This window comes from Sorex fumeus, unplaced genomic scaffold, assembly GCF_029834395.1.
Source record: "Sorex fumeus unplaced genomic scaffold, SorFum_2.1 ptg000063l, whole genome shotgun sequence".
Lineage (NCBI taxonomy): Eukaryota > Metazoa > Chordata > Mammalia > Eulipotyphla > Soricidae > Sorex > Sorex fumeus.
In genome coordinates this window covers 43,848,532-43,992,710 of record NW_026606120.1, presented here as the reverse complement: position 1 = coordinate 43,992,710, position 144,179 = coordinate 43,848,532, and the positions used below count along the sequence as shown (strand labels likewise).

General features: G+C 42.4%; 5 protein-coding genes and 1 pseudogene across 6 annotated transcripts; 1 reads left to right on the top strand and 5 right to left on the bottom strand.

Annotated features, from left to right (window-relative positions):
- Positions 1-13,677: 13,677 nt before the first annotated feature.
- Positions 13,678-14,680, bottom strand: LOC130035010 (olfactory receptor-like protein DTMT; annotated as a pseudogene).
- A 10,165-nt stretch (positions 14,681-24,845) lies between these two features.
- Positions 24,846-25,787, bottom strand: LOC130035653 (olfactory receptor-like protein DTMT). The gene has a single exon (XM_056127478.1). The coding sequence runs from the start codon at positions 25,785-25,787 to the stop codon at positions 24,846-24,848; it is 942 nt and encodes a 313-aa protein (XP_055983453.1).
- Positions 25,788-37,432: 11,645 nt separating this feature from the next.
- On the bottom strand, positions 37,433-38,371 carry LOC130035663 (olfactory receptor-like protein DTMT). The gene has a single exon (XM_056127496.1). The coding sequence runs from the start codon at positions 38,369-38,371 to the stop codon at positions 37,433-37,435; it is 939 nt and encodes a 312-aa protein (XP_055983471.1).
- A 6,924-nt stretch (positions 38,372-45,295) lies between these two features.
- On the bottom strand, positions 45,296-68,229 carry SPATA22 (spermatogenesis associated 22). The gene is made up of 8 exons (XM_056127913.1): positions 68,187-68,229; positions 65,804-65,932; positions 63,867-63,927; positions 63,648-63,743; positions 58,877-59,216; positions 56,211-56,340; positions 49,857-49,954; positions 45,296-45,487 (listed from the first exon to the last, which is right to left on the bottom strand). The coding sequence occupies exons 1-8, from the start codon at positions 68,227-68,229 to the stop codon at positions 45,296-45,298; spliced, it is 1,089 nt and encodes a 362-aa protein (XP_055983888.1).
- A 6,406-nt stretch (positions 68,230-74,635) lies between these two features.
- ASPA (aspartoacylase) lies at positions 74,636-93,324 on the top strand. Its single transcript, XM_056127468.1, has 7 exons — positions 74,636-74,729; positions 76,629-76,889; positions 80,827-81,013; positions 83,024-83,117; positions 87,657-87,764; positions 91,173-91,282; positions 92,392-93,324. The coding sequence occupies exons 2-7, from the start codon at positions 76,654-76,656 to the stop codon at positions 92,587-92,589; spliced, it is 933 nt and encodes a 310-aa protein (XP_055983443.1). The 5' UTR covers positions 74,636-74,729; positions 76,629-76,653; the 3' UTR covers positions 92,590-93,324.
- Positions 93,325-102,376: 9,052 nt separating this feature from the next.
- TRPV3 (transient receptor potential cation channel subfamily V member 3) lies at positions 102,377-139,714 on the bottom strand. 2 transcript variants are annotated; one of them, XM_056127729.1, is made up of 17 exons: positions 139,596-139,714; positions 131,995-132,099; positions 131,758-131,844; positions 130,260-130,414; positions 129,342-129,518; positions 120,439-120,579; positions 118,908-119,188; positions 116,640-116,816; positions 115,479-115,637; positions 114,699-114,800; positions 113,363-113,436; positions 109,754-109,919; positions 107,043-107,109; positions 105,041-105,315; positions 104,045-104,157; positions 102,705-102,784; positions 102,377-102,474 (listed from the first exon to the last, which is right to left on the bottom strand). In XM_056127729.1, the coding sequence occupies exons 1-17, from the start codon at positions 139,712-139,714 to the stop codon at positions 102,377-102,379; spliced, it is 2,376 nt and encodes a 791-aa protein (XP_055983704.1). The 2 variants fall into 2 exon arrangements, with proteins under 2 accessions (XP_055983704.1, XP_055983705.1); XM_056127730.1 differs by having other exon boundaries at positions 102,377-102,471.
- Between the last annotated feature and the right edge of the window lie 4,465 nt (positions 139,715-144,179).

Here is a 144,179-nt window from a genome sequence, read left to right as displayed (position 1 = left end):
TCTGAACCCTTCAGGTGATCCCTGAGTGCAGAGCCAGGAGTAACCCTGAAAACTGCTAGGTCTGACCCTAAAACAAACAAAAAACCCAAGTTACATACTCAAAATAGAGAAAGAGTATTCTGAATAACTACTTTTACATCAAAGAAAAAACCAACACTACCCTGAAGTAAAATGCAACATATGGAGTTGTCATAGAAGGAAGGATAAAACTACTTTATATGAATAAATTTTAAAAATAAAACAATTAATTGATAAAGTATTAAACTGAAACAAAAAATGTGGTGAAGCTTTCAGAACTAGAATGAAGTGACTCAAATTAAAATTAACAAAATGGAAACATTAAAGCAATAAAATTAATAGCTTTGACAAAACTCATCAATATAGTTTTTAAAGATATAAATAAGTATAGAACATTAGGAAAGAAATTTAAAGGATATGATGCCAAAGGCATTTCTAAATCTTGCTAAAACTTTTCAAATACATTTGAAAATCTGCACAAAATATTTTCTAAGGAAAGACAAATTCAAAAATTGGGTCAATAATTTATAGCATATACTTATAAATATTAAATATTCAATAAGTTGGGAAAAACTGAAGGCCAATATAAACTAAGTAAACTGAAAAATATTTCTAATAAGTTAACAATAGCATATGAAAGTTTCAGGATTATTTTTCATGGCCTGAGCGATAGTACAGTGGGTAGGGAGACCTTGCATGCAGCTGACCCAGGTTTGATCCCCAGCACCCCATATGAACAAACCCCCCCAAGCACTGCCAGGAGTAATTCCTGAGTGCAGAGCCAGAAGCAACTCCTGGGCATCACCAGGTGTAAGCCAAAATGGAAAAAAAGAGATATTTTTCATCAGAGAAATACAGATTAAAATCTTGAAATATTCTATCACTTCCTCTAAAAATGGCTAAAGTATGCTATGCTCATGGCTGATCTTCACAGACTTGGGATGAGTCCCCCACACCTGAGAATGAATCTACTTAAAAACCCAGGTATGCGGGTTTTGTGACTGAAAGCTCCAGGCTTGCACAGAACTGGGATTGGGTGACCTCCAGTCTTCCTCCTGTGCTTCCAGGTCCCTGGCTGTCATGTGCATAACAGCCATGATTCAGAGACTCATAAATAAATCTCGGAAGAGAGCAACATCCTGAAGACATGCCTCTGGACCCCAAATCACCATCCAGTTAAAAATCTAACTTCAGTTCTAGCACCCTATTTAAAATTGTAGAATTCCTGGAGTGCGCAACATCTCATACTTTATGCCACTGATTTAGCAAGAGTAGCACACCTCATTTGATGGGGTGTAAGGTTAAGGCGACTGATATTATATATTAGCACACAGGACTAAACCTGTAACAAAATGCTAGCGAATTCTTATACAGGGCTTAATGACTCTAGGTGAGATACAATTTTCACACATTTTCCTCTAAAGAAAACTTTTTGGGTCATTGTTAGTCGATTATTCATAACAAGCAATACAAAATAAATTATTTAGCATCTGCCTTTGGAACAGGCTTCAGTGATGGTGAGAAAATTTGAAATAATAGTGGTGGGAAGGTGTAATGATGGTGGGATTGGTGTTGAAATAGTGAATATAATAAATTATTGTGAACAAAAATAAAATGAAATAAAATTAAGGATAAAATGACTAAAATAAAAACATTGACACATCAAATATAAGCCAGTAGCAGGAGAAGTATCACTTACACATGAGTAGATAATATGCAATATAGTAAAATGTAAAACCATTTTGCAAACTATCAGCAAGTTTTGTAATTTTAAAGTTCGCCTATCCTTGTGCTCTAAACTTTTGCCCCTGAAATAGCCAAATAAAAGAAAATAATTTCTGCAAAAGGTATATAATAGAAATTCCCACAGAAGCTCTAGTGGTAGCGTTTAAACTGAGAGAGCTAGATAACCATTGGCAGAGAAATAGTCAAACATATATTCATTTCAATGTGATATGTTCTTCAATGAATGATGGGCCAATAGCAGTGATATAAAGAATGATTCAAACAACCACATGGATAAATCTCAAAAATGTTATTTTGAGCCAGAGATTTAGGTTAATGGTGGAGCATATGCCTGGCATGCGCAGGGTCCTGAACTGGACCCTTGTCACCATATAGACCTTAATCACAACGGGGTATGGCTCTGTAGTTCCCAGGTACTTCCAGACCTTGAGCACAGCTGGGATGGACTGTCAAATCTTCAGTCCTCACTATAGGACCGAGCATCACCACCACCATGACCCCAGACTCCCTGAGCATAGTTTGAGGTGGTACCTATAAAAAATAATATTGATGTCAGAAAGCTAGTAGAGGGATTGAGACACATCCCTGGCATGCAGCTGATGCCATTTTGATCCTTGGCTCCACATGCTCCCTCAAGTATCACCAGGGTTAGCCCTGACGTTTCATGAGCAGCATTGGTGTGGCCCTGTGATCCCCAACTCTACAAAGTCCAAGCATCACTGCATCCGCAGCGTCTACCATTGAACCACTGACCCAGTTAGCAAAAAACTTCCAGCAGCAGCCCCTAGATTCCTAAGTTCCACTTTAGAGGACACCCCCCAAAATTAACAATAAATAAAAATAATGTATTTTGAATAAAAGAATTCAGACTCAAAAGTGTTCATTTATTAAGTTCATGAGATGACGATTTTTTTTGCACAGCAGTGCTCAGGGCTTACCCCTGGCTCAGTGCTCAGTAAACACTCCTGGCAGAGTTCAGTGAACTGTGTGGGGTCCTGGAGATCAGACCCATGTCAACTGAGCACAAAGCAAACGTCCTACCCACTCTCTTATCTCTCCAGTCCCGTGATGACAAATTTTAACTTTGGTAATAGAAAGATATCCAACAGAGCAGTGGGTATCTATATATGTTTATGAGAATTGACTGGAAAAGAGTACAAGGAAACTACGTGCTTTCATTACATGGGTGTGGAATCCAGTTAGCTGTTTATTTATGTCCTTTCATATGTGCCTTTCCATTTTTTTATTTGTAAAATTTAGTTTCAAGGAACAAATAATCTTTGGGTTCTCCATAAGTATCCCAGAGACTAAATCAAATAGAAGCTATATAATTTACTAGAGGGAAAGAAAGTCATGAAGAATAAAATTATAGACCAATTACACCTGTGTAAATGAATATAGGAACTATGTTTGAAAGACTGATAATCTCAGTTTTATATCTTAAATAATATTTCCAGTAAAATGAAGGCAAAAGTACTTACAGATAAAAATTCCAATTCTAAAGCTCAAAACAAAATTCTAAATAATTCTTTAATAATTTTCATTAGAAATGGCCAGAATTGGCAGTTTTGCTAAGGTCCCTCTCTAGATGGAAACATGCTTTTATTCTCTAGATTGCAGTAAAAATGGAAATCACAAATCATCTGAGACTTCAATCAGAAAATTTTGTTCTCTTTATCCCCCACTTACTATAACGCCAGGAACTATTTAAAATCCTCCCATCAAGAATTTTTTTAAACTATTAATATAGTTTTGAGTATTTCTGAATCACATGAAGCTAATGTGATGTGACTGAGGAAAAATTTATCTGAATAACTAGTTTTTGTGTAACATAAGCAATGAATAACTCTGTAACACAAGATATTCACCTAGAAAATAAATCATTTCATTCAGAAACAGCACTAGAAAAAGCCCAAATTAAAAACAAAATGGGTACTAGGATTACTGGAGGATGGAGAGGAGTACAAATAAACAAACCTGAGTACTGCAAAAATACCTCACGTGAAAATATGAAGCACTTGAGTGTAATCCAAACACCATAATTTGGCCCATTAAATAAACTGGAGACTTTGCTGAAGCCTGGTCCTTATGAAGGCCGTAGTGCCAGAGACACTGGGAGGCAAAACTCTCACAAATGTTCGGTCACCACATCATGAATTCCCTAACCTGGACTTCTCATAATGCTTCTTCCTCTGCTTTCCATCACTGGGGCCCACTACTGGAAGCTGGAAGATAAAAGAAATAATCCAATCAAAGGAGCATTGGACCAGCTTTGCCAGAAGTAAATACTGTGCAAAATGAGGTGGGATCCCTGCCACCACCAACCATCCACACCGCATCCTTCTTATTGATCTACTCCAGGGACTCTGACTCCAAAGACATCTGTTTGTCTCTCCTATCAGTTAATCACATTCTCTTGGCCATTAACCTAAGCAGATAAGAGCAAGATGGTGAGCCCTTATTTTCCCAGCCTGTGATCTGTGACTGCCTCAGCCTAGGGACAATTTAGACTCAAAGAGTTCGTATAAACGAATATGCAGAATGGTGTGGAAATCTGAGTTGCTAAAAATTAGAAAGCAAGCACCAGCGAGGATTACAGTGGGTAGTGTACTTGCGTTGTATGTGACCAATCTGGGTTCAATCTCCAGTAACCCATATGGTCTCCAAGCACTACCAGAGTGATCCCAGAGCACAGAGCCAGGAGTAAACCCTATGTATTGCTGGGTGTGGTCCAAAACACAAAGAAAGACTAGAAAGCAGTAGAAATACTCTCACCATAAGCAGGCATTAAAACACACTCACCCCCAAATTTTGGGTCCAATTCCTGAAACTATAGATGCTAAGAAGATAGATTTTTTTATTGGATTTGATTTTCTTGATTTGATATTTTTGAAAAAGTAAAATCCACTTTGATTTCTTCATTACCTGAATTTTACTTCCTCAACCTATGTGAAAAATCTTGTCTCTTTTTTCTGTATAAGAAAGCTTTCACTGACTTATTGGAAATTAGTCTGTAGCACTGTAGCACTGTCCTCCCGCTGTTCATCAATTTGCTTGAGCGGGTCCAGTAATGCCTCCATTGTGAGACTTGTTGTTACTGTGTTTGGCATATCGAATATGTCACGGGTAGCTTGCCAGTCTTTACCGAGCAGGTGAAATGCTCTCAGTAGCTTGCCCGGCTCTCCAGGCTCTCCGAGAGTGGCGGAGGAATCCAACCCGGCTCCGCCAGGCCGACAGCTTGCAAGGCAAACGCCCTACCACTGTGCTATCTCTCCAGCCCAGAAATCAATCAGAGAACTAAAAATTAAAAGGGAATAGAATTGAGAGGGAACTTTTGGGGATATCACAGGAGACTGATGAGTTTGGAAGGATCCCTGTGTGTGTCCAGTAGAACTTAAGTGCTAGGTCCCTGGAGCTGTAGGTCTGGGATCACTGCCCTACAGCCAGCCCCCTCCCCCTTTATGAGATCAGTCATAGGACTTAATCTATCTTGACCTTGATTATTTCATAAATTTGATAGGAGAACAAAAGTTAACTATACTTTGTGCCAAAGAAAGCGGGGATGGGAGAAGGGGGAATAATCCATGTTAAAAATAAAACAAAATTTTTGCATATAGTGAGATATGGCACTGGCAACTGTAATTATCATTAAGTTCTGTAATGAGGATACAGTATATTTCCAAGTATCTCTTCCCTAATCACTTTCGCCAAACCAGTGAACCCATACCTTGATGTTAAGAAAGATGGTGTTTGATAAACTCTGTGGAATGGAAGAAGCTACAGGTCTAAATGCAACAGATTGATACCCAAATGCCAGAGATTTCCTCTTATGTTGTTATGTATAGATTTGCCCCTAACTTAAGACATTCATATTAAAACAGTTCAAAGAACACCTTGTTTCATGGAAAACTGGAAAACAGCCTCTTACATCCTGTTTACCTTGTTGCCATACAAATTATTCAATCGTCCAGAGCTGTCTGACTCCTTATTTACTGATTTGTTGCTATGGAAATTGATGTAGTTCTCCAAATTTATACTTCACCGTCTTTGCATCTTACACACTTTGCAGAAGTGCAAGTTTGGAATAATTGATCCTTGAGATGCTGTAAGTACTTGACAAACATATAATTTGTTAGTTCCCATTAACTAGTGATCACCAACTAGATTTAGAGAAGAGAATGGCTGTTAAGATAAAAAAAAAAATAATAATGATGAGAATGAAGACTTCTAAACCATTCTGTAGAAGCTACAGTATAGATTTGTAGAGTCCTAATATTTGTAAAGGAATATTTTAAAGTATCTCTTCTGAACTCCCTTCTTGCTTACCCAACTTGCCTGAGTGTGGTTCCAGGGCTGGATGCCTGATTGCTGCTTCCAGGTGCTGCATTTCCAGCCAGAGTCCTTGACATTGTCTTCTAACTCCTCTATTCTACGAGCCTTGACTCCTGGGATCCCTTGGTCCCAAAGAAACTCATTATTAACAAAACTGGTACTTGCCTCTGCTTCTTTCTCTACTTTTCTGAAAAGTTCCTATCCAGAGACAGAAATTTCATCCAATAGAAGTCTGACCTTTTCACAGGAACATTACCTAATCTTCATGATTCATACTAACATCTCTCTTCAGAATAAGTATCGAAGCATTTGGTCAACACTATCTTGTCCAATAATTGCTTCCCTATAGAAAACTTCTCACTTCAGATGAATTTCCAGTTCCATGACAGCAAGTAATGTGTTGTAGCTCAGTTCACTCAGGGAATACTTAATCCATTAGTTCATTAATACATCCCTTAAGGAAATATTTCTTTAGCAACTACCACGTACAAGGCATTAGTTCATGCAGTAAAAAATAAAATAATAAGATCAGTATTCAAGATGGACATAGTCCTGCCTTATGGAAAACCCAGTGTGTCTCCCAGACTAATAATAAAGCACTGAATTAAGTATTACAAATGTTATCATAGGATAAATACAGCATGTGATAAATATGTATCAGAATACCTAACTATATAGCATGACAGAAAGTATATGTATGTATGTATGGGTCTCTTTGCTCAATCCCCAGCATTTCCAAAATCAAAAATTAATCCCAAAGTGATGTATGTCACTTCCAATTCTGATCCATAAAAATCTTTCACATGGCCTCTATCCCAGTGTTTCTCAACCTATTTCAACTCTGCTCTCCCTCTGACTGTTTCTTCCCTATGACCCCCTCATCCTACTTGTTGGCCTCTACAGTCATACCATACTCCCCTAGTCTCGTATGTGATTTTCCCTTGTGATCTCCATTCATTCTTATTCCAACACAGGAGGCAGTGAAAGACATAATTTAAAGATTTATAAACTCTGTGTAATCTCTGGGCAGCTAGGGAGCCCCCGCGGCTCTCTCTCGCTGCCCACATTCTGCGGCCCAATGCCATGGACAGATGAAGGAGGAAATGAGGGAACAGGCTGGTTGATGGTCAGTTGACGTTTGTTCCATTCTCCCCACATGCTTGTTCTAGTCTCCCTAAGTTCCCCGTTCTAGTCTCACACTGCCCCTCATTTCTGTCTTCTAACTCTCCGGCTCATCTCTCCACTTTCTCTCTCACTGCCGCATCTCTCCTCTCTCCATGCGCCTGTTCCTGCATTCTTCCCCTACATTCTTCTCCCTCTGTCCCCCTTGCTAGTCTCTCCGTGCTCCATCTTGCTGCCCTGGTCTCTCTCCCAGCTCTCTCCAACTCCACCCATTGAGGGTGACAGAATTAGCATATCAAAGCCCTTCCTGATTGCCTATCAGGCTCAAGGGAGGGAAATACCACCTAAGGGTGTTTCTCCTCTTCTTAGTCCAATAACTTAACTAACACCTTAATTAACAACTTAATTCTACTTCTTAATAGTTGTTATTTTGTATGGACACAGTAAGAGGTATATTAAACTTGTAGGGTGGCTCTCATGGGGACATTTGCTATAGAGCTCAGACGACAGTGCTCAGGCCAGATTAATCTTTCTTAACCATAGCAGGATCCTAATCTAGACGTTACTTTTTGGATCATGACAGAATTTGTCCATGACCATGCACTTAAAATATAGATAAGTAGCTCTCTGGAAAGAAAGATGGCGGCCGCACGGGAGCCTTGTGGAAAGCAGGTTTGAGCCGGGGCTGGCGGGAGCGGCAGGGACCTCATGGGAAGGGGGACTTTGTGGGCCGTCCCCCACGCCCCACCAAGGTCGCCAGCTGCCCCCCACGAGCGGCTCTCCGGCACGGCCACGGCCCCGGAGGCACAAGGACTTAGCACAGAGAACCAGCCGCTTGGAGCAGAAAAGCAAATGGACTTGTGTTGAACCGCGCCACCAAGCCTGCCCGGAGGGGAAAGGGCGTTGACCAGCCCGCCCGCTCCTCTCTGGAAAGAAAGATGGCGGCCGCACGGGAGCCTTGTGGAAAGCAGGTTTGAGCCGGGGCTGGCGGGAGCGGCAGGGACCTCATGGGAAGGGGGGCTTTGTGGGCCGTCCCCCATGCCCCACCGAGGTCGCCAGCTGCCCCCCACGAGCGGCTCTCCGGCACGGCCACGACTCCAGGGCACAGAAACCAATCTCTTAACTAGCTAACTTTTAATAGAAATACTTCCAGGGTTAATAAGTAAAATAGCAGAAATCCAAAACCGCGCGGCCGCTATTGCAGCCGCACAACATCATTTTATTCTTAAACCCAGCTGTAGAAAGCAAATCATTTCACAACGCTGTTTCAGCATGTCTGATTGTGGGGGGTGGGTCGTAAACTCTAAACAATAATTGTGCATCTTCTATCGAAATAATCTATCTAGTCAAAGTAGATAGAATATTAACTAGAACTCATCTGCCTCACAAGAATTGGGAGGGGTGGGAGGTGGGGGTCTATTGGGGTTCGGGGTTAAAAATGAGTATTGGTAAAGGGAAATGTGTTTGGTATCTACATGACTGAGACCTAAACCCAAAAGCTCTGTAACTTTTCCCACAGTGATTCAATAAATAAATAAATTATAAAAAAAAAGAAAGCAATTATTGTGAAATGCAAGCAAGCCATTCTTTTTTATTTTATTTTATAGGATTAGTGGGTACCAGAATGAGCATCTAATAAACTGACTTACACAACATAAAAAAATATATATATATAGATAAGTATTATGGCACTTTGGCCAGGCCCATTTCGATGCCAGGGTAGCTCACAGCTTGCCCTGGGTCCATCCAGTCCCTCATCGGGACCTGCTTTTGGGGTGCTATGAAGTAAGGGCAACTGAGGTCGAGAGAACAGATGTTCAGGAGGTAATATTATCTGGAGTCATTTAACTCCCAAGTTACAAAAGCATAGCATTCTCCATCAACCTGGTGGCATGAAACCTAGCACAACTCTCTATCTGAATGCATATGAGCAAGAAAAAAAATAGTTTTGTATCACATTACTTACATTTTAGAACTTATTTGTTTTAGAAATTACTTTGCCTGAAGCAACCTGGGCAGAATATTACAATAACTTTGAGAATTAGAAAACAGTATTAAATTGAGAAACCTCTGTAAACAGTAATCCACTTGATATATGCAGACATATATAATCACTCACCTCACATGAACAAATAGTTCCTTGTGTATTTAGATGAATTATAATGTAAATCCCCCCAAATGGAATATAACTTGATACAGTCCCACTTATCTAGGTTTGGTTTTGTTGCTTTTGATTTTTGTGTTAGATGCAAGAACTCTTTCCCTTTTTCACAGACTTTTCATTAGTTTACATTATAAGATTTAGAGTATAGCTTAAAAACTCTGTTATAGAATTCACCATATCCACCATCAACCCACCATCCTATGCACAACCAAAAAAGAGCCTTCTACTCATTTCTCTCACTTACCCCCTTTTCCACTGATAATCACCTTTTTTTAAATGAAATCTAGAAAGTAATTTTGGTATTTTTCTATTTCATTTGTTTTTGTAATTTATATTCTGCATATGAGTGAAACCATCCACAGTTGCCCTTTGCTTCCTTATCTCAGTAAAATCACCTCGTTTCATCTATTCTGTCGCAAAGGGCACAATATCCTTCTATAATGGCAGAGTGTATTTCACTGAGTATATATATATATATATGTATATATATATATACAATAGCCTCTTTTTATTATTTTAGGTGTGATTTATAGTACTATTAATAGTATAGTTACATGCACACATTGCTACAACATCATGTCCTCCACCAATTAGCCCTACTGAATCCACCACCAAACTTTGTTCTTTCCCCACCACCACCACCATGGTAAGCTCAGCTCTGTAGACAAGTTAGGTTCTGTTGCCTTTTGCTATTTGTTTACTATGTTTATTTAAATCCCACCTGTGAGAGAGATCATGCTGTCTGTCCCTCTCCTCTGACTTCACTCAGCATGATACTCTCCAGATCTCTCCCCATGTAGCAGCAAATTGCATCATTGCATCTTTTCTTAAAAGCAATTTTCTATTGTGTAGCACTATAGCACTGTCATTAAGTTATTCATCAGTTTGCTCGAGTGGGCACCAGTAACATCTCCATTGTGAGATTTGTTGTTACTGTTTTTGGCATATAGAATACCCCAAGGGGAGCTTGCCAGGCTCTGCCATGCAGGCGGGATATCTCGGTAGCTTCCCGGGCTCTCCAAGAGGAGCAGAGAAACCTATTGTGTATATGCCCCATATTTATCTGTTCTCAGACACTTGTGCCTTTTCCAGAGACTAGTTATTGTGAATCGTGCTGCAATAAACATAGGAACATAAACGTCTTATCTCAATAGAGTTTTGGGGCCCTTGATGCCGAGAAGTGGAATTGCTGAATCATATGAAAATTTAAATCTTAGATTTTTGAATAGTGTTCATGTTGCTTTCAAAAAAGGCTAAATAAGAAAAAAAAGGTTGAATCAGTTGATATTCCAACCAGCAGTGGTTAGGGTCCCTTTTCCACCACATCCACACCATCACTGGGGGCTTTTCCCCTGTGCGATATATGTCAGTCTCCCTGATATAAGAAATCTCATTGCTTTGCTATGAATTTCCCTGATGATTAGTGATGCTTAAAAATATATTCTTAAAAATACATGTTGCTGTCTGTATGTCTTTATATAATCATATGTTTATAGACATTTAGGTTGAGCCCATGCTTTGGCTACTGTGAATAATGCTGTGAAAATATAGGTGCTGTGAATATCACTGTCACTGTCACTGTCCTCCCGTTGTTCATTGATTTGCTCAAGCGGACCCAGTAACATCTTCATTGTGACACTTGTTACTGTGTTTGGCATATCGAATACATCACAGGTAGCTTGCCAGGCTTTGCCGTGCCGGCGAGATATTCTCGGCAGCTTGCCAGGCTCTCAGAGAGGGGCGAGGAATGGAACTTGGTCAGCCGGGTTGGCCGTGTGCAAGGCAAACAACCTACCTGCTGTGCTACTGCTCCAGCCCCTTGTTCCTATTAATCGCTGTCACTGTCCTCCCGTTGTTCATCGATTTGGCTCGAGCGGGCCCAATAACATTGTCAGAGTTGTTACCGTGTTTGGCATATCAAATACGTCACGGGCAGCTTTCCAGGCTTTGCTGTGCCGGCGAGATACTCTCAGTAGCTTGCCGGGCGCTCCGAGAGGGGCAGAGGAATCGAACTCAGGTCAGCCATGTTGGCTGTGTGCAAGGCAAATGTCCTACCCGCTGTGCTATTGCTCCAGCCCATTTCTATTAATACATATTATATTTATTCATGTGTAGAAATCATTGTTACTGCTGTAAAGTGTTATTTCATTGTAGTTGTGACTAGAAAATTCTTGTTAATAAGCAATGAAGGGCATTTTTTCATGTGTGTGGCCATCTCTGTGCCTTCCTTGGAAAAGTGGTTATTCGTATTTTTTGCCCATTATTTTAACTGGGTCTTTTTTATTGTAAAGTGAAGTGAGGTTTTCATAGATTTTGGAGACATCAACCCCTGGTCAGACAAATAATGTACTATGTTCTTCTCCCCTTTTGTTTTGATATAGCTTCTTATATTATGTAGCTCTTAGATTTTGTAGAGTCCATTTATTTATTCGTGTCAATGGAGTTGAGTCTCCAAATATATCTCTGATGCTGAGGTTCTGGTGTGTCACTTATGCTTTCTTCTTGTATTTTGAGTTAATTTTGTGTATGGTATTAAATAGTGATATAATTTCATTAGTGGGAAATGAAATTTTTTAAGCTATTGGTAAGAATGTTGAATGATACATCCACTAGTAAGAGGGTAAATCTCATGTTAACTCTTTTTACCGAAAGAAACAAGGAAATTATGGAGGCAATGCATATGTTTAGTACCTTGGTTATGGTAATGATAGCATGTGAGTATATGTCCAAATTCCAAAATGTACATATAAATGTGTGTAGCTCTTGCATAAAAAATACATTTCAAAAGTCTAACCATATAGACTATAAAAGATATAGAAAGAGTTCAAATTTTAAATATAAAGAGTTTGAGACTCACAAATAAATCTCACAAGAGAGCCACAAGCCACATGTGAGGTGCCATGCCAGGCTGAACTTCATCTGGGACAAACAAAAAGGGGCAAGCAAGTCCCTACACCTGCCTCAACAGAATCCCAGCAGCAGAAAACTTCCAGAACTTGATTGCTGCCGTCCTCACAGCCGATCTCCACAGGCTCAGGCTGAGCCCCTCATCCATGAGAATGAATCCACTGAAAACCTCAGGTATGTGAGGTTTTGTGGCCTGAACTTCCAGGCTCTTGCAGAGTTGGGAATGGGCAACCTCCAATAATATTCCTGTTTTCCCAGAGGCCAAGGGCCACGCCCACGAACTACTCCGGCACCATTTAAACTCATTAACGGTCATGATCCAGAGACTCACAAATAAATCTCTCAAAGGAGCCACAAGTTGTATCACCCTATCCAAAATCTCAGAATCCCTGGAGCACGCGGGAGACTTGGGTGGTGGTGGGGTAACTAAAGGTGGTGGGAAGATGTTATGGTGGTGGGATTGGTGTTGGAATACTGAATGTGGTAAATTACTGTGAATCACTTTATTAAAATAAAATAAAATCGGGGATAAAAGATAGTTTAAAATTTTTAAATATAAAGGAATTATGGACAGGAGTAATAGTAACAGAAGGTAAGGTACTTGATTGTACCCAGATCCAATCCCTGGCATCCTATATGGTCCCCTGAGCACACTCCAGGAGTGATTTCTGAGTGCAGAGCCAGGAGTAACCCCTAAGCATCATTGGGTGTGGGCCCAAAACCAAAAGAAATAATAAAATAAAATAAACTTACTGTTAGTGTAAAATCAAGTAAAATGCCTACTATAAAGCTTAAATAAATCTTGAATTTTAATATTGAGATGACACAACAACTATGGTGTTGGATGCAGTTTTATAGAAGAGAAAAGCGTCTATTCTCCTAAAAATTATATAGTATTATAAGCCAGTGATAATTTAAAAAACTGACTGTGTAAATGTCTATATTGCAATTAGAAATGTGGAAATAAGTGTAATATAAGAGAAATTAAATAATTGTTAAACATACCATCACTCAGAGGAAATACAAGACAAAAAAAATGGAAAATATGTGGAGAATTATACAATTCCATACATAGAGATAAGATTGAAAGTAAAATGCTTTATCTTCTTTATTTTTCAGGTGGGAGTTAATGAAACAAACTTTTTAAATTGTGTTCTTTCAGGCTGACCTGAGAATAACAAAATAGGAGACATTGCTAGGATCAATATCATAAAATTTGATATCAATATGGGCACTGGTGGAGGGATGGGTATTTGATCATTGTATAATTGAAATCCAAGCACAAAACTTTGTAAGTCTACAGCTGTACCTCATGGTGTCTCACTAATAAAAATTTTTTAAAAATTAAAAAAAAATATGAATCAACTGGATAAAATTCTGCAAAAATATCACGTGTTACAGTTATAGATGAAATCATGTAAACAATGTAAATCATAATCTTTACCACCCTCAATGAAAGAGGATTTTCCTTTTGCTAAAGACTCTCCCCAATGCTCCTTTCATGTCTTTGTTCCTCAGGCTGTAGATGAATGGATTCAACATGGGAGTCACCACGGTATACATCATAGCCATGACAGTCTCCTTGACAGTAGAGTTGTTAGATGATGGAATTAAGTAGAGACCAATAATTGTTCCATAGAACAGCGACACCACAGTGAGGTGGGAGCCACAGGTAGAGAACGCTTTGCGAATACCCCTGGCTGAAGGGACCTTGAGAATAGAGGAGACGATTCGGGCATAGGACGTGATGATCAGAAGAAATGGGATAACAATAACGAGTCCTCCCATGATAAAGATAACCAACTCGTTCACTTGAGTGTCAGAGCATGACAGCTTCAGCAGAGCAGACATGTCACAGAAAAAGTGGGGGATCACATTGTCCGCACAGAAACGCAGTCTGGCCATGAGCAGAGTGTGCAACATGGCATGGAATGTGGTCAGAACCCAGGACAGCACCACCAGGGACAGGCAGAGCTTGGGGCTCATGATGGTGTTGTAGTGTAAAGGGAAGCAGATGGCCACATAGCGGTCATAGGCCATGGCCACCAGGAGAAAGCTCTCTAGATCCCCGAAAAACAAAAAGAAATACATTTGGGTCAGGCATGCAGCATAGGGGATGGATGGGACTTGGCTCTGCATGTTCTGCAGTAATTTGGGCATTGTGACCGAGGAAAAACAGAGGTCAGAGAAAGACAAGTTGCTGAGAAACATATACATGGGTGTGTGGAGATGAGGGTCAAGGCGAATGAGAACAATGATGAGCAGGTTTCCCAGGACGGTCGTTAGATACATAGCCAGGAACAGGACATAGATCAGGTTTTGATGCTCAGGATGAATTGGCAAGCCCATGAGGAGGAAGGCAGAGACTACTGTCTGATTCTTTCCTATCATGTTCTCTGTCCAGAACCTTTAGAAAAGAAATAATATAATCCACTAAAAACTAAAACTAAAAAAGTAGAAATTGAGCTCACATATGACCTAACAATACCACTTCTGGGAATACATACTAGGGGCCCAAATACACATAGCAGAAACATCATCTGCACTTCTGTGTTCATTGTAGCATTATTCACAGTAGCGAAAATCTGGAAACAACCTAAGTGCCAAAGAACAGATGACTGGATAAAGAACCCACGGGGAATACTACACAGTCATTAGGAAAAATTAAGTCATGAGATTTGCCTATAAAAGGTTGGACATGGAGAGTATCATGCTGAGTGAAATGAGTCAGAAGAAGAGGGACAGATATAGAATAAGTGCATTCATTTGGGGGATATATAATACATATATGAATAGATGTATTTTCTATCATGTTCTCTGTCCAGAACCTTTAGAAAGAAATAACATAATCCACTAACATCTAAAATGAAAAAACTAGAAATTGAGCTCCCATTTGACCCAGCAATACCACTTGAGTGTCTGGGAAATGAAGGGTAGTTGGGATAAAGAAGGAATCAGTATGACAATAGTAGACAGAAATGACCATTTTGGACAGGAATTGATTGTTGAAAGTAGGTAGAGGGATGCACCTGATAACCTTTCAGTATCTGTATTGCAAGATATAAGGCCCAAAAGTAAAAGAGAGGTGGGGGATAAGTGCCTGCTATAGAGGAAAACGGGGTGGGGGAAAGAGGGAGAGAGGGAAACTTGGGGCACTGGTGGTAGGAAATGTACACTGGTGAAGGGATAGATGTTGGAACATTATATGACTGAAACCCAATATTTTTTTATTAAAAAAATTTAATAGTGAGACATCATGAGATACAGTTCCAGACTTACACATTTTTGTGCTTGGGTTTCAATCATACAATGATCGAGTACCCATCCCTCCACCGGTGCCCATTTCCCACTTACACGGATCCCAGTATCCCTCCCACCCCCCATCCCCCCCAACCCACCCTGCCTTTGTGGCAGGGCATTCCCTTTTTTTCTCTCTCTCTTATTGGGTGTTGTGGTCTGCAAAAGAGGCAATGGGTGACAATCATGTTTAGTCTATAGTCTACTTTCCGCATGCTTCTCCCATTCTGGGAGGATCCTCCCAACACCTTTATTTGGTGTTCCCTTCTCTATCTGAGCTCCCTTTTCCCCTAGCATGTGTGGTTGGCCTCCAAGACAAGGAGTAAAATTCCTGGTACTAATCTAGGCTATTCTTGGGTGTGAAACCCAATCCTGAACAACTTTGTTATTGTGTATCTCACTCACTGAGATTAAATTTAAAAATAGATTTTTTAAAACTGTATTTAAAGATGATCTTATTTCTGTGATACATGAAATGTTCATGAAAATGCAGTTACTCTCATCTTTATCACCGTAACTACTGAATTGCAGATCTTTACAGTCATAAGTAAGTTTCTTTATTCAGTTATCTTTAACCTATAACAATATTTCATCATTTCTAAAAGTTTCTTTAAAATAGCTTTTGAAAAATAAATTGGTAGTTTTTCCACATACCTGCCTGGATAGGCATCGATCCTCAGTAACTATAATTGGCTCCTGCTTTAATGGTACCTGACTGTTGGTTTTTTTCAAGACTTTCCCCCAAATATTCTCCTCTTATAATTCAACCTATTCCCCCAAGATAAACTCGCTATAATATTTTGTTTTATTAAATCTCATATGTAGGATACTCTCTTACCTATGTAATGTATATCTAGTTTCTTCATGATTATTTTATTGAATCTGTTGTAGGCATTTTTTTCTTGTTTTTTTAAAATTTTTATTAGTGAAACACCATGAGGTACAGTTGTAGACTTACAAATTTTTGTGCTTGGGTTTCAGTTATACAATGTTCAAGTACCCATCCCTCCACCAGTGCCCATCCTCGACCACCACAGGTCCCAGTATCCCTCCCACCCTCCTTCCCCACCCCCATTCCACCCTGCCTCTGTGGCAGGGTATTCCCTTTTGTTTTCTCTCTCTCCTTTTTGGGTGTTGTGGTCTGCAAAAGAGGCATTGAGTGGCAACCATGTTTGGTCTATAGTACACTTTCAGCATGCTTCTCCCATTCTGGAGGATCCTCCCAACACCCTTTATTTGGTGTTCCCTTATCTATCTGAGCTCCTCTTTCCCCTAGCATGTGTGGCTGGCCTCCAAGCCATGGAGCAAAATTCCTGGTACTAATCTCGGCCTCTCTTGGGTGTTAGTCTCCCATTTTGTTACTTTATGTTCCCCAGATGAATGCAATCTTTCTATGTCTATCCCTCTCTTTCTGACTCATTCAAGCTAAAAAAAAACCTAAAGAAAACTTAGAATCTCACTCTGGCTTCTCGTAATTTCCTTTCTAGTTGCTCATATTAAAAAGTATGCAGGTGCATTGATCATACAGTGGAAAGTTTTAGTTTTGTTACTTTTTCTCATCAACATTCAAAATTCCAGCAAGTCTGATAGATTCCTCAAGTCCTATAGATTCTCTTTCTCATTCATAAAGTGCATTTATCAGTTGTAATCACTATCCTGGAACAGCTCACATCATCTGGTTTGAACAGTTGGATCTATCCCTTACAGTCATCTCATTGCTTCCATTCTCAGCCTCCAATAATGTCTTCATATTATGGCATTATAAATTTCTGGTCAGAGTTCTTCCCCAAGTCTTAACAGGTTCTCATTTCTCTTAAGATAAAAGTATAATCTTTTATACAAGTACAAAAGTTGCTCCATCAACACAACCCTTACTTATTCCCACTGCTTCATCTGGTCCCACAATGACATTCATGTTCCCTCTCCCGAAAGCTGGAGGTAGTCCACAATTCTTTTTTCCAGGTTATTTCGCCTGTTGCTCCTCAACCTACCATCCTCCTCTCTCTGATTCCTCCTCACTTGGCTTCCTCTGCTTATCTTCAATTATATTACATGTCACTTTCTCAACTAAACTTGCCCTATCTCCCAGACTAGCTCTGAACCCATTACTATGTTTCACCACCTCCAATGCTTGTCCTGTTTCATCAGTGTCCTATAGGTTGTTTATAGTTGTCTTCCCTACCAGTTATGAACTCTATTCATTACAAACCATATCTGTATTCCTTGCTTCAGGAGGACCATTGCCGTGCATACTACCATGTGATACCTCATGTTTCATAAATGTGTATTAACTGTCCCTTAAACTAAAGTATTAATTAGCCAACTTGAAAAAATAGCAGAGAAGGAGAGATAGTGCAATACTGAGGCACTCACATGTAGCAGACATTGGTTCAATCCCCAGAATCCTATGGTCCCCTGAGCAATGCCAACAGTGATTCATGAGCACAAAGTCAGGAGTAATCCCTGAGTCTGGCAAGATATAGGCCTCCAAAACGACTAAAAAAAGAAAATTAATTTAAAATATCAAATTTCTTTTAAATTATAATCACTACTCCAACAAAATCCTCTCAGAACTCAGGTACTTACCAGATTTAACCATTTAACACAAATTTGACATCTTATTAGAGAATGCATGTATAAAAAGTACCTAGAAAAAATATTAGGATATTTCGTACATACCATGATTTTTTTACTAATACAAGTAATATATGTCATATAGATAGAAATATTAAGATGGATGGATATAGATAGATATTAGATAGACATGGAGAAGCCCTACTGATATCTATTCCCCAGAATCCCTTTGATGACATCAAAGCTGACAAAATATGGTAGACACAATAAGCTTTGAGGAAACTCCTTCATTAGAAAAACATAACTGAGTTCAATTGCTAGAATTTTCACCTTGCTTGCTTTGTAATCCAACAATATTTACATATTTTCCTTTGTGGATTTTATATATTGGCACTAAAGAGGGAAGAAACATCTAGGACATACCTTCTCCCAAATGCCTTCTCTGCTTTTTTGCCCTCTAGAGAAGCCCTTTTCTTGAGCATCTCTCTCTTTCACTCTTTCTCTCTCGCTCTCTTTTTCTCTCCTCACTCTTCTCTAAATTTATTTCAATAAAAACCATTTTTGCTTCACTTTTAAAAAATATAGGGTGATACTTCTAAAATATATTTACCCAGAAGTTCAGTAGTCCAACTTCTTTTTTTTTTCTTGTTTTAGACCACACCCAGGGGTACTTATTACTTACTCCTGGTTCTGTGCAAAGGCATCATTCCTTGCAGGAACTGGGGGACCTTAAGAGGTGTCGAGGATCAAACCCAATTGTTATGTGCAAAGCACTATCACTCTGGAAGCTTCTACATTTTTTTAATTAACACCAGACAAAGAATGACCCTGATGTGACCCCTGGAAAATACCTTCTGTAGCAAGAATGTATTATGCTTTTAAAATATAATTAAGGATAAGAAAGATATACCTTGCATGTGACTGACCCAGTTTGATTCCTGGCACCACATCTAGTGCCCTCAACAACACCAGGAGTGATCCATGAGCACAGAACCAGGAGTAAGCCCTGACCCCTGTTGGGTATGATCCCAAAACAAAAAATAAATAATAGCACCCCCCCTTAGGAAAATTTAATCGATCACAGTCTCTTGATAACTCCTTTCCTCATATTCCCAGATGATTCCAAAATAAAAAGAAGGGCTCAGGATAATTACAAAAAGTTTACCTCAAGAGTTATAATTATGTTGAAAATATAGAGTCTTGTTGTATACATTATCATACAGCACTATTTAAAATACTATTTCCAAATATTATTTTCAATAAAAAGTACAACTGTTGAGAAGTGATCAAAATATATCTACATTGTAGAGAAGTTTTAGAAGGCAGAGAGGTAGGGAAAAGGAGGATCATCAAACCTGCAAACTCAGTAGTGGTACTCTGCTCTGAGTGGTACTCAGTAGTGGTACTCTGACCATGAAGACAAGGTAGAATTCCTAGGGTGTTTATGGTTTTCACGTAAACCAACATAAAAAGGGAAGAACAAGCAGAACATCGTACAACTTGGGTATCAAGACCATCTGGCATGACTTTTGAAGCTCAAAAGTCAAGTATACAACATTTGCATTCAGAAAGATTGAGTTCAACCCATGAACCATAACTAGAAGTAGTCCTTGAGCACTGCCAGGTGTGCTCCCCTCAACATACACACACACACACACACACACACACACACACACAACACTCAGGTTGGAAGGACCCTAAGTATCTACTTATTCTCAATCTGCTCAACTTACTGTGTCTGTGGGTGACTCCAAGACCCTGACCTAAAATCTTGCTCCACTTTATCCACTGAGGAACATAAGGTAAGAGTCTTTGTAACTTCACCTGAATCTGCCAAGACCCTTCTCACATCTCCTATTTACACATCCCTGGACCTGAAGGACCCTGGATCTCACAGGAATCCAGGTCCTAGAGGAAGTCATTAAAGAAAAAGCAACTATGCAGATCTCTGGGGCGGGGTGTGGGGGGGGGACTGTCTCAGAGTACTGGAACAGAGTGTTTACAGCCACTCATCACAACTATTACTCTGGGGAAAGGTGAAGATGGAGTACTTGTGTTATATGGATAATTAATCACTGTCTGTAAAGAATGAGTGGTAGTCGCATGGGGTAGGCATACACTGTTCCAACACCAATACTATCACCAGCAATAATAGTGGAAATAGACCTGAATTTGGTGAGGCAAAGAATGATGGTTTAAATAAGTCACAAAATAAAGCAGGAACAAAACTGTGAATATCCTAAAACATCCTAGGAATTTTACCTTGTCTTCATGGTCTTCAGAGCAGAATACCACTAACTGAGAAACACTGTCACTGTCCTCCCGTTGTTCACTGATTTGCTTGAGCAGGCCCAGTAACGTCTCCATTTTGAGACTTCTTGTTACTGTGTTTGGCATATTCAATACATCACGGGTAGCTTGCCAGGCTTTGCCGTGCGGGCGAGATAGTCTCGGTAGCTTGCCAGGCTCTCCGAGAGGGGCAGAGGAATCAAACCTGGCTCATCCGGGGTGGCTGCACGCAAGGCAAATGCCCTACTGCTGTGCTATCGATCCAGCCCCTGAGAAACACGTATTTCAGAAAGACTTCCTGTGTGGCAATTCCTACTAAACTAACTTAAGGGTGGAAGAACAAAGCGGTTAACTAGTATCAGATTTCTGCAACCCACCAATATAGTGATACAGAAAGGGATAAGTAAGAGAAAAAAAAGGAGCTTTCTGGGTCACCTTAATCCTTCCTCAGAACAGAAGGAAAAGCTCCATCAATTTGCATTCAATATAGGTATGTTTTAGCTTTCTCACATCTTTGGAAAAATCTAATATCAACCTGACTATCACTACCTCCAGGAATATCTGGTTGTTTCCTGTTATACCTTTCTTAATCTAAAATTGATCACAATATCAAAGTTGACACATTACATCTGCCATGTACCCACTCCTTTTCTCTTTGCCTCAGCTGGATGAAGTTCTGTAGAGTGATACATTGCAAACATTCATGCCCAGGAGTCTGCATTCTCATTTATTCGGCTTTGTTGAGTGTTGTGTTATGGTTTTTATTAACATTTTTTGTCATGAAAATGCTCAATGAAACCCAAATAATTTCCTAGAATTTTAGACATGTTCTTCTCTACTCCAATTTTTTAGAGCAACCCAGTTTTTCTTAGGCAATGGTATAATGACACCAGGAAAATGGCAACATTTCTTTTTTATGTTGGTTTATGTGAAAACCACAAAATGTCGAATTGGTAAATTCAATTTTCAGAGCGATAGCACAGCGGTAGGGCGTTTGCCTTGCACGCAGCCAACATGGCCGACCCGAGTTCGATTCCTCCGCCCCTCTCGGAGAGCCCGGCAAGCTACCGAAAGTATTTGATATGCCAGACACAGTAACAACAAAGTCTCCAATGGAGATGTTACTGGGCCCGCTCAAGCAAATCGACAATCAACGGGAGGGCCTTTACTTACTTTACTTTACTTAAAAATACTTTATTTAAAGAACCATGATTTACAAAGTTATTGATGTTGAGTTTTAGTCATACAATATTCCAAAACCAATCCCACCATCACTGTTAACTACCCTTCACCAGTGTTCCCAACCCCATGGTTCTTCCCTCACCCCCCACTCAAACCCACCAGCTGCCATCTTGACAGACACATTTCTTTGTTCAGTCATTCAAGTCTGTTGTAGTCTAGTTCTCATTTTCAGTGTTGTTAAGTCTGTGCTTTGGGTACATAGCTATACCACTCTTCCAAATCACTGGTATACCCTGGGTCCCTGAACCCTGTTACCCCTTTTGTTCACTTTCTCATCTTCTTCCTTGCCCCCTCAATTTCTTTCCTTCTCTATCCTCCCTTCACTCTAAGGTCCGGGGTAATTCTAGGCACACACACCCCCCTTTAAACTACTGTATTTCCTCATTCAGTTATTCTATTTATCACAGATAAGCGAGCTCATCCTGTGTTTGTCCTTATTCTTCTGGATTACTTCACGCAACAAAATATCTTCCGGTTCCAAAAAGGTTGTAACAGATTGCAACTGCATAGTATTCCACTGGGTAAATATAGCATATCTTCATAATCAATCCACCTGTTGTTGGACACCTAGGTTGATTCCTTATCTTAGCTATTGTACCAAGTGCTGCAATGAATCCTGTCCCTTGGAATGAATGGGTTTTTGTCTGTGGAGGGGTGTAGATGCCCAAAAGTGGAATTGCTGGGTCATATGGCAGTTCAGTTTTGTTTACTGAGAACAACACTCCACTCCACCTGTTTTCCACAGAGGTTATACCAGACAACATTCCCACCACCAGCGGATGACAGGTGCTTTTTCACATCCACACCAACACAGATTGTCTCCATTACTTTTGATATGTGCCATTCTCACTGGTGTGAGATGATATTTCATTGTCATCTTGATTTTGATTTCCCTAATGATAAGTGATGAACATTTTTTTCATGTGTCTACCAGCTATCTCCCTGTCTTTTTTGAGAAGTATCTGTTCATTTCCTCTCCCCATTTTTGATAACTTTTTGTATTGTTTTGCTGATCTTTATATATTCTGAATATCAATCTGATAAGTTGAATGCAAATACTTTTCCCATTCACTAATTTGTCTTTTCATTTTGGTCCCTTTAACTTTCATCTTTCATTTTAATGAAACCATGGGGAAGCACTCCTCTTTAATAACTATATTAATAACTATATTGATACTTTTTGTATGCTATTTTTCATTCTTTCAACTCATCTTTCATTACAGTCACAGTTGCAGTAACTAATTCTGCACAGTTGTGAGTGTACTAATGCAATGTCTCACATATAAAGACATATGAACCACATTGGAATTCTTCATAAATTTTTAAGGAATTTTGTTGAACCTTTTGATCAGCTTAGAAGTGTCAACATCTTGTAATACAATCATAAATATTCATTATATATCTTATAGCAAAAATTTCCTTATATCACTTTTGATTTTTTTTAAAATAACAGCTCCCCGGGGCCGGAGCGAGAGCACAGCTGGTAGGGCATTTGCCTTGCAAGCGGCCAACCCAGGTTCGATTCCCAGCATCCCATATGGTCCCCTGAGCACTGCCAGGATTGATTCCTGAGTGCAAAGTCAGGAGTAACCCCTGTGGATCACCGGGTGTGACCCAAAAAGCAAAATAAATAAATAAATAAATAACGGCTCCCCATTTTTGTTAAGGTACAATGGCTTACAATACTGTTAATAGTTATTTTGTGTGTGTGCATATATATATACATATATCTTTCCATTGCCAAACTCAGTATCAGTGTCTGCTTCCCTCCATCAATATCTCAAGCACCTATCCCATCCACCACAGTCTCTCCCCTTCTAGATAAGATCAGTTCTGTACACCAAATCGCCAGTTTCATTACCGTTAGCTATTTACTGTTTCTTTGTAGCACTGTAGCACTGTCCTCCGGTTGTTCATCAATTTGCTCGAGCAGGCCCAGTAAAGCCTTCATTGTGAGACTTGTTGTTACTGCGTTTGGCATATCAAATATGTCCCGGGTAGCTTGCCAGGCTTTGCCGTGTGGGTGAAATACTCTCGGTAGCTTGCCGGGCTCTCTGAGAGGGGCAGAGAAATCGAACCTGGGCCGACAGGTTCGGCCACTTGCAAGGCAAACGCTTAACCCACTGTGCTAATTCAGCAGCGATGTTTCTTTATGTCAGATTGTTTCTTTATGTCACATAAATGAGGGAGGTCATTCTGCATCTGTCCTTTTGCTTCTTCGACTGATTTCACTCACTCCTGTTCCATTTACATAGCACCAAATTGCATTATTTCATTTTTCCTTATAGTTCTGTTGTAATCCACTATGTATATATACCACAACTTCCTTCTCTAGTCATCATTACTTGGAAACTTGTGCTGTTCCCAGGTCTCAGCTATTATAACAGCTTTTTTAGGTCTCAGCTATTATAACAGCTTTTTTAAGCTTCCAATATTGTAGTTATATCCCCATGCTCTCAAACATGCTGGGGCACTAAAAAATTTTTAAAATGCAACAATTTGTTTAACCATGCCTTTATTATTTTTTTAAAAGTTAGAATTTCTCATTTTTTACTTCATGAGCACTACTGTATAGGAATATATTTTTGTATATTTTCTTTACCACAATCACTTTGCTTTTGTGAGGCTTTTGGTTGGTTGCTTATTTATTCATCAGTCATGCTTCAGTATATTTCTTAGACCAAGAGAAGAGAAAATGTTAATCTCCCAAGACCTAATCACCACTCTTCTGAGGAATCTCAAGATTCTAAACCTCAACTTAAGAATTTCTTAAAATTCTAAGGTTTTATACAAAAAGTCACACTTATATAACAGTTTGAATTGTATAATTCAAATCATTTTAAAAAGTTGCGTCGTGGAATAAATACATATAGCCAGGGGAACAAGTCCCTTTTAAAAATGTCTCTAGAGGTTGGAGAAATAGTACAGTGGGTAGAGCACTTGTCTTACATGTAGCAGACCTGGGTTCACTCCATATGGTCCCCTGAGTCCAGCAGAAGTGATTCCTCAGCATAGAGTAAGGAGTTTGCCCTAAGCACTGAGTGTTACCAAAATAAAAAGTAATTTAAAAATGAACTTATGCCTGGATTAATATTCTAACTTAATATCAAAACAGTTACAAGGTAAACAATGTAAATCAAAATCTTTACCATCCTCAATAAAAGAGGATTTTCCTTTTGCTAAAGACTCTCCCCAATGCTCCTTTCATGTCTTTGTTCCTCAGGCTGTAGATGAATGGATTCAACATGGGGGTCACTACGGTGTACATCATAGCCATGACAGTCTCCTTGACAGTAGAGTTGTTAGATGATGGAATTAAGTAGAGACCAATAACTGTCCCATAGAACAGCGACACCACAGTGAGGTGGGAGCCACAAGTGGAGAAGGCTTTGCGAATACCTCTGGCTGAAGGGACCTTGAGAATAGAGGAGACGATTCGGGCATAGGACGTGATGATCAGGAGAAATGGGATAACAAGAATGAGTCCCCCCATGATAAAGATAACCAACTCGTTCACTTGAGTGTCAGAGCATGACAGCTTCAGCAGAGCAGACATGTCACAGAAAAAGTGGGGGATCACATTGTCCGCACAGAAACACAGTCTGGCCATGAGCAGAGTGTGCAACATGGCATGGAATGTGGTCAGAACCCAGGACAGCACCACCAGGGACAGGCAGAGCTTGGGGCTCATGATGGTGTTGTAGTGTAAAGGGAAGCAGATGGCCACATAGCGGTCATAGGCCATGGCCACCAGGAGAAAGCTCTCTAGATCCCCGAAAAACAAAAAGAAGTACATTTGAGTCAGGCATCCGGCATAGGAGATGGATGGAACTTGACTCTGCATGTTCTGCAGTAATTTGGGCATTGTGACCGAGGAAAAACAGAGGTCAGAGAAAGACAAGTTGCTGAGAAACATATACATGGGTGTGTGTAGATGAGAGTCAAGGCGAATGAGAACAATGATGAGCAGGTTTCCCAGGACGGTTGTTAGATACATAGCCAGGAACAGGATATAGAACATGTTTTGATGCTCAGGATGAATTGGCAAACCCACGAGGAGGAAGTCAGAGACAATTGTCTGATTCTTTCCTATCATGTTCTCTGTACAGAACCTTTAGAAAGAAATAATATAATCCATTAAATCTAAAACTAAAAAACTAGAAATTGAACTCCCATTTGACCCAGCAATACCACTTCTGGGAATATATACTGTCACTGTCCTCCCGTTGCTTATCAATATGCTCAAACGGGCCCAGTAATATTGTAAGACTTGTTGCTGTGTTTGGCATATTGAATACATCACAAGTAGCTTGCCAGGCTTTGCTGTGTGGGCGAGATAGTCTTGGTAGTTTGCAGGCTCTCTGAGAGGGGCGGAGGAATCGAACTCGGGTCAGCCATGTTGGCACATGCAAGGCAAACACCCTGCCTGCTGTGCTATTACTCCAGCCCAGGAAATATATACTAGGGGCCCAAACACACATAGCAGAAACATCATCTGCACTTCTATGTTCATTGTAGCATTATTCACAATAGCCAAAGCCTGGAAACAACCTAAGTGCCAAAGAACAGGTGACTGGATAAAGAAACCACGGTACATCTATACAATGGAATACTACACAGTTGTTAGGAAAAATTAAGTCACAAGATTTGCTTATAAATGGATGGACATGGAGAGTATCATGCTGAATGAAATGAGTCAGAAGAAGAGGGACAGATATAGAATAAGTGCATTCATTTGGGGGCTATATATAAACACATATGAATAGATGTATTTTCTATCATGTTCTTTGTCCAGAACCTTTAGAAAGAAATAACATAATCCACTAACATCTAAAATGAAAAAACTAGAAATTGAGCTCCCATTTGACCCAGCAATACCACTTGAGTGTCTGGGAAATGAAGGGTAGTTGGGATAAAGAAGGAATCAGTATGACAATAGTAGACAGAAATGACCATTTTGGACAGGAATTGATTGTTGAAAGTAGGTAGAGGGATGCACCTGATAACCTTTCAGTATCTGTATTGCAAGACATAAGGCCCAAAATTAAAAGAGAGGTGGGGGATAAGTGCCTGCTATAGAGGAAAACGGGGTGGGGGAAAGAGGGAGAGAGGGAAACTTGGGGCACTGGTGGTAGGAAATGTACACTGGTGAAGGGACAGATGTTGGAACATTATATGACTGAAACCCAATCTTGAACAACTTTGTTATTGTGTATCTCACTCACTGTGATTAAATATAAAAATAGATTTTTAAAACTGTATTTAAAAATGATCTTATTTCTGTGATACATGAAATGTTCAGTGAAAATGCTGTTACTCTCATCTTAATCACTTTAATTCTGAATTGCAGATCTCTATAGTCATAAGTAAGTTTCTTTATTCAGTTATCTTTAACCTATAACAATATTTCATCATTTCTGAAAGATTCTATAAAATAGCTGTTGATATACAAACTAGTAGTTTTTCCACATACCTGCCTGGATAGGCATCGATCCTGAGTAACTATAATTGGTTCCTGTTTTAATGGTATCTTACCTGTTGGTTTTCCTCGAGACTTTTCCCCAAATATTCTTCTCTTATAATTCAACCTATTCCCCAAGATAAACTCACTATAATAATTTATATTATTAAGTCTCATATGTAGAAGACTCCCTTATCTATTACTTTATTGAATCTATCACGGGAATTTTAAACTAAAAAATCTAAAGAAAACTTAGAATCTCACTCTGGCCTCTCGTAATTTCCTTTCTAATTGCTCATATAAAAAAGAATCCAGGCGCTCAAAAATACAGTGATCAGAATACAAAGACAATCTTAAGAATGGGAAAGGATATTCACCCTATACCCATCTGATAAGAGGTTGATATCAATAATATACAAAGCACTAGTTGAACTCCACAAGAAGAAAACATCCAACTCCATCAAAAAATGGGATGAAATGAACGGAAACTTTCTCAAAGAAGAAATCAGAATGGTTAAAAGGCACATGAGAAAATGCTCTACATCACTAATCATTAGTGAGATGCATATCAGAACAACAATGAGATATCATCTCACACCACAGAGACTGGCCCACATCCAAAAGAACAAAAGCAACCAGCATTGGCATGGATATGGGGAGAAAGGGACTCTCAATATCTGCTGGTGAATGCTGACTGGTTCAGCCCTTTTGGAAAACAGTATGGATGATTCTCAAAAAATTAGAAATTGAGCTCCCATTTGACCCAGCAATACCACTCCTGGGAATATATCCCGGAGAAGCAAAAAAGTAGAGTCGAAATGACATCTGCACCTCTATGTTCATTGCTGCACTGTTCACAACAGCCAAAATCCGGGAAAAAAATGAGTGCCTGAGAACAAATGAATGGTTAAAGAAACTTTGGTAAATCTACACAATGGAGTACTATGCAGCGTTATAAAAAGTGAAGTCATGAAATTTACATACAAGTGGTACTACATGGAAAGTATCATGCTAAGTGAAATGAGTCAGAAAGAGAGGGACAGATATAGAAAGATTGTATTCATCTGTGAAATATAAAGTAACAAAATAGGAGACTAACACCCAAGAATAGTCGAGATAAGTACCAGGAGGTTTGCTCCATGGCTTAAAGACCAGCCACACATACTAGGGATAAAGGCAGCTCAGACAGAGAAGGGAGAACCAAGTAAAGGGTGTTGGGAGGATCCTTCCAGGATGGGAGATGCATGATGAAGAAGACTATAGACTGAACATGATTACCACTCAATGCCTCTTTTGCAAACCAAAAGGAGAGAGAATAAAAGGGAATGCCCTGCCACAGAGGCAGGGTGTGATGGGGTGGGGGGACAGGGAGGGATACTGGGATCTTTGGTGGTGGAGAATGGGCACTGGTGGTGGGATGGGTACTCGATCATTGTATAATTGAAACCCAAGCACAAAAATTTGTAAGTCTACAACTGTACCTCATGGTGTTTCACTAATAAAAAAATTTAAAAAATAAAGAATACAGGTGCATTGATCATACAGTGGAAAGTTTTAGTTTTGTTACTTTTTCTCATCAACATTCAAAATTCCAGCAAGTCTGATAGATTCCTCAAGTCCTATAGATTCTCTTTCTCATTCATAAAGTGCATTTATCAGTTGTAATCACTATCCTGGAACAGCTCACATCATCTGGTTTGAACAGTTGGATCTATCTCTTACAGTCATCTCATTGCTTCCATTCTCAGCCTCCAATAATGTCTTCATATTATGGCATTATAAATTTCTGGTCAGAGTTCTTCCCCAAGTCTTAACAGGTTCTCATTTCTCTTAAGATAAAAGTATAATCTTTTATACAAGTACAAAAGTTGCTCCATCAACACAACCCTTACTTATTCCCACTGCTTCATCTGGTCCCACAATGACATTCATGTTCCCTCTCCCGAAAGCTGGAGGTAGTCCACAATTCTTTTTTCCAGGTTATTTCGCCTGTTGCTCCTCAACCTACCATCCTCCTCTCTCTGATTCCTCCTCACTTGGCTTCCTCTGCTTATCTTCAATTATATTACATGTCACTTTCTCAACTAAACTTGCCCTATCTCCCAGACTAGCTCTGAACTCATTATTATGTTTCACCACCTCCAATGCTTGTCCTGTTATGAACTCTATTCATTACAAACAATATATGTATTCCTTGCTTCAGGAAGATCATTGCCTGGCATACTACCATGTGGTACCTCATGTTTCATAAATGTTTATTTTTTTATTTTTTATGTAGGAGTACTGCTATTTTTTATGTAGGAGTCACAAATGTTTATTAACTGGCCCTCAGATTAAGGTATTAATTACTACAGCAGGACACGTAGTGTAGTACTGAGGCACTCATATGTGGCAAACCTTGGTTCAATCCCCAGAACCCTATGATCCCCTGAGCAATGCCAAGAGTGATTCATGAGCACAGCATCAGGAGTATTGCCTGAGTATGACAACATATAGGCCCTCAAAAAGACATAAAAAAGAAAATTAATTTAAAATATCAAATTTCCTTTTAAGCCAAATACACATCCACCAAGGAGTTGATATCAGGGATATACAAAGTACTGGTTGAACTCCACAAGAAGAAAACATCCAACCCTATCAGAAAATGGGGCAACGAAATGAACAGAAACTTCCTCAAAGATGAAATTCGAATGGCTAAAAGACACATGAGAAAGTGCTCGACATTATTAATCTTCAGGGAGATGCAGATCAAAACAACAATGAAATATCATTTCACACCACAGAGCCACAGAGACTGGCCCACATCCAAAAGAACAAAAGCAACCAGTGCTGGCGCGGATGTGGCGAGAAAGGGACCCTCCTTCACTGCTGGTGGGAATGCCGACTGGTTCAGCCCTTCTGGAAAACAGTATGGACGATTCTCAAAAAACTAGAAATTGGGCTCCCATTTGACCCAGCAATACTACTCCTGGGAATATACCCCAGAGAGGTAAAAAAGTATAGTCGAAGTGACATCTGCTGTTGTCTGTTCATTGCAGTACTGTTTACAATAGCTAGTATCTGAAAAAAACCTGAGTGCCTGAGAACAGATGACTGGTTAAAGAAACTTTGGTACATCTACACAATGGAATACTATATAGCTATCAGAAAGGATGAAGTCATGAAATTTACATACAAGTGGTACTACACGGAAAGTATCATGCTAAGCGAAATGAGTCAGAAAGAGAGGGATAAACATAGAAAGATTGCATTCATCTGGGGAACATAAAGTAACAAAATAGGAGACTAACACCCAAGAATAGCCAAGATAAATACCAGGAGGTTTACTACATGGCTTGGAGGCCAGCTTCACACTCTAGGGATAAAGGCAGCCTAGATGTAGAAGGGAGCACCAAATGGGGGGTATTGGGAGGATCCCCCAGGATGGGAGAAGCATACTGAGACTAGACTCTAGACCGAACATGTTGCCACTCGATGCCTCTTTTGTAGGCCACAGCACCCAAAAGGAGAGAGAGAACAAAAGTGAGTGCCATGCCACAGAGGCAGGGTGGGATGGGGGTTGAGGGGTGTGGGAGGGGTACTGGGATCAGTGATGGTGGAAAATGGGCACTGGTGGAGAGATGGGTACTCGATCATTGTACAACGGAAACCCAAGCACAAAAATTTGTAAGTCTACCACTACACCTCATGGTGTTTCACTAATAAAAAAATTAAAAAAAAAAAAGAAAGAAAAAAATTTCCTTTTAAATTTTAATTACTACTCCAACAAATTCCTCTCGACTCAGGTACTTACCAGTTTTAACCACTTAACACTAATTTGACATTACAGAATCATGTATAAAATTTGTACCTATAAAAAAGGTAGGGTATTTCATACATGCGACACTTTTTTTTACTAGTACAAGTAATATTTATGCCATATGGATAGGAATATCAGAATGGATAGATATAGAGATTAGATAGACAAGGAGAAGACCTACTGATATCTATTCCCCAGAATCCCTGATGAATTCATTTTGATGTATATCAAAGCTGACAAAATATGGTAAATACTAAAAGCTTTGGGGAAATTCCTTCGTTAGAAAAACATAACTGAGTTCAACTGCTAGAATTTTCACCATGCTGTGCCTTGTAATCCAACATTTTCCTTTGTGAATTTTATATATTGGCACTAAAGTGACACTAAACATCTAGGACATATCTTCTCCAAAAAGCCTTCTCTGCCTTTTGGTCCTCTGGAGAAGCCCCTCTGTTGAGCATGTCTCTCTCTGTCTCTGTCTCTCTCTCTCTCTCTGTCTCTCTCTCTCCCTCTCTCTCCTAACTCTTCTCTAAATTTCTTTCAATAAAAAAACATTTTTCTTCACATTTAAAAAATTCTAGGGCAATACTTCTAAAATATATTTGCCCAGAAGTTCTGTTAAACACGGATTCTGATTCAGTAGTCCAGCTTCTACTCTTTTCTTGTTTTAGACAACACCCAGGGTTGCTTATGATTTACTCCTGGCTCTGTGCCAAGGGATCATTCCTGGCAGGAACTTGGGGACCATAAGTGGTGTCGAGGATCAAACCCAACTGTTATGTGCAAAGCACTATCACTCTGGCAGCTCCTACATCTTCTACATTTTTAATTAACACCAGGCAAGGAATGACCCTGATGGACCCCTGGAAAACACCTTCTGTAGCAAGAATGTATTATGCTTTTAAAATAAAACTAGGGATAAGAAAGGTATAACTTACATGTGACTGACCCAGTATGATCTAGTGCCCTCAACAACACCAGGAGTGATCCATGAGCACAGAACCAGGAGTAAGCCCTGACCCCTGCTAAGTATGACCCCAAAACAAAAAATATTAGCACTCCCCTTAGATAAATTTAATCACAGTCTCTTGAGGAATCCTCTAAAAAGTTTTCTCAATTCCCAGATGATTCCAAAATAAAAAGAAGGGCTCAGGATAATTACAAAAAGTTTATCTCATGAGTTATAATTATGTTGAAAGTATAGAGTCTTGTGGTATACATGATCATACAGCACTATTTAAAATACTATTTACAAATATTATTTTCAATAAAAAAGTACAACTGGTGAGAAGTGATCAAAATATATCTATATTGTGAAGAAGTTTTAGAAGGCAGAGAGGTAGGGAAAAGGAGGATCATCAAACCTGCAAACTCCAAGCAGAACATCGTACAACTTGGGTATCAAGCCATCAGGCATGACTTTTGAGGAAGGTCAAAAGTCAAGTGTACAACATTTGCATTCAGAAAGATTGAATTCAACTCATTAGCCATGAACTAGAAGCAGCCCTTGAGCACTGCCAGGTGTGCTCCCCCCAACACACACACACACACACACACACACACACACACACACACACACACAACACTCAGGTTGGAAGGACCCTAAGTATCTACTTATTCTCAATCTTCCCAACTTACGTCAGTGGGTGACTCCAGGACCCTGATCTAAAATCCTACTCCCTTTATCCACTGAGAAACATAAAGTAACAGCCGTTGTAACTTCACTTGAATCTGCCAATACCCTTCTCACATCTCCTATTTACACATCCCTGGACCTGAAGGATTATGGATCTCACAGGAATCCAGGTCCTAGAGGAAGTCATTAAAGAAAAAGCAATTACACAGATATCTCTCTGTGGGGGATAGAGAGGAGTAGGGGTGGGAACTGTCTCAGAGTATTGGAACAGAATGTTTACAGCCACGCATCACAACTATTACCCTGGGGAATGGTGGAAATGGAGTAAGACTTGTGTTATATGAATACTTAATCATTGTCTGTAAAGGATGGGTGGTAGTCGTGTGGGGGGGGGCACACAATATTCCAACACCAATCCTACCACCAGCAGTATCATGTGGAAATATACCTGAAATTGGGGGAGGCAGAGGAGAATACTCTGAATAAATCATAAAACAAAGCAAGAACAAGACTGAATATCCTAAAACATTCTAGGATTTTTACCTTGTGTTCATGGTCTTCAGAGGAGAGTACCACTACTGAGAAACACATATTTCAGAAAGAGTCCCCAATGTGGTAATTCCTCCTAAACTAACTTAATGGTGGAAGAACAAGCGGTTAAGTCGTATCAGATTTCTGCAACCCACCAAGTGTAATGATATAATAAGAGAAAAAAAATGAGCTCTCAGGATAATCTTAAATCCTTCCTCAGAACATAAGGAAAAGCTCCATCAATTTGCATTCAATAAAGGTATGTTTAGCTTCCTCACATCTTTGGGAAAATCTTAATATCAACCCCACTATCACCACACTCCACAAGTGTCTGATTATTTCCTATTATCCCTTTCTTTCTTAATCTAAAATTGATCACAATATCAAAGTGATCAGCTCCCAGGAGAGAACAAGGCAGAGTCTCCTACCCTGTGCCTGACTGTCTCCACCAGGGCCCAACAGCTGAAGACCTCCGGGCCCCAGCCAAGGCCATGCTGGGACCACTCTCCACACACTTGGATGAGCCTCACGCATAAAAGAACTGGCAGAGGAACCCAGGTGTGTGGGACCCGGGGCTGAGATCTCCAAGCCTGCACGGTTTGGGACTGGACCTGCCAGTAGCTAGACAGTTACACCCACCAACTGCCATGTAACCCCAACCATGGCCAGGATCCAGAGATTATCACACTCAGCTCCCAGAAGCATTCGCGGCCGCGCGACATCTTATCATTTCATTCCTACTTTGGACAAACTGGCAGGCTACCGAATGTAACCTGCCCACACGGCAGAGTCTGGCAAACTCCCCGTGGTATACCCAATATGCCAAATACCAGTAACAATGTTGGGTCCCATTCTCCTAACCCTGAAAGAGCCTTGAATATGGCACTTTAAAAAAAATCTCAGGGCTAGGATGAAGGAGACGTTACTGGGGCCTGCTCGAGGCAATCGATGAACAACAGGATGGTCGTGATCGTGATCGTGACCAAAGTTGACACAGTACATCTTCCATGTATCCATTCCACTGCTCTTTGCTTCAGCTGAAGTTCTGTAGAATGGTACAATGCAAACATTCATACCCAGGAGTCTGCATTCTCATTTGTTTGGTTTCGTTGAGTTGTTATGGTTTTTATTAACATTTATTTTTAGTCATAAAAATATTCATGAAACGCAAATAATTTCCTAGAATTTTAAATATGTTCCTCTCTACTCCAATTTTTTAGAGCAACCCAGTTTTCTTAGGAAACCCGACCCGACCCTAGTTTGATTCTTCCGCCCCTCTCGGAGAGCCCGGCAAGCTACCAAGAGTATCTCGCCCGCACGGCAGAGCCTGGCAAGCTCCCCGTGACGTATTCGATATGCCAAACACGGTTACAACAAAGTCTCCAATGGAGACGTTACTGGGCCCGCTTGAGCAAACTGATGATCAATGGGAGGGCCTTTACCTTTTCTTAGGAAATGGTATAATGATACCAGGTAAAATGGCAACATTTCTCTTATATGGTTTATGTGTCTAATTGGTGAATTCAATTTTCATTTCTTTAAAAAAAATTTAAAGAACTATGATTTACAAAGTTATTGATAGTTGAGTTGTAGGCATACAACATTCCAACACCAATTCCGCCACCACAGTCTACTTCCCTTCACCAGTGATCCTCACCCTGTGCTCCTTCCATACCCCCACACCCAAACCCCACAGCTGCAATCTTGAAAGGCACATTTTTGTGTTCAGTGGTTCAAGTCTGTTGTAGTCTAGATCTCATTTTCAGTGTTGATAAGTCTGTGCTTCAGTTACACAGCTATACCACTCTTCCAAATCACTGATATACCCAAGGTCTCTGACCCCGTTCCCCTTTTAGTTCACTTTCTCATCTTCTCCCTTGCCCCCTCAATTTCTTTCCTTCTCTATCTTCCCTATACTCTGAGGTCAGGGGTAATCTAGGCATCCCCCCCTTTAAACCACTGTATTTCCTCATTCAGTTATTCTATTTATCACAGATAAGTGAGCCCATCCTGTGTTTGTCCTTATTCTTCTGGATTACTTCACTCAACATGATATCTTCCAGTTCCAAAAAGGTTGTAGCAGATTGCATAATTTCATCATTCTTTGCAACTGCATAGTATTCCACTGGGTAAATATAGTTCATCTTCATAATCAATCCACCTGTTGTTGGACACCTAGCTTGATTCCTTATCTTAGCTATTGTACTAAGTGCTGCAACGAATCATGTCCCTTGGAATGAATGCGCTTTTGTCTGTGGAGGGGTGTAGATGCCCAAAAGTGGAACTGCTGGGTCATATGGCAGTTTAATTTTGTTTACTGAGAACAACACTCCACTCCACCTGTTTTCCACAGAGGTTATACCAGACAATATTCCTACCACCAGCAGATGACAGATACTTTTTCACATTCTCCGCACCAACACAGATTGTCCCCATTACTTTTGATATGTGCCATTCTCACTGGTGTGAGATGATATTTCATTGTCATCTTGATTTGATTTACCTAACAACAAGTGATGAACATTTTTTTCATGTGCCTACCAGCTATTTCCCTGTCTTTCTTTGAGAAGTATCTGTTCATTTCCTCTCCCCATTTTGGATAGATTTTTGGATTTTTTTGTTGATATTTATATATTCTGACTATCAACCTGATGTGTTGAATGCAAATACCTTTCCCATTCACTTAGTTGTCTTTTCATTTTGGCCCCTTCAACTTTCATCTTTCATTTCAATGAAACCATGGGAAGCACTCCTCTTTAATAACTATATTGATACTTCTTGTATAGTATTTACAATTGTTTCAACTCATCTTTTATTCCAGTCACAGTTGTAGTAACTTATTCTGCACAGTTGTGAGTGATTAATGCAATGTCTCACATATAAAGTCATGTGAACCACACTGGAACTCTTCATAAATTTTTAAAGGAATTTTGTTGAATATTTTGATCAGTTTTAAAGTGTCAACATCTTTTTATACAATCATAAATATTCATTACATATAACTATAATTTCCTTATCACTATTTTGATTTTTTAAAAATAACAGCTTCCCATTTTTATTAAGGCAAAATTATTTACAATACTGTTGATAATAATTTCATGCATATATATTCCACTGCCACACTCAGTATCAGTGACTGATTTCTTCCACCAATATCTCAAGGATTTATCCCATCCATCCACCACCCTTTCTCTCCTTCTATGTAAGCTCAGTTCTGTATACCAAATCTCCAGTTCCATTACATTAGCTTTTTTTGTTTCTTTATGTCAAAACATGAGGAGGTCATTCTGCATCTGTCCTTTTGCTTCTCAGACTTATTTCACTCACTCCAGTTCCATCTATATAGCACCAAATTGCATTATTTCATTTTTCTTATAGTTGTGTTCTATTCCACTATGTATATATACCACAACTTCCTTCTCTAGTAATCTTTTCTTGAGAACTTGTGCTCTTTGCAGATCTCAGCTATTAGAACAGCTTCTTAAAACTTCCAATATTGTAGTTATATCCCCATGCTCTCAAACATGCTGGGGCACTACAGCAATTTATTAAAATGCAATAATTTATTTAAACATGCCTTTATTATTTTTTAAAAGTTAGAATTTCTCATTTTTTACTTCATGAGCACTACTGTATAGGAATATATTTTTGTATATTTTTCTTTACCACAATCACTTTGCTTTTGTGAGGCTTTTGGTTGGTTGCTTATTTATTCATCAGTCATGCTTCAGTTTATTTCTTAAAGCAACAGAGGAGAAAATGTTAATCTCTCAAGACCTAATCACCACACTTCTGAGGGATCTCAAGATTCTAAACCGCAACTTAAGAATTTCTTAAAATTCTAGGGTTTTATACAAAAAGTCACATTTATATAACAGCTTGAATTGTATAATTCAAATCATTTTTAAAAGATGAGTCTTGGAATAAATACATATAGCCAGGGGAACGAGTCCCTTTTAAAAATGTCTCTAGAGGTTGGAGAAATAGTACAGTGGGTAGAGCACTTGTCTTACATGTAGCAGACCTGGGTTCAATCATGACATAGGTGATTCCTCAGCACAGAGTAAGGAGTTTGCCCTAAGCACTGAATGTTACCAAAAATAAAAAGTAATTTAAAAATGAACTTATGCCTGGATTAATATTCTAACTTATATCAAAACAGTTACAAGGTAAACAATGTAAATTAAAATCTTTACCATCCTCAATCGATATGCCAAACACAGTAACAACAAGTCTCATGATGGAGACATTACTGGGCCCGCTCGAGCAAATCGATGAACAACGGGAGGACCGTGACTGTGACCGTGACCATCCTCAATAAAAGAGGATTTTCCTTTTGCTAAAGACTCTCCCCAATGCTCCTTTCATGTCTTTGTTCCTCAGGCTGTAAATGAATGGATTCAACATGGGGGTCACCACGGTGTACATCATAGCCATGACAGTCTCCTTGACAGTAGAGTTGTTGGATGATGGAATTAAGTAGAGACCAATAACTGTCCCATAGAACAGCGACACCACAGTGAGGTGGGAGCCACAGGTGGAGAAGGCTTTGCGAATACCTCTGGCTGAAGGGACCTTGAGAATAGAGGAGACGATTCGGGCATAGGACATGATGATCAGGAGAAATGGGATAACAAGAATGAGTCCCCCCATGATAAAGATAACCAACTCGTTCACTTGAGTGTCAGAGCATGACAGCTTCAGCAGAGCAGACATGTCACAGAAAAAGTGGGGGATCACATTGTCCGCACAGAAACACAGTCTGGCCATGAGCAGAGTGTGCAACATGGCATGGAATGTGGTCAGAACCCAGGACAGCACCACCAGGGACAGGCAGAGCTTGGGGCTCATGATGGTGTTGTAGTGTAAAGGGAAGCAGATGGCCACATAGCGGTCATAGGCCATAGCCACCAGGAGAAAGCTCTCTAGGTCTGCAAAAAACAGGAAGAAGTACATTTGGGTTAGGCATCCGGCATAAGGGATGGATGGAACTTGGCTCTGCATGTTTTGCAGTAATTTGGGCATTGTGACTGAGGAAAAACAGAGGTCAGAGAAAGACAAGTTGCTGAGAAACATATACATGGGTGTGTGGAGATGAGGGTCAAGGCGAATGAGAACAATGATGAGCAGGTTTCCCAGGACGGTCGTTAGATACATAGCCAGGAACAGAACATAGAACAAATTTTGCTGGTCTGGTTCTATCGGCATGCCAAGCAGGAGGAACTCTGAGATGAAGGTTTGATTTCTTATCATGTTCTGTGTCCAATATCTTTAGGAGAAAATAAGTGTCCATTAAAAAATCTGAGTCAAAATGAAAATATTTCTATGATAAATGCTCTGGGAGTTAGTCTATAATAATTAATTTACCCTCATTATCTATGATAACAGCCTCTGTGATCCAAAACAAACATTACTGAATCCAAGCCACTTTCCATACTAATTTTCTCCATACTAATTTTCTTCATTTCTCATTAATATCTAATGGTGATTTTTCCCTCCCTTCTAAAACCTTCTTGTCTCTTCAGGTTCTGGGTCATCTTAGATTCTCCTGACACTTTCCTGGCCATGCTTTCTCAATAACTGTGATGGGTTTCTTCTCTAACAGTATTTTATATATTGGTGTTTCCTGGGTTTTTTCCTTAATACTGTACATATGCAGCCCAAAATAAGACTTTCCTGTGGCATCAATTACTAGCTAGACCTCCTGGGTAAACCTCCATCTCCTTCAGAACTGATACAATTACCTGGTGATTATCTCCTTAAGGAATAACATATCTTCAATTTAACCTATTCAAAATGGAAATCATGATTTCAGCCTGTCCCTCTCCCTATTCACTTTTCCAAGTCTCTCATTAGTAGAATAAATTCTGACACAAGCTATAAAAGAGTTTCCTTTCGATTCCATTCTGGCACAATCAATATCTAATCTATGAAGTTCATGTTTTGTCGTTTTAATTTTCTGTCTCTTTCACTCACTTCTATCCCAGTTCTCACTATCTGGGTCAGCTATCTTCCAAGTCTTGACTAACTTATTGAAACAGTTTCTTAAATGTATCTTCCTTCTTCCAAGTTCGCTTTCTTTTCATCTCTTCACATTATAACATTCAGTAATGAAAACCTGTTTATCACTGTTCTTAAAGTTCCTATGGTTTTTAATTGTTCTTAAGATAAAAGTAAAATCCCTTTTAAGGGTCCTAAAAAGTGCCTCATGACCTGACCTTTACCTACTTTTGCACCTTCCTCGGGCACTATAATGACACACATTTCCCTCACAGTAATGTTGAGCTTAAAAGTCACAACTTACAGAATGTTTGCACTTATAAAGAAACACAGTAGGAGAGTAAGGCCTAGTAGACAATAGAAATCAAGGTCAGAAGAACTATCCTTAGTAGGAAGCCTGCCACAATTGGGACTAGGGGCTAGGACATCAAAAAAGTCCTCTATGACAGTGATATGGGGCAGTGGTGATTCTAGACTAGAACTGGGCACTTAAAGGAGGTCAAGTGATTTGCATGATATGTTTTTCAGTAACAGTACTGCAAACCACAGTGCCTAAAAGGAGAAAAAAGTAAAAAGTGCCTGCCATAGAGGTAGGCTTGGGAGGGAGGAAGGGTGCAGGAAGGAAACTAGGGACGCTGGTGAAGAGCAGAGGCCACTGGTGAAGGGACTGATGCTCAAACATTGTATGTTTGAAACTCAATCATGAGCAACTTTGTAATCCATGGTGATTCCATTATTAAAAGAAAATTACATTTAAAAAAGATATCACAATCGGGGCTGGAGCGATAGCACAGCGGGTAGGGCGTATGCCTTGCATGCAGCCAACATGGCCAATACAGGTTCGATCCCCAGCATCCCATATGGTCCCCCGAGCACCGCCAGGAGTGATTCCTGAGTGCATGAGCCAGGAGTAACCCCTGAGCATCGCCGGGTGTGACCCAAAAAGCAAAAGAAAAAAAAAAGATAACACAATCATTTCTTGCAGCCAATCTGCACTCCTCTATCTAGAGTCCAGCCCTCTATGCTCCTCTTTACTGGCTTGCACCTACTTATCATTCCAACACATTATATAGCATTTACTCAGCTAAATCCACCTTGCTTTCCCACACTAAATGAGAACCTGCCTTCATATTTCCATAGCAATGTTATTTTAGAAACATACACTCGATATGTTTTTCTTTGTTTATAGCTATTTTCTCTATGAGATGGTGAACTCAATCCAGGAAAGGTCAGGTCTGCCTTCGAGACAGAAGTAGTGTCTACACCCAGTATGGTGCCCACACCTGGCACAGTTCCTGTGTGTACCTGATGTTTCTCCAGTACTTACTTGCTATGTTTCCAGCTGAGACACATACTCCTCAGCTTTAAGGACAACAAAGTCTTATTGAGTTAGAATTTCTAGGATCAGAGAAATAACACAGAAATAAAGATGCTTGCCTTGCACATAGCTAACCCCAGCTCAATCCCAGTACCCTGTATGGTCCCCTGAGCACCAACAGGATTGATCCCTGAGCAAAGGGCCAGAGTAAACCTTCAGCACCACTGGGTGTGGACCCAAAACAAAAAGTTAGAATGTCTAGTCCTACTAAATCCTCTCAGAATAAAACTTTGTTTTGAATAATTTATTACATTTACCGAATGCAACCAAGAACTCATGAAAAATGTTGAACTACCTCAACACACTACTCTTTATTCTAGACAGACAACAGTCTATACATTCACATTCTTGGGTTTTTCCTTTTTTTTTCTATTCCCTTAGGATTCTGGGAAGTTGCTATAGTGAGCGGAATTAACTTGACGGAGACTCTCAGTAATTTAGCAACAAAATAATAACTTATACCCTTGAAAAACTACTTCAGTTCTCCTTCTCATAGCCATACCAAAGAGAATAGCCCCAAGCTAAGTAGAGTACATTAAAAATATGGACTGGAGGCTGGAACAATAGTAAAGTTGGTAGGGCTTCTGCCTTGCATGCTGCTAACCTGAATTCACTCCCCAGCAACTCATATGGTCGCCAAAGCATTGCCATGAGTGATTTCCTAAGTGAAGAACCAAGACTAAGCCTGAGCATTGCCAGGTGTGGCTCCCAAAATCAAAACAAAAATATATGGGTAGTTCCTTCCCCAAAGAAGCTTGACTAAACCCAACCTTATTGATTCTCCTGAATAAGTCGTACTGTAATTTTTACACGTGGACCAAATGTACTGCAGTTACATTTGTGAAGTGAAGAAAGAACTAAGTAGAGATCCATTTGCTAATTTCCCAGAATTATGCTGACCTGATAAATGAGACCTGTTTCTAGTGTCAAAAATCTCATTAAGAATCACAAATCAGAGAGCCAGCAATTTGCATATGCTATGTTGACCAGGTATATCAGCTTCAGCTGCTTCATTAATGATTCTCTCATGTTTCTTACCTGTTGAATCAGCAGTTTTCAGTCTAGATTGAACACCAGAATCACAAAGGACAGAGCTTCAGAATTTATGTAGACTACCATTAAATTCTAACTTTGATTTAGTAGAAGAGTGATGTTATAAAGTCCCATATAAGCAAATATTTCACCTTTATTGATGCCAAGTCTGATAGGTCTTCGAATTGCATTCTGAGAAACACGTGCAATATTTTTAATAACAGCTTAGGTAGCTACAAAAATTTTTATGTCAACATACAAAATTCTGTACACTGGAGGGGAAAAAACATATACTATAATATAAATGCAATAAATATAAATCTTCACTATAAATGCAGATTATGCACCCTTATCCAATAAATTTAATCAGAATCTCTGGGGGGTGGTATCTAGCTAAAATATTTTAAATCCTCTAAGATAATTCAAATATTCTAGCTACAAACTTATGGATTAATATTATTACCCCAGATATCTCTTATGTTTAAAATATCTTTTAGTATAGTATAAAATATTTTAATATCAATAAACATATTCCTACACTATGGGGATGTTTTGAGAGGCAGTGAGGTCAGGCAATGAGGCATTATATCTGAAAACTCTAGCATGACATCATACTACAGAGTATCAAGACCTTTGGGGTAGAAAACCCCTAGGCAACATGTTTATTCTCCATCTTCCCAACTTACCCAGTGTGTCTGTGGGTGACTCCAGGACCCTGACGCAAGATCCTGCTCCCCTTTATTCACTGAGAAACATAAAGTAACAGCCCTTGCAGCTGTCACCTGGATCTGCAAAGTCCCTTCTCACATCTTCCATTTATACATCCCTGGAACTGAGGGACCCTGGATCCCATAGGAATCCAGATCCTAGAGGAAGTCATTAAAGAAAAAGCAATTACCCAGATCTCTCTGGGAAAAAAAAAGCTCAAAGTCCTGGAGCAGAGTGTTTACAGTCACTTATCACACCTATACTTTGTGGGGAAGTGGACATGGAGAAAGATTTAATCACTGCCTATAAGGGATGGGCAGTAGTCATGTGGGGATAGACCTGACATTTGGGAAAAGAATGAGAATGTTGGGAAGAAGCCAGGAAACAAGCAAAAACAAGACTGCAAATATCCTAAAACATCCTAGGAATGTAGGTTTTATCTTATGAGCAAAGCCTCAAGCTCTTCAGAGCAGAGTACCACCATGAGAACACATTTCAGAAAGATTCCCATTGTGGTAATTCCTCCTAAACTAATCCAAGGGAGTAGAAACAACTGTAGTTAACTAATATCAGATTCATGCAATCCACCAAGTGTAGCTATATAGAAAAGAATAAGAGAAAAGATGAGCCTTCTGGATCATGTTAAATCACTTCCTCAGAAGAGGAAAAGGACCTTCAACTTGTGTTTTATTAAGATATGCCTTTCTCATCTTTTTGTGAAACCATAATATCAACCCAACATCACCACCACCTCTATATTTTTGTTGGATTACCAATTAATTTCTTGCTTTTCTTGTCATTCAGGAAATTTCCTAACTGTGCAAAGAAACCTAAATTTCCATTGTTAATTTGAAAAGAATTATTGTATGGCAACTCCTTGTTTGCCTACTGGTTCAGTAATTCTTCAGACATATAGAATTCCAAAATATAAATCGTTTTTGGCAGCACAAATAATAAAGTTAGAATCAAAATGGGCACACAGCTGTTTCAACTTCCATTAGAACACAATCACTGAAGCAATGGTGCTTGATAAATTCCTCTCTTGGGTACTAACATATTTTGTACATCATTCAGGTCTTCTGATATCAACTTTTATTCTAGTCACAACAGCAGTAAATAGTTCCACATAGAAACAGTCTAACTGCATTCTTCATGTCTGTATTCTATGTCCTGCCTCTTTTTTCATTCCAAATAGTGGAATATCACGGGAAGTCAACTTAGCAGCATACAAACACAATCTGAAATTCTGGGAACTTAATGGCCCATAGACCAACCCTTAAGTAACAGGCACTGAGAGGTAAAGTATTTTTCCTATTTTTCAGTAGGGTGACTAGTCCTGTGATACATTTTATCAAGTTTTATTCACTTCTGGTGGTTTAATAAACCACAGTATTGGCTTTCCCTTCTTTCCTTTCAGTGCTTTTTCATGATTTTTATTTAGGCACCATGATTTACAATGCTGCTAATAGTAGTTTCAGGCATACAATGTTCCAACATCAAACCCACACCTCATCTCTCATATTTTCAAATACACTACTTATAAATAAAAACTTTTCTTTTGCAATTTCTGTATTTTGGGGAAACTGTACAAAAAATAAGATTTATCAGGCAATTTATCAGGAGAGGGAAGCAAAATTTATTAGCAAATTATCTGGTTCACTAATATATCAGTTCTGCTACTATACCTTTATTTCCAGACTAAATTATGGCTATAAGAATACCACACATGAGTTTCTATACAAAGCATACACCACATTCTACAGAACGTTATACCAACCCCCTGGAAGTGATCTCCCAGCTGGCAGTAAAACTGAATCTTTAGTAGGCACCATATGGAAAGCTAGAAAAGAACTTGCCATCATCCACCGTGTCCTTCTTTCATGCATTTTTCAAGGGTTTTTTCCACTTGGATGGTTATGTTAAACTTGACCTCTCCACCTGCTTACTCCATGAATAAGTGACTAATGGTGATTCAAAAGAATGTGGAAAGGGAAACAAGACTACAGATGTGCTTCAAAAGATCAAGGTCTCAGTAAATAAAGGACTAAATGCACACATATATATACAATATACAAATAAAAGGCCCTAAAAGTAAAGGCCCTCCCGTTGTTCATTGATTTGCTCAAGCGGGCCCAGTAACGTCTCCATTGGAGACTTTGTTGTTACTGTGTTTGGCATATCGAATACGTCACAGGGAGCTTGCCAGGCTCTGCCGTGCAGGCGAGATACTCTCGGTAGCTTGCCAGGCCCTCTGAGAGGGGTGGAGGAATCGAACTCGGGTCGGTCATGTTGGCTGCGTGCAAGGCAAACGCCCTACCGCTGTGATATCGCTCCAGCCCTTCGGCAGCACATATACTAAAACATACAAATAATAATATTCAAATGCATGTTTCAAGAAATGTGTGAAGTGTATTTAATTGAAAAACAGCACATTCTCCCACAGCTTGATCTTGGCTTTTTTACCCTCTGAAAGTCTGTTTCCTTTTACTTTTTGTCTCACTTCTCTCCTCTCCTTTCCGTTATCTCTCTCCTTTCTCTCCTCTGCTCTCTATATCCCCCTCCTCTATCTCAACATATTTTTTCCAATCAGTGCTTTTTTAAATTAAATTTTTGGTCACACCTGACAGTTCTCAAGTCTTATTCCTGTCTCTGAGCTCAGTGATCATTCCTGGCAGTTCTTGGGAAGTCATATTTGGTACAGGCAATCAGACCAAAGCTGGCTGTATGCAAGACAAACACCTTAATCCTGAACTATATCTTCAAGTTCTGCCCCATCGATCTTGATGTTGGCTTCAGGGTAAATTCAAATGTATTATTATCTATAATAAATATTTCTAATCATAATGAGAATTTTTTCCTGAAATGACTGTTAACTTTTAACAGACGTACTACTTTTATCATTGTTTTAAAAAAAAAAAACACTGTCCACACTTAAAGTATTTAGGTATTTTAATTCAACAAGTGAAGTACAGAGAAACAGTAGCTATAAAACCATAAAGATCTTAATTTAAACAGTAACAAAATGCTTTACATTTACTATTTAAACTTCCATCAACACTTTAAATTTCATTCAATACATTAGTATAGCATTTCATTTCAGTATCTGAAATTTTGACAAGTGCTTGAAAAGACTTTTGTTCAGAAACAGATGCTGGTCTAACAGAAACACACTTGAAAATATTCTTTTTCTGGTCATAGCTTCCAACACATCTATGAACTCGGCCTCTAATCAGTCTTGGAAGTTCACGGTCCTATTTTTTAAACATTAAAAAAATTAATAAAATTTTATCATATTAATTCAAATATTAGTAACAGTATGAACTACAAAATATTAATCCATCCCCCAAAAGCAAAGCAAGAATTCCTTTATCTGATTTGGGGTCTACTGCCAACAAGACCATGATAGCAAGAGTACCTTGTCACAAAGGAAAGACCTTCACTGGAATAATGTTTCTAACAAACCAGTGAACTGCTTCTTCTTAAAATGCTGCATATTTCCAATGTAATGGCATATGAATTATTCATTAACGAACTGCCAGAATTCCACTTTCAGAAGAAAGCAAACTAAGAAGTTAAGGGCAACATTCCAGCTAAAAACAACTTAAGTAGTTGGATGAGATATTTAATTAAAAAATCTCACAAATCATCACTCTGGACAAGAACTGGGTGCTGAAAAAAAGTAAAGTGATAGCATGATAACTCTTCAGTAACAGTATTGCAAACCACAGTGCCTGAGAAAGACAGAGACAGAGAGAGAGAGAAAGAGAGAGAGAGAGAGTGGAGAGAGAGAGAGAGAGAGAGAGAGAGAGAGAGAGAGAGAGAGAGAGGTGTGCCATAGAAGGAGGCTGGAAGGGGCGAGGGAAATGGGGAGGGACACTGGTAGTGGGAAATGTACGCTGGTGAAGGGTTGGGTGTTGGAACATTGTATGACTGAATCTGTCATGAACAACTTTGTAACTGCATATGTTAAAGTGATTCAATAATAAAAAACGGGGGCTGGAGCCATAGCACAGCGAATAGGATGCTTGCCTAGCACACGGCCAACCCGGGTTCGATTCCCAGCATCCCATATGGTCCCCTGAGCACCGACAGGGGTAATTCCTGAGTGCAGAGCCAGGAGCAATCCTGTGCATCGCCAGGTGTTACCCAAAAAGAAAAAAATTTAAAATAATAATGAAAAACAAATTTTAAACCTCACAGACACACCAAGGCAGTGATAACAGAGACCGAGAACCCTTCAGGGAGGAGAGAGAAGATTTCTGGGAGAAAAGAGAGAAGAATCTAATTTTTGGGGGGCAACTTCCTCCTTGATGTATTTACCAATTATAGTCAAGGATACTGAGAGTCTAAGAAACTGAGGAGTTTTTGAAAGTTTCACTGATCTGGGAGGGATAAAATGGAGTCTGAGATCCCTCTAAAATAGATTCTGGTAACCACTCACAGTGCTATCCAAGGTTTATATTAGGACCCAAAAGAGTGTACTAGAACTAGACAATGAGTATAAATCCTTATTTATTTTCAATGATGTCCATCTGGAACTTAATATTAAAATACAGTGTCGCTTCAATTCTTAATTGTACTAAAAACTTAGAAGAAAAAATACTTTAAAAAAAATCACTGAGTATCGGGGCCAGAGCGATAGCACAGCTGGTAGGGAGTTTGCCTTGTACGCGGCCAACTCGGGTTTGATCCCCGGCACCCCATATGGTCCCCCCAAGAACCGCCAAGAGTAATTCCTGAGAACCAGGAGTAACCCCTGAGCATTGCTGTGTTTGACCCAAAAAGCAAAAACATTTAAAAAATTTTAAAAAATCACAGAGTATCAATAAATATTTTAATATACATAATGAATAAAGAATTTATGCCCAAAAACTTTTTAACTCCTATAAATCAAATAATTCAACAAGTAAAAGAACAAGAAGCCTGGACATAATTCTTTTTTAAATGTAAAAGTACATTTAAAAAATAAAAAGTACTTAAATGAGCTATAAACATAAAATGTGTTCAATTTCATTAGTCACTAGAGAATTTAAAAAAAAAAAAGAAACAGCACTGAAACTATCCATTAGAATGGCTAACATTAAAAAAAAAAAAGACTTACAGAGCCTAAAGAGTTAATATAGCAAGGCAGGATGCTTGCCATGGTTGTAGCCAGGTTCGATCCCTGGCACCCCATGTGGTCTCCTGAACAAGCCAAGAGTGATTGCTGAGTTCAGAGCCAGGAGTAAGCACTAAGGACAGCTGGATGTGGCCCAAAAGCAAAAGCAAAGAAAAACAAAACAAAGCAAAAAAGGCTTAAAGTACTAAGCATAATAATGCTGAGAAATTACAATTCTCTTATACTGATTATAGGTTAAGAATTGGAAAATTCTTTGCAAATAACTACTGTATTAGAGCATATAAATGTACTATAATCCAGCAATCTTATGTCTAGTTATATTTCCAACAAATTTCATGTATACACAAAAAGAATTTTCAATAAGCATTATTTGTATCAACAAAAATATGCAAACAACTCAGATGCACACCAACAGTAAATTATGATATATTCAAATAACAAATTATACACAGAAATATAAACTATACCTACATACTACATAAATCTTAAGAGCATTAATTGACCAGAATATACTGGACAGAAAAGACATACCACATGGTAGTATTTATATAAAGTTCAAAGACAGGCAAAATTTATTATTTTAAAAGTCAGGATGATAGCAGTTAATTTTAGGTAAAAGACACAAAATAATAAATAGGAGAGAAACGCTTGCTAAAATCACTATGATAATTACACTTCAATGAAATGAACAATTGAGATTTGTGAAGTTCTCTAACTATATAATACTTTAATTTTAAAAAGATTTTCTCAGACCTTAGCCAGAAAGATAGAAAAGGGTAAAGGCACTGGCTTTTCTGGCAACTGACTTGGCACCACACATCTGTCCAAGCACTGAAAGGAGTGACCACCCAGAAGAGCAGACATCACTCTAAACACAGCAACTTGTGGTCCAAAATCCCTCCAAAACTTCTCAGACCTGGTTTGGATTATAGCACAGTGATAGAACACTTGCCTTGCATATGATTGAGGCCGTAAATTCTATCCCAAACACCACAAAAGTAAACAAATTAAAACATTTCAGACTATAAAAAAATAAACCTTCTGCATACTCCAGAATATTAGAGTATGAATATGAGAACTGTTATTTCTTGACCTACTATGTGTCAGATGCCATACATTTATGTTATATCACAATTCCAAAATAAATCATCAAAATCCATCTCATTCATTTCACAGATTTAACAAACTGAAGCTGGGGCTGGAGCTATCACACAGTGGGCAGGGCATTTGCCTTGCACGTGGCCAACCCAGATTCGATTCCCAGCATCCCATATGGTTCCCCGAGCACCGCCAGGAGTGATTCCTGAGTGCAGAGCCAGGAGTAACCCTTAAGCATCACCAGGTATGACCCAAAATGCAAAAAAAAAAAAAAAGAGAGAGAGAAGAAAAGGAAAGAAAAGAAACTGAAGTGCAGGAACTTTATGTAGTTTAAAGTCCAAAACTAGTAGGTGATTAAAAACTAGAATCTAAATATGTTTTTAGAATTATGTCAGACAACTTCAGAAGTACGTAAATCTTGCTCAGAGTTTCCAGAATACTTTTTATATCCAGTTTCCCTCTGTCATTCCCAGTCTTCTCTGTCACCAACTTTCTTCACTATATCCCTCTGCTTTCTCTCAACTTCAGAACCACTTAGTTATCCTCATCACCTACTAACTTAATTCTGCACTCCAGTAATCATAAACTACTTAAGGGTTTTCTGAACAATTCAAACTGTGTTTTAGTTTCATATATTTGTATATGCTATACAGAGAGGCCATCATGTTTGGTCCTTTACCCACATTCAGTATGCATCTCCCATCCAGAGCAATCACTTCCAAGTACCCATCTCTTCACCAGTGCCCATTCTCCACCACCAATGATACTGGTATCCCTCCCACCACCCCATACCATCCCCCCACCCCACTTCTGTGGCAAGGCATTCCCTTTTTCTCTCTCTCCTTTTGGGTGTTATGGCTTTCGGTAGAGGTACTGAATAGCTATCATTCAGTCTGTAGTCTACTTTCAGCACGTATCTTCCATCCCGAGCGGGCCCTCCAAGCACTCTATACTTGGTGGTCCCTTCCCCCCAGCATGTGAGGCTAGCTTCCAAGCCATGGAGCAATTCTTCTGGCATTCATCTCTACTATTCTTGGGTGTAAGTCTCCCATTATTCCTAAACAGTCTAAAACTTTCCATTACTTCTGCCTCATCCTTCCTATCTACTTAGACAATACTTCTATCAATTTACAATATAACATTTATGTTTGTTTTTTAACTGAGATTATAAACACTGAAAAAAAGTCACTTTAACTTATTATCCCACTTTTTTATCCCATGTATAGTACAGGTGGTACACAGTAGATTCTCTATATCAAACAATTTAAAATAATTTAAAACTAAACATGATGTTGAACATATTACTAAACAATTAACAGAACTTTCACTTCTGTGAAACTGTAGTCAACACTGGTAAATTTTTTGGCATAGGTTTTGTAAACAATACTTAAACCAATACTCACAATTTCATAAAAAACACAAGGAAGACTATTTTTTCCATCTCGCATAAGAAAGGTCTTTGAATAATATGGGCCAGATGTAACAGCTGAGTCAAGAACAGCTAAAAAACATTGAAATCGGAAAGGAAAATCAGAAAAATGCAAACAAAATTTAACAAAATTAAGCTGACACTTAACTATTATGACAATTTCTCATGCTTTTATTCATAAGTAATAAAGAAAACATTTTAAGAATAAGATATTTCTGAAACTTTTTATATTGAGGAAAACAAAACTGGCTTTTTCAAACTTGGGAACAGTCTGTATGTCAAAGTTCATACAACTGACAGTTTGGGTCATCTGAAGTTTTTCCTTAGAATACATTTTACTGAATGACAAAATTCTTCAATTTGTCTATTTTACACTAATAAAATATACATATTTTTAAAGAGTCATGACTTAAAATCACTGAATTATATCAAAAACCATGCATGTTTTTTGATAACACAGTTTTGCAACTCACTAAAGAGAAAAATTTTTTTTAAAACTTTCAAGTTCATTTCATCTATAAAATACAAACAATTATCTCAATAGACTATAAAATAAAAATATTCCTAACATCTATCAAGTACTGATAGTGAATATTTGAGGTTTCTATTTCCTAAATAATTCTCAATTTTCCACAAGAATGTCTCTACAATTTTTATCCATATATTGGAATGGCATTTGATCCCACCTGCGTATCCAGGAATGAACTGAGGTTTACGTCAGTCCATCAGTATATCCCATTTTCCAACTAGAGAGTATAGAGTTTTCATGACAGTACTGTCACCCAGTCAGAAATTACGATGTTTAAGTCATCTGCTAATTATTAGGAAGAGCAACTAAATGAGCCTGTAGAATGTGACAACACAGAATATGTGGTATAGAGAACTTAAATAATCATACTGAGACCATTTCAGTGAATACAGAGCGGGGAAGAGGGGCCCCAAATAAAGTAGTCAATTTAATTGGTCATTTTAAATCTCATCCACTGAAAAGATATCCAGTTAAAATACATAGTGGAGGGGGTATGGTGCCGCCAGCAGGTCAATCTGTACCTGTGAGGTGAGTGCATCAGCAGCTTCATGGCGCCTTCAGACTTCCAGATACCACAAAATTTCTGCTGTGCCTTTGGCCAGACCCCAAAACCTTGGGGCCAAGTTTACCAAGAAAGTAAACGGCCAAAAGTTAGGTATGTGGGAGACACACCCACGAACCACCTCCGGCTCAGCTATATAATTGGAGGCATGGCCTCTTAACGGCCATGATTGAACTGCTTAATGCTACACCAGGGGGAAGGGTGCTGTCCCTCTGCCTGCTCCTCCTTGGCGGCCTAGTGGCCGCCATCTTCCAGAAGCTATTGGACAGTGAGGTTTGGGCCCACGGGGCCTCATGGGATGGGGGTGGAGCCAGCCCTTTCCTCCCCGTCCCAACGAGACCCTGAGTCACGGCCCACGAATGACCTCTCTGGCTCCTGATCAAGCTGCTTAATGGCCATGATCCCAGAGACTGAGAAATCTCGAAACCTAGCGGCTTTTGGCAGAAATGCATGTGGGCCACGCAGTAGGTTACTGTTGCCAGGCCACCCCAGGGGGAATGGGTGTTGTCACTCCACCTGCTCCCCCTAGGTGGCTCAGTGGCTGCCATCTTCCAGAGGCCATTGGAGAGTTAGGTTTGGGCCCACATTGGCGAGGCACGCAGGGCCTCACAGGATGGGGGTGGAGCCAGCCCTTTCCTCCCGGTCCCAGCAACCCTGAGTTGCTGCCCACAAACAGCCTCTCTGGCTCCTGATCAAGCTACTTAATAGCCATGATCCCAGAGACTGAGAAGCTAATCTCGAAACCCAGCGGCTTTTGGCAGAAATGCGTGTGGGCCATGCAGTAGGTTACTATTGCCAGGCCACCCCAGGGGGGAATGGGTGTTGTCACTCCACCTGCTCCCCCTTGGTGGCTTAGGGGCCGCCATCCGCCAGAGACCATTAGACAGTCAGGTTTGGACCCACAGTGACGAGACACGCGGGGCCTTATGGGATAGGGGTGGAGCCAGCCCTTTCCTCCCCACCCCAACGAGACCACAAGTATCCGCCCATGAACGGCCTCTCTGGCTCCTGATCAAGCTGCTGAATGGCCATTATCCCAGAGACTCTGGAAGAGATCTCGGAACCCAGCAGGTTTTGGCAGGAAATCTCTTCAGATTTAATTGTTAAAATTTCAGAATTTCAAAATCGTGCAGCCACTACTGCAACCGCATGACATCATATATTATTCATGACCAGCAATAGAAAACAAATTGTCTACTGTTGCCTTTTTGGCAGATCTGAGTGTTGGGGTAAAATCCCAAATAATAATGGTGGGTGTGGTGTCAAAATGTTGAATGTGATCAAAGTATAGAGAGAGTGATTTGGAAATCATCTGCCCCACAGTTAGGGGGAGGGTGTGGGATGGAGGCATACTGGGGTTTTTGGTGGTGGAGAATGGGCACTGGTGAAGGTAAGGGTGTTTCACTGTATGACCAAGACTTAAACCCAAAAGTTTTGTAACTGCTCTCATGGTGATTCAATAGATAAAATTATAAAAAATGGGAAAAAATAAAAAAAAAACACAGTGGATGGCTCAGGTGTGGGAACTGGTAAGAGACAAAAGAAAACCCCCAGTTAAGCAACTCCCTCTTTGCCTTCTTACCTATGTCAAGATGAAATTCACAGGTCCTCACCCACATGCACACATAGGTGGCCAGAGAAATGAGAAAGCCAGAGAAAATAAGCCCCAGCAAGAGGAAACAAATTACAGGGTTCCTGTTGCAGAGTTCAGACCAGGAACACTTATACAAGACAGAGAACAAGATTAGGCTGCTGTACACTGGACATGTGTCAGAGTGTACAACAGAGACAGAATCAAGATATAATTTGGAGCAGGGATCATGGGATAGGACAAGTGAAGTCACCCATCAGGAAAGAGAATAACGTGGATACTGGGGAGGGATCTAGAACCCCCTACTTAAAATGCACAATAAACTAACTTCATAAGCATCTGGAGTCTGTATGCAATTATTTTATACAATACTTAAGAACTCATAAGCTCAAAAATAAATCTACTTTTATAATATCAATACCATAAAGGTAAAGTCTGAAGTTGATGGAGAGACCACAATCCACTCAAGATTAAGTCAACACTGTGATAGAACAGAAAGATGACTAAATTGCAAAAACATTAATACTAGATTTATAAGCAAACTGTATATTCTAAAACACAAAACAATTATATACATATATAAATTAAAAGCATGGACAGTAAAAGATATCAAGTGATTATTTCTAGAGAAGAAAAACGGGTGGAAATTTCAAATATTTCTATAGCATGGATATATTTTATGGGTTTTATGTATATTTTCCTTTGTTTATGATAATTTTTGAATACAAAAATAGAGTACTTTCAGTTCTTACCTATCAATAAGAGAAATTTAAGTTCACAGTGTTAGCACTTGACACAAAAGTCAGTTAGGAGGCAAATTTACATCCAACAAATAAAACTAATGGGCCAACTTTTTAAATTTCAGGCTACCCTGAAAGCTTACAACATACAAGATATCACTATGTATTATTTAGTGATAAAATTGCCAGCCATGCTGACAATAGAACTTGTGAAGCATTTCAGAAGCAGGCATTTTCTCTGTGTTGCTAGAAATCAAGATGCTTATAAACATGGCCCGTGTCCAGAAACAAGTCAAGATATTTGAAAGTCTAAACACACTGGTTTAGGCAGTGTGTATGCTGCAATCTCAAGAGGGGTCAATAATCCATCCACAATAACTAGATTAATTCTTGCTTCCAGATAGTAGGTATGTAAATAAAAAACTATAAGAAACATTAGCACCAGTTCAGAACATGCTCAGTGTCATAAGTTACAGAACCCCAGCACAAAAGCATATGCATCATTGTAGCACTGTAGCACTGTCCTCCTGTTGTTCATTGATTTGCTCAAGCAGGCCCAGTAACATTGTGATACTTGTTGTTACTGTGTTTGGCATATGGAATACATCAATGGGTAGCTTGCCAGGCTTTGCCATGCGGAAGAGATACTCTCGGTAGCTTGCAGGGCTCTCCAAGATGGACGGAGAAATCAAACTCAGGTCAGCCAACTGGCCGCGAGCAAAGCAAATGCCCTACTCACCGTGCTATCGCTCCTGCCCATATGTATCATTAAAAACCAATTTCCTCCTTCCTAATGTCAAACTAGTAAGTAACTAGATAAGATCTAAATGAATGCATACACTTTCTCTTTTTCATATATAGAACTATCCACCGATAATGATTGACCTTAAATATTTTTATTTCAACTATGGAAAGAAAGTTTTTAGGGGGGTATGGTGTGGCTAGAAGGTCAATCTGTACCTGTGAGGCGAGTGCAACAGAAGCCTGATGGTGCCTTCAGACTTCCAGATACCCCAAAATTGCTGCTGTGCCTTTGACCAGACCCCAAAAACTTGGGGCAAAGTTTACCAAGAAAGTAAACGGCAAAAGTTAGGTATGTGAGAGACACACCCACAAACCACCTCCAGCTCAGCTATATGATTGGAGGCATGCCTCTCTGGTTCCTGATCGATCTGCTTAACGGCCATGATCCCAGCGACTCAGAAACAAATCAAGAACTCCAATGGCTTTTGGCAGAAATGCGTCCAGTCCCTGCAGTAAGTTACAGGTGCTGGGCCAGCCAAGGGGGAATAGGTTTCATGCCTTGGCCTGTTTCCCTTGGCAGCTGGGTGGCCACCATCCTCCAGAGGCCACTGGACAGTCAGGTTTGGGCCCACAGTGACAAGACACGTGGGGCCTCACGGGATAGGAGTGGAGCCAGCCTTTTCCTCCCCGTCCCAACAAGACCCCGAGTCGCTGCCCACAAATGGCCTCTCTGGCTCCTGGTCAAGTTGCTTAACAGCCATGATTCCAGAAACTCAGAAACAAATCTTGAAACCTAGCTGCTTTTGGCAGAATCGCGTAGGTTACTGTCGCTGGCCACCCCAGGGGGGAAAGGGTGCTGTGTCTCCACCTGCTCCCCCTTGGCAGCTCGGTGGCCACCATCCACCAGAGGCTATTAGACAGTCAGGTTTGGGCCCTCAGTGACGAGACACACGGGGCCTCCCGGAATGGGAGTGGAGCTGACCCTTTTCTCCCGACCCCAATGAGACCCCAAGTCACCTCCAACAATCAGACTCTCTGGCTCCTGATCAGGTGCTTAATGGCCATGATCCAAAAGACTCAGAATAAATCTCGGAATCCAGCAGGTTTTGGCACAAATCCCTCCAGATTTAATTGTTAAAATTTCAGAATTTCAAAATTGCATGGCCATACTGCAGCCACGCGACATCATATGTTATTCATAACCAGCATTAGAAAACAAATTGTCTACTGTTGCCTTTTCAGCAGATCTGAGTGTTGGGCTAAAATCTCAAATAATAATGGTGGGTCTGTTGTCAAAATATTGAATGCAATCAAAGTAGAGAGAGAGAGTAATGTGGAAATCATCTGCCCCACAAGTAGGGGGAGGGTCTGGGATGGGGGTATACTGGGGTTATGGGGGTGGAGAATAGGCACTGGTGAAGGTACGGGTGTTTCATTGCATGACTGAGACTTAAACCTGAAAGCTGGTGTTTCACTAATAAAAATTTTAAAAAAAAGAAATTGAAAATGATTCATAATCAAAGGGGGAAAAACCCGAAAGCTTTGTAACTGCTCTCACAGTGATTCAATAAATAAAATTATAAAAAATGAAAAAAAAAGTAAAGTGGAATTCATGCCCAATTCAATCAGCTAATCAGTGGCTGAATAAATAACAGTACTCCTACATAAAAAAAAGAAAGTTTTTAGCTCTATAGCTTATAATCTCTTTTATCTGAGTAAATCATATTCTAAAAATGCTGCACAAAACTCTCCCCCTTTAAAATTAATTTAGAAAAGTATTTTAATATTAAATTTTTATACTCAATTTGATATAATATATTATAAAACAGATTAAAAGTAGACTTCTAGATCTAAATTATATGTAATTAGAATTGTATCTGCTTCTAACTAGTTTTATGATTTTAGTCATATATGTTAATTATCTACCCCATTTCCTGCGCTACTTCAAATTATTTGTAAGAATCTTTTCAATTTTAACACTATGAATCAAAATCATTAATAATACAGTTTATCACTCATAAATAAATGAGAGACACAGGAACTGAAGGAAATCCTAACAAATCATAACCTTCTTTTGCAAATTTTTGTCTTGAAGATCCCCTTTGTAATCAAAACGATTGTCAAATTGAATTAGTAAGATATTTGTACAGTAATATACATACCCAATATTTCAAAAAGAAGAACAGTGTTCTTTGCATGTTCACACCAGTATCTCATGCTTTCAATAACTGCACAAATAATTCTTAGAGAGTTCTCTTTTTCTTTAAATTTTAACTGATATGTTGAGGTTTCCTTTTGAAAAAAAATTAAGCATTAGAAAATCCTTCTTATATCATACACTCTCTTTGAACACAAAGATTATAGGTCCCTATAACAGGTAAATGTGTAAAATATTATAAGAACTACTGAATATTACTATAGAGGCCAGAGCAATAATACAGTGCATAAGGTGATTGCACTACACACGGCCAACCCAGATTCAATCCCTGGCACCCCATATGGTCCCCTGAGCCTACCGGGAATGATCTCCAAGTGCTGAGCCAAGAGTAAGCCCTGAACAATTCTGGACGTTGGCTCAAAAATGAAACAAAATGTTACTGTGGCTATACCTCCAAAATAAAAGACATACTGGCACTAAGAGGAGAAATTAGGCTGTGCTTACAAACAATGAGGAATAGAACTATATACATAGGCATTCATTGACTGATTCATTTGTTCATTTGTTGAATATTTTAAAGCATGGTAAGCAAATCCTATGATGAACAAATAAAAGTGACTAAACACAATTTCTCTCACTGATGTGCTCATATAAGGGAAGCCAAATATATTCATTAGCTCACTGGCACTATTATGATATAGGCAATAAATAACAGCGGGTAGGGCGTTCGCCTTACACGCGGCCAACATGGCCGACCCGAGTTCGATTCCTCCGCCCCTCTTGGAGAGCCCAGCAAGCTACCGAGAGTATTCGATATGCCAAACACAGTAACAACAAAGTCTCCAATGGAGACGTTACTGGGCCCGCTTGAGCAAATCGACGATCAACGGGAGGGTCTTTACCTTTACCTTTATGAAGTCTATTCAGAAAAAAAAGCAATAAATATATAATAGTATGGAGACTGAAATAACCTACCCATTAAAAAAATAAAAGGGGGTAAGAGAATTATACATTGGGTGGGGTGCTTGCCTTTCATGAGGTCGACCTGGGTTTCATGCCCTGCACCCCATATGGACCCTGAGCCTACCAGGAGTAATTTCTGAGTATAGGGTCCAAGTAAGCCCTAAGACTACAGAATTTGACCCCCAAACCAAAATAATAACAAAATATAAAGACAATAATTAATAATTCAAATAGGCTGTTGAATAAGAACTAAGAAAACAGTAAATAGCAATGACATAGGAATGTGTTTGGCATTTTGACATAGAATATATTAGGATACTAAATTTCAGGGTTGGAAGCTTTTGTTTGTGAACATGAAGCATATCAACATTTAATGGTTTTTTTTTTCAAACTAGTTATCTTGTCTTCTCTTCCCCTTCTTAATCAAGATTAAATGTCTCCCATTGAGGATTTTTGCCATGATGAACCAATGTTAACAATATGACTCTGTCATATCATCCTTGTATATAGGAAATCTGGTTTCACTGTGAACCATAAGTAAATTTTTCAGAAAAGAATTTACCCTAGACAAATTATTGGAAAGATTGTTTTCACAACTATGAGGAGAACAAACATAGGGTACACTTATGTTCCCAAAGACTGGCAATAGTAAAAAGCTGCCAAGAAAAGAAAATTATCAAGTCTGAAAAATGGACTTGTGGAGGGATTCTATCATGTAGGAACTCAGCTACCACAATGTGTAAGCAGAAGGCGAGTGGGAAAACCTAATCTCTCTCCCCACCTTTTGATGTTCTGCCAGTGATTACCACCAGTTAACCTCTGACAGAAGCCAGTTAAGGATTCCTTCTGTGGGATAATGTACAATGTCAGATGGCTCAATCTTCCAAAAAACAAAGAAAGATAGAAATTAAAGATTCTATTAGGCCAGAGGTTGAGGGAAGGGAGAGAGCAAACTATCAGCATGTGCAATATAATGAAAGATCCATACAAAGAGCAATTAAAACATGTGGAGAGAGGAAATTAAGATAGAAATACATGTATATGGAAGAACACAAATCAAAGCATTATTATATCCTGAGTACATATCCTGTTTACAGAATTTCAAAAAGTCCAAAATGACTAAAGCACTGAAGAATTAGTGACTATAGAACAGGAGCTGGAAAGGTAAAAATAAGGCCAGAATATACACCAGAGGTCAACAAACTATGACCTAAAGTTCAAATCCAACCTGATTTCTGTTTTTGTAAACTTTTGTTGAAATACAAAAAATGGTTCACTTAAAAAGTGAGCCATACCTATTAATTTCTGTACTGTATAGCTGCTTTCAAGCTGCAATAGCAGAATTGAATAGTATGGTTAATTTCAGGAGAAAAAACATCTGGCCTTTTTACTGAAAAAGTTTTGACCCATCAGGAAAAAGGAGGAAAAAAAAACATAAAATGATGAAGAGTCTGTGTAATTTCTTTAAGCAACAGACAAACTGACATCAACTCAAAAATTAACCAACAGTGAAATTCTCAATCCAGTTTAAAACTTTCAAGTAATTATGAAAAGGGAAGTATTCACTGCCTTAAAAATTATTTTTAAAAATTAGTATTTATCTACTCCACTAAACTTGCTGTTTGTGCTAATCAAGTAATGCATTCCATAAAAGTGATTTTAAATACTCTTATCTCTGTAACGGTTTCTAAGTATTTATACATTTACCTTGAGAGTATTTTCTTTTGGGTTAGTATCTGACCTTTTCTTTTGTAACTGATTTTGTTGAAAATTAGCCTTAACTGGCTGAGATGCACTCTTTTTATCTAAACCTCTCACTGAGGAGGCAGGTATTTTTGATGAATGTGTTTGTCGGAATACTTCAGTTTCTCTCTGGTGAGACAAGTTAGGAGGTTCAGATACTCTGAGTTGTTTCTGTGATGGAGCTCCCAAACTCATTGAAGAACTTATTCCATCATCTCCTATCAGGTTGGTTTGTTTACATAGAGGTCTAAAATCATTTCTATCCCAAGTTTTCAAGCTGGTTTTTTTGTTGCCTTCTCCATAGCTGCAGTAAGGGAATGAAAGGATTTGGGAAGAAAAAAAGTCTTAGTTCTTGTTAGTATTTACTTCTTATTAATTAAAAGAAAACTATAATTTTCATTTATATTGAAACTAAGTTTATAAAATATTCTGTAACTACTCATCACAAGTCTATAGTACATTATGCCTCTTTTTTCAAGTGAGAAAATCAAGACATTGGGAGGAATAAATTTGTTTAAAATAATATAGCAAATTATTGGGCTGGAGCCATAGCACAGCGGTTGGGCGTTTGCCTTGCACGCAGCCGGCCCGGCTAACCCAGGTTTGATTCCTCCGCCCCCCTCAGAGAGCCCGGCAAGCTACCAAGAGTATCTCACCTGCACAGCAAAGCCTGTCAAACTACCCGTGATGTATTCAATATGCCTAACACAGTGACAAAAAGTCTCACAATGGAGACGTTACTGGGCTCACTTGAGCAAATCAATAAACAATGAGAGAAAAATACTACAGTGCTTACAGCTAATTACTGACAATTTAAAATACAGAACACTCTAATTTCCCATCTAAATATCTTCTGCCAAAAACACTAGTAAAGATTTGAAGAACTTTTCCTTATTTCTTCATGCATTTACTTTTTCATTTTTTGAAGGTAAATATTTTAAAAGTTGAACACTGCTTGTAAGTGATCTTAAATCATAAAGAAAAAATACACAAGAGGGTAAACTGATATCTGATTAGAAACTTTGTACTTTTACTGTATAGCTTTTAAACTACTGAATGGATCTGCCATAGCATTTTATTAGCTATATTAATTTGAGCTGTTTTGCTATTAATAAGTTCATAAGGCAAAAAAATCAAAAGTATAATTTGAGCTGTTAACAATTCTATAGGAAATTAGTCCATGTCACAAATTCTTATTTCTAAAGGATTTCCCCAAAAATATGACAAGAAAAATAATATATCCCTAAAAGGTCCAATTTTCCCTGTAACAAACCTAGATCATGCGGGACCTGAAGTCTATGTAGTTTAGGAAGCCTTCTTAGGTACAGTAGATATACAATTAAGTATGAAATTTTAAATAACAATAATTTCAAAGTTTGACAAATATCACAATAAAAACAACATCCAGGAAAAATGTTATTGGTATAATTAATAATTACCTGCTTGATAAATGCCTCTAAGACTTTTCCTACATTAGTAACCTCTTCATGTAAAAATAATTTCAATTTCCATAGAGGGAACAGAAACATTATTTTTGTGTTTCTCCTCTCATGGCCGTGGAAATTACCTTTATTATTCATAACGTAGAAAATGTTCTTTCAGTTTCACAACTCCTTATTTATAACAGCACATTTGCAATATGCTCTAACATTTTTTTTCCAGAGGAACTCCAGACTGGGAAAGAACTCAGGCAGAGTTCTACAATACTTTGATCTTGCTAGATGTGTCCACACACTGATGCTACTTCAGTAGACTATCTAGCTCAGCCAGGTCCTTAAAAGCAAACTGTAGCACTGCACTGTAGCACTGTTCTCCTGTTCTTTATCGATTTGCTCGAGCGGGCCCAGTAACATCTCCATTGTGAGACTCATTGTTACTGTTTGGCATATCAAATAGGTCACGGGTAGCTTGCCAGGCTTTGCCATGCGGGCAAACAATAACATTAAATTGTGGCTCCTACACAAGATAGGGAGCAGTGTCCACTGAAAACCAAGAAAGAATCCCTAAGTTCATTGACAACCCGCAAAACAATTTATTTTAGGGAATTTTGGGGGTTGGGGAGGGCAACAACCAGCAATGCTTTCAGCAGACATTAAGTACTGCAGAACACTACTCTAGGGTTATTCCCAACATCATGCTCATAATCCAGCCCAAGGTTCAAAATATACACCACAGCCCTTTGACTCATCTCACAGCCACATGAATAAGCTATTCTGGGAATCAGAGAGTGAAAGCAAAGCTGTGACCTGACAAACAATGCCTGCAGCCTCAACACCAGGATACTGAGGCAGTTAAACAGTGGTATGCAACTTTCAAGACCTACATTCTTCTATCTGTCATGGTAGCAAGATTGCAATCTGTTACCTAATTAATATCTAATGTCTAACAGATTTTTTTTCCTAACACCTGCATTTGGAACTATGCCTCCAAGGACCATCTCAATAGGCCCATTCAAGTGTTTCAAGTGCTGGTCTGAAGTAATTAACTTAAGAAAACTAGCATGAGTAATAAAATCAAAAATATTTTTAAACATTGGTTTAATATAATTATTTTTATACATTTGTTCAAAGTTGTCCCCTCTTTGGAAAGGATGCTGTCCCTCCACCTGCTCCCCCTTGGAGGCTTGGTGGCCGCCATCTGTCAGAGGCCATTGGACAGTCAGGTTTGGGCCCAAAGTGATGAGACACGCAGGGCCTCACAGGATAGGGATGGAGCCGACCCTTTCCTCCCCATCCCAACAAGACCCCGAGTTGCCGCCCATGAACGGCCTCTCTGGCTCCTAATCAAGCTGCTTAATGGCCATGATCCAAGAGACTCAGAAACAAATCTTGGAACTCAGTGGCTTTTGGCAGAAATGTGTCTGGACCCCACAGTAGGTTACTGTAGCTGGGCCATTCCAAGGGGGAAAGGATGCTGTCCCTCCGCCTGCTCCCCCTTGGCGGCTCAATGGCCACCATCCACCAGAGGCCATTGGACAGTCAGGTTTGGGCCCTCAGTGATGAGACACGTGGGGCCTCCCGGAATGGGGGTGGAGCCAGCCCTTTCCTTCCCACCCCAATGAGACCCCAAGTTGCCACCCACTAACGGCCTTTCTGGTTCCTGATCAAGCTGCTTAACGGCCATGATCCAAGAGACTCAGGAACAAATCTCGGGACCCAGAAGGTTTTGGCACAAATCCCTCCAGATTTAATTGTTAAAATTTCAGAATTTCAAAATCACGTGTCCTCTACTGCAGCCGCACGACATCATATGTTATTCATAACCAGCAATAGAAAACAAATTGTCTATGGTTGCCTTTTCAGAAGATCTGAGTGTTGGGCGTTAAATCCCAAATAATAATGGTGAGTCTGGTGTCAAAATATTGAATGTAATCAAAGTAGAGAGAGAGAGTAATGTGGAAATCATCTGCCCCACAGGTAGGGGGAGGTTGTGGGTTGGGGGTATACTGGGGCTTTTGGGGGTGGAGAATGGGCACTGATGAAGGTATGGGTGTTTCATTGTATGACCGAGACTTAAACCCAAAAGTTTTGTAACTGCTCTCACAGTGATTCAATAAATAAAATTATAAAAAATGGGGGAAAAAAGTAATCAGTGGCTGAATAAATAGCAGTACTCCTACATTAAAAAAAAAAGTTGTCCCCTTTTAAAAAAAAAGTTATTCTCAATAAAGGTGAGGTACTATACTATTAACTTGACAGGATTTCTGGGAAGATTATTAAAATAACAAATATCAAAACATTAAACAATGACTGACACATGTTTGATGTTGCTTTTCTCATACTTTGCTTCCAAAATTATTTCCTGCAATAACTGCCACTTACTCCAGAATACCAAATTCCAGCACTTTAAAAAAACCCATATCCTATAGCCAGGGTGACAGCACAGCAGGCAAGGCACTTTCCTTGTACAAGGCAGACGAGGATTTGATCCCTGTTGCCTATATGGTACCTGAGTCCTCCAGGAGTGACCCCTGAGCACAGAGCCAGTAGTAAGCCCTGAGTATCCATCCCCATGTGTGCCCCCCCAAAAAAAAACAAAATATATCCTTTCTTGTTTTTTCATAGACTTTAGATCCTTATGCCAATGACTCAAAAGTACTGTAAATGGTCTCTTTGTTCCTTGCATCTTTCTTAATCCATTTTATTTGAGAGCTTTCAGTCTTACTAGGGTAACATTGAGCATCCTATTTGGTTCCCAATTTCTAAATACATATAACATGTAACATTCCTACTCTTTAATTAGTAGGAATACTAATAACACTATTAATCAGTGTTAGTAGGTAACAGTATTACAAAATCATAAAATCAGTATCACAAAATCATAAAATCATAGTAATACTGGCATACATGAAAACTTTCTGAACATGAAAAATTCATTGGAAACATGAATATTCCACACACTTCTGTCTTTAAGAAACTGCAAGCAATGTTCAGAAGGCCCAGAGGCCCTACCCAGAGGTTAGTGTTCAGAAGCTTCTATGGTGACATCCAGTGTGTTTAGGGAACACCTCCAGGGCTATAACCAAGGTTAGCTGCATGCAAGACTTATACCTCTTAACCCCTATCTTTCTGCCCCTCTTCTATTTTAAAATTTTTGTGTAGCAAATATTAATAGTTTGTTACTGAGAATAGAACTTTTCTAAGTAAAATTCTAAGAAAGAAAGAAGAAATGAAGGAAGAAAAATGGAAGAGATAACGGAACAGAACAACAAAGAAAAAATCTTAAACATACTCACTTCCAGCTACTCTTGTTTCTTTCAGTATTTATTTGAATAGTCTCAGACATAGAATCTTGACTTCTCAGGGAAGGAGAAACAGAATGTGGTATCTGACTTGAAAATAAACTGGTCCTATGAAATATTAATAGTTTCCAAACTGAGAAATATAAAATATACTCAGAAGAATAACATTTTGTAACAGAAACATACATCACTGATGTGTATTTTTGCACATACCCTGTGTTCATTACTTTCGTTAAAGGAGGCAACTCTGGAGTCATCATTTCCCAGGTCCAATCTCAAAAGATTAAAAAAAATAGATAAAAATACAATAGGTATCATTTTAAAATAATTTTTACACTTTAATAATGGAGGACTAAAAACCTGAAAAACCTGAAGGAACTTTTACATTCTGTCTTACTAGAATTTGCAGGCCTCTTTCACCACTATATCTCAAGGAAAAAATAGTTTAATTGGTATTTTGCTCACAGTTGAACCTTATAATGCCTTTTTCTTTGAAACACAGTTTGATCAATATTATAACCCAGAACATAGAGATATATGATGTACTCATGCCTGGTGTTTCTGTGAGACAGTGAGAAACAACATAAAATTTCACTATCAATTCTTATCCTCACTAGTGTGCTGTACTCTGATGTTCTGTTTTATATCCTACTCTACTTTATCCTCTTATATTTTTTAAGATATTGGTTACTTCCCAACCTGATGGAACAAGACAAAAATTAGAAAAAATATTGATATAACATCTCTTAACCAATATAGGAATGAAGCAATTCTAATTGCTACTGCTCAAAGTCAGCAGTCATGCTACTTGTAAAAATATTTTAGAAGGTGGAAGAGAATATTATTTAAGTAGCAGGTGATATCTGGATAAATGTCCATTTGTATATATAATGTTTTTACTTTACCCCCCTAATAATGGAAATATCAAATTCATACTTCAAATTTCCCAAATATGAAACTAAAAATAATAGATTTCGATTTTGGGCTGAAGCGATAGCACAGCAGTAGGGCGTTTGCTTTGTGCGCGGCCAACGCGGCCGAGCCAAGCTCAATTTCATCACCCCTCTAGGAGAGCCCAGCAAGCTACCGAGAGTACCTCGCCCGCATGGCAAAGCCTGGCAAGCTACCCGTGACCTATTTGATATGCCAAACACAGTAACAACAAGTTTCACAATGGAGACATTATTGGGCCCGCTTGAGCAAATTGATGAACAACAGGAGGACAGTGCTACAGTGCTACAGACTTGGATTTTAGGGTTAGATTTGAATTAAGATCTAATGGTGGCACATTGGATCAAATTGAACATACAAATAGTGCTATATAAAGGTATATAAATTTCTAGTGGCATAAAATCCTATTTAAAATTTTAACATATACCCAAAAAAACATATACAGCCAGCAATGTACCAAGTATATTTCAGAATGTCTTCCTGTATATGCCTTTTTTCAGAGGTAAGTACAAAGTTTAAAAACACTAACATCTTCCAGCACCTACCAAAATAGCCAGTCGTATAAGCAATGAGACCTAACCACAAAAAGCTAAACCAGGATTTTGGTGATCTACCTTAAAAAGAGGAGCTCAATCAGAGGCTCTCTGTCTCTAGAATGAGTTAATAGAATCCAGTCAAAGGACAATTTTATTCATAGCTAAAATATTTATAAGGAAGCCAAATTGATGAATAGAGTAAAAAAAATCAACAAATGAAGGAGAAAAAATAATTTCTATCAGAGCAAACTTTTTTTAAAAAAAAAGACAAAAAACTAGGCCAAGAACAAGAATTTAGCTTCCACACTTCCTAAGAATTTTTTTCCATTTTTCCTGCACAGTTATTCCTATTCCAAATGGTCAGTTCTCCATTATTTATCACCAAATGTTTAAATAATGGAATCTATACATTCTTGGAAAAAATTTAATTTTTAAAATCAATAAAAGTTACTGTTAATCAGATAAAAGATGATATATTGTCTACCACCCATGCAGACAATGAAATTCAAACTATTGTATTGAATGTTCAGAAAGCACCAAACAATCTCTATAATTGGATAGTAGAAAGAAGTCCACTTTTAATTTCCATTAAAATAAAATGAAAATGGTAATTTTCTATAATCCTAGCTCTTATTTTCTGAAAACATTTACCTTGGTTCTTACCTGTTGGTAGAGGAGGAAAATCACAACTATCAGAAGCAGTACTGATACCTGGATCATTTTTAAGTGGATTAGAAGTTAAGGGCTGTCTAGTCCTCTTTTTCTGATTGAACAATGGTACAGGCAAACAGCCTAAAATGAATGTAGCAACAAATTTGTACTGAATAGGCAAAGAGTTAATCTAGTTAAAGAATAATTGCTAGTATATAATAAGTGTATTTTTTACTGTTTAATAATAAGCAATTGGAATTTGTCTACCTCTATATGCTAAATGTGTATCTATTGAGGACATATTTCCATATCTTTGAATTAAATTTTTTTGGCTTTTGAGTCACACCCATTTCTCAGAGCTTATTCCTGGCTCAGACTCTGCATCCAGGAATCACTCCTGGGCGGGGGAAGGCAATATGTAGTGCCAGGGATCAAATCTGGGTTGGCCATGTGCAGGGCAAGCACCCTAGCAACTATACTATCACTCTGGCTCCTAAATTTTACATTATTTTAAATATCCTGAGTTCTATCATTTGTCTAAAAACTCCTTTCTTGAACTGAGAAATAGTATAGGAGTTAAGGCCCAGGTTCTATCCTCAGTATCACATGGTCCCCCAGCATTGCCAGATGCAGTCCTGGAGTCCCATAAGCACCACCAGGATGGCCTAGGTAATCTATGGTGAAAGTCTGAGAAGTACTGCATCCTTCAGCCTTTGCTTTGAACCTCCAGCCAAGCTGACTGAGAAACACCAACTGGGGGACCCCAGGTCTTCTGAGAATCGCCGGGAAGACCTGCCTCCTGTCAAAAAAATAGTAATAATAACTCCTTTCTTGTTCTACACTATCGTTTTAATTACTCATGTTTATAAATAATTCCTCCTGCTCCAACTTTTTCCAAATCCCAGTTTTATTTCACTCCTGTGTTTTCCTAATACCACATCAACCAAATACGGTATAGGTGACCCTTCCAATACAACAGTGGTAAGAAAGAAGAAAACTCTGATCCATACTTTAAAAAATCCCAACTACTCTTTGACTATGCTGGCACATTTCTTTAAGGTCAATGTTCTCAAACTTCTGAAACTGTATTTAACAAGTTAGTCCTATTCTCACAGTTGTATTTCAAGAGATTTTGTTAAGAAGCCCAAACAATAAAATTTTAATAGGCATTCTAAGCACCTATAATATATAATTGCTATGAATCATCTGAATGTGCTTTGGATTAATAATATCCAATCCAAATAAGAATATAACTCTCTCCAGACCTCTGAGTTCAACCTGACATGTCAAGAATCATATCCCTACCTTTAAATCCTGATTCTGCACTGTAGTACTGTCCTCCCATTGTTCACTGATTTGCTTGAGCAGACACCAGCAACTTCTCCATTGTGAAACTTGTTACTGTTTTTGGCTTATAGTATACAACACGGGGAGCTTGCTAGGCTTTGCCATGCAGGTGAGATACTCTCAGTAGCTTGCCGGGCTCTTCGAGAGACAAACCCAGGTCGGCCGCGTGCAAGACAAACACCCTACCCGCTGTGCTATCGCTCCAGCCCCTAATTTATGTTATTTATTAAACATCTTTATTAAATACCTAGTAGATTATTAGGTATTTATAATAACTATAATAATAGTTATTTATTAAATACCTAATAGACTATTAGGTTGGAATAAAATCAAATAAGTACATATAATTAAATGTGTAGAAAATAGAGGAGAGGGGCTGGAGCCATAGCATAGCGGGTAGGGCGTTTGCCTTGCACATGGCCAACCAGGGTTCGATTCCCAGCATCCCATACAGTCCCCAGAGCACCGCCAGGAGTAATTCCTGAGTGCATGAGTAATTCCTGCACATTGCCGGGTGTGACCCAAAAATACAAAAAAAAAGGAAGAAAATAAAATAGAGGAGATCCACTATAAGTAATAACTATGATTATCTTCACTCCCTTTGTTCTCTTCATTCTTGCTCTCTGACCTTATACTATAAATGAGAAAGTAGAAATAGGAGACACTGGGAGATTAGAAGTGCTTCTGATACTATTTTAAATAGGCAAGTCTCTGAATACAAATAAAAATACATTTGTTTTCAGATAAAAGCACAAAATTCAAGCAGCTAAGTTATGTGGAAAGAACACTAAACTCAGGAAAGTTCGATTTTACTCTCACTAAAAGTTTTATCCTGAGTAATTTCCTTGAACCTAAAAAAAAGTAAAGAGGTTAGACTATAGGTTCAATCTTTTTTAAAGTGCTTTCATGCCTCGGATGTATGAGACCTTGGATTTGATCCTAGCACCAATAGGGAACAAAAAGTTCCTTTCAAACGTTTCATTTATCAACTACATGAACTTTACATAGTATATAGAAATTACAGAAAATCATAAAAGTTGTCGATTACCTGCTGTACTCCGAGTTGAATTTTCATTTAAGTTTCTCTTCATTTCCATTAATATCCAAGTCTGTAACTTTATCTTTAGCACGCCAAATTCACAATATTAAATTGTTTGACTAAACCTTCAAAGAAAGAAATTTGTAACTCATAAAGTAAAAAGGTAAAGGCTCTCCCGTTGTTCATCGATTTGCTTGAGCGGGCCCAGTAACGTCTCCATTGGAGACTTTGTTGTTACTGTGTCTGGCATATCGAATACGTCACGGGGAGCTTGCCAGGCTCTGCCGTGCGGGCGAGATACTCTCGGTAGCTTGCAGGGCTCTCCGAGAGGGGCGGAGGAATCAAACTCGGGTCGGCCATGTTGGCTGCGTGCAAAGCAAACGCCCTACCGCTGTGCTATCGTGACTATTGTCTATCGTGACTATCGTGTGCTATTGTAACTCATATCAAAAACAAATTAATCTGCTGAAAGTATTAAGTTTTTTTTTAAGCTATGATCTCAAGCCTAATAATTTAAATTCCTTTGCTTTCTTAGAATTACACCATAACCCAACAGGGATTGGGGTTTGGGATGGAAATATCCCAAATATGGTGGTGGGAAGGTGTAATAGTGGTGGGATTGGTGTCTGAATGTTACATGTAATCAAATATTATGAACTACCTTATAAAATTTTTTAAAAATTAAAAATAGAAATGCCTAGGTTTGAAAAAAATAGAAATACACCATAACCCAGTTTTCCAATTCTGTTCAAAATAAAAGTGGGACTAGGGAGGTTAAGGCCCTGCTTCATATATATGTGTGTATATATGTATATGAGTTTGAGTAATTCTGAAACAAACCATAAAGGGTAAATGGAATATAACTCTGGCAAACTTACATGCTTGTACAAGGGCAGGCATGAAACATACACAATTGAGTTAGTCATGTGAAGACATGCTCTGTGTTCCAATTTAAAACAAAAGCACCTGGCAAGTGTAGCAGACCAAGCTCCAGTGAACTGTTTATCTTGACTGCATGAGGCCCTAGGTTAGATCCCTGCATAACACACACACACCTCTATATGTCTATATATATTACATATTTACATCTTGCAAATCATCTGATATGTCCTTAATTTGGTGTCTTTGGGTTATAAATACCAAAGACTATCCAGAATAAGTGTAATGAGACATATCCACTATTTCTGTAATTTTAAGATGTGAAACAAGTTTCCTTTTTTTTTCTTTTACAACAGAATAACTTGTAGTTTCTTCATATTTAGCCTTTTTATATATTTCAATTATGGTTGAATGCAACAAACCCATCTTGTGTGAAAAGGCAAAATACAAATCTAACTAAACCACATCATCTCTGTTCCAAAGTTCACTCACCAAAGAAGCAGACAAACATGAACACAGCAAAAAAAAAAAACTTATAAGTTATACTGAGGTAAATATTAGTTTCCAGTACTGCATATTCAGAATAAATAAATAAATAGAAGTGAAACTTGGAAGAGATAAGAAAAAGCCTGTTTCCAGGGAGCTCAGATAGAGAAGGGAACACCAAATAAAGGTGTTGGGAGGATCCTCCCAGGATGGGAGAAGCATGATGAGGGTAGACTATAGACCAAACATGATTGTCACCCATTGCCTCTTTTGTAAACCACAACACCCAATAAGAGAGAGAGAACAAAATGGAATGCCCTGCCACAGAGGCAGGGTGGGATGTGGAGGGGGGGGGGGGGGGCGGATGAGGGGGAGGGCTACTGGGATCCGTGATGGTGGGAAATGGGCACTGCTGGAGGGATGGGTATTTGATCATTGTATAGTTGAAACCCAAGCACAAAAATTTGTAAGTCTGCAACTGTACCCCATGATGTCTCACTAATAAAAAAAATTTAAAAAATTTAAAAAGCCTGTTTCCAAACCTTTAGTTTTAAGTTGGATAGAATAAGTCTGTTTAAAACTTATATCGCTCCAGCCAGCCGATACTGGAGCGATAGCACCGCAGTAGGGCATTTGCCTTGCGCGCAGCCGGCCTGGCAGAGCCGTGTTCGATTCCTCCGCCCGTCTTGGAGAGCCCGGAAAGCTACTGAGAGTATCTCGCCGGCACAGCAAAGCCTGGCAAGCTAACCGTGATGTATTTAATATGCCAAACACAGTAACAACAAGTCTCACGATGGAGACGTTACTGGACCTGCTTGACCAAACTGATGAACAACAGGAGGACCGTGACCGTGAAAACTTATATTATGCCATTTTATTTTATTGGGCTGGAGCGATAGCACAGTGGTAGGGCGTTTGCCTTGCACACAGCCAACATGACTGACCCGAGTTTGATTCCTCCGCCCCTCTCGGAGAGCCTGGCAAGCTCACCCTCACAAGCAGAGCCGGGCAAGCTCCCCATGAGGTATTCGATATGCCAAACACAGTAACAACAAAGTCTCCAATGGAGACGTTACTGGGCCCGCTCGAGCAAATCGATGAACAATGGGAGGACAGTGACAGTAATTTTATTTTATTATCCACAAGTGATATTTATTTCTTCCTTTTACATTCTGGCCTGTCTTTATATTTTATCATTTTTAGTGATCATTCTTAGTGATCACAAAACTGGCATCTTCCGCATGCACACATTGTTCCGATAACCCATCCACCACGGCTTCTGTCCACCAATGCCCCTCCATCCTTCCTTCCCAGGTAAGGGAAGCTCAATTCCAGAGACAAATTCCTCCAATCTGATCTCTTTGAACATCTGTTGTTCTCTTACTGTGTTTATGCCCCGAACATGAGAGAGCCGTTATGGATTGTGCATGTGATGACCCTTAGACACAGATGAGTGAAACTTAACTCCCGGAATTCCACAAAATTGTAGATCAATGATTTTTTTTAAAAAAAAATGATAAAAAACTTTTTTCAGAAACTGTCTTTTCTTACAGGAATGTGCATTTTTTAAAAATTCCTAGCATGAATGATTCTAAGTGAACACATTTTTGACGTCCGTTTCTTCCGTAACTGAACGTAAGGCTCCTAGATCTCGCAACTGAAAATCCGCGGGAACTCGAAGGCCTGCGCAGGCGCTTGTCCCACGCGGTTCGAGAAGTCAGAACCGGCTCCTGCTCGTTTTCCTTAGCACAGCACCGCGGTAGCTGACGGCCCAACTCTGAACGGGCTTGCAGGGGCTAGGACACTTCACGGCAACAAACTTCAGCAAACCACCACCGCCCGGGACCCTGGCACTGGGCGCGGTGACCCAGAGCGGGTGAACCCCAGTGGCATTATTCTGAGTGGGGCGGTGGCTGCTCCACACGCGTGAACACACAAAACGCTGCTCCACACGCGTGAACACACAAAACGCTGCTCCACACGCGTGAACACACAAGACGCTGCTCCACACGCGTGAACACACAAGACGCTGCTCCACACGCGTGAACACACAAGACGCTGCTCCACACGCGTGAACACACAAGACGCTGCTCCACACGCGTGAACACACAAGACGCTGCTCCACACGCGTGAACACACAAGACGCTGCTCCACACGCGTGAACACACAAAACGCTGCTCCACACGCGTGAACACACTGAGCACCCCACCCGGCCCGCCCCGCCCCCGCCCCCGGCCGCACCCTCGAGTGGCAGGCACCGCAGAGACGGACGGCCAGGCCGGGCGCTGTCCCCTTCTCATTGCTCTCCCGACCCAGGGATTGGGGGAGCTTGGCAACAAGCGACAACACACAATCTTCCCCTTCTCGGCCCTCCTGCCCACACCGCACACAGGCTGAGTCCCTCAGTTTCCTCACCTCGGCCAGCCGCCAGCCTCCAGCCGCCGCCGAAAGGGCCACTCGGCCACCGAGATCTCGCGACTGAAAAGACGCGGGAACTCAAGCCCTGCGCATGCGCTCTTCCAAGCGCAAGGCTCGCCTCACGGGCGCAGGCACTGGGACCAATTGGCGTCGTCTGTTCGCTGGTCACCGAGTGGAGAACACCCACGCGCTCTCCACTCTCCATAGAACGAAAGTGGAACCTTAAAGCGCCTTCCCAACTTAGGTCCTCACAAGACAGCCAGCCGCTGCCCCAGCTTGGTCAGGATGGTGTGTCTGGGGCGAGTCTTTCAAGCAGCTCTCACACTCCGGGGTCAGTTAGACGGTCCCAGGAGTGTGTACACCTAGAAAACAATGACTTAAGAGGCCACAAAAAAACAGCCGCAGAGATGTTGCTGTGTCGTTACTTGTACTTGTATTATGACGAGTTGTTTTCATATTCAGAATAAATGTACTTGAGTGATGATGCTGTGTTCTAAGATCAGTCGGGGAATTAAGACCAGTGGAAAACCGGCGGGAGGCTGAGTTCTTGGGTGACCCAAACAACTGGAATCTCAGAACGGAAACGGGATGGTGCCGTGACCCTGACCCAGAGCTCTGGCTCCAGGCCACGAGCGTCGTTTCCTAGCCCTTTCATCTGGGACAAGTTATTTGTCCTTCCAGGCCTACATTTCCCTGCTCCGTAGAAGAGCAGTAGCAGGACCGAACTGCCTTGAATAAATTGAGAATGAACAGGTCGTGACACGGTAAACATTTCGGAAATGTAGCCTTTCTTCAGCAACAGTAGCTGTCATTTATGGGGTAGGGTACTTTACCAGATAGGTCATTCCGGTTCTGTCTGTATTCAAATTCAAACAACTTGTTTTGTTGTTACTTCAAACTACTTGAAGACAAGACTAGGTGAAGAGGGAAAGGTCGATGGGGATTCAGAGATGGAGGAAGGGTTTTTAGTGAATAGCTAGGACAGGGTGATGGAGCGGTAGCTTGCTTTGCTTGAGGCTGACAGGGTGCTTGCTTTGCTCAAGGCTGACAGGGGTTTGATCCCTGGCATCCCACATCGACCCCCGAGACTGCCAGGAGTAATCCCTGAGCACTACTCAGTGTGGCTCCAAAACAAAACAAACCCCCCAGATTGCTAGAACAGTGCTCAGGAGATATAATCATTTCTTGAAAGTTTGATCAAATACAGAAGTATTAGGAAAGAGGATTAGAGGTAAACTGAGACCAGGTAATTGGGGACCTTGAATGCCAGATTAAAGCTTTGAAGGAGGGAACTGAAGCAATAGCACAGCGGGTAGGGTGTCTGACTTGCATGCAGCAGACCCAGGTTCAATTCCCAGCATCCGTATGGTTCCCTGAGCTCTGTCAGGAGTAATTCCTGAGTGCATGAGCCAGGAGTAACCCCTGTGCATTGAAGGAATTTTGGATTTTGAAGGAATAGGTTTTTTATATAAACTGGTAAAAGGAAAATTTCAAACTATAAAAATGTCTGGGAAGACTTGTTATTCATTTTGGTTTCATTAGAATATTTTTTTTCGTGATTAATGTTTTAGAGTATGACTGGAAAGAGAGATAATACAGGAGATAAGGGGCTTACCTCCCTTGCCTGTGGCTGCAGTTAGTGTGACCCTCCTTCAAATATCAGGCACCACTTCTGAGCGCTTAGGGGTCACTCCTAAGTACAGAGCCAGGAATAGCCTCTGAGCAAGGTAGGTGTGGTCCCAAAACAAAACAAAACAAACAAACAAAAAACTTTTTTTAAATAAAAGCTTTAGGGAAGCAGATTTTAAGCTGATACATTACACTACCTTTGACGTATTCAATATGCCAAACACAGTAACAGCAAGTCTCACAATGGAGATGTTACTGGGCCCACTTGGGCAAATCAATGAACAATGAGAGGACAGTGCAGTGCAGTGCTACATTATGTACATTCACATATATATAAAATGCCCACACAATGCACTTGAATAACTTTATTATAAAAAAAAATACTTTAAACCACTTTTAACAATATCCTGTGCTGTATTACAAGGAATGCAAACATGAAAAATTAGAATATTTTCTAGCAGATTATAATTGTATCTATTTTCCCCATATCTTACTCTGATTATTTCTACTTGGAAAGCTGATTAAAGGACTGGTAGCAATAGATCCACAAGAGAAGAAAAATATTAAAGTAGTGAGTAGTTTAATTATATGACTCTGGCTAACCACGTTATGTATAAGACACCTTGTGTATAATTTTGGAGAGAAGACTCTCCCACTTTTCCCCCAATCAGACTATTTCGTAAACAAGCCTAATTTGCCTCCCACAAAATTTCTAATATTAATATATTGGACACCTATGAAATATTTGTTCTAAGCAATATTAGCTTGGTCATAAAACAGGCATGACTATTCCCACAAAATATTTGTGATGCTGAAAGTTGTTAAATGTATTCTTTTGTACTATTTAAACCATTAAATGTTTGACCTACTAGTAAGACAGTGACAACTAAAAACAGTTGCACTTTGCATACTATCTGTTCTCTGAACTCTCAAGAGAAGAACTAGACTAAGAAAATAATGGCATTTTGTGAAACACAAAAAATGTAGTATACTTTGGGAAACAGAGAGTTAAAAATCTTTTGGAAGTTAACTTGGTATAACAGTAGGAAAAGCTTCTGTTGCTCTAGTTCTAAGGAAATACTCGCCTTTTTCTCTAAAGTAAAGCTTTCTGCAGAAGACAAACTCTACATAAGAAACAAGGTAAGTATAGGACAGAATTGCTGCAATTCATTAACTCTCAAAAATTTTATTCATTTAGGCATGCTAGGAAAACCATTTATGAATGTTAAATGTGCTGATCTGTTAAAATTCCATAAAACAGACCTCGAAATGCAGTCATTTGTGCCAGCTACAAGTAAATCACTGAAGCAGTGTTTCAGGGAGACCAGGGCAAAGAACAAAACTAACCACAAAACGGCAGAAAAGAAACAAAGCCAAAGCATAGTTAAGTGTTAATGATTCACCAGTTACTGGCCTAAAAACTAAAGTTAACTAAACAATACAACTATCTGTTTACTTTGCACTTGTTTTCCTCATCTCTACAACAAAAATGTTTAGTGTACATTGATGCAGGTGGAAAATCAAAGCCTCCAGGGGCTTTTTGCATTTTTGAACAGTAATTTTAATGTGCAAATTAAATTTTTATTACTTCATCTCTGCAGAGTAATTGTCTTAAAGGAAAAACATAGGAATTGGTGTATTCAATAATATGAAAAATTCACATTTTATGTTTCCATCGTGTGTTTTGTTTATATGCTTATTTCCTAAAGACACCGTAATAGCTGTTTATGTGAATTCCAAAAGAGCAAAAGTGGAACTTAGGGGAAGGCCAAAAATAACCATTCTGTGAATAACCAACTGAACTTAGAATCAGAAAACTGAATACCAGGCCCAGGTTTCTACTAGTAACTGTGAAGCTTTAACAGGTTACTTAATATCTCTTTCCTCTGTTCTGGGGATATCAATAACTAACCCACCTGTCTTACAAAGTGATGACACAAATAAACCAAGGTAAACTACTCTGATGTTGTACTGAATTTTATACAAATCTTCTTATATCCCTATCAAAAAATCTAGCATTACCAGCACATAATATTTACAGTACTTGAATGTATTTGATTTTCTGGATGATGGAACATAAAATAAAACCACATATAGCCCTGAGCTCTTTCTCCAAAAATTGTATTCATCATAGCATTTCAGATAGCTCCCTGATAAGAACCCCCTTTTGAGTAACACATTCCCATGGAGAATCCCTGTCTCCAATAAGTTGGTCTATGTCTGTACAAACTCATGTAATGTTTGTATATAGAGCATGCCTCAAGACATTTTTAAATCACTACAAAGACTTAAAATTACTAACAGTTGCTTTTTCTTCAGTATAGGGACAAAAAAATTTAGAAAGATTCCTAATAAAGTCAACACAGAATTACCAATTTTTTATGAGGAAAAGATGAAAGCATGTTTTTAATTAACTTTTTAAGTCTTGGTGTTCATTGATTTGGTCCTTGTGACTCTGATCATGAAAAAGCATTTTGACAGAAAGAGCACCAGCTCCAAGAGATCTCTTTATTGAGATGAGATTCAAAGGCCCTCAGATGAAAAGTGCCTGAACTCATTTCAAAAAAGAAATAGTTTTAAATGTGAGTGGGAGTGTAAATGCTAAATAATAATGTATACATTGTGGACCTGTTCTTTTTCTGTTTTTGAGGATTAGGAAAGTATAAAATTTTGTTAGTTATTATAAATCATTATGATTAATAATTTACATTATTAGATAATATTCTGGTGAAATTATTGCATTAGTATACGATGCTAATTCATTCTTGCACTTTGATCTACTGGCCATTTGAGGGAGTGAGAAGTTAAAGTAAGCAATAGTATCTCTAGTTGATCTTTGCATATTTTAATCCAAATATGGTAAAGGGCAGGGCTAAAGAAGGGAGTGTCCATATAATAAACTGACTGACTCAGAACTTGTAACAGAAGATGAAAACAAACTCCAAGAGAACTCTGGACTTTGGTTAAAGGACCATTTAGACTTAAATTCCTAAGTCTTTCTTAAGACATTGTTTTCTTATTCTGTCTTCTGAATTACAGAAGTAAGACAAAACTACTTGACAAAATGACTTCTTGTCATGTTGCTGAAGAGCCTATAAAAAGGGTTGCTATCTTTGGAGGAACTCATGGAAATGAGCTATCAGGAATATTTCTAGTTAAGCACTGGCTAGAGAATGGCTCTGAGATTCAGAGAACAGGACTGGAGGTAAACCCATTTATCACCAACCCAAGAGCAGTGAAGAAGTGTACCAGATACATTGACTGTGACCTGAATCGAGTTTTTGACCTTGGAAATCTTGGGTAAGACTGTGTTTTGTGCTGTATTCACATGTGAGTGTGAAAAGTGGCTTGTGTGTAAGAGAACACATATGTTGTATAATTCTCGTGTCTGTATGTATAGCTGCTGTTATGAATAAAATCACTTTCACTTTTAACCATAACTCCATTATGAATGACACGGTTATATAAACTGGGCACTCACATGATCTTTTGTAAACTTTTTTTAAAGCACCAGACTTTCTTAAATTATTTTTCTTTTTAAATGCATTCTACACTAACTGAGACAATATATAACAAAGGTTTTTATTTTAAATCATGTCTTTAAGAAAGGAATTTAATAATCCTTGGCTAAGCTATTATTAGAACACTATGCTTACGTCTAAATTTTTTAGCTTTCTAGGTATCTCACCATGACTTTGTTCAACTATGTTTATGGTAGTACATCAGGTTCTAGTTAAGAAAATTTTGATATTTTAATTAATATTTGTTTAGTGAAATAGTGATTAAATACCCACCACCAGAAAGCATAGGAACATTCTCATTTGAAGAGTAGAATAATTATTTTCAGTGGTGAATCAATGATAGATAAATACAGTCCCCTGAATTTAAGTCCAGTTCTAACTTTCTAGGTATGCCTTTTTTTACATAATGAAAATCTCTACTATAAACTCTAAGGTACTTTTTTGCCACTTTTCTCTTTCATTTACCTAAAAATATTAAAGTTTCTACTCTTCTTAGGGCACTATTCCAGGTACTATGGAAACTAAATAGTTTATACACACATACTACTAGCTAGTTACACATTACTAGCTCAAATATAAGACATGCACAGTAACAACTAATTCGGTACTGCTTCACGTGACAATTTTCTCATAAACTCTGATTTGAACTTAGAGAGATATCTAAGCTTAATCTCACCACAGATCAAAAGATGGCTACTAGTTTTAGTATAAATATGCCTCACTTTATGGAATAAATGTTTAACAGGGCAATGTTAGTTACACTTAAAATATCAAATTACATATTTGCTTGTATAAATCTTTTTCAGAAATGCTATATCATCCTATCTAAGGTTATATCAACACTTTTTTTTCTTTTTGGGTCACACCCAGCGATGCTCAGGGCTTAAGTCCTTACTCTGCACTCAGGAATTACTCTGTGTAGTGCTTGGGGACGCTGGGGATCAAACCCAGGTCGGCTGTGTGCAAGACAAATGCCCTACCCCTCTGTACTATCATTCCAGCCCATATCAACACATTTAAAGTTAACATATTCACCTAAAATTTAAAGTTAACATATTCACCTAAAATAGTTCTCAATTCATGTTACAAGTAAGAATTTATTGGAGGTAACTTCTTTAGATGATTTGTTAACTTCTCAAGTAAGTCTGAAATGGGCTAGAATGGATTTTTCTTGTCATGACCGATCAGCAGTATGTATTTCAGTGAGAGCATTTTTAAATTAAATTTGTTTTCTTATATTTAACACTATTTATAGGTTGCAGTGGTCTCTCTTGGAGTAGCTATAAACTTTTTTGAGGTTTACAAAGTAATAACTTTCTCTAGTCCTCCTTTTCCTGTATTCTCCATCTCCACTGAGATTTCACCATTATCCACTAAATTCCCTATGGAAATCTTACAACCCTTATCCTCCTCTTTCCTCTGGGTAATATATTATATATTATATTATTATATATTTATATTTATAATTATATATTTCAGTTGTTGAAGCAGTGAATAATTGTAAAAATTTCACAAATATGGTCTTGCCATTCATTTTCACTACCTTAGTTTCTTTCTTCTGTGGACAGTTAGACTAGCTGATACAGCAGGTAGTGTACTTGACTTTGCCTGCAATCGACCTGGATTCAATTCCCGCCATCCCATGAAGTCCCCGAGCACTACCAGGAGTGATTCTTGAGTGCAGAGCCAGGAGTAACCCCTAAACACTAACAGGTGTGGCCCCAAAACAAGACAAAAACATAAATAAAAGAAAAATTTTGGAAATTTTTGAAATCTCCATTTCAGAATAAATTTATGTGACAATATAACTTATAACATCCTTTAGGAGCTTGTTCCCACCTGTTTTTCAGTTTAATTCCTTGGAACTCTCCCTCAAGACCTCTAATCCTGGCATGAGAACTCAAAGTATCCTTTAACTTTCAAGACATCAAGCCTTGGCTCTGATGGGGCCTGAGAGATGGTACAGTGGGTAGGGCACTTGCCTTGCATATGTCTGACCTAGGTTTGATCCCTGGCATTCCAAATTGTTCTCTTTATCCTCCTGAACCCTGCCAGGAGTAAATCTGAGCACCACCAGGTGTGGCCCAAAAGTCAAAAAACAAAACCAAGAAGTAAAATCTGGCTCTAAGCAACAGGATGATTTATATTGTCTCTTATGTAGAAAAGAATTAGAAGCAGGTAAGTTTGTGTTTGGAAGACCTCCTGAAACTGTTTCTTAAATTTTAAGATAAATATAAAAAGAAATGCATAAAACACACACATATAAACACATATACATATATCTATGTATCTATGGTGATATATCATATATCCATGAATATACATATATATATATATAGGTTTGAAGCTCTTCATGTTCCTAGAACGAGCAGATACCACTGGGCTACGCTAGCACGCAACAGAGATGAATGGAAACGTTACTGGTGCCTGCTCGGGCAAAATGATGAGTAACGGGGTATCAAGTGATCAAGTGATATATATCCATAAATATATATATATTTATATTCATGAGGAACTATGTTTGATTAATACCATCGAAACCTGTAAATAGTGGTTTACACCAGGACTTCCTTAGATTTTTCCTCTTGCAACCCCTTTTCTCCTAAGAAATGTAACACTGACAAGCACTGCCAGAAACACCTTGGATTCATTGCACATTTGATTTTGAATTAATCTGCAGTAATTGCACATTCCAGAAACCTTTTACTATTGTCAATTTTTTTGCTATGTTCATATTAATTGATATGACCCCCTAGAGGGTTGCAGCCCACCTTTAAGAAGCTAGGGTCAATAATAAAGTTCTCATTTTCACAAATATAGAAGTTAGCTGTCCAGGAATAGTGCAGGACCTCAGTGGTATCATCAATACCATAGTCTCTTTCTGTCCTCTTTCTACATTTAGCATGCTCCTTGTATCTTCTTGGTTTTTTACTTCACAATAAAAAACTGACTTTTCCACATTCTTGATTACATTCTAGGCAGGTGTTACCCTGGTTCAAGCTGTAGAGATTTTAAAGATATTACCCAAAAATGGGGAATGGAAATTATAGAGAAATTATAGATTAATGAAGAAAAACCATCTTAGACCATCATCTCGCACCATAAGATAATTATATCCGAGCCATTGTGGGAAGAGAGAATTGGATAGATAGAAACTCATTTGAGAATTCAATAAAAATTATTGATCCTCATGCTAGAAAATACATACATGCAAATACTTGCAAAATTTTGCATCTTATTAAGGTCTATAAGTATATAGAAACCACCACCAGTGATTCCTAAACTTTAATTAATAAAACCTAATTAGATTCTGTGAGCACCCAAGTTTGTATTAGAACCAGAATACAAAAATATCTTGTGTTTGATGACCTAGCCCCATAAGTAGTTGAGAATGTGCAGAACTTAATTAATTTAATCAAAGTATCATTGATTAAATTAAAGAACAAGTTTTAAAATTGAAGTGAAATGGCAAATTCTATCTAAAATACCCTTCCTATGGCCATAAAAATAAATTTTATGCCATTGCAATATTACATGCAATCAAATGGAGAAAGTGTGATTTTTCATTTATAAAGCTTTCAAATAGTTTCACTTGCATCACTGATTTCTTAAATTAAAAATTTAACATTAAGTTTTTTTATACACTGTGTTCATATTGTATGTTTATTTTATCTTATTCACAGATTTTCTAATATTTTTCTTTTTCTTAATAACAGCAAAAATACATCAGAGGATTTGCCATATGAAGTGAGAAGGGCTCAAGAAATAAATAATTTATTTGGTCCAAAAGATTCCTATGACATTATTTTTGATCTTCACAACACTACTTCTAACATGGGGTGTACTCTTATTCTTGAAGATTCCAAGAGTGACTTCTTAATTCAGATGTCTCATTATATTAAGGTAATGTCAATATTATTAATGTATAAGTTAGATAGAACCATTACTTTAAAGTCAGTTATGGATATGGAATTACTAGAAAGTGGTCAGGAGGGAGGGGACAGGATACGGCAGAAGATTTGAAGGAGTGAAAGAAACACAAGAATAGAGGCAATGGTGATAGGCAAGAGAAAAGGAGAGGAAATACACAAAATAATGCAATGAATAGCATACAAGGTGCTTTGTGATTATTGTATCTATTGAGTTATAAATATAACAAATTATAGGTAATTTGGAAAAACTGAGTAAAATTAATGGCAAAATTTTAAATGAGGTAGTTGAAGTATCTCAGTTAACAGTGTTAGAGTTCAAGAAAAGAGTGATTTGAAATTGACTAAAGGCCAATGATTATATAATAGGCTCTCTACTTACTTTTCTAATTTTTAATATAGGCTCTCTTTAATAGTGCTATTTGTCTCCATTTAATTGAGATACCACAACATGCAACTGCTCTTTCAGTACTTCATATAAACTAATCATTTTGGCAGGATGAAGAGGGTGTTGGGCCATACCCAGCAATGCTCAGGATTATTCTAGCTATGCACTGAGGAATTACTCCTGACGGAGCTTGGGAGACCATATGGAAACTCAGTCAGTCACATGCAGTTCAAAACAGCCCTATCCACTGACTCTCTCTGACCCCATAACTAATCATTGTGTGATTAAAAATCTGAATGAAAAATTCAGTCATCCACTGCCCATAGTGAGAGGAGAAAAATAGAATCAAATAATAATAATTTGTGTGCTTATTTCTGTAGAACAGCTTATCTGTCCTTCCAGAGAACTAGCATATTTTGTAAAAGAGTATTACCCACAGAGCCAGAGGAACCTAGTTTTAAATCCTGATTTTCTCATTCGTTGACTTTAGGTAAAATACTCAATTCCCCAAAACTATTTTCCTCATTTTATAACATTGGCCTATAGTCTGGAGAGCGAGTATAAGGTTTAAGTCAATTGCCTTGTATGTAGCCAGCCTGGTTCAATTCCTTCATTGTATGATTCCCCAAGTATCTCCAAGAGTAACAGAACCGAGAGGAGCCCCTGAGCACTGCCTCGGGTAGCCCAAAATCTAAAAAAAATTAATAAAATGAAATAAAATAGCACAACATTTATCCCCATATATTGTTAAAAATCCTTAAATCAGATAAATATGTCAAATATGCCATCTTATACCTAATATATTGTAAAGGTCAATTATTTTGACAGGGTTCTTATTTTCCCCTGTGACTTTTGACAATAGATAGTAGTTGTAGGAAGGCATAATGTAGGCATTCTTTCTTGTTCATTAAGGGGGCAGCTGAATCCTTTGGTTGCCAGGCACGGGAGCAGCCTGGATGACTTGTTATCAAAACTGTATTGAACCCTTGTTCAGACTGGTGGCTGCTGGGGAGTTATCCAACTTCTATAGAGACCTTGACCACAGGGATAAATCAGAAAATCAGAATCTACAAAATTCTTTACTAAATTAACTACAATTGTGCCTAGCAGTGAAAATAACCACCAGATTCCTTTTTTCTTTTTTTTTTTTTTTGGCTGTTTGGGTCACACCCAGCGATGCTCAGGGATTACTCCTGGCTCTGCATTCAGGAATTACTTCTGACAGTGCTCTGGGAGACATATGGGATGCTGGGAATCAAACCCAGGTCAACTGCATGCAAGGCAAACATCCTTCCCACTGTCCTACCACTCCAACTCCCAAATAACCAGATTCTTTATGAAGGAAACATTTATATTCTTTAGTCATGATTCTAGAGAATTGTCTCATTTACATTTTTCCCATAAAACTACTCATAATTCAATATTTTCTGTAATTCATGTATATTTTCAAATTGTAAAAATATTGGGTGGTAGAGTATATTTCATAAAAATTAGTCTAAGTTAATGAAGTAAGACACATTGTTAACATTCTAGCAGGAAAGGGAAAGAAGCATAAGATTCTTACAGAATAACAAAGATGTTTTAATTTTTTTTCAGACTTCCTTGGCTCCATTACCCTGCTACATTTATCTTATTGAACATCCTTCCCTCAAATATGCAACCACTCGTTCTATAGCCAAGTTCCCTGTTGGTAAGTCACATTTTCCATTGTCATAATCAACAAAAGAATGTCCTAGATGAAACTGTGAAAATTATTTTTTTAAAAACTATTTAGACACTTTGGTACTGAGTGTGGTGTGATGACATACTCTTTTGAAGAGGTATGAAATTGTGTCCCCAAAACATTTACAGGGCCAGTAGATACTGCAGGGGTTAAGACACTTGCCATTCACACAGCCAAGCCAGTTGTGTTTCCCCCATGCATCATATGGTCCTCTGAGCACAGCCAGGAGTGATTCCTGAAAATAACTTAAGTATGGCCCCAAAAAATATTTTTAATTTTAATGTCAAACCTAAAACATGTACAGTCTTATAAACCTCAGTAAAATAACATAACAACTCAGTAAAATAATCTAACAACTAAATTATTGTTTTAGCTCATTAGAATCTGGGCTGGAGTGATAGCACAGAGGATAGGGCATTTGCCTTGCATACAGCTGATCCGAGTTCGATTCCTCTGCTCCTCTCAAAGAGCCTGGCAAGCTACCAGGAATATCTCGCCCGCATAGCAAAACCTGGCAAGCTACCCGTGTCATATTTGATATGCCCAACACAGTAACAACAAGTCTCATTATGGAGACGTTACTGGGCCCGCTCGAGCAAATCGATGAACAACGGGAGGACAGTGCTACAGTGCTCATTAGAAAAATGTAACAACTAAAATTTAAAGGATTGCGGCTAAAGAGCTAGTACAGGGTTTAAGGTGCTTGCCTTAATTCTGGTTCTATCCCTGGCACCACCAGGAGAGATTTCTGAACACAGAGTCAGAATCAAGCCCTGAGCACAGCTGGGAATGGCAAAAAATAATCATAATCAGAATCATAAAATGTATAAAGGACCAGGGATGTAACTCAGCAGTAAAGTACTTGCCTTGGTGTGGGGTTCCATCTCCAACACTATAATAATTGATTGATTGGCTGAAACTTAAGTATTGAGATTGGAGAACCTGCTCGTTGGTATGGAACATATGCTTTGCATGTAACATGCCTGGTTTCAGCACCCAGCATCCCACGGTTCTCTGGTCAGGAGCAACCTCCCAAGTACAAAGCCTGGAGTAGTCCCTGAGCACCACCAGGGATATCCCAAAAGCTAAAATTAAATAAACATTTTAAAACTGTATAAAAAGTGGCCAACTTGCATGCAGCCAACACGGGTTTGATTCCCAGCATCCCATATGGTCCCCTGAGCACCACCAGGAGTAATACCCGAGTGCATGAACCAGGAGTAACCCCTGTGCATCACCGGGTGTGACCCAAAAAGCAAAAAAAAAAAAGTGACCAAAAGGTAGCACAGGGTTTAAGGTGCTTGCTTTGCACACAGCCAACCTTGTTGGCCCTTGCCAGCCCAGCACTTTGCATGGTCCCCTTGGATGCACTTCTAGGAGTGATCCCTGAGCACAAAGTCAGAAGTAAGCCCTGACTTACACACCACTATGTGTGTACCTAAAGCAAACCAAAAAATTATATAAAAGAAATCTTGCTACTTTGTCATTGTGGTTTATATAATTATCAATTCATAATCAAACTAACTTCAGCCTGGATTCTGCTACATCAAATTTCCTCAGTTTCATTGAGTAGCTTTCTGTAGTTCAAGAGCAAAAAAAAAAAACTGAACTGAGAGAACTTGAATCTTTTATAATGGGAAGAAAATATGTCTGGCTTTTGTTCCAAGACACCCTCCCTATCTTCCAATACAAACAAAAAAATACTGAGGTTTGTGGGAAAAAAATCTTCCAACTTCCTTCTTTGCTCCTATTTTTCAGTACAGATTCCAATAAAATGATTGTTATTAATTCACTTGTTTGCCCTACCAGTCACTAGACTATACATATATATTTCACCTCTTATTTGCTCCCATAAGACTGACTTACATTCTTATATTTATTTATTGAACCACTGTGGGAAAAGTTACTAAGCTTTCAGGTTTAAGTCTCAGTCATACAATGATCAAACACCTCTCCCTTCACCAGTACTCATTTTTCACCACCAAGAACCCCAATATACTCCCCTCCTACCCCTCCCAATGCCTGTGAGGCAGATGATTTCCACTTAACTCTTCTCTACATTGATTACATTCATTATTTCTACAAAAGATGCACCATTATTGTTTAGAATTTCCCCCCAACAATTAGAATTGCTGAAAAGGCAATGTCAAATACTTTGTTTTCTATAGCTGGTTATGAGAAACATATAATCTCGCGTGGCCGCAATACCTGCCTTGCAATGTTGGATTTCTGCAAAGAGCCAGATAATTATAAGATTGGTTTCTGTGCATCTGGTGTTATGGCTCTGCTGGAGAGCCGCTCGTGAGGGGCAACTCATGACTTCAGTAGGGCGTGAAGGATGAACCGGTACCGCCCCCCTCCCCATGAGACTGCAGTTGCCCCGTCACCATCACGGGCTCATACCTGGCTTTCCAATAAGCTCTGAGGCGGCGGCCACCTTGCTGCCAGGTGGGGAAAAGGCAGAAGGGAGCAACACCCTATCCCTCCCGGGGAGGCATGGCACTGTAGTTTAATGCATGATCCATTTACTTTTCTGCTGCAAGCTGCCAGGCTCTGGATTAAGTCCTTTTGCCTCTGGAGCCATAGCCGTGCCGGAAAATCGCTCATGGGGGGCAACTCATAACCTCGGTAGGGTGTGAAGGACGAGCTAGTACCACCCCCCTTCCTATGAGATTGCAGTTGCCCCGTCACCACTGGCTCATACCTGGCCTTCCAATAAGCTCTGAGGAGGCGGCCACCTTGTATGCAGTCCAGATGCATTTCTGCCAAAAGCCGCTGGGTTTCGAGATTTGTTTCTGAGTCTCTGGGATCATGGCCGTTAATTAGCTTGATCAGGAGCCAGAGAGGCCGTTTGCAGGCAGCAACTTGGGGTCTTGCTGGGATGGGGAGGAAAGGGCTGGTTCCACTCCCATCTGGTGAGGCCCCGCGTGTCTCGTCACTGCAGGCCCAAACCTGACTCTCCAGTGACCTCTGGAGAATTATCCCTGAGTGCAGAGGAGTATGATCTGAGAACTGCCAGGTGTGGACCCCCCTCCCCAAACACACACACACACACACACACACACACACACACACACACACACACAAAGTTTTTCTGAAGATATAACTCAGCCATAGAGCACTACCTCACATGTATGATGTACTTGCCTTATAGGCAGCAGACTTTAGTCTAATCCTTGGCACTAAATATAGTCTCATTGTCTAATTTGACCCCAAAAAACAAAAAATTAAAAATTCCTTCTAAGACCATTATTCCTACTCTATTCCTGACTCTGCTATGGCCACATTTTATAAATTTAACTATTCTCTTCTGGAATAAAATCTTGTGTCAGAATTAGTTTGGGTTTTAAAAACGTGGTTATTCTACCAATTATCATTCATTCATAATAAGAAAGGAGAGCATTTTTATTGACTGTCTTGTTCCTGCTTTTCATCAGTCCTCTCCACCAAAAGACCTCCCACACCAAACCCACTTTCAAAACAAATATGAATATGTTGAATGGATTTGACTGTAAGAAACTCAAATTGACTTTAAGAAGTATTTTACTGTTTTACATAACAGCTCAACAACATCAAGAGAAGCCAGGATTTGTTCTTTCTGGTCTGCCATCTTTAGCATCCCACTAGATATGCCCAGGGCCACAACATGTCCACTGTAATTTCAAGGATCATAAGCTATGTGACAGTAGATAGTGGAAGAAAGGAGATTCTCATGAACTTCCCTAAAGACTTTCCATTAGTGCCACTTGATCAGAACTGGATTACATATTGTTCCCAAATAGTTACTAAAGTTATAAGATGACTGTGATTGACATGATCTATTCCACATTATGTCTAAGCTATAGAAAGTCCCAACCACCTCAAATACTGAATACCTAACCAAAATCAGGGCTCTTTTAGCAATGAAGGAAGTGGAATGGATTTGGAGTAGGCCACCAACAATTTCTTTTACATTCACAAGCACATTTTCACCTATTTGACAAATTATTTAGTGTTGCCTTAACCCTTAGCTCATCTAGTCTAGATTTCTATGAGTAAAATAAATCTCTTTTCTCCTGCTTAAGCTAAATATTAATGTCTATAAACGTTTCTCTTTGCAGACACTTATGATTTTAACTACACAATTTTCTACCTCTTTTTATAAATTTTATGATTTATAAATATTTATGCTATTAAAAGATATTTTTAAAGGTCCCAATATCTCATTATTCTAACATAACTCTGACTTCTTTTTTGTCTTACCCAGTCTTTATTCACGATGCATATAATTCACACTCATAAATGTTCTGCTATGTTTTTTGCCTACCATTATGTCTCATGTATTTTCCATGAAGCTTCAGAGTTTAAATAATTTTAAATAATTTTTACAACTCTGGTTTCTCTTCAGATAGCATAAATCTTTCACTTTTTAAATCATTTTTATTGACTCTTAAAATGTTAAAATGTTCAAATTTATAATATATTCTAATTCTAAATAAATGTGACCATTTACCCTTTTGTATCAAGGTATAGAAGTTGGGCCCCAGCCTCAAGGAGTTCTGAGAGCTGATATTTTGGATCAGATGAGAACAATGATTAAACATGCTCTTGATTTTATATATAATTTCAATGAAGGTAAGTGGTAGAATGGAGCTGTTTCCTTAATTGTGTGTTGTGCATGCATGTGCCCATACACACATGCATGTGTATATGTGTCTGTGACTGTATGCCTGTGTGTCTATATTGGAAAGGAAAAATTAGATAATTGCATATAACATTACCCACTGAATATTGCAGTAGCAGTTGCAACCTTGGTCAGATTTGCCACTCTCATGATGTTAGGTGATTTTTTAAATTTATTATCTTTACCCATTCCTCCCATCCAAGTACTAACCAGCGGGTAGGGTTTTTGCCTTGCACGCGGTCGACCTGGGTTTGATTCTTCCGTGCCTCTCGGAGAGACCAGCAAGCCACTGAGAGTATCCCGCCCACACAGTAGAGCCTGGCAAGCTCCCCGTAAAGTATTCAATATGCCAAAAAATATGCCAAAAACAAGTCTCACAATGGAGATGTTACTGGTGCCCACTTGAGCAAATTGATGAACAATGGGAGGACAGTGTTACCTATTCCTCAATGACCAGAATAGCCACATTCAATGAAAGTATGTACTAAGGAAATCTCCTCAGGTAAAATTCTTATTTTCCTAATTATCTCTATTTCCTAGTAATCTCTGTAAAAGGTGAAGACAAACAAATGTCCAATAAATATATTAGAGGATTTCTAATATTATAACTCTTAGAGAAGCACAAGTTTACATGAGAAACTACTTTTCCCTTTGTGTGGGGGAAAAATTAAAATCTGATAAATGTTAAGTGTTGCTGGAGCTTAGGAGAGGATACTTTCAGTGTCTATTGATATATGTTGTAAACAACATTTCAGGGGATATTTTGCAGTATCCACTTTATAAATGTACTAGCAGTTTCATAAATGTACCTTTGTTCCTGTAGTTCCACATCTCAAAGAAGCATAAGAACATGCACTCTCAGTGTGCTACATAGGGTAGTTATTATGACATTGTGACAGAAAAAAAGAAAAAAACTAAATATCCACCAGTTTGAAAAAAATCACTCGGAAAGATGATTAAAGTACATTGTTAACTGAAATAAAGTAAGTAAAGTAAAGTAAGTAAAGGCCCTCCCGTTGATCGTCGATTTGCTCGAGCGGGCCCAGTAACGTCTCCATTGGAGACTTTATTGTTACTGTGTCTGGCATATCGAATACGTCACGGGGAGCTTGCCAGGCCCTGCCGTGCAGGCGAGATTCTCTCGGTAGCTTGCCGGGCTCTCCGAGAGGGGTGGAGGAATCGAACTTGGGTCAGCCATGTTGGCTGCGTGCAAGGCAAACGCCCTACCGCTGTGCTATCGCTCCAGCCCTCAGTGGTTACTTCGGCGAACCACAAAATAAAGTAAATTGTAGACAATCATATATATACACGTACACACATGTATATTAATATGTAAGAGAACACACAAAATTGATTAACATAAATACTAGAGGGGAAGGTCTTAATCTAAATCACTGTCCCTGTCACTGTCCTCCCATTGTTCATCGATTTGCTCGAGCAGGCCCAGTAACGTCTCCATTGTGACACTTGTTACTGTGTTTGGTATATCCAATATGTCACAGATAGTTTGCCAGGCTTTGCCGTGCGGGCTGGATACTCTTGGTAGCTTGCCGCACTCTCCGAGAGAGGCAGAGGAATTGAACTCGGGTCGGCCCTGTTGGCCGCTTGCAAGACAAACGCCCTACAGCTGTGCTATCGCTCCAACCCCTTAATCTAAATAACTGCATTAATTTAATTTAAAATAAATTGAATTATGAGCCAGAGAGATAAAGCAGTGGGTAAGGTGTTTGCCTTGCTCACAGAAAACACAGGTTTGATCCTCAGCATGGTCTCCCAAACACCACTCAGAGTAATTCCTGAAGGAAGAGCCAGAAGTTATCCCTGAACACCAAAAAGAAATCACAATCACAAAATCACAAATCATCCTGTTATTCGTCGATTGCCTCGAGCAGGCCCCAGTAACGTCTCCTTCATCCTAGCCCTGAGATTATATTCAAGGCTCTATAGGAGAATGAGACCCATCATTGTTACTGGTATTTGGCATATTGGGTACGCCAAGGGGAGTTTGCCAGACTCTGCCCTGTGGGCAGGCAACATTCGGTAACCTGCCAGTTTGTCCAAAGTAGGAATGAGATAATAAGATGTCATAATCAGATGTCACGCGACCTTAAATGCAGCCGCACGGTTTCGGGAGCTGGTTTTTATAGTCTCTGAGTCTTGGCCGCTGATGGGATTACACGGTGCCAGGGGCCCAGTTGGTGGGTGTGACCCCCGCCTACTGGAATTTGGAGGATCTGGGTGGAGGATGCTCAGCCCAAATCCGAGTAGGCTTGGAGATCTCGGCCCCGGAACCCACGTGACTTTGTCCCTCTGCCAGTACCTTCATGTGTGCGGAGAGTGGTCTCAGCATGGTGGTGGCTGGTCCTGGAGGTCTTTGGCTGCCGGAGCCCTGGTAGGGGCAGGGAGGAAAGCTCAACCCACTCCCCTCCAAGGGGTCCCGGCGAGCGAGGACAGTCAGACGTGGGGGCAGAAGACCAAAAAGAAAAAAAGAAAAAAAATCAGCAAGCCAGCCTAGATGAGAGGAACTTCCCAAACAATCCATAGACCCATGAGTTAAAGTACTATTTCATGTCACCAAATTCTCTGGGTAGTGTATTAAGCAGCAAAAATTGATCCAGAAGTAATCACAGCTGTCGGTACTTTCTGCTCTAAAAGAAAAGGAAGATTCCCTTCAGATTGTAATCATAATATATTATGGGACCTATGTGGGACATTGCATTGTATGTTTTGTCCACTGTATCATATTATGGGACATACGGTGGTACATATATAAACAGCTTCTTTTCCAAGTTTCTGGGCATTGGACATTTAATATTTCACATCTTTGGAAGGTAGGGTGGCTTTAGCAAAGAGTCAGCATTCCAAGATCTCACAGCTCAGCTGTCCAAGTGCTCAACATAGTAAAGAGAAAGGTCACCTAACCTGCTGGAGATACGCTTTCAAACAATGTCAGAGCTGCAAGGGCCGCCAAAAGAAAAAATTCAAAACCTCCATCTGACAGTAAAGAGCAAGCCTCTAGAAGTTTCAATTCTTGATCACTATTGAACAGCTAAGAAATTAGAGCTCAGATCACTTGTCTTACAATCCAAGATGTTTTTTTTTCCATACTGGCTTTATGTCTGGTTTCCACCAAGCAGTATGCTTGTGGGCAGTATGGATAATTCAAGAACTCTTTTTGGCTTAGAGTTGTTTATGAATATTCTTAACTAAGTATAGAATTGCTGTCCCTGTAACTGTCTATTTCATTTGAGGGTTGTGGATATTGCTCTTCCTTCCTTAAAATACCAACTTCCCTTTACAGGATTTTTTAAAGTTACTATATACATATATATATAACAATATATATTATTTTTTCCTAGGAAAAGAATTTCCTCCCTGTGCTATTGAAGTCTATAAAATAATAGAAAAAGTTGATTATCCCAGGAATGAAAGTGGAGAAATTACTGCTATTATCCACCCTAATCTTCAGGTAATATTTGCTATTTCTTTAAGATATTCAAAATGGTAATGTCCTACCTTTGACTAGAACCTTACAGTTCAGAAATTGTAAAATGTTTTACACACATGACTCACTGATGCTCTCAGACACTGCGTTGGAGGTGATAGATTCAGGCCACTTAGTAGATAGTAGTTGGATACATCCTGTATTTGCTCTGGGGATATGTCAGTGATCATGGTCTCTGTTTTCATGGAATTTATAGTATATGTATATGTATATATATGTCTAAGTTATGATATAAAATATGAGTGCTTGGGGATAATAAGGTAAAGAACTCAGATATCCCCACGAACAAAAGTGTGAAGATAACCAACTGCTCTAACTAAATTATGAGGAAGGGGAAGGGCAGTCAGAACCCCTCTAAGAAAAGGTAAAATTCCTACTCAAGTGCCATGGGTAGGAATTACTATATTAAAACATAAAATAAAACAGATATTTAGAAGTTAGATCCTTCCCATAGTCATATAGTTTTTAGAAGAACACAATGGCATAATTCTGTTAGTTCTCTTAGACTTTTTCCCTCTAGGCCACGAGTCAAACCAGCACAACACCAAGGATTAGGCACTCAGGCTTAGTCTGAGAGCTTTCTAAATCACTAACCCATCTTCCAGGCCCTTTTCTCTCTGGGGATACTGAACTGCAGGATGGCCTCAGCCTGTGCCGGTGGCACCAGAACCTTGGGCCAGAGAGTTAGCACAGTGCAAGTTATTTGCCTGGCATACTGCCCAGGTTGAGTCTCCAGCATGGCATATTCACACAAGCACCACCAGGAGTAATCTCAGTAAGAAAAGAACCAGGAGTAAGACCTGAGCACAGCTGAGCACCATCTAAAAAAACTAAATAAATAAACAAACAAACAGCCTTGCACTTGCTATACAAGCACTATGCCATCTTCCTGTTCCTTCTTGATGGGAATCACAAGCAATAAGACTGACCTAATCATGTCAAAGCAAGAGGTTTGAGCTTACAGCCTGTGTTTGCCATTGAGCCATCTTTCAGCCTTCTAGGTGTCAAGATCTTCACATACAAGGTTTAGAGAAAAAAAAATGTAATTAATGTGTTTTATTGTTTCCTGAAAGGATCAAGACTGGAAGCCGTTGCATCCTGGGGATCCCGTGTTTTTAACTCTTGATGGAAAGACTATTCCATTGGGTGGAGATAGTACGGTATACCCAGTATTTGTAAATGAGGCTGCCTATTATGAAAAGAAAGAAGCTTTTGCCAAAACAACCAAATTAACACTCCAAGCAAAAAGTATTCATTGTTCTTCCCATTAGAAATTGCTTCTTACTCACTACTTTTGCTGTCTGTTGAAAAACTCTACTAGTTTTTAAGCTGCTTATAAGCAGGATTATGCCTTATTCAACTTTATATCCAGGAGCCGGAGCGATAGCACAGCGGGTAGGGCGTTTGCCTTGGATGCGGCCGACCCGGGTTCAATCCCCAGCATCCCATATGGTCCCCCAAGCACCGCCAGGAGTAATTCCTGAGTGCAAAGCCAGGAGTAACCCCTGAGCATTGCTGGGTGTGACCCAAAAAGCAAAAAACTAACTTTATATCCATAGAACTTAGCCCCAGGCCTTTCACAAGTGGGCATCCAGGTAAATTTCTTTAATAAATGAATAAATTAGTGAGTGAGTATATTTAAAGATATCATATTTTATGTATTTAGTTTATTCCATAAGGTATATTTCTTACGTTTGTACAACTTTTATACTTTATATTTTGATAAATTAACATTCTTAATAAGTAGTCTTTTAATTCAAATTATTTAAAGAATAATTTGACCACAGAATTAAATATCCATGTTTACAAGTAATGTATAGATGCTAAGAAACTAATGGTGCAGACTTGTTATTTTTCACTTGTATGCTACTTTATATTTTAATAGATAATTATTAGGTGTCCATTCTATAAACTTTATGTGAAATTCAGAGAAGATTTCCAAATGTTCATTGAAGATGAAATGTAAATGAAAACTGTGGGTTCACTGTTAAGATTACATTATGAGTAAATCAAGAAACTTTTAAATGGTCCTTTCTCCATACAAAGCATCTCCTCTCATGTGCCCATTCGTCCCTACTGTCCTTAATTTTGAAAGTTATTTCCCACCTTCACAAAGTTGACTGAAACATATTTCTCACAACCTCTCATTTTGAAACAACGCTTTTCTTAATATGTGAATATGTGAAATCTTTGGGCTCTAGAAGCATAGATAGTAAAGAGTGAAAGCAATGGACACTATAAGGAACATGACCAAATTTGTGTCTCTGAATCCAAAACAGTCTTTCAAGAAGCATCCACAAACTACCATGACTCTCCTCCTCAAAGGTCTTCGGGTTAAAACACTTCCTCTCAGGGCTAGAGCTATAGCACAGCAGGTAGGGCATTTGCCTTGCACGCAGCTGACGCGGGTTCAATTCCCAGCATCCCATATGGTCCCCTGAGCACCGCCAGGAGTAATTCCTGAGTGCATGAGACAGGAGTAACCCCGGTGCATCACTGGATGTGACCCAAACCGCACCCCCCAAAAAAACCCACTTTCTCTCTTTAGCTTCTCCACTTCCTTTTAGGTCACAGCAAAAAGTCAAAAAAAAAATATTTATCTCAAAATTGGGGTCCAAAGAATCCATGTTAACAACTTCAAATATATTTGTCAAAACCATACTATTATCTGCAATATATGTGTGTAGGGCTAAAGCAATAGCACAGCAGGTAGGGCATTTGCCTTGCACACAGCCAACATGGCCGACCAGAGTTCGATTCCTCTGCCCCTCTCAGAGAGCCCGGCAAGCTACCGAGAGTATCTCACCCTCACAGCAAAGTCTGGCAAGCTACTCGTGACATATTCAATATGCCAAACACAGTAACAACAAGTCTCACGATGGAGATGTTACTGGGCCCGCTCAAGCAAATCGAGGAACCGGAAGACCGTGTCCATGATATGTGTGTAAGCACTTTTTTCTTCTGGATAAAATGCCATTTAGCCAGTTTCATTCCATATTTAATATTCTATAGAGTACAATTAAGCTATTTCTACATTTTTTCAGAATTTTTGTACTTTACCAAAATTATTTTTATTAAAATAAAATCTCTTCCTCTTTAAATCTAGAGTAACAAATTGATTTATCAATGAGTTTTTACACACATAATAAATTTATCAAACTTTCTACCATAAATGTTCCTTTGTATTCAACATCCGAATCCAGGCTTTCTGGGCCAATATTTTTCCAGATATAAATTTTGGCAATAATACTTTGTACTTCCATCAAATTTCAATTACTTAGAAAATTTACAACGTTTAGTTTAGATCATTCTGGTTTCAAATTTTGTTTTGACTGTTTCTATCAAGTCAAGTTTTCTCTGACTCAATAGTTTCCAGAGTTTCTAATTAAATATAATCATCCCCCTTTTTCTTTCTTCTGTTAATGTTGTTGTAATGATGTCTGACTGTAGTGCTTGCACATTGTGAATTGTGGTACTTGCTGGAAATCCACATCAGGTTCCACAGTCTGCAGTGCTCACTGGGAATCACTCCTTTTAGTTATGGTATTCATATATATCCCAGAAGTTCTCACTAGGATTCACACATATGTTCACCAGGGGTCACTCTCCGGACTTCACTGCTTTCATATCTTTTTAGTTCAGTGCTCACCAGGGGTTAACACCTTTAGTTGTGATGCATGCACATACCTGGCCACAGTGTTGCTAGAAACTGATTAGAGATCTCAGACAGGAGAGTTGCCTGTCACAAACAGCAGAGCTGACAGATCATACTGGTCACACGTGTTGTGGGTACCAGGGATTGACCTCAGCACTAGGTTTGCAAGATAGGCACTTTCTCCTGCCCCATATGTGAGTTTTCTTTCTTTTTTTAGAAGCTCCTTAACATTGTTGTGGGGGGGGGTTTTTTTGCCACTTTCAGTCTTGTTTTTATTATTTCCAACAATTTAAGACTCAGTCTTCCCGTTTACAAAATGGGGCTGTTTGTGAGAATAGTGCTCCTATTCTAGGATTATTGGAAGAATTCATTGGGATAGTGGATTGAGCACTTAACATGATGCTTATCAAAAGAGTACGTACTTGGTAAATTATGCAAGGTCAAATTCCTCTCTTATTTAAACTCTGGTCTGTTTGTCCCTCCCCCCTCATCCTGCTTAGACTCATCTCCATTTGGTTCCTCTCTGTTCCCAACTGTTCCCTGTTGATTTGTTACTAAATTCTTTCACAAAAATTGGTCCTTCCAATCTGGAAAAATACCCAAGTGCCCAAGAACAGATGACTGGCTAAAGAAACTTTGGTACATCTACACAATGGAATACTATGCAGCTGTTAGAAAAGATGAAGTCATGAAATTTACATACAAGTGGTACTACATGGAAAGTACCATGCTAAGTGAAATGAGTCAGAAAGAGAGAGACAGACATAGAAGAACTGCAGTCATTTGTGGAATATAAAGTAACAGAAAGTGAGACTAACACCCAAAGGTAGTAGAGATAAGGACCAGGAGAATTCTCCACGGTTTGAAAACCAGCCTCACATGCTGGCGGGGAAAGGCAGCTCAGATAGAGAAGGACCACCAAGTAAAGGGTGCTTTGAGGGCCCACTCCGGATGGAAGATGCGTGCTGAAAGAAGACTATAGACCGAACATGATGGCCACTTAATACCTGCATATAAAACCCTGCTTCCAACCTACATTAAGGACATTAATGATATCTTTCTCAGTGTCTAAAATCAAAAGTGCCCAATAAAGGTTAGTAGAATAAATAAATTAATGCCCTCAAACTTCCTTTTTCTACTAAATGTATTCATATTCCACCAATGTTCCTGATTCTCTTTATCTTCTTGTTTTCTTTCCCAGTCATTTGCTAGGTGAGAAAATCACACTCCAGACTATTACGTCTGAAAAGAAAGCAGAAAATAAATGCCTCTGTTGAAACCTGCAACCAAGCAGCATAAACTAGGAAATATTCTCTTTCAATAGCTTGTTCCCTCTTATAAAGCTTCTTCACAGCTTCTCTTGACCCTTGGTATGAAATCTCAGTCTCTTGGGGCCAACGTATTAGTATGATAGTACAGCAGGTAGGGCGTTTGCATGTTTACCCAGGTTCAATCTCATATAGTCCCCTGAGGCCACCAGGAGTGAGTCCTGAAAGCAGAGCCAGGAATAAGCCCTGACCACTAACAGGAGTGACTCAAAAACAAAAACAAACACTTCAAAGACACTTCAAAGTCTCATCCCAGCTGGACAAGTCCTTCTTTTATTATCCTCTCCCATTTGCCTCCTATTTGGAGACAAATGTGACTCTTGCTTTATTTTCCAGCCTTATTTTCTCTCTTTCTTCCAGTGGCTTGTTCTCACAGACTTCGTCCTCAGATGCACCAAGCTCCCTCAATACCTTGTTGTCTTTGTCCCTGTTGTCCTCTCTTGAAACCCTGTCTACTGGATCACTCCTTTTTCATGCGATATTCTTAAATATGACTCATACCAGGTTCTATCACTTATTTTTATTTTGGTGGACTGATATTTTTTATTTTGGGGGGACATGTCAAGCAGTGCTCTGGGACTTGGGGGTGACTCCTGTAGTACTTGGGGGAATCTCAAACAAGAGATTGAGCCCAGGCTCCCACATGCAAAACATCCTCTCAGCCCACTGAACATCTCTCCAGCCCTAGAGCATTCTGTCATGCAGACTCACCGACTCTACTAGACTAGCACTTGACGCTGCACTTCAGAAAACCTGTATCCTCAGCCCAGGAGAAGGTATATGATCATTACCTGTCATTCCATCTCACTGCAAGTCTTAATTTCCCCATCTGTAAAAAGGATATAACACTCATCAAATCTATGAAGAATGTATTTTTATAAAACATAACAATATGAATGCACTGTTAGCACTGTCCTCCCATTGTTCATCGATTTCCTCGAGCGGGCACCAGTAACATTTCCATTGTGAGGCTTGTTGTTACTGTTTTTGGCATATCGAATACGCCATGGGGAGCTTGCCAGGCTCTGCCGTGTGGGCAGGATACTCTCAGTAGCTTGCTGGGCTCTCCAAGAGGGACGGAGGAATCGAAACCGGGTCAGCCACGTGCAAGGCAAATGCCTGCTGTGCTGTCGCTCCAGCCCAATGTATATTTGATATGCCAAAAACAGTAACAGCAATATGAATAAGATTAATAAATAGTAAGTTCGGAATGCAAAATATCTTTTGAAAGATAGTTTTTCACAGACACACAAAAATGCCAATACCTACAAATCAACCTATCCTATTCCCAAAGTATATCTTATGACAGAGAGCTCACCCTTTTCTATCAGTTCATCCAGAATGTTCCATGGATGGCAATTGTAGGCAACAGACATCAGATTATATGTTAAAGTCTGAGTTAAGGTGTGAATTATGTACAAATACTTTTCTTTGCAACTTGGGAAGATACATCCCAGTGAAAGATGTTGTCCTGGAAATTCACCCATGCAGCATATTATTGATTAATTAATTCAAATTGCTAATCAACCCATCCAGATATACCAGTGCGTTAGCATTAGAGTTGAGAACTGCACTCCTTATTTTTTTTAATTTAATTTTTATTAGTGACAAACCATGAGGTCAGTTGTAGACTTACAAATTTTTGTGCTTGGATTTCAATTATACAATGATCAAATACCCATCCCTCCACCAGTGCCCATTTCCCACCGCCAGGAATCCCAGTATCCCTCCCACCCCCCATCCCCCCTATCCCACCCTGCCTCTGTGGCAGGGCATTCCCTTTTGTTCTCTCTCTCCTTTTGGGTGCTGTGGTTTGCAAAAGAGGCATTGAGTGGCAATCATGTTTGGTCTAGAGTCTACTTTCGGCATGCTTCTCCCATCCTGGGAGGTTCCTCCCAACACCCTTTATTTGGTGGAACTGCGCTCCTTATAAAATAATAAAAAATGAAAAACTGCACATGCATATGAGCTGGACATTAAGAATCATTTCAGCTCTTTCCTATCAACTCATTCCCTCAATGCCTCCTCACAAAGGTAGACAGGAGGTTTTTATACTTTCTGAACTCCAGATGGAGCCATGGTTTTATAGCCATGCAAAGTTAAGTTAAAAGTCAGAGTAATGTGATAGATAGAGCAACTCTTCAAAGATTAGAGTTATGAACACTAAGTTTTTCCAGCTGTTATTTCCTGCACACGTCACCCTAACCTTTTGGACTTCTTTTATTGAAACTGCTTCCAGTGTTGTTGAGTAAATTCACTTACTGAGTAAATCCACTTGCAAAGGTGATTTATCATTCTGATTTTGAGCTGAGCCTTATAAAAATGCTTTATTTCTGGTTGGGGGAGCAGAGAAAAAAATTAATGGGAAGGAATGCATGCTTTCATGAAGGAGGCCTCGGAGCACTGTATGGTTCCTTTAGTACTTCTAGGAACTAAGCCCCAGCATCCAGCTGGAGTCACCCTGGAGCACTGTGGGGTGTGGCCCAAAAGAAAAAGAAAAAAGCTTCGAGGCTAAAATGTGGCCTTCCATAATCCACTCTTGTCAAGCAACATTTCAGAGTTCCTAGTCAGTCTTTGTATTGACAAATAGAAGATAAGAATCAAACACAATCATAATAAGGCAAAAATAAATATTTATTAGAAATCATAAAGAATTTCTTCAATGGCATGAAAATATTCTTTACTCTATATGATCTTTCTTAAACATAGACTTTCACACACACAACATTAAAAACATTTCTGTAAATTAGCATAGGATCAGGCACAATCCATGAGAACGAAGGGAGAATTCTGTGTCTGGCAAACATCACAGTAAAAAACATGTTCTTGATGCAGAACTCAAGTATGGCTTACAGGCCAGGATCACAGTCCATCTACCTGGGCTCTGCCCAGGGCATAGGACACAGTCCACCAGGCCTTGAGGAAGGAACGGAAGGTCAAGAATACTGGGCTCTCTTGGGCAATAGCCTTTTAAGAGCTTAAAGACTTCACAGTACAACCTCTCATACCTTCTCCCACATCCCTAGGAGGAAGGTGAGCACCATTGTTATTCCAAATAGATACATCAACACAATGTCTAGAATAATAGATTCTTTCTGAGGCAGAGTTTTGTGAAAGGAAAATTTGGTCACCCAAAACCACTATCTGAGCATAGAAGATTCCTTCTCTGGAAAAAGCTTACACCTCAAATTACTGAAATGTTAATCATGGAGTTTTAAAACATCCTGATTTCCCCATATTTTCACTGTGTTGGGAGTTAGGGTATTGTGCACATGAGTCTTTTTATAGGTGGCCAGGCAGGGACAGTGGGGTGGAGGGGCAGGTTACACTACACTTAGCTGTGCTCAAGGCTTGCTCCTAATTCTGTGCTCAGGGGTCCCTCCTACTGCTGCTTGGGTACTATCTGTGGTGCCAGAGATTGAACCAGACTATCACACACAAGGCAAGCCCGTAACCCCTATACTAACTGGCCCCACACTTGAGTCTTTAACCTGTAATAAGGAAATACAGGAGCAACGAGGGCTGCCAACATGAATCATCAAGTAAAGGGTCCTGGCCCCCTACCCGATGCCAACCACAAAAGCAAGCTCAAAGTTACCACATTCTGTTCAAAAATAAGCATGAAGCGGAGGAATGTCTGTGATGTAGGAATCAGGATACCCTGATCCAACAACTCTGATGACTTCCTGCTTACTCACACTGAGTTCATTCTCCTTTAAGAGCTTTAGACTCCAGGTTAAAGAAAGAGAGAGAACTGATCCTTTCAAACCAGGGCTCTTTGATTCACTGCTTCCCTCTGATTTAGAAAGCCCAGGCTCAGATCATGCAGGCTGAATGCCTTTTGTGGGGTACATTGTTGCCAAGAATATCCAGTAAAAAAAATGGTGCTAACAGTTCCATCCCAATCTACAGAGAGCAGCTCTCCATCCATGTGCGAAGACAAGTATCTACTTATTAAATTCTCTTTGCTTCACCTCATGGCTTCTGTTCAAGAAGGAAACATAGTTTTGTTCAATCCTGAGTCAAAATAATAGTGGAATTGCCCATCTCCGGAGCATTAGAGCATGGTACTTTGCAAACCCAAGTGTCTGTCCTTCAAACCATGACATTTGTTCGGGATAAATGGCACCAGGGAGTTCCAGATAGAGTATGCTGCTTTGTTGAATCTCCAAGCTAAATGGGACCTTAATGGTCACCTGATTGCCACCTTTAACAATATCCCTAATAGAAGCTTAAGTAGTTTCTGCTTACAGCTCTAATATCTAGGGCAGCTGCTAGGCTGAACTGAACCAACATTTTTTCCCCTCAGATTTACAACCTTCGGCATTAGCTCGGTGCATCTGGAATGAATTTGTTCTTCATGCATCCATAGCAACACTCTCCCTGCACATTTCCCCTTCTCTGAGGACCTCCTAATCCCTGTATCCCCTGCTCATGCCTAAACTTAGACAGACTACTAAAAAACCCAACTCCTGAGAATGACTCCTGGGTTTGCAGGGAAAAGGGGCCTCTGTGTGCTGTGCAATGGCCAAGCAGCCTCCTCCACCCACCCCGTCTCTCCCCGATTCTGCCACCAGAGGCCAAGTTTCTCCCACCCAGCTTAGCTGGCATATAGAGTGACCCAGAATGTACTGCTTGGACTGCATGCCTGTTTGCCTCAAGTCCAGTTAACTCTCCAATTGCCACATTCTCTAAAGGTTAGATTTGTTTCTGTGCCATTTAAAATTAAAGTTTTATGATTGTATATCAGAATTCCACCTTAAAAATTCCCACCTGAATCTTTTCATCAGATAACCTAAGGGAGAGGGGATTTTCTGGTGACTAGGCTCCAGGAATCGGAACATTTTCCTTCTAGATCTGTTTCACCTCTGCCCCAAATGAACTTTATCTAATTTCAGGGGCAGAGATCATCAGAGAATGGTGATCCAAAAATAAACTCCAAGTCTTGGCACACGGTGCTCTCTCACATACGTTCTCTTCAGCTTCAAAATTCACAGTTAACCAAAATAAATAATACCAGAGCATTTTAGGTATCTTGCTAAATTCCTCCAATGAGAAATACTGATATGTAAGAGTAACCGCTGAGATTTACAACCGTCTAAATAGAGACACTCCTATTTCTGTTTCCAATGAAGCCAGGATCCCAGCTCAGAGGCCAGCTCCATCCCAGGAGCGAGGCAGAGACAAGAAAAGGAGCCAAGATCTTTCCCCCAGATCATGGGGCCCAGCAGCCTGCCTGGCATTTCTCCTGCGGACTTTTGTGTGTGTGAAGAAAAGCTTTTTGTCTTTGCTCTGCTCACCCTGAGGCCAAGTATATAACACTTACATCCAGCCCCAAATCCCAAAATCTATTTCTCAGCTTTTAAAATCACATACTTCATCTGAAGTAATTTTCATTCAAAAGTGAAATGTCTTTTCTCTTGAAAATTCAAACCTTGTATAAATTACTAAAAAACGTCTCTCAGTTTGAGACAGCGCAAGCCCTGGGCTGCCAAGGACACTAATTCCAGGGCTAGTTTCCTGTTCCCTGAAGGTTCCAGAGAGGCCTTTCCATGCCTCACTCCCTTCCTCCTCCAGGACATCCGGCTTAGCTCAATCCCTGCACTTTCCGGGATGAGCAGCCTTGAAATTCAGAAAACCTGCTCACTCTATGGAACGTTATGGAATGCCTGGGTAGGCCAAGAGGTGTCAAAGAAATGGTGACAGGAAGAAAGATTCTTCTCCCCACCCCTGCCCCAACATCCTTTTTTCCCAGCCAAGCAGAGAGCAGTGAGTGAACCAGGCACTTCACCCCAGATTCCAGGGATTCCCAGATTCTGACATGCCGGCCTTAAGTTTACACATAGTCTTTGCTGAGTAACAAAAGTAAGGGTGTTCCACACTCAGACAAACTGACAACCGCTGCTCAGCCCAGTGAGGGGGTATCCACCTCTCTCTCTCTCTCTCTCTCTCTCTCTCTCTCTCTCTCTCTCTCGGTGGAGCCCAGCTCCATCGTCCCACAGAGCCCGCAGAGCCCTCAGCACTGAGGCCAGCACCCCAACTGTAGTGTCAGGACCAAAACTCTGGTCTCTGCTTCTACACCGAAGTTTCTGGAAATTCTTCTATTTCATCAAATGCATTGAGGGTGGTTTTGCTGTTGCTCCTGGAAGAATCTTGGATTTTGTTGAAATCTGCTTTTAAAAATAAAAAATAAAACACTTTCAGAAATTCAAATTCAACCCTCTGTAATATATGCTTCTGGGTCACCATCCAGGAGGGTGATCAAATGTCACCTCTATAAGGGACTGGAGAATTCATTTCAGCCAACCCTCCCATTTCACAGATGGAGAAAATCATGGCCCCACACTTGATATATCCAAGATCAGAAAGGAGCATCCATCACCCTTCCTGGCTACACAGGTACCTGTTCGCCTCCCAGGTCCTGGATCTTCATTGAGGAAGGAGACATGCGTTTTCCATTCAGTCCACTTCACCTCGTTGATCCTATGAATGTGATATTATTCTCACGACCTCACCAACACAGCTTATTAAACACAAGCACTCGGCTTCTGAGCTGTTCTAGACATCTCCCTTCTGTGTGTGCTAGGAATCGGGATATCCCATCCCATCAGCACTGTTAGTCCTTAAAGCTTGCCTGGATCTCGACGGATCAATATCATCCCATGGTGTTGGATCAGAAACACACCAAGGCATAAGAGGCGTGGTCAGACTGTGACTGATGGGTAGGTGGGGGCCCAGCAGAGGAAGAAAGGGGAAGAGGCATGGGCACAGAAGATGTGCGGGTGTGCGGGCTTGAGGACAAACTAAGAGTTCAACTAGTATTAAACTCTCTCGAGGAAATGGATTCAAGCCCCCACAAGAATCAGTGGTGGGTTATGACTAGAGATGATGTTTTGGCTTACATTCCAAAAAAAACCTCTAAAATGGGAGCATCAAGTTAGAGATATCTGCAGTGGTAATGAGCTTCTGAGTAGTGGGATTTCAGTCAGCGAACCAGATTTCAGTTCGAATATTGTGATACACAAAACAGGTAGGTTGGTGTGTAGTGTTGGGCAGTCAAACAGGGAGTATAAGGAGGTAAACTCATCAGAAAAAAATGCTCCAGGGATGTATAAGTGCTTTCTTTTGGGCGGGGAGGGAGGGAAGTCCCCAGCAGTGCTTAGGAACCCAAGGGTCACTCTTAGTGATGCCTAGTCTTGTGTGGGCCTGATAGTTTCTATGCTCAGGTCTAGCTGCTGGGGCCCAGTCGTACTCAGAGGTCACAAGGACTATATCACATGGTGCAACGGGTAAAAAGGGTACAAGAGGATCAGGCAATGTTGGGGGTCAAACTTGGGGCCGCATGTGTGCCAGGCATGCTCTGTCTAGCCCTCTGAACTCTCTCACTGGCCCTACAAGTAATCTTGAAAAGTCAAAAATATGTTATCTGTCAAAGGGCTCACTTTCCATTTTGCTAATGGCAAAACATGCCTCAGGTCTCCTGACATCACATTCACCCACACCGAAGGACAGACAGAAGGACAAAGAACTCCAGACAGTTAAATCTTATTCTGAAGCTAACACTGGACAGTGGAGGCCCATGTAGAACTTCAGGAGGCCCCTGAGGAAACCTGCTGCCCGGAATCCCCTTCTCTTCCCTGGGTCACTTTGTGACAGGCCTGAGACTAGACATGACAGCTCTGCTTCTCTAATAGCCCCGATTCAGCTCTCTTTGTCCCCCAACATTCCCATCTCAGTCCATACCGTAAGCACAGTCGGAAATCCTCCTCAGCCACTTTACACAGCTCTCCCATCCTGAACCTGCTCCGAAGCCACTCTGGTAACATTTTCTCAAACTCCAGGATTGTCCTGGCTCTCTGAGGGGACATGAAGGAAAATAAAGGAGCATGAAGAGCCAGCCCAGGAGCAGAGCCACAAAGTGTGCACACACAGGCACAGAGGCACAAGCACAGGTGTATGCCTGCACACACAAAGGCACACATACACACGCACATGTGCGTACATGCAGACACAAAACTACATGCACATACATGCATGCATACACACACACCATGCATGCACACACTTGCACATGCACACACACACATACACACACACTCCACCACCACCACCACCCAACCCCCGCTGGCTGCTAAATGCGGAGAACCTGAGAATTCAGTTAAACTGTGGAATTCAAAGAATGAAAAAACAGAAGTTTCGGGAAAGATGTTGAAATTGCTTTCCATGTGACATGACTAATGTTTTCTGGAAGTCCAAGAGCTGCCCGGCTGAAAGCATAGGCTCCTGAGTTACCATGGTGAAGGCAGGTTCAGGCAGTTCCATCCTGAAGAAGCCTGGGATCCACCCAACAGCTGTCTGACCTCTCCCGAATGTCAATTCAATCAAGGAGGCCCTAGATACATCTTTGTATCAAAATAAATTTTTTCTCCCAGTACTTGCCCAGTTCTGCTTCTAGGCCCACAGCGTACACTGCTCCCTCTTTGATGAGCAGCTCAGGCACATCTGAAGGGGCACACGTCTGTTCCAGTTCCAGTTCTAGCACCGGTTCTGTGAGGCTGGCTTCCAGTGCTCTCGAGGAGCCTGCTCACGCTTCCTACACATCCTGTGGTCAAGTGTCCTTCAGGCAGCCCTGAATCAGACTTTGACTTTGAGCACAGCAACCCCCACAGCTGACCAGTTGTACTTGGTGATGTTCCTAGACCCCACAGAGGCCTTGCCCCGGGATTCCTCCAGGCTCACCTGCAGGCGCCAGATACGCTCACTTTCCTTGGAAACATTCTCCACAGTTTCACCCATCAGGGCAATGAGCATGTTGAGGAGGAGGACAAAAGTGAGGATGACATAGGTGATGAGCAAGAACAGGAAGAGGATGGGGTACTTGGAGTTCTGCTGGATGTTCAGGTCGCCCAGGCCAATGGTGAGCTTGAAGAGTTCTAGCACCGCATCACTGAAGCTGCCGTAGGAGCTGCAGTCCTTGTTTTCCTCCGTACATTTCTCGATCAGCGAGGCCAAGGCTGGGAGGACAAAACAAGGGGTTCCTCTTCATTCTCTCTGGTTAGCCAACAAGTTTGTGACTTTCTGTGGTCTGGAACCTCTCTCCTAAGACTAAGTCATCCTGAGTTGAAGAAAGCTCAAAAGGCTGAGTACACACTGTGTGCAGAAGGCCTGGGTTGGATTCCCAGGTTACCCTGAGCAACAGTGGGGGCAACCCCCAACCACAGAGTCAGGGGTAGTATATGGGCACAGCCAGGTGTGGGTCAATGCCCCCTTCTCCTGAAAACAAAATAGACTATGTGATCCTGAACCTCTTTCTAATGGTCTGAATCAGTGAGAACTTCAAATCTCAGACCACATCCAGGAGCTCTCTCATCTCTTGGTTTTGTTTTGGGGGTTTGGAGGGGAGGGTTAGAGGGTGGGTATGTATACAGAGCAGTGCTCAGGGGTTACTCCTGGCTCTGCACTCACAAATCATTTCTGACAGTTCTTGGGGGACCATAAGGGATGCTGGGGATCAAACCCAGATCGGCAGCATACAAGGAAAATGCCCTACCCACTATACTATTGCCCCAGTCCCCTCTCTTATCTCTTCTTTCCAACACACAGCTGGTTCACAGTTGGCTTGTTGGTTGGGGATGGATGGATGGGTGGGTGGATGGATGGATGGATGGATAGATGGATGGATGGATGGATGGATGGATGGATGGATGGATGGATGGATGGATGTGTGAATGGATGGTCACATTGATGAGGGAGTAAATGGACAAGTTAATAAATGGGCACTAAAGGGACAAATAAATAAGTAAAGTGTGACCCTGGAAAAGTATCAGACAGCTAGTAATAGCTGTCTAAGGAACGTTGATTTAAGGGGTGCTGTGTTCAAAGTCAAAGTTATGACCTGTAGATGTGGAGATGTGGCTTTAGGCTGCTAGAAAGACACTAGTCATGGGATGGGTGGGAGGCATGATTGGGCTCAGGGAGAGCACTGGAAACCAGGCTCCTCAACTAATTTCAAATGCAAATAATCACTAAAAAAACAGTGAAACATGTAGGAAAATAAAACCATATTGCCTTGTGCAGAAATTAAATACAAAATCAGATAGTGCCGTGCCTCTGCCACAAATGGATTATAAAGGAGGCTCCTGCTCCTTAGCCCTCAGATATATCTGAGGCAAATCGTGAAAGCAATAGGATATGAAGTAACCAATGGAGGTTACTTCTAACTTTCCAAGAACATTGATGACATTTCTGTGAACCTTAGTTTCCCCATCTGTAAAATGGAGTAAAAAACATATTCCAAGTCTATCTCAGGTTGGGAGGGCTGCATGGATGGATGTGAAAGTGAGAGACACCCCACCTCACATGGAAGGGCCAGTAGGACAGATCTGAGTCCCAAAGATTCTAAGCCTGTTCACCTTCTTATGGAAAAATAATTTCCATTCCACCAAGGTGTCAAGAGAAGAAAAACAAAGTGTAGAGAGTGCTAAGCACAAGTGTTCCACTGGGAACACATGCCGAGTTCAACTGGGGCTTTGTCATTTTGACATCAGAATAGAGTGCTTTACAGATGTGGAATTATTATTACTAGTGATGGAGAAATAGTACAGTGGGTAAGGTCCTTCCCTTGCCCAGGGTCAAGCAGGTTCCATCCCCAGCACCACATATGGTGCCCTGAATCCACCAGGAGTCAGCCCTGAGTACAGCTGGATATGACCCAATTAACAATAATAATGGTAATAATTACCTACTCCAAATCCAAGTAAGAACACGATATATACAAACAAGAACTTGAGAACATCATGTAAAATGACCTATAAAGAAAACATGGTCAGAGGTAAGTCTGAGCACACGAGCACTGCACACCAGTCTCAGAGCTCCCCCTCTCCTCCAGGCTCCCGCTGACCACACCTTCATCAGGTCATTCTCCCTCCCTCCTAGCCAAATCCCCCAGAGACACCCAAATCAGGCTGGCCCCACCTGCTCCGAAAAGCCTCCTCTTTTCCTGGAACACAGTTTCTTTTGGTCCCTGCTGATTATCCCTAGCCCCCCCCCCTTTTTTTTAAGACTTTTATTAGTGAAACACCATGAGGTACAGTTGTAGATTTACAATTTTTTGTGCTTGGGTTTCAGTTATACAATTAACGAGTACCCATCCCTCCACCAGTGCTCATTCTCCACCACCACTGATCCCAGTATCTCTCCCACCCCCCGCTCCTCCATCCCACCCTGTCTCTGTGGCAGGGCATTCCCCTCTGTTCTCTCTCTCTTTTGGGGTGCTGTGGTTTTCAAAAGAGGCATTGAGTGGCAATCATGTTCGGTCTAAAGTCTACTCTCAGCACACTTCTCCCATCCTGGGAGGATCCTCCCAACACCCTTTATTTGGTGCTCCCTTCTCTATCTGAGCTCCCTTTTACCCTAGTATGTGTGGTTGGCCTCCAGGCCATGGAGTAAAATTCCTGGTACTAATCCTGGCCATTCTTGGGTGTTGGTCTCCTATTTTGTTACTTTATGTTCCCCAGATGAATGCAATCTTTCTATGTCTGTCCCTCTCTTTCTGTTTCTTTTTGCTTAGCATGATACTTTCCATGTAGTACCACTTGTATATAAATTTCATGACTTCATCTTTTCTAACAGCTACATAGTACTCCATTGTGTAGATGTACCAAACTTTCTTTAACCAGATATCTGTTCTTGGGCATTCAGGTTTTTTCCAGATTCTAGCTATTGTAAACAGTGCTGCAATGAACAAACAAGTGCAGACATCACTTCGACTATACTTTTTTGCCTCTCCGGGATATATTCCCAGGAGTGGTATTACTGGGTCAAATGGGAGCTCAATTTCTAATTTTTTGAGAATCGTCCATACTGTTTTCCAAAAGGGCCTAGCCCCTTTCTTCACGGAATTTCCCTTCTGGAATCCTCACACTTCCTGGGGGATCTGGTCGTGTTGGATTCTGTTTATATCCACTCGTGAGAGCTAACAGTGACTGTAGCACTGTAGCACTGTTCTCCCGTTGTTCATCGATTTGCTTGAGCAGGCCCAGTAGCAATGTGAGACTTGTTGTTACTGTGTTTGGCATATTGAATACGTCACGGGTAACTTGCCAGGCTCTTCGAGAGGGACGGAGGAATCGAACTCGGGTCAGCTGGGTCAGTCACGTGCAAGGCAAACTCCCTACCCACTGTGCTATCACTCCAGCCCCTAATGATGACATTTTCATAAAATCCTTTACTTTGTTGTTTAGTGCAACTATTATTAAGAATTCATTTCCATAAACTAACAATTATAGAACCAAAGTAGATTTTCAAAACTTGCCCCTTCTTATATTACTTTCACTATGATCTATATTCTCAAGGTTAAATGAGCCTCTCTGAGCCATATGATGGAACGGGTTCACACAGGGTTCACAGAAGAAGTTCCATGACATCATGCTGGGAGCTGGAAATCGCTATAGTGGGAGTGTTTACACCATGAAAATTGGTAAATACTACACATAAAAGACTGCTGATGGGTTTGTTGGTTGTCTAGACCTGAGCTAGCAATGTAGAACATGTTAAGTCAGGTTAAAACTTAAAGATGTGTCTTATCTGTAGCTGTAATAATAGCACAGTAATATTCATGAAATATCTTCTACTATTTTAACACCTGGAGCGATAGCACAGCGGGTAGGGCGTTCGCCTTACAAGCAGCCAACATGGCCGACCCGAGTTCGATTCCTCCGCCCCTCTCGGAGAGCCCGGCAAGCTACCGAGAGTATTGGATATGCCAGACACAGTAACAACAAAGTCTCCAATGGAGACGTTACTGGGCCCGCTCGAGCAAATCGACGATCAACGGGAGGGCCTTTACCTTTACCTTTACCTATTTTAACACCATTATTCAATTTAGCAAATAAGTGGTTCATGTCATTTACAAGCAAGTGAAGTTCCAACATAAGTCTTTGTCATTTTATTGTTGAACCAAGGCTCATTTGCTAGTTGCAACCATAGGTTGACAACAGACACAAGAATTCATCACAAGGTTGGAGAGATAGCACAGGGGTTAAGGCATTTGTCTTGAATGCAACTGACCTTGATTCAACTCCCCCAGTACCACAGAGGGTCTTCAAATAATCACAGAACCAGGGATAGCCCCTGAGCATGGCTGAGCATGGCTGAGTGTGTGCCATCTCCCCCCCCCCAAAAAAAAAGAACTTCAATGCAAATCAATAAATCTGCCAGACTTGCCTATCATAAATATCACTCTGTGTGTGTGTGTGTGTGTGTGTGTGTGTGTGTGTGTGTGTGTGTGTGTGTGTAGATGGGTTGAGGGAAGAGGCCAGTACACCACTGCCTGGGATGAGAATGTTCCTTCACAAAGTGTATCTCTTCCCAGGGTCCAACAAACCCATGCATTTTTAAGATACGGACACTGAAAGACAGAGAAAGGAAAAGGCTTGAGAGTGTCAGACATACCTTCTGGATCATGACGCTATACATGCCCATGGACTGGAATCCCCGTGTGTAGTAGAGCATGTTCGCCCAGCCCAGGGCCATGGCCAGCACAAGGCAGGCGAGGTACTCTTTGTAGGCAAACAAGTACAAGAAGACAGATAGTATCACAAGCACAGCTTGGACAAAACTGTTCAGGAGACACAGGAGACAAGGAAGGGCCTTACTTACTTCTCTTCACCATCAAGACAGAGACAATCAAATCCCCCAGCCTCCTCAATCCCTGAACAGTCACCTCAGTGGCTGATGCTGGAGAGATGGATACGGCGGCCCCAGGTCCGCTCTGTGTCTAAGATCCAGCCTGGCAGACTGTATCACCCGAAGTGCATCAGGACCAGTGGAGGGCTGCTTGCAGCTGATGGGGACATTTTTAAAATACAGATCTTGGGTAGAGGTGTGGCTCCAATGGTAGAGCACCGGCCATGAATGTGCAAGGCTCTGAGGTCCAACCCCAGCACTACATGACTCACACACCACGTGTGGCCCCCACACAAAATAACAAATAAAAATAAACCCCAGGGGCAAACCAGTGAGATTTTCATAAGGTATTTTGTTGATAGAGTTGTACCAATATGAATTTCCTGGTTTAAGTAATGTATTATGGTTACAGAAAATGTTAACATTAGGGAAAATTGAGTGATGAATCTAGATTTTTTTAAACTTTCCTCTAAGTTTAATTGGCACAAAATAAATACTTTTGAAAGCATTTTGGGGGGCTTTTTGGGTCATACTCGGCGATGCACAGGGGTCACTCCTGGTTCATGAACTCAGGAATTACTCCTGGCAGTGCTCAGGGGACCATATGGGATGCTGAGAATTTAACCCGGGTCGGCCACGTGCAAGGCAAATGCCCTACCCACTGTTCTACCTCTCCAGCCCCTTGAAAGCATTTTTTAAATAAAATAAAATAAAACTCACAGATCAAGGACACAAAAGACTTATTCAGGCCCGGAAACAGTGGGGTTGGGCTCAGGAGTGAAACATATGCCTTGCATGCATGAGACCGGGGCTCTGTGCACCTTCGGGGTGGTGGAGATTTGGGGGCAAAGGAGGAGGTTGGAAAAGAGGCCTGGATGCACCCATGATTTCTGATTTCTCACAGGCATTAGGAAGTCACTAGGTGACCCACTGAGGATGTGGTGATAGAGTAAGTGACTCCCATTTTTAACAAAAAGAACAAAAATTGTCAATATCCATATTTATCAACAACCATATTTATCATTTCATCCTAACAACAAGCCTCCCAGAGTCTACAAAATCTACTGTTATAATCCTTTAAAAAGAACCAAATATCTATACATGAAATAAGCCAGTCACAAAAATACAAAATTATGTAACAACACCACTTCTTGATATACCCAGAATAATCAAATATGTAGGAACAGGGTAGATGCTACGGGGGTGGGGGAAGTATAATTTGAGAGGCTAGAGTTTCAGTTTGGAAAGAGGAAAGTTCTGGAATAATGCCTGGCACTGGGAATAGACTTCGCACTACTGAAACGTCCACTTATAAATGCTTATTTAGGGACTGAAGCAACAGCAGGTAGGGCATTTGCCTTGATGCATCTGACCTGTTTAGATCCCTGGCACCCCATATGGTTTCCTGAACCCCATCAGGAGTGATCCCTGAGCAGAGAGCCAGGAATAAGCTCTGAGCACTGCTGGGTATGACCCAAAAACCAGAAACAAAGGAAACAAATAAATTTTTATCTATCATGAACCATCCTTTAGGAGACCCCTCCCAGAATCTGGGAGCTTCCCTGTATTCTTTCCATTCCCCTTCCCTAGTCTTTTTTTAATTTGGCCAAAAAAAAGAAAGAATGAAAATAAAATGCTTATATATTATACCACAAACGTTTTATACTTAAGTACTGCATATACCCAACACCTGAGGTCAAAATCTACTCGTAAACAGTGTGTACACCATTACTTATGTCAACATCACAACAACAATAAAAAAAAAACCTTCTGTCTTATAACATCAGGCTGTCACCTTTGATTTTTGATTGCACAATGTAATTACCGAGTGGCTGGAATTAAGACACAGCAACCTTGTTTGCCTCATGCAGGTAAAAGCAAGAACCAAGCTATGAAATACGTGGAACCAAAGCAAGGAAGCATATCTACACCTTCCTGTGCACCATGGCTGGGAAATGTCCAGCAAAGTTATGTGGTGTGACCCTGATACCTGACAGGGCACACATGTATGGCCATGAACAATGTTATAAATATCCAAAGACCTTTGGCAGAAACAGGTTCCCCACCTCTGCACTAGACTAACAAAACAACTAAGAAGCAAAGAGTAGGGCAATGCATTGGTGACTTTGGTTCTCAGTGAAGCCAGTGGCTGCCTAAATGGGCTGCCTCAGGAATCATCACACTTTCTCAAGGTGAGAGTACCCTCTGGCCAGCATGGTGGGACAGCACAGCACCTGGCCTCTCCATTTACTGCCGTATCTGCGTCCCCCACCTTCCAACAGGAATGAGGGCCTCTGCCTCTGGAGGGCAAGTACATGTATAATAAAACAGCAGTTAATTGGAACCATCAGGCAAAATTCAAGGTCCTGTGTAATGCGCCTCCCTGATGCTTCAGCAGAGGACCGACAGAGCTATGGAGCCCAACATTCTTCAACTATGCTGCAATTCTGTCCAATCAAATGGCAGCAATGCTGAGTTCACCCTGTTCTCTAACAGCCAGAGGTCACAGAAGCCTCTGGTGTTGGCTACACATGTCCTCAATGAGACCAACTGCTGAGCGGGGCTTCTAGTAAGGGTGCAGCAGTCAGCCCTGCTCCCACTGGCAGAGAGATGACTCTGGGGGAGAGGGAGGTCAGGGTTGGGGGAAGTTGGTAATCAGCAGCACGAAGCTCTCCAGGACCATGAGGGATGCACAACCCAGCTCTGCACCCACCCACCACCCGTGCCCCAACCCTCGCTCTCATGCCTGCAGAGGAGATTTGATGTTTATCAAGCAGCACCTAGTCTTGCTCTGTGGAGCTCCTTCATGGCAAATTCTAGACCCCAGACAAGAAAGAAAAACTGCCCTGGGATACTCCTTCATTAAAAAATGAACTGTTATCTTACTCTCACTCTCTTTCATATTTCCAAAATAAAATTATCTACCTTCACAAAAAAAAAAAATTCAGGACCAGAGCAATAGCACATTCACCTTGCATGCAGCCACAACCCGGTTTTGATCCCCAACACACCCTATGCCCCCACCAAGTCCTCCAGGAGTGATCCCTAAGCACAGAACCAGGAGCAAGTCCTGAGCAACATTGCATGTGGCAAAAAAATAACAAATAATAATGACAATAAGATTAATTTTAAAAAATTAACCATGGGGGTCCTGAGTGGCTACAACCAACTGGAACAAGTTGGTGGGTGTTGGGTGTTTCTGTTCCAGAGACCTCTGCCTAACTGTGACTAGGAATGAATCCCCAATCAAGAGGTTGTGTAGAATAATGGGCAGAGCGACACTATAGGGTGGCTGTTCCAGAAGGACACAGGGGCCACCAGGCAGGACTTCCGCCCCACCTATGCCATAGTGACCCCGGGACCAGACCTACTTACAAGACGAAGTGAAACCAGGCATCAGAGAGGATGGACTGCAGGTCGGAGGGTCTGAGCAGGAAGATGGCAATGCCCTAGGGTGAGATGGGAAAGAAACCTGGGTTCCCTGGATGCCCCTCACTGGAGGAAAGGAGCAGGGGTGCTTCCCCAGGACTAATCACAAGGATAGGGGAGTACATGGAGACACAGACAAGAAAGATGGAAGAGGGCCTGGGTCTGGGGGCCAGAGAAAAGCCCAGGGTGAAGTGAGCATCCGTCCACCCACCAAATCTAACATCTCTCACCCTCACCCTCACGTTCACCCCAGAACCTGCAAGGAGCACAGTTCTGGAGCTGCCTGCTGGTACCCTGGATGAGTCACACTGTCCAACCTGACCCAGCCATTGTTCACACTCTGTCCCCTGCCTGCCCTATAACCCCCTTCATCACAATGTCCTCATGCCCACCCTCCCTGCTGGCACAACTGCCCTTCTGCCTGCAAGTCCTCCCTCATTCTGTCACCAGAAAAAGCCATGGCTCTTCCTCAACTCTGACTTACACCCAAAGTTGTTCTTTCATATCCTATCCTAATGTCTCAATATTTTTACCCATCTGAAATCCTCCAGCATGGGAAGGGCACAGAAGCCAAATTCCATCTGTCCCTATCACCTCCTCTCCCAGAACCCCAAATATGGATGAATGCTGGACCAATCCATCAATAAACAGATGGAAGGATGGTTGGCCGAAAGATGGAAGGAGAGAGAGGAAGAGGAGGAATGTGAGTGGTAGGAGGAGTCACTGTCACACTGTCCTCCCATTGTTCATCAATTTGCTCGAGCGGGCCCAGTAACATCTCCATTTTGAGACTTGTTGTTACTGTGTTTGGCATATTGAATACGTCACGGGTAGCTTGCCAGGATTTGCTGTGTGGGCAAGGTACTCTCGGTAGCTTGCCGGGCTCTCCAAGAGGGGCAGAGGAATAGAACCCGGCTTGGCCAGGCTGGCTGCATGCAAGGCAAACGCCCTACCATTGTGCTATCACTCCAGCCCAGTAGGAAGAGTAATGGATCACAAAGAGGTGGTGATGGGGCGGGTGGGTGGAGGGGACAAAGAACAGGTCACTGAGTGAGAAGGCAGAGACATGGGAGAGAAGTGGACAGGTGGATGCCCTAAAGAGATGAAGTCTGCTTCAAACTTGGCCTGCCTGTTGATTCTCGTTTTGAAACTAGTATATCTGAAGCTGAGAAAAGAAATATGTCCCCCACAGTTCCCCAGAAATAATGGCTGAGCAAGGCAAGGGGAAGCCAGGCTGTTCTCCCGCTGCCAGCTCACAGGCCTGGCTCAAATGCCCACTCACCTCCTTCACAGTGATACACATGGCCCAGATGAGTACAAACATCCTTCCTAGGAGCTGCAGCCAGCCCATCTTATGTGTCAGGGCCAAGGGGTGTGGAAAGGCCTAGGGAGGGAGGGAGGATTGAATAAGTCCACGGTGGGGAGAATCACACTAGCTTGAGCACTAGCTCAGGAGGAAATACACACCTACCGCATGAAACCTGCACACTGGGCCAGAGGCTGGCCCAAGTTTCAATCTCTGCACAGGGTAAGAGAAGGAATGGAAGCCCCCAGCCAGCTTCCCCCACGCACAGCAGGAACCCAGACCCTGCATTGAAGAGCAGGGAACAGTCCCTGCCAACAACTTCCAGACCTGACCTTATTCGTCCTCTCTATTTCCACTCATAGGGCTTCATAACAATTCAATGAAGCTGAGACTCTGTTGATGTAATGTCTGGGAAACTGAGGCCCAGAGTGGCAGGAAGCTTGTTCAAACACCCTTCCCTCCATTCCCTGTGGCCTTCACAGCAGAACTGCACAATGGTCCCTCAGGTAGAATGCCCCCAATGCCCCCTTAGACAGAACATCCGGGCAGGCTGGCGTCGCCAAATCATCCGGCTCTGGCCCAACAGAGGTGACCTGGGAGTGAGCACCCAGGGAAAAGCCCTGGAAATGGATTCAGCTTCCTAGAAACTGTGAAGGGGCATGACAGCCCCACACCAACCTCTGGGCCCCATCTGCACACGAGCCATTCTGAGTTCCTGAAGCTCCCTATGCCCCAGGCCCTCTGGGGCCCACGTACCTCCTCCTCCCTGGGCCGGTAGTAAGAGACGAGCGTCAGGGTGATATTGTAGAAGAAATAAAAGCAGAAAGACAGGAAGAACATGTACTTGGCAAACTTCTTCCACTTCATATGCAACAGCGTGTGCAGAGGCTCCAACGTCAACATCTCATGCCGGTTCTGGAGGGAGAAGTCCAGTCACCTGGGAGCTGTGGGAGGGGCCATTTTCAAAAGACCCCCGGTTTCAAAGGCAGCGCTGAGTCAGCCTGCTCCTGGCAGCAGCCATTAGTCCAGTAAACTGGTTTGGCTCGAAGGGTGAAGAGGGTTACTCCCATAGGAGAAGCTTCTCCAAGTGGGATCAGGGCTAGAAAGGGGGGGTGTAATCATGGCTGGGGTTCTGGTTCCAACTTGCCTCCCCTTTCATGTGACCTTAAAAACATCCTTGACCCTCAACAGGAGCCAGAGAGATGATAGTTTAATGGGCTGAGGACAAGCTTTGCAAGTAAGAGGTCTGAATTAGGTTGCTAGAAGCAACTGGTACCCTGCGCACCTTCAGGAAAAAGCATAGAGCTGAGCATAGCCCCTGAGCACAGCTGGGTGTAGCCAAAAAAAAAAAAATTGGATATCCATCAACCTGTCCTCTTACAAAGCATATGAAGGGGCTCTTTCTGGATAAGGCTGGTTCTGAAACATGGCTTTTGGTAATACGTAAGGATGAAGATTCAGCTTGCTGGGTCCCTTCCTTCCAAGATGGAAAACCTCTCGCAGCTCACCCTCTGTCTCCCCCTCCTTTATCACTGACATCCCTTCCCTCTTGCCTTCTCCAGGAAGACCTCCTTGGCCATGCTGGCTATGTGATCATTTGGATGAAACAGAGTCTTAGAGGAAATGAGGGAAAAAATAAGATGGGAAATAACAATAACAACCATCACCACACCCATACTGCCCAGGATTCTGGGACCAAGAGAATACCCTCTCCAGGAAGCTAGCTGAAATAGGAAACCCGGCACCTAGGCCCCATTCTTTCAGTGCCAACCCAACCCACTGAGCCACAGGCAGGGGAGGTAATGCATATCTAGCTAGTGGTCTGGGATTTTCCCAGTGTCTGATAAGCCCCTAGCTTGAGGTCCAGTGCCCACCACCTTCAGCTCCCTGCCCTTCCCCAACCACGTGGGAACCCACATCAATGTTGGTGTTGTAGACGATAATTTCCAGCACAGAGTTGTCTGTCGTAGTGTCCACGTTGGTGAGGTCATAAAGAGAGGATGACACAGGCCCATACGCCCAGTCGGTGAACTTTCTGGACAAGCTCCGGAGTGGCTTCTCTTTGATCTCACGGCTGAGGATGTACTTCAGGATCTGAGACAGGAAGAACAGCTATGAGCAGTGGCACACGGCTGGGGGCTCACAAGACCAGGACCCACCTCCCAAGCGCCCCATCAGTGGGCCCCGGCCTCTGTGCCTGCCACCCTCAAGCCTAGCTCTCTCTGGGGATGAGCAAGAAGTTCTGGTCACTCAAGACTGGGAACACCAGAGACAAAGCTGCAAAGGTTACAAGGTCAGGGTGTGGACCAGTGAGAGAGCACGTGCTCACTGGGGTGAGGCCCTGGACTCCATTCCTGTCCCTCAAAAGTAAGCCGGGAGGAGATGGGGCCCTGTGCATACTGCAGAAAGCTGCACACAAATCCACGTACAAATCATGCTCGCTGGAACTCCTGTTCAGAGAAGATTCTTGGAACTACACTGCAACACTGTCCTCCCATTGTTCATCGATTTGCTCGAGCGGGCACCAGTAATGTCTCCATTGCGAGACTTGCTGTTACTGTTTTTGGCATCTCGAATACACCACAGGTATCTTGCCGGGCTCTGCCATGTGGGTGAGATACTCTCAGTAGCTTGCCGGGCTCTCCGAGGGGGATGGAGGAATTGAACCAGGGTCGCCACATGCAAGGCAAACACCCTACCCACTGTGTCTGTTTTTCCCGGGTTTGAGAAGCTTAATTTTTTCCAGCTTCTCAGCCCCCTCTCAGTCAAACCCCTGTGAGCTTCGTCTCACTGCTCAGAACAGGACCATGATCCTCCAGTTCTGCTTCCTGTCAGGGTGACTGGAGAGCATCTGAAAACCCCACAGCATCCACTAATTCAGTCCAAATCTTGGAGTGGAAAGAAACCTGTATCTTGGAAGGACCCTGGAAGCTGAAACAAAGTGAATGGTCACTGCTCTCCAGTTCCCAAATACCCCAAAGCTGTGCCTGAGCTCCTCAGGCTGGGAGCCTGGGATCCTCTCCAAGACCCAGGAGGGGACAGGACTCTGATGGCCCCCCTCACTGCAGGGTTCCCACATGGGCCTCTGTCTCACAGCCCAACGGGGAGTTCAACAGGTCTGGGCACGTCTCCACAACCTGGACCCCAGAGATCTAGACTCTAGGCCACAAAACACCTTCTACCAGCATAGGGGCCAAACTGGACAGCAGCTGGAGGGTTTCCGAACAGAGGAGAAACGAAAAGGCCAGAAGGGTGAGGGGGGCCTTTGCCTGACAGTTATGGGGACAGAGCCTTAGGGTCACACTCTATGCAGGGAGCTCTGTCCTGAGTGCTCCCCGCAGCAGCCTGAACAAGAGGCTGCTGGAGAAAGCTTGATGGGCAATCACAGGATGACTATCCTCAACATTCCCTGCAAGCTGTGTCCCAGAGTGGGCAGGAGATGGGGGCATGCAGGTCCCCGGGGCAGGCAGGAGATGGGGCGGGCAGACACACAATTCCTCTTCTGTCAAAACTATTCTCCATCTTTCCCATCCCCCAAGAGAAGAACAAAGAGGTCTCTGTAGGCTCCAACACTGACCGCTGGGACAAGACCCAAGTCTCGAGGGGCACCCACCTCCATAGTCAGCTGCCCTGAGGCTGGCAGTGCTCGGAATCAATAGCCCCCCTCACACACGCACATAATCGTCAGGGTCACTCCACAGTCCCCAGGACTCCAGAGGCTCAGAGGTTAGTAAGAGCCCAGCTCCCAGCTGAGTGACCTGGACCTCAGGCCCAGCCCTGATGACAGCCCGTGGCAGACGTGTAACCGCATCCCAGCTGTCATCACTGTGGTGCCCCCCTCGCCCAGAGCTTTCAGCTCCTCAGCCTCCTCACACAGGGCACAGGGGCCCACGAGCAGCCACAACATCCTGCTGGCGACAGTCAGACCAGGGTCTCTTCTCTTCAGAATCCCACCCACAAAGCATCCCACCCACGAAGTCCATGCACAATTGTGTCTTGCACTCCCCAGCCGAGCCCCCACAAGGTGGGGTATCTCAGGACAGAAGGCATAGGCATGTAGTGTTGGGGATGGAAGAAAGGCCCACATGCGCATCTCTCTGACTCTCTGGGGTCCTTGGAAGATCCCCCCAGGATGGGCAAGGTGGCCCTGTGCCCCGCAACCTCCCACCTGCCCCAGGGCCCCACCTCGGCCTTGCCCATCTTGGCGGCCAGCTGCAATGGGGTGAGGCCGTCATTGTTGCGCGTGGTCTCCAGTTCCCAGTTGCCGCTCTTGAGCAGGATCATGTCGTACATGCGCTTCACGAAGTCATTCTGCGTCTTAAAGTCCTCGGCCACTGTCACTAGCGCGTGGAGGATGTTGTTTCCCCGGGAGTCCTGGGAGGTGATGTCCGTCTGCTCGTTCTCCATCAGCAGCTGTACAATCTCAGGCTGGTTGGTGCACGCCGCCAGGGCCAGGGGCGTCTCGCCTGGGGGGGGGGGGGGGGGCGGTGCACTGCCGCTCAGCTCTCTCAAGGAACACAGCAGGCTTACCCAGTCTGTCCACCTAAGTATGAATGGCTCCGAAGGCTCCCTGTCTGCCTTGTGTGTGGTGGGGAGAGGGAGGAGGGGAGGACAGACCTAGAGTTGGATCCTTGCAATAGTTCCTGTTGGGGCTCCCAGCCACTTTCAGTACAGCAGCCTCACTGATCCTGGCTTATACAGGGTCACATCTAAGCCAAAGAAAATCTCAAGTTCCAACAACAGTCCCTGGGCGTTGTGTCTTCTGGCTGTCACCGCTCCCTAACTCACACCCCTCGGCCACCATGGCCTCTTCCTTCTCTGTAAACATGCTAAACATGCCAAGTGTTCCTACCCCAGGGCCTTTGCACTGGCTGTTCCCTTTGCTCAAGTGTTGTTTCTTCAGAATCTGTGTCACTGTCTCCCTCGCCTCCTTCCAATCTTTGCTCCAACATCACCTTTAGCATGAGTCACCCTAGTTGCCCACTTGTTATTAATGGTCTCTCTTCCACCTAGAAGGTAAGTTCCATGAAGGCAGAGATCTTTGTTTACTGATATATTTCCTACACCTAGAAAAGGTGTAGGAAATAAACAATATTTCTTATTTGCAGTATATAAAAAGCAATCTGGAAATGTCTGTTAAGAAAAGAGGTGAGGTGACCCACCCATGCTCACCACCCCACCCCCCAATAAGCCTGGGAGAGGCCAGATGCAGACACCAGGCTGGCTGGTTCCCTGCCCTGTCCCTCCCACTCCTTCACCCCATCCCAGCTTCAAATGTTTCCTGACACCAGTTCCAACCAGGTCTGATGGTCCAGGGGACAGAGATGAACTGGATACAACCTAATCCTCAAGGCTGCCAGGCCCAAGTTGATTAAAACAGAAGCGGGGAAGACTGGTGATTGGTTATCAGGTAAGCAGGGGTGGAAAGAGAAATTGACTATTGACTGTGCTTTGGTGGCAGTGAACACAACGGGCCATTAAAGTGGGTACTACCACCCCGCCCCGCTGCTTTGGGACTTTCAGAGGGACTTCCCTCCCCTCCCACTGCAGGACCTGGACCCTGGCTCTGTCCCCTCGCGCGCACACACGCACACGCACTCGCACAGACCCGCAGGCCTTCCACGAGCACGAGGCTGACCTGAAAGAGCAGAGAAAGCAGCAGGTGCCCGCCCTCGTCGGGAACCCGCCCCCAGGCCACACCGAAGGGGTCACGCACCGAAGTAGAAGCCTTCGTGCAGGTACTTGGGGTTGAAGAAGACGCCCTTGGCGTGGGCGTTGACGTCGGCGCCGGCCGCGATGAGCAGCGCCGTGATGTCTCCCTGGCGCCGCTCGATGGCGATGTTCAGCGCTGTCTGCCCTGCGGAGCGCAGGGGGCGTTCAGGGCGGCGGGGGTCCCTCCCCGAAACCCGGGCGGCCTCTCACCCGCCACCCAAGAATCCCCACTTGACTCTCCCCGCCAGCTTGAGTCCTTTCTGCAGCTCCGCGGGGCTCTTAACCTCGCCCGACACAGCCGGGGGCTTCAGGAGTGTCCCCTGGACCTGCACGCTGAGCAAGGCCCCAGGGGACCGGCTCCAGGTCCCCTAAAGTCGGGTGAACACCTGAGAGGTGGTGCAAAGATTCGAGCCCCTGCTCTGTGGCACCCATGGCCCCCCAGCAGCGCCCCGAGTGGGCATAGCCCCCAGCCGGGCCCATGTCCCAGTACCTAGGATTGTGGCCCAGAAACAAAAACTAACTTTTAAAAAAGAGGTTGAGAGGTGGTCACGGCGGACAAGAACTGCTGGAAGTAGATAACCGTTCAGTACCTGTATTGCAAACCATAACACCCAGAAGGGGAGAGAGGAGGGAGAGGGAGAGGGAGAGGGAGAGGGAGAGGGAGAGGGAGAGGGAGAGGGAGAAGGAGAGGGAGAGGGAGAGGGAGAGGGAGAGGGAGAGGGAGAGGGTTTGCCATGGGGGATGGGGGGGGACAACTGGGGACATTGGTGGCAGTAAACATGCACTGGTAAAGGGACCACTGTTGGAACAATGTATGACTGAAACCTAGTCATGAACAATTTTGTAGCTATGTATCTCACTGTGATTCAACTGAAAAAGAAAGAAAAAAGTTGGAACTGCACCCTAAGAGCCTTGTTGTTTTGAGTGTATTTTCAGATCACTCTGGGTACCAAGTGGAAGATGCCTTAGCAGGAGCCCAGACAGTGGAGGTGTGAGCCACAAAAGATGGAAGAAAAAATTCCTGGGGATTTGTGAGTAAGAATAGTCTGTGAGGTTTGGGAGAGAAGAGATCCAGCCTGGATGGCAGATGGACAGTGCCCCCAAGATGAAGCAGTAGAACTGAGAAGCTTCCAGAAGGAGAAGAAGGGCCATTAGCCCTGTTGGTAGAGCCTGCAGAACTTTCAGGTGGAAAAGACCTAAGACTGGGAGGAGGGGGTGGCTTTTAGAATATCCCTCAGAAGTTTCCTTGAGAGCTGCCACCATGCCATACTTAAAAATGAAGTTCTGTGCACTTTAAAAATGGGAAATGCATTTAGAACCAAGATTTTGGCAGAGAGAACCTTCCTAAACAAGATCCAAATTGCAGATCATTTTTTGAAAAACCTGATGTTGGCTTACATAAAACTTAAGTAAGTGTATATTTCAAAAGACTTGCTTTTAAAAGTAGAAAGACAACAACTGTACTTCATGATGTTTCACTAATAAAAGTTAAAAAAAAATTTTAAATTTAAAAAAATTTTAAAAAGTAGAAAGAACAGTGATAGAATGCAAGAAATACAGATGGACCAAAGAGATCATGTGTGTCTAAGCACTTTTCCCCACCACACTGACCAAAAAAATATTAATAATGATTTTCAGTATTAGTGGAGGATTCAGTATTCAGAACCTAATATTCAGTATTAGGTTCGGGACTGGGCCTCCTCCACCCAGATCCCCCATCTTCCTGTAGCTAGACAGTTACACCCACCAACTGCCGTGTAACCCCATCAACGGCCAAGATCCGGAGACTATAAAACCAAGCTCCCGAACTATAAAACCTCTTATTGTCTAGTTCTCACTCTCAGAGAACCCATCAGGCTACCAAGAGTATCCTGCCCACATAAATGCCTGCCTGGGAACACCTGTAAAGGTGATTAGAGGCTGCCCCAAAAACCTCCATCCCTCTTGGAGAGCCCGGCAAGCTACCGAGAGTATCCTGCCTCTACAGCAGAGCCTGGCAAGCTACCCACAGCATACTCGATATGCCAAAAACAGTAACAATGATGGTCCTCATTCCCCTGACCCTGAAAGAGGCCCCAATATGCCATCGGGCTATACTGGCACGTGACAGGGATAAATGGAGATGTTACTGGCACCCGCTCGAGCAAATCGATGAACAACGGGGTGATAGTGATAGTGACTAGTGGAGGATGAAGAAAGTGAGTGCTTTTGGTGTATTGTAGGAAACAAATAATACTTTTTACATCTTTTGAAGATACATTTGGCGATAGCCTGTGTAAACACACAAAAAGGACGGGCCAAGGGAACGGCAGCGGCCTATCTCTCCAACCGCCCGCGTTCGGTAGTCTCAGGCCGTTTCCTCACTCCAAGGAGGTTGATGGCTAGGATCAGGTGAAGGATGGAAATGAGGGCCAGGCTGGTTGGTCTTAGCAGCAGTTTATTACATGGAAGAAGTTTATGTCATAGAGGCCCCAGGATCTCTCAAGCAGGTGCTCTCAAGCACGTGCTCTCTGGTTCTCTCAGGCACATATTCCCAGGTTCTCTAAGGCACGTGTCCCCCCAGGGAGCCCTGAAATCTCCCTTATATAGACCATGGTACCTCTAAAGGGTGCAATACAGTGACGTCATCAAAAGAAGTTACAGAAAGAACAATGAGATGGCAGAACATACATTGTTTCTTTACATCCAGGCCAGTAATCTTTGCCTCACCTTTCACAAGCTACAAGCACTTGGAATCTACATCTCAAAGACTAGCCTGCCTCTTATAATAAGGTTTCTGTGAGATAAGGGAAGCTGCCTCTTGGAGTAAGGTTTCTGTGAGATAAGGGAAGCTGCCTCTTACTTAATGAAGGCAGATGTAGGGGAGAAATGCTCAGTCTCATCCAAGCTAGTCAGGACACGTGGGAAGGCTGCTTCTAGGACAGATTCTCATTTAGCAGATCAAGCCACACTAGAACAGAATTCCCTGGGTGTGTTTCTTCTCTCCTTGTCCAACCAACATATAAGCATACATAATATAAATCATTTTGTATGGACACAGTAATAAATACTTTAAGCTTATAGTATTGCTCTCCTAGGGTCATCTCAATCTCAGACTGCAGTGCTCAGGCCAGATATCTTTCCTATTCTTAGCAGCAGGGTCCTAGTCTCATCGTTACTTTTTGGATCATGACAGCATTTGCCTATGATCAAACTCTTCACCTATATAGTTAAGAATCGTGGCACCTTGACCTGGCCCATCGTGATGCCAGGGTAGCACATAACTTACCAACTTGCCTGGTTCCATCCAGTCCCACGTCAGGACCCTGCTTTTGAGGTGCTAGGAAGTGAGGGCAACTGAGGCTTAAGTTGAGAAAGCAGATGCCCGGGAGTGAATAATATTCAAGGCCAATTAAATCCTAAGTTATAAAGCATAATATTAATTGTATTCCTATACTTCCTGTACAAAAAGGACATTGCATTAAACTATTCAAAAGACATAAGGAGAGGAGAAAGGCAATATTAACTTGCAGTACAAGTTCAGTGTCCTAGAAGGATGAGGCCTTACAAATTGGTTGGGGAAGAGAGCACAAAGAAGTAGTTATAGACAAATAAAGTAATGGGAATGACTCAGGAGCACTGTGATGGGTGCAACCTGATAAACCTAAGCTCCTTGTACTCCAACAATAGCCATTATAATTTTAAAGTGTATGCACTTGAGACTGACACCAAAGACAGTAGACACAAAAGCCAGGAAGATTGCTTCACAGTTGGAAGCCTACTTCATGAGTGGTGGGAGAAGGCAGCTGGATTAAAGAAGGGATCACTAAGACAATGATGGTTGGAAAGATCATTCGGGATGGGAGATGTATGCTGAAAGTAGGTAAAGGACCAAAAGTGATGGCCTCTTGGTATCTGTGTTGCAAACCAAAAGTAGAGAGTAAGTATAAGGGAAATTGTCTGCCATGGAGGCAGGGGGATGGTGGGAAAGGGGGGTATACTGGGGAGATTGGTGGTGGGAAATGTGCACTGGTGTAGGGATGGGTGTTTGAACATTGTATGATTATAACTCAAACATGAAAGCTTGTAACTATATCTCACAGTGATTCAATAAAATATTTCTTTTTTTAAAAAAGTGTATGCTTCTGAGCGAGAGCAATAATACAGCAGATAGGTGGTTTGCCTTTCATGCAGCTGATCTGGGTTCTATCTCTAGCATCCCACATGGTCTCATGAGCACCAGCAAGGAGTAATTCCTGAATGCAGAGCCAGGAGTAACCCCTGAGCATCACCTGGTGTGACCCAAAAAGCCAAATAAATAGCTAAATAAAGTGCATGCCACTGAAGGCAGGAAGTCTAATTCAAAGTATCTTCCTAAAGAGTGAGCAAAAGGAAATGCCCTGCCACAGAGGCGGAGGGGGGGGGGGGGGGGGGAATGAGGTGTGGGGGTGGGAGGGCTACTAGAATCATTGGTGGTGGAGAATGGGCACTGGTGGAGGGATGGGTACTAGATCATTCTATAACTGAAACCTAAGCACGAAAGTTTGTAAGTCTACAGCTGTACCTCATGGTGTTTCACTAATAAAAAAATGTTTTTGAAAAAGTATCTTCCTAAAGCATGTAAGCACTGCGCACAGGGTCAAAGACAAGGGGTGAGCCTCAACAAGTCACTGGAGGAAGTGAAACCCCCCTGAATCCCCATCAATAGATTAATCCAGCTGGGCTAAGAAGACAAACACTTATATTCTTTATCAGAAGACATCTAAGACGTATATAGTTATCCTTCACCCCCAACAAGACAAAGTGCAGATTAGTTCAAACAACACAATGCTATTTCATGTCAAGTCAATAGATCAATGAATAAACAGAATGGTCTTTCTCTTTGTGCACAGATATACACGTGTCAGAATTCTAGGACAATTCTCAAAGGATGTGCATCAAAATAATTATCTCTGAAGAGAAGTGTGGGGAATTAGATGAAAGGTTGTTTTTGCTTTGTTTTGAATTTCATTAAAATATTTTAAAGTTTTATGATGAAACTTTGTCATTTGTCAATTAATGAAAGATAAACTGTCATGTGAATCTGAATGATAGATATTGTCATGCTAATATCTCAAAGGTATGTTTAAAACTTTCATAAAGTTTTTTATAGGGACCTGGTGATGGCAGTGCTGCTCTGACGAATGGCAGTGATGGACTGACGAATGGGCTGAAAGCCAGGAAGGCTACAGGGAGCATGCGGTGCTGGCAACTGAATTCAGAGCCTCATGCATATTAGGAAAATGCTCCATCACTTGAACTATCTCCCTAGTCTCCTAAATTTTAATTGAATAAAATTTTTAAAAGAGGCAAGGTAGTAAGGAAGTAAGATATTTGCCTTGCAAGCAGCCAACCCCAGTTCAGTCCTTTATCACAGCAGATGTTCCCCTGAGCACTGCCAGGAGTCACTCCAGTACAAAAAATAGTCAGGAGAAATATCTGAGCACCACTAAATCTCCCTCCTGTACCTACCCCAAAAAAGAAGTCTTTTGGGTTTATTGTTGTTGTTTGTTTTGGAATCCACACCCAGTAGTGCTCAGGACTTACTCCTAGCTCTACACTTAGAACTCACTCCTGGTGGGCTCAGGGACCATATCAGATGCCTGGGGCCAAACCCAGGTTAGCCCCATGCAAGGCAAACATTCTACCAGCTGTACTATCGCTCTGGTCCCAAAAGGAAAAGTCTGAAAGATTCTAATAAAATGCTAAAAATGACAACATTAATTCTCATACAGTGCAGTGAGAGAATGTGAGCCTCTGCTAAAAGGGACACTGAGACTCAGAAGGGTAGGCTAGCACAACCAAAGTGAGGGGGAAATACCACTCTGGGGAGCAGGGACTCTGGGGCTTGGATTTTGGGTAAGTGCCTGGTACACTGAAGGTAGGGGATGGTCAGGTACTGAATGGGGGCTGGTGTCTCAGAAGACAGGAATAAAAGGCCCCCCAACCACTCAGATAGAGGATTCCCCGGAACCCCAGCAGCAAGAGGCAAATTCACACAAGGAAGGAACTAAGGGAAACTGAGTAAATGAGAGAGAAACAAATAGCAGCCAAACCTGGCCTCATAGAGACATTAATTTTTATTTAGTCACTCACCCAAAAATATGTATTTTGGGTATATATGTATATATATGGGGATATATGTACATGTATATACATATACATATACATATACATATACATATATATATATGAGTTTGGGGCCATACTTGGCAGTACTCAGAGTTTACTCCTAGCTCTATGATCAGGAATTACTCCTGGTGGGCTCAGAGGATCATATGGGATGCCAGGAATCAAACCTGGGTAGGCCACATGCAAGGCAAATGCCCTACCCACTCTACTATTGCTCAGGCCCCACCAAAAAATATTTATTAAGAAGCCTTCATGTAAAAACCCGAGTGCCCAAGAACAGATGACGGTTAAAGAAAATTTGGTACATCTACACAATAGAATACTATGCAGCTGTCAGAAAGAATGAAGTCATGAAATTTGCATATAAGTGGATCAACATGGAGAGATCATGTTAAGTGAAATGAGTCAGAAAGAGAGGGACAGACATAGAAAGACTGCACTCATTTGTGGAATATAAGGTAAGGTGAGATAAAGGCCCTCCCGTTGATCATCGATTTGCTCGAGCGGGCCCAGTAACGTCTCCATTGGAGACTTTGTTGTTACTGTGTCTGGCATATCCAATACGTCACGGGGAGCTTGCCAGGCTCTGCCGTGTGGGCGAGATACTCTCGGTAGCTTGCCGGGCTCTCTGAGAGGGGCGAGGAATCGAACTCGGGTCGGCCATGTTGGCCGCTTGCAAGGCAAACGCCCTACCCGCTGTGCTATTGCAGAATGGGAGACTAACACCCAGGAAGAGTAGAAATGAGTACTAGGAGGATTGTTCCACAGCTTGGAAGCCGCCTTCAAATGCTGGGGGAAAAGGCAGCTCAGATAAAGAGACCACCCAGTAAAGAATGCTTAGAGGGCCAACTAGGGATGGGAGATGCATGCTGAAAGTAGACTATAGACCGAATGATGGCCACTCAATACCTCTATTGCAAACCACAACACCCAAAAGGAGAGAGAGAGCAAAAGGGAATGCCCTGCCACAGAGGCGGGGGGCGGGGGGAGGGGGTGGTGGGAGGGATAATGGGATCATTGGTGGTAGAGAATGGGCACTGGTGGAGGGATGGGTACTCGATCATTGTATGACTGAAGCGTAAGCACGAAAGTTTGTTAGCCTGTAACTCTGTACCTCACGGTGATTCATTTAAAAAAAAAAAAAGCCTTCATGTGAGATTCCAAAGGCACCAAGAAACCAAGTATGGGCAAGACAGACTCCATGCTAGCCCTCAGGGTCAGTCACATGCTGCCAAAGGACAGCCTGAATCCCTGCCACACTGACAAGAGAGAGGGGACAGATACTGAAAGGGAGAAGATTCAGCACAGTAAGTGTAGGGCACCAGCCTGACCTTCATGGCTGCTTGGTGAGTGTCACCTTCCTTAGGACAGACTGAAAACAGTTGCTCCCATCCTGTGCCCCTCTTTCTTGGGCTCCCAGAGAGCTCCATGTCACTTCAGCACTGAAGTGACAGAACCCTGGGTCTCCTCTCCTATCCTCCAAACCAGAGATTCTAGATCATCTAGATGATCTAGATCATCATCATCTCTGACTTTTTGTCACAGGTAGCAAAAAATTTTGGGGGAAAAAATTGCTTAAGTAAATAAAAATAAAATGTCTTTCTCCCCTGAGAGAAGTTATGGGCCCAACCTAGACCCTGATCCAGACAAAAATCTAAAGATGTTCAGAGCCTCCACCAGCCACATATGCTGGGGGAAAAGGCAGCTCAGATAGAGAAGGGAGCACCAAATAAAGGGTGTTGGGAGGATCCTCCCAGGATGGGAGATGCATGCTGAAAGTAGACTATAGACAAACATGATTGCCACTCAATGTCTATTTTGCAAACCACAGCACCCAAAAAGGAGAGAGAGAACAAAAGGAATGCCCTGTCACAGAGGCAGGGTGGAATGGGGGGATGGGGGGCGGGAGGGATACTGGGATCAGTGGTGGTGGAGGATGGGCGCTGGTGGAGGAATGGGTACTTGATCATTGTATAACTGAAACCCAAGCACAAAAATTTGTAAGTCTACAACTGTACCTAGTAAAAATATTTTTAAAAATAAAATAAAAATAAAGATATTCAGAGCCTTCAGGCATAAGTAAAACCTCATCCTTTCTCCCAAAAACCCCATGAAACCCTCGGAGCAGGATATTCACTAAACATCTGACTTGATTAAAAAAGAAAAGAAAAGAAAAGAAGCATCTCAAATAAGAACATAGAACTGATCATTCACAATGGATTTCCTTGGTAAGCACACACTAATTTGGTTTCCCTGCCCCATCTCTACCTAAGAGAGAGAGATAATTCATACCTAAATGAGTGGCTAATGCTGGCTGCCCTGTGCTCAACCCACCCAGCTCACCCACCTCATCCCCAGCCTTCTTCCCTTGGTCAACTCTGCCAAGTCCATGCCCAGCTCAGGCTCTCATCTTTGTTGTGTTCTGGATCCTTCTCCTCCTGTGGGCCTCAAGTCAGATGTCATCACTCTAACAGTCCACTCAAACGTCTTTTTTGGTTTGTTTGGGTTTCTGTTTGTTTCTGGGCCACACCTGGTAGTGATCAGGGGTTATTCCTGCCTCTGCACTCAGGGATCACTCCTGGAGAGATTCAGGAGACCATAAGGAGTGCTCTCCACCCTATAGGCGGAGCTCCGAGGACTAGCAGGAGGAAGAAAGGCATAGACCTTGGGTTTTTAGTGGTGTCCCTCAGCCCACCCTGGAACCCCAAGCCTGAGAGCCCATCTGCACAGCACAGGGCCCCCTCTTGGGCAGGATACCTTCATAGGCCTCCTCCGTGTACTCAGCATTGATGAACCTGGCCAGGATGTGGTTCTCCTCGGCGAAAGCAAGCAGGATCCGCACGATCTCCTTGGTGTTGGGGTTGATGTTCAGCAGGGCCTTCATCAGGCAGGTCTTCCCTGTGTCTGAGGCCGTCAGCTTGTGCATGAGGAAGTCTGTGCAGGAGTCAGAGACTGGAGTCACAGGAGGCCATCCCTCACCCTTCCAGCCCCAAGGAAGGGAAGCTGGGGGAGGGGGCCACAGCCCCAGACCACAAGACTTTGTTCCATGCCCTCCAAGTGCATTGCACAGGCACACAGATACACACACACACACACACACAAACATATAGACACACAAACACCCCCCCCCCACACACACACACACGAGACCCTCTACAATTCTGCCTCCCTCATTTCCTCTTCAGGTTCTTCCTTCCCCTGAGCCTTCTAGGGACCATTTGCTCTCCCTTCTGTACCCCCTCCCTGGTAAGGGGCAGTTCTACCCACTTCATGGCTTCCCATAAACTGTCCCTTAACTCTCCCTTAGCTCTCCCACAATAGAACTTTCACACCCTACACTGGCTGTTCCCCTAATCTCCAAGACTGCTGGGGCTCAACCATCCACCACTCACCAATGGCATCACCCTGGACACCTTCCTTTCCCTGCTCCCCAGTACCTGGCCCTGCTGCTGGGCTCCCAACTCTGCACCAACAGTGTCCTCCTCCCATGTCACCCTTCCTCCTTGCCAGACCCTGCTCCTGTCTAAGCCCTGCTATGGCTCCCTGCTGCCCTCAGAGTCACCTACAAAGCCCCTCACTCAGCATTCACAGTGGTGGGGCCAAGGGCAAGATGGACAGTGGAAACCAAGGAGGAACCCCCAGGTTCTGCACCCTGTCCTAGGGCCCAGCACTGACCAGGCACATCCAGGCCACGGCGTCGCTTGCAAAGTTCCTGCAGCTCAACCAGCAGCTCCAGGAGCTCCTCCACGCAGCCCTCTGACACCGCCGCAAAGATGCGCTTCTTCAGTCGTTTCTTCTTCCGCCTCTGCTCTTCTTTGGCCAGGTTTGCACTGAGGCAGAACATGCTTCTGACCCACTCACTCAAATGCACCACCATCCTCTCTCTCTTTCCTGTACCCCAAGAGTTACTGTACGTGTAGGACACTGCCAGTCCCTCAGCCCTTCCAAATGCTTAGCTCAATGCCTGGACTCTCCTGTTAGTGCTCCAGCCCCTGAGGTCTCCTTTGCTCTCTGCAGGGTCCCCCCTCTAATCCATTGACCAATACACTTCATGAAAAATATAATGGAGGGCAGGAGCAATAGTAGGGCACTTTCCTTGCATGTGGCCAACCCGGGTTTGATTTCTGGCACCGTACAGGGTCCCCTGAGTCCCACCAGAAGTGATCCCTGAGTACAGAGCCAGGAAGGAGTAAGTCTTGAGAACTCCTAGGTATAGACACCCCGAAATATATCCATATACATGTATATGCATATATCTGGATGGAAAGATAGGTCAAGGGTTAAGGGTTAAAATGTTTACCTTGAGTGACCCTGGAGCAGGATCAGGAATATGAACTGAATATAGCCAGCATGTGTGGCCCAAAACCCTAATATATATATATATATATATATATATATATATATATATATATATTAGATGAGCAACTATTTGGATTATTGGGGAGGGTATATGCCTATATCCATAGTGACTACCTCAGGCCAGGGAAATAGTTGAAAGGCACTGGAGTCCATGTGCAAGGCCTTGAGCCCAGTCCTGGACAGTGACTGACTCCCCAATACCAGCAGGTAAAGCTCTGATGGTCCCTGAGTTCCACCAGGGTAGCCTTAGTGATGCCAGCACTGCTGCACCTGAACAGAGTCTCATCTCCAGACCCAAGTCCTGTTGGCCAAGGACAGCCAGAAGTAGATTCTGGAATGCCTGAACTTTGTCTGAGAGTGATGACCACCAAAGTATGGAAGGAGGCAAGAAGAAAATGTCAGTTTCATATTCGTACTGCTTGAATATCTTTTCCTCTCTCCCTCCTCCACACTCCAATCCCACACTCTCACTAGGCAGCCACAGCAATGTGTAGATGCATGACCTCTGTTCTCGTGTGTCCTGGCAAAATGCACACTGGTGCTTAACAGTTCTTATGTGTGTATATTCAATTTACACAGCTGCATTAAATATTAATTATATGTTGCTAAGGTGATTCTGCTGCATGCATATTTCTTTATAAGTTTTATAAGTAAATTAATAAAATTCAGCATCCCTCTTTCCCCCACCAAAATTTTCTACATTTCCAGACATTGTCTCAGCACTCGCAGAAGCTTCCTTCCCTTTTCTGTCGATTGCCCTGGCCTGTCCCTCAGCACCTTGATAGATGGGAACAAAGGGGAGGGCCAGGCTCACCAGGGACTGTTGGGGTTGGACGGGGTCTCTGTCACATCGTCTTGAGGAGATTGAGGGGAATCCATGTCTTCACAGTTGCCGGAGATGCTGAAGTGAGGGATGAGGGGTGGGGGGGGAGGAAGAGGGACAGGTCCAAAATTAGACACTGACAGCAAGTGGCAGTCAGGCCTGGCCACAGGAGGTCACTGCAGGTCACTGCCCACCCCCAAGAGTGGCAGCTGTATGGGGCCTACTCACCACTGGCGGATGTTGGAGTCCATGGGCTTGGAGAAGACAGGGGGAGAGTTCTTAGCAACCGCAGGGTTGGGCTCGAACCCTTCTATCTCCAGGAAGAAGTAGGCACTGGGGAGACACCCAAGCAAGGCCATTGGAGCTGGGGCCAGGAGTGGGCCTGTCCTGAATCTCTGCCACCAAGGGTGCCCATGACACAGCATAGGACCTCCACCTGCTCCAGGCCTTCTCATGCGTGTGGCCTCAGATGACTCTCACAACTGTCCCTGGGGTGGCACTGCCATCATCAGTGCCTTACCCTTACACCAGCCCTCCAGCCAGGGCACATCCTTAGACCCTGAGACCTACAAGGCCTTTGCAGGCTGTGGTGGGTAAGACAAGAGCGGAAGTGACTCTAGCTGTCTGACCTCAGTCCCCATCCCCCCAACTCCACCCCTTTCCTTCTTTCATCTTGCTCTTTGCACAGAAACTCCTCACAGAAAGACTGCAATGGCACTGTTCACAATAACCAGAATCTGGAAATAAACCGAGTGCCTGAGAACACACAGCTGGTAAAGAAACTTTGGTACATCTATACAATAGAATACTACGCAGCCTTAAGGAAAGATGAAGTCATGAAACTTGCTTATAAATGGATAGACTTGGAGAGCATCATGCTAAATGAAATGAGTCAGAAAGAGAGGGACCTACACAGAATGGCTGCATTCATTTATGGAGTAAAAAATAGTATAATATAAGACTGACACCCAAGGACAGTAGACACAGGACCAGGAATATTGCTCCATGGTTGGAAGCCTGCCTCATGAGCTGGGAGAGAAGGCAGCTAGGCTAGAGAAGAGATCAGTAAGTCAATGATGGTTGGAGGGATCGCTCGGGATGGGAGATGTGTGCTGAAATAGATAAAGGACCAAACATGATGGCCTCTAAGTATCTGTATTGCAAACCATAATGCCAAAAGTAGAGAGAGAGTAAGAGAGAAATTGTCTGCCATAGAGGCAAGGGGAGAAGTGAATGGGGGGTGGGGAGACACTGGGGACATTGGTGGTGGAAAATGTACACTGGTGGAGGGATGGGTGTTCAATCATTGTATGAATGAAACTCAAACATGAAAGCTTTATAAGTACATCTCATGGCGATTCAATTAAAAAGAAAAGAAAAGAAAAAAGAAAAGAAAAGAAAAAAAAAGACTGTAATGGAGCAGGGATGGCCTAGGGGGAGACGCGGGGTTAAGGAATCTTGAAAAGGAAAAGAACAACCAGGAACCCACTGTGTAAAGTGAAGGAGAGGAGCTGCAGAATGAAATGGGACAAAAACCTTCTCTCACCTCAGACTGGGAGCGGAGGGAGCCACAGGGGGGCAGAGCCTGTGACCTGACATAGCCCCAGGGAAGCAGAGACATTCACTAGCCCCCAAAAGGCAGGAGCCCAAATGTCATGCCTCAGCCTCATCACCAAAACACCCACAAACACGAGCTCCCACAATCACACACTCAGAGACAAGCCTGGAGTGAGCAGGAAGGAGAGGATTGAGCCTCAGTTGCAGCCATGCTCCCCAGGACTAAAGCTGCTGTGAGTAGCCTAGCCTGGGACGAAGAATCCCTCAGAAGCCACTAAGGCTGCAATCTCCTGTCTGGGCTAAAAGCAGCAACACACCTTCACCCTTCCTCCCAAAACCTTCTTCGGTAAGAATTCCCAAAGGGCATTCCAGGGAACCTTCCAGGGGGCCAGGTTCTGAGGTATGTATGGTATGGAGAAGCATCCCATCCTCAGGTCCTGCCCTCCAAAGGAGCAGGAAGAGGCCAATGGATCCAAGAACCTAAGTCCTGTGGTCCTGACCCGGAGCTCACACACTTTTCTCTCAGCCCTCTGCATTTCCTTCCAGCCAGGCCTGCTCTTAAGGTCCAAGTCACATAGGATGGCCACAGCACAGCCTGTCTGGGGGCAGCAGGCAAAAGGGACACCCTGAGCTGGCTGGGGAATTTGCTGTCCTCCTCTAGACACAGACAAGCCTGGAAGACTCAGAGATAATCCGGAGTAGGGGCATGAAGGGATGGGGACAGGGCTGGAGTACACATTGGTCCTCACCTTCCAGTCAAGAGAAGCCTTCCAGCCTGATCTAAATCAAATCCTTCCTCCAAAAGAAACCAAAGGGAGGGGCAAGGCCCGGGCTGGGAGCCTGAGGACTAGCTTCAGTCTGCCTCTGCCTCTGCCTTCTGTCATTTCTGGGTCAAGTGTTCTCATGTGCATGGGAAACATTTGGACCGGATCATCCCCAAAGCTCGCGTTCTGAAGCCAGGACAGCACTCAGATTATCTGGCGATGAACTAGCTAGCTGAAGTGATATCCCTGCAGGGTCCCAGAACAGCCACCCCAAGATTACTCCTGCCTGTCTGGAATCCAGCAAGGCAGATACCTAATCAATATTTATTGAGCATCTCCACTGTGACAGTTCCAGCTCTGGGAGTGGAGAATACAGAGGTAAATACATGAGCAAAAACCTCTACCTCCAGTAGGTTCTACGAGTGGGCTATATAAACTGTCCCCCAAAGACCTGAAAGATTCTTTGGTTTGTTTGGTTGGTTGTTTTTGTCTTTTGTTTTGTTTGGGGGCCACACCTAGCGATGCTCAGGGGTTACTCCTGGCTCTATAATAAGAAGTCACTCCTGGCTATGCTCAGGGGATGCCAGGGATCAAACCTTGGATCCTTGACGCCAGTGATCAAGTCCTCACACAGTAAAGCTGTGGCTTTGCTTGCTTTAAATAATACATTATCCTTCTGCTACAATTTCTTTTGATGACAGAAACTTTAATTGCATTGCCCTTGATTCTCCAGCACTCAACAGTGGTCCTGACATTCAGAAGCACGAACTAGAAAGATGGGTATAAGGATGGATAGGTGAATAATAAAAGACAAATGATTTAAAAATGGCTGGGTGGATGCATGGATGGATGAAAGAATGAAAGCATAGATAGACAGATGGGAAGCATTAGGGGAAAAGCAAAAGCAAGGAGTGAGTGAAACTTCTACAAATTTTGTGGAAAGCAAGAATGATAAGAAGGAAGGGTGGAGATGTGCATGACTAAGGAAGGCTAGTTGGAATAGGATGGAAGGAGAGACCAGTGAACTGCACCAGTTAGCAGGCAGAGTGACTCAGCCTTAAACTATCATATCGGGGGAAGTTGCATTCCTCTAGTGATTCCTACTGGGTTCTCAGTTTCCCCAAACTCTCAACTCTTCTTCCCAGTCTCGCACAAGAAACTAAGAAGCTAACCCCTTCCCCTCCTTCAGACCTCCTCCCAGAACCCACACGAGCTGCAAGGATGGTCCAGAAAACTCATCCATGACGGTCTCTGTGTACTCCAGACTTGGAGACCAAGAATGCAAGGGAAGGGGAAGAATGTCCTCTCCTCACAGCAGAGTCGCCTCACTGGCGCAGGGGTTCCAGGCTGTCATCAGCTGCTTATTCGCCTCCTGCTCTCTTCCCCCTGCTTCCACAGCCTCACCCACAGTCTCCAACATGACTTGAATGTTCTGAGGGAATTTGGGAGGCAGAGAAGGAAAAAATGATCCTGACCAGAACAAAATATCATCAATAACCACCTTCACCTCTTCAGGGAGGAACTGGCCTGTGGTGTTCAGGGGAAGACAGGGTTCTGGAGTCTGTGTTCTGGCAGGTGGGCGTTGGTCTGGTTTGAAGGGGGCCTATGGGTTAGGGGAAAGCCTGGAAGCAGGGACAGCAACATGAGAAACACCTGGGGGGCAGACCGGTGAGGCTGTATCTGCAGACAATCGTGTTCCGTGGTCAGAAAGGACATACCTGAGAGTAGCAGGGACCTTATCATGGGTTGAGGAGCCTTCAGACCATAAAGTCAGCCCCCTGACCGCCCTGTTTGCCACTGCATACAAGCAGATGGCCTGGTCTCAGCCATGTGACTCCTAGCTACTGACCTGCCACCACAGCTGTTTGTTTATTCCTGTCTTTGACTCAGGCTAGAGTTCGTGTTGTTAACTCAGGTGAGCAGACAGCTGGGCACCGTTGTGTAAGTGAGCAGTCCCCGGAAACTCCATCTTGTTCACCACAGAACTTGTCAACCTTTTGCCCGCCTTTTCTTTCTGCCTTTCCTCAATGCTAAGAAATGGCCCATGAATTGTGTGTCCAGTGTGAACCCAGGAGCCCAGCAGATATGAGAGGAGAGGAACATACAGCACCTGCCTGATTCTGTGTGTCCCGGAGATGACACCAGACACTGTGGGATGGCCCCATCTTCTCTCCAGCTCAATACCCTTCTCTGGTTTGACCTGCTGCTTCAACAGTCCTTTAGAACCTGCAAACCCCAGCCTGAGAGCAAGATTTGGGGGAAACGAGAAAAAGTTCCCAATCTTCTCAGGTTGCAAGCACCCGAATGAAACCTGCTTTCCTCACACTAAAATTTGTCTTCTGAACACTGGCTCTGAGGTGGCAACAGCAAAAACTTGGATGTAGTAACAATTTCTCCCAAACTTCTACCCCTTTGAAGGCAAAGAACTATCCCGCACCACTTCAGGGTCTGGGAAATCCTATCTCAATTGTCTTCTTCCCCAGGATGGCCAAGTGCTCTGAGCACTCCAGGTCACTCCATAACTTTATCTGTTTGTGTCTGTCCTGGGCAGACAGGTCTGGCCCCAGGGCCCAGTCAGGTCTCAGGGGCAGCAATTCACAGAGACCAAGAAATAAACCCAAGCTCAAACCTCTCCCCAGGCCAGTGCACGCTCTCTCTCTCCCTCTCTCTCTCTCTCTCTCAGTCTCTCTCCCTCCCTCTCTCTTCTCTCTCTCTTTCTCTCTCTCTTTCTCTCTTTCACACACACACACCTCAATCACAAATGCACATTACACACTGTCACTGTCACTGTCCTCCCGTTGTTCATTGATTTGCTCGAGCGGGCCCAGTAATGTCTCCATTGTGACAATTGTTACTGTGTTTTGCATATCGAATACATTACGGATAGCTTACCAGGCTTTGCCGTGCAGGCAAGATACTCTCAGTATCTTGCCGGGTCTCTGAGAGGGGCGGAGGAATCGAACTCAGGTACACACAATCACATTCATATGCACACACGCGCTCACACAGACATGCACACTCATGCACACATAAATTCACACACACTCAAACGCATGCATGCACACAATCAATCACACTCACACACATACACATGCACACAGACACACATGCACACACACACACACACAAAAGTGCATATTCACTGAGTGCTCAATTCCCTTCTATATCTGTCTACATCAATCATTTCTTTTTTATTTTTCTTCCTAAGCCTAATTCAGGCTATAATCAGTTATGCAGGAAATACCCAAATCTTTGGGGTCCAGGAAAAAGTAAGCATGTGAATACCCTTAAATCACCCTTTAAACAGAGAAGAAGCCACCTCTGCATGGGACAAAGGGTAACCTCACTCCGGGCCCTCAACTTGCCAAAACCATGAGCAGAGCAAGCAAGGAGGAGGAGGAGAAGGAGGAGGAGGAGGAGGAAGAAGAAGAAGGAGGGAGAGGAAGAAGAAGGAGGAAGAAGGAGGAAGGAGGAGGAGGAAGAGGAGGAGGAAGAGGAGGAGGAAGAGGAGGAGGAAAAGGAAGAAGAGGAAGAGGAAGAGGAAGAAGAGGAAGAGGAAGAAGAGAAAGAAGAGGAAGAGGAAGAAGAGGAAGAAGAAAAGGAAGAAGAGGAAGAGGAAGAAGAAGAGGAAGAAGAAGAGGAAGAAGAGGAAGAGGAAGAAGGAGAAGGAGAAGGAGAAGGAGAAGGAGAAGGAGAAGAAGAAGAAGAAGAAGAAGAAGAAGAAGAAGAAGAAGAAGAAGAAGAAGAAGAAGAAGAAGAAGAAGAAGAAGAAGCAACAGCAGCATCCCTGCCATAGAGGCAGGCTGGGGATGGGTGTTGGAAATTGTATGACTGAAACCCAATAGTGGACAACTTTATAACTGCATCTTATGGTGATTCAATTAATAAATAAATAAATAATGAGAGGTGTGGGTGAGGGGGCAGAGAGACAGATGTCATGTTTGCTGGCATGTCATGTCATGTCTCTGCTCTTACCTAGACTGGTCACATGCCCTCGTAGATCTCCCTGCGGCCCAGCTCTGCTGTGCTCAGGGATGGAGTCTCTGGCTCTCCAAGCTGGCATTTCATTCCTGAACTTGGTTCTTGCTACACTACCTTGGGCCTTCTCCTCTAACGTATCCTCATCAGAGAAAATCCCATCATCCTTCCCAAGCCATCAATACAGGAAAAGGGGGTGTCTGTTGGTCCTCTTCCCTCACATCCCAGAGTGAATCCAATCTTAATACCTCTGTGTCCTAACCCACTCTTCTTCATCCCTGACTAACCAGGTCAGACCTCACCCCCTGTCACCTGGGCTTCCCAACAGTCCCCTGTACTCCTCCAGCTCATCATCATGCAGATCACCAGGAATGGCCTTTCCCAGCTCAGTGCTCAGCAAATCTTCCCTCTCTCAAGAGCCTGCCTTGATCCAATGGCCCTCAGCCCTGTCTAAGCTCTATAGCCAAACTCTAAGCCAAGTGCAAATGGAATCATCCTCCTGAAGATCCCTCCATCTTCTCAGCACCTCCACCGCAAGGGACTCCTCATTGGCCCAGACTCTAAGCACCCTCTCCCACAGGAAGGACCCAAGACTGCCCCCAGAAACAGACTGCCCTGCCCCTCCTTGCATCCTGCCCTCCTTGTACCCTACCTGCCTACTTTTCCCTCTCTCCCGCTCACTTTCCACATGCCCCTGGCTATCCCTCTCACCTGTGTCACGGTCATTCCATTCATTCTGTCCCCAATCCCCCTACTCAGGAGACGTTTTGCTTCTATGTCAGCAACTATTATGAGACCAACCAAGAAGGGAATGGCAGCGCGAAGCTCGCCTCACCAATGGGCTCATCTAGGCCAGGGGATCCAGTTGGGTCCAAGAGAGACAAAGCTGGGGAGAGGAGCATTCAAGCAGGAGGGCTCTGAGGGCCTTGGGGCTGGAGGGACCACATGGAGGCAGTTCAGGGTTCAAGCACCTCAGAAGAAGTCCTTTTCCTGCTCCCACCTCCTCATTCCCTTAGACAAACCTTGATCCTAACCATCTCAATCCTGCCCAGTGCCCTGGAGCTCTGTGGAGTGACACTGAAAAGAAGCTTCCAGAAAGCGACCACATCAATGCAACCAGCACAGCATAGGTGTGGCTAACACCACTCCAAGCTAACTTTGACAGGGTCCCCTTCACACCAAGGGGGTGGGGCACCAATGACCCAAATGTGAAAGCTAGTGATGAGCAGGAAAGTCACAGGAATCTGAACTGCCCACTGCTTATTGCTTCATGTCTTAAGCAGGAGTGCAGGTCTCCCTGCCTCCCCAGGGGGACCTCCTAACTGTCTGCACCCCAGTGGTCCCAGGGGGGGTCGTCATCACAAACTCCCCAGCTTACTCCACAGGTGCAATGTTATTGCCCTCATCCGAGGTTCTGACACCAGGACACCCACAGGAACACTCGAGCAGATGGCAAAGACTCCCTTAAAAGTGGACTCCAGGACCCCTCCTGGCCTCACTGCACAAAGCCCAAATCAGTATCCAGCCTACCTCTTCTTGGTGGGGGTGAGCTCCGCCGGCCTCTTCTCCTGCAGGACCCCAGGGTTCACGTTGGGGACTGCGCCCCTTCTGCCCATGAGGGGCACCATCTCCTTGGGGATGGTGTTCATGACTGGAACACAATACAGCACAGTTCTCAGTTTTGGAGGAGCCTGTTACAGCCCCGCTCACATCCCCAGGACAGAGAACTCCTCCTCCTAACGGGGAGCCACAAGGCCTCCTAGGAGATGGGAGTGTCATGGTGGCTTCCGGTTCCTCTAGCAGCCAAGTCCGCTGGGCCCAGGACAAGCCATGCACTGAGCTTCCTTCCTGGCCTCACCTCCTGTCCCCACCTGTCGATGAACTCCTGAGAGTGACCCCTGGTTTCTCTATGCCCATCTCAGATTTGGGGTTCAGAGTAGAGTTTTCATTTTCATGCTTTTGACACCAGCCACTCCCCCTGGTCATTGGGTTTCCCAGAACCCTGGTTGTCTTGCAGCTCCCTCATTCCCCAGAGCTGAGTACCACCTGCTCCCTCTGTGGCTGCCTCTCTCCCGACCCTGCAAGGCTGGGTCTCACTCCACACCTGCCTCACTGCTGCGGCCCACAGGCGGACCTGTGCCGGCCTTGGAGAGCAAACACTGTGAGAGGAATGAGGGGCTGAACATGGGGCAGTCCAGAGTATGGGGAACAGTAGAACCCCAGAGAGACAGGAGCCAGAGACTCTGGGGGTCTCTGAGGAGGACTGGCAGTGAGAGGCTGGCAGCATGTGAGGCCCGGGACTGTGATGGATCCCCAAGAGGGCATCAGAGAGGCCCTCTTAGAAAGTTCCAGTGGCAGGAGCCAGGAAGAGGTGCAGTGGGGACCGTGGGGATGGGACTAGGGAAGGTAGGGGGGCTACACAGGATGAGGTGGGGGAGAAAGGTACGGAGGTATGTACTGGGAGCTGACTACAGCTGGAGGATGGTTGGCATTCTCAGCTTAACAGCCCCCAGAGTCATGGAGAGGATGGGTTTCTGCAAGAGGAGCCTGGCGAGGGTGGGGAGCTTCTGGAGGAAGGTGACCTGACTGTGGCATGAGGCTGGGAGACAACAGGTCCCTCCCTGTGGAAAGTGAGCAGCTCTTGGAAGGGTCAGCACTCAGGGAGGGATTTTGGCCTTGAGAGCAGGGAGCTCCGAGCACTGAAGCCACACAAGAGGAGAGAATGTGAGCCCAGATGCTGGCGTGGAGGCTGGGGGGTTGGGAGCTGGTATGGAAACGGGGGCAAGAGACACATCTCCTCCTTTCCCTCCTGAGAAATAGACTGAGGTGGACCTGGGCTGGCTGCGCTCCATCCTCCTGCCGTGAGCCTGCCGCATGGGGCCCGCTCTGGGCAGCGGCGGGGGCAGCAGAGGGTCAGGCCACCTCTGGGCTGGGGCTGCGGCAGCTGTAATTAGCGCCTGAGTCATGGCAGCCGTCCTGCTCCCTCACACTCTCTCACTGCCTGGCCCTCCCTCTCCTGCGTTGAGCTTCCTCTCCTGGCAGGTGGGCTGCTGGGCCTCTCAAACCAGGGCCCTGACAGGAAGGGCCCTCCTGGGAGTCAAGACAAGCCTAGGGACCCCGGGCCCTCCTCGGGGCTGCTGACTCAGTGCCTGGGAACCGTCAGGACCGTCTCTCTGAACCGCGAGGGCAGACTCACCCCACCTTGAACCCCATCACAGTGCTCCCAGCCACCTCCTGGGGCTGCGGGAGCCTCAACTCTGCCCTGGGCGTGTGCCCTTCCCACTTGCCACAGCCTCAAACATCAGGGGAGTTTCCGGCCCCTCACACTCTCCAGCTCTGCTACCCCTCTAGAGGCCCCGCTGGCCCGGAGACCCAGAGGAGAGGGCAGGCAGGACTCCAGGGACCCTGAGACACGGGCTCTGCCCTCCTGCTCTCAGACCATCCCGGCTTCCAAGCACCTCCAGGACTTACCTGGTGAGATCCGGGTGGCTGTGCCTGCCCTCGCGCTGAAATCACCACATGTCCCAGGCCCAAGGCCCCCCAGCGGGACTGTGACTGAGGCGGCAGGAGGCTCCCATCGCAGGCAGAGGGCTGGCTGGAATGAGGCATCAGAGGCAGAACTGGCTGGGCCACCTGCCCTCCGCGCCAGGCAGGCCACACCCACCGCCGTGACTGCAGCGCCCTCCCGCCCACGTGCCCTGCCTGAGTCACCCCCACACCCACTCGGCAGCCTCTCCCCCAGGGAAGAGAGAGGGTGCAGGGGACAGGTGAGGGTCTGGGCCCCACAACTATTTCCTCTCTTGAATTCCATGTTTCCTGGTATGACCCCAATTTCCTCAACAGGGAAATGGGAATCATGACACCTGCTTCCCAAGGAGGTGTGAGGTGGGAGGGCTTGGCAATGAACATCCCCATGCTCTGCTCTGACTCCAGGGGAGGCAAGGTCACAGACAAGGGTTGGCCTGACTGATCCACAGATGGCCAGCCCCGATACTGGTTATCTGTCCTTCAAAGCCAAGGATCGAGCCTTCTGTGACAGAGGCCATCCCTGTCCTGTACTACCCAGCAGGATTCTCACCCCAAACCCAGGGCCAGGCAGCCCCTCTTTCTCTGACTCTGTGACCTTGGATGGTTTATCTCTGCACCTGTTGTCTCATGAATGCAGAGTGCAAGGTCAAACATCCTAGAAGCATCCCTATGAGGCATGAACGAGAACCATGGAGAGGACGAAAATGAAGTGAGGCTCAGAATGGGCCAGAACAGCAGCAGCACTCACCTGGCAGCTCTGGGCCACGTTTGTCTGTGGCACCTTCTCCCTTCTCCTGGCAACTACCTGGGCCACCTGTCTCCCCTGCCACAGAGAGACAGTGCTTCCCGCCCGGTTGGCTGAGGAGAGGGCGGGGCAGGCTGGGGGAGCGTCTCCTGGCACTGGGGAATTGCACACCTGTTTCCGCAGGGCCAGATGGGACAGGATGGAGCAGTGACAGATGCACGGGGACTTCCCTGGCCCTGGAAGTGAGCTCTTCATCCCTCATGGCCACAACCTGTGGGGCCAGGAGAGGCAGGTGAGGGACCTGGAAGGGGCAGGTAGTCTGGCTTCAGGCCCAATGGACTTGGGATGGGTGAATGGAGGGAGTTTGGGGGCTATTACAGCGGAGGACAAAGGGGTCCAACACTTCCACCCATTTCAGTCTCATCCAGTGCCTGAACAGCCTCCATGGGAGCGTCTTCTTCCCTCTCTTACTCAGTTAATTGCCCCTCATGACTCAGCGCCCCTCACCCTCTTAACTTGAATCTCATCTTTGATGGCCTCCAAACCCGGAGGGGAAGGCTCTTGCCAAATTTCTGAGTTCAGCTTGACTTGGGAAAATTCTCGAAAGCCAGGCTAGAATTGCTTTCAAAGGCCCTGTGCCTCATCCAAAGGCACATACTGTGCCCAACGTGGTGTCCAGGAGACACCCTCTGTGGTACCTGGGAACAGATGCCAGACCTGTAACGATATCCCCTCTGTTTCCCCACCCCACCCCCACAGCCTCAGATTCCTGGAAATAGCAGCCTTCATTCCCATCACCCAGCACATGGCAGAAACAGTAAGGGAAGAAAGGAAGGAAGGAAGGAAGGAAGGAAGGAAGGAAGGAAGGAAGGAAGGAAGGAACTGTGTGAGAGCCACAGGAAATGGGGGGTCTCTACCCTCAAACATTGTGTAAGCCCCTGGAACAACAGGCTCGGACAGATCCCTTTGTTCCCCTGGACAGGACAGGAAGACTTCAGCCATCGAGGACATGGGCATGCTCAGGGGCGAGGAGGTAGTGGAAGGAGAGAAGCCTCCAGTCTACAGGGCATAACTCATCTTCAAGCACTTTGCTGGGCCTGCGTGGTGACAGGCTGCCTCGTCAGAGCTCAGGGTAGCCGGGCCCCAGGCCGCTGAGTCAGCCCAGTTTCCTAGTCACCAAGTTGTGCTGGCCTGGCCTAGAGGCACGAGACACGGGACCCTGCTGGAGTGCTGGTGTGACTGTGGTGAGTCAGCACCTCAAAGCTGGCATCACCGTCCCCCTGCACCTGGTGGCTACTTGTCCTGGCAGGACACCTGACCTGTGGGCTGGGGAAGTAAGAAGGGCACCCAGTACACTGGCCTTCCTCCTTCTGTCCAACCTGCAAAGCTAGCAAAGCTGGCCCAGCCTGGATCACTATGTTTACCCTGAGCATCCTCTCATAAGCTGCCTTCCTTGCCCCTGCCCCTCATTCATGACTATGTTGCAAGGTGTGCTGAACCCCACTTTATCACCTCAGTACCTGAGATGGGTGTGGAAACCAGCAGAGTCAATGCTTCCCCAAGGGTCTCCTCCAAACTGACTATGTATGTGTGTCCCAGCAGGAGTGGAAATGGGCCTGGGGACTGGATGGGTGCAGACAGAAGGAGAGGGAAGCCTCTGCATGGTCCTACCCCTCTCTGCTCCCTAAGGCCAGAATTAGATGTCCCCAAGAGAGCCCATGAGCACCCCCTCTAACCCAACTGAGATTGGTTCAAGAGTTTTGATCAGCTGTGCTTGCTTTGGGCTATTAGTGCTCTACAGTGGGCCACCCTGGTGGCACTGGGCAGACCCACTACCTCCC

Bases quoted from the DNA above. Each gene is read 5' to 3' on its own strand.
- LOC130035653 (XM_056127478.1), bottom strand. From the start codon at position 25,787: ATGATAGGAAAGAATCAGACAATTGTCTCTGACTTCCTCCTCGTGGGT.
- LOC130035663 (XM_056127496.1), bottom strand. From the start codon at position 38,371: ATGATAAGAAATCAAACCTTCATCTCAGAGTTCCTCCTGCTTGGCATG.
- TRPV3 (XM_056127729.1), bottom strand. From the start codon at position 139,714: ATGAACACCATCCCCAAGGAGATGGTGCCCCTCATGGGCAGAAGGGGC. The intron at 131,845-131,994 runs GTGAGTAGGCCC...CCCTCACTTCAG, and splicing joins GACTCCAACATCCGCCAGTG to CATCTCCGGCAACTGTGAAG. The intron at 107,110-109,753 runs GTATGTCTGACA...TTTTCTTTATAG, and splicing joins ATAGCGTCATGATCCAGAAG to GTCATTTTACATGATGTTCT.
- ASPA (XM_056127468.1), top strand. From the start codon at position 76,654: ATGACTTCTTGTCATGTTGCTGAAGAGCCTATAAAAAGGGTTGCTATC. The intron at 87,765-91,172 runs GTAAGTGGTAGA...ATTTTTTCCTAG, and splicing joins TATATATAATTTCAATGAAG to GAAAAGAATTTCCTCCCTGT. The intron at 91,283-92,391 runs GTAATATTTGCT...GTTTCCTGAAAG, and splicing joins TTATCCACCCTAATCTTCAG to GATCAAGACTGGAAGCCGTT.
- SPATA22 (XM_056127913.1), bottom strand. From the start codon at position 68,229: ATGAAGAGAAACTTAAATGAAAATTCAACTCGGAGTACAGCAG. The intron at 65,933-68,186 runs GTAATCGACAAC...CATTCATTTTAG, and splicing joins TTCAACTCGGAGTACAGCAG to GCTGTTTGCCTGTACCATTG. The intron at 49,955-56,210 runs GTATGTATATTA...AATGTTTTTTAG, and splicing joins TCTTCTTTTTGAAATATTGG to CTGTTCTTGACTCAGCTGTT.